Here is a 144,179-nt window from a genome sequence, read left to right as displayed (position 1 = left end):
GAAAATATAAAGCAAGGTCTTCCACACCTTCAATTGAAATCAAAATGCTATAGCCCAGTGCAGATGGCATTCCATACTGATCACGTGAATGAGAATCGAACACTTAAACACACCAGGAAAAGGCATTATGGCAACAGTATTCATATCCACAGTTAAACAAAGCACTTTTGTAATTCAAATTAAAAAAAACCTTGTTAAAAGCATTTTCAAGTGTAACGGAAGGGAAATTGTTGTCACATGTTGATAATCCTTCAGGAAAGGAATCACTGTACTGTAAATGAAAAGTGTGGTCATCATGCAACAAACATGGGGACATCTATTCATAGTAAATAGCTCTTATTGATGCTCTTACTAATTATACTAGAAATACATGCACACAGCAACCTCTCGCCATTTCAAACGAAGCAAAATATTTCCTGAGCTAGCCAGACCTAACCTTCAATATGAAATGTCCTAAAGTAAAGCGGATAACTGATGTTTCAAATATTTTGGAAACACAGTTGCAAAGGTGAAGTAAAATCACCCATTTCTGCTGCTTTCCCTGTTGCATTAAGTTATAGACTTTCACAGTTTAAGTGAGAGTTAATACTTTCATTATAGCTAAACCTTCAAAACATCAAAACAGCACAAATAAATAAATAACCAAGCAGTCAACGTCGAATGTTGTTTTTCGATTATTAAATTCATGCAGTGATTGCAGTCGACTCTATAAACCTTTAAAGTGATATTTGTTATATTAAAACTCTGAATTACACTTTTAAGGACTCTTTTGGAAGTTAAAACAATGATGTAAAGCCTTAAATAGTCGGTCACGTCTTCGCAAAACCGAGCAAGACGACATACTGTACCAAGGTCATAAAATGTATTCGTACAGCAAACACGAAATAAACCTCGAAATAAACAAAATAGACTCCTACCATTCCAAGGATTATAATCGAGTTGTTCCTTTTCACCGCTAATTCTTCAGTTCTGATAATATTTTAAACTCTTCCCAGTGTTTTATCTGTTATTGATTCCACATTTCATATTTATTTTCGAAACATTTTTTTAAAAAAATAGTTTGCAAATGATTAAATGACAGTTAAATTGCTGACGTTTTTCACTGAAACACAAACGTTTCATCTTAGGCAATCAGGAAGTTGCTGATTACCAGTCTACACTCGTTCGCATTTCGCACATGCGCACAAGTACCATGACCATTGAACGTCCATGGCCCAAATTCCAGGTTTAGGTGTCTTTGGATTCCGCTATGTTCTCCTGGGTCCCGGGTAATTCCTAATCTCTGGGCGGAATTAGTACCCTCGCACGGTGCTCCACACGAGCTCGGGAACTATATAAATCATACCATAATTAATATAGTGTAAGAACTGATTTATCCCAAAATTGACTGACTTAATTTCTTATAAATAAGAACAGAGTGACATTGCAACACATTGCTTACCAGCATTTGATCCAAAGAGTAAATAATTGCCTTGATTATAGTCACCACATACAGTGAATGTTGGATCAACTATATCATTAATGGTTCGGGGACCAGGATTTCTTTATCATCATTCGATAATTTGATAACTTTGGTACAAAAACAATTTGATAGCACATCATTTGCAAATACCCCATACATACTTTATTACTTTTTTGGGCTTTCTTCAACTGTGATATAAAATGTGGAAAATAACTTTTAACAAAAAAAACCAATAATATTTCATTCCAAAATTTGCCTTTCATTTGCATTTTACTTTCACACCTTTCCATGAAATTTTAAACGAACCAATTCTTGATCGATAAAGATCTAGTGTTATTCCCATTTTTAAATGTTATGCAAGTTATATTAATATGGCACAAAAAAATGTGTGGCAAAAAAAACGTACCCACACCGATTGCACAAGTTGTAATCAAATATTACTGGAGAGTATTTTTAATATAGTAAGTTTAGGTTTAGCTGCAGTACGTTAACCCGAAGTGGGTTTGATATTTTCACACCCGCACTGTATTATCCTTCCCACTTTCGCTTTTGTACTTAGTTATGTATTTCTTAACATTCATGTATTTAATACTTATGTGCGAACTATGTAAATTTTTTGTTTGAATACTTCGCTCATACGATTTGCGAGATTCTGGCATTTTGCCACCCGCACGTGGCACAGATACTAGCCTTTGTAAAGAATATGAAGCAATAGTTTTTTTCAAACTATGCCTTAACATTAATTTTTCTAACCTTTATAGTGTGGCAAGAGTGACATGGCTTCCTCTGGTAAGCTATTATCAACTATATGAAAATAGAGTGTACTGTGAAATTTATCTTTTAGACTAAAAATAACTATTTAAAATGTAATGTTTGAAAATGCATATTAAATTTTAATTAATACGATTCTTGAAATCATGTAAAATTGGCATGCAATAAAGTTATTAGTTCTTGGCCTATTTTACAAAGGAAGCTTTCTTAATGTGCCTATTCTTTAAAGTATATCAAAAACTCAGGAGCAACATACTTAAATTTTAGCTTTAAAATACCCTATTCTCAGGGATATTCCAGTTTACATTGGGGCGCTAGATGGTTAAAAGTGACTGTGTAGGGGTCCCTGAGTAGAACAATAATATATAGATACATTTTCGTTTTGGACTCCTCCACAGAAATTTTGTTTTGTGGGAAAATTGAATAAACACAACAATAAATGTTTCATATTAAAATACATATGAAGTTCGTATATAGTTCAAGATAAAAATTACAAGTTCAAATGTTCTTGCATTTTTGAGAGAGTTCAATTCTAAATTGTATATGGTTTGATTTCATCCAAATCAAGAAGGGCAAACTTAAGATCATCAATACTTTGATCATCATTCAAGGAAAGGGAGAACATTAGTTGGCAAACAACAGCATGAAATATCAGCTATATCGTGGAACCATCACGTGCACTACTAACATTCTTTGAAATATATACACTGTATATAGTATGTATATATATATATATATATATATATATATATAATATACTATATATATACTGTATATATATACACTGTATATATATATATATATATATATATATATATTTAAGTAAAGTATCCAAGAAGAAAGAGTGCTCGATATCAAAATTTATTAGAGCGATTAAAATAAATCAATAAAATATTACAAAATTTTGAATATATTGTTCGCTACACTCTGTGTTTCACGTTTCTTCTCAAACGATCATCAGGCGAATGATTACTCTACAGCAGTTAAAGTTGTGTGATGATGTTTTTGACGTGCTTGCGCTGATACAATTCAAAAATTGCACACGCGTTTAAAGTTATTTGCGCTGAATCTGTTTTTATGTCTACATTTTGCAAAAAGTTCACTTCTTTTGTTTAATGTTGTCTCCTTCAAGGATTTAAGAATTGCCATTTTTCCTCCAGGCACAGGTTGCATGACCGTTTGCCCGCTGAGTAAGCCAGAACGCATTTGATGATTGTCCACTTGATGTTGAATGGTTTGTTTGGCATACAACAACGAGCCACTATATGTTGACGCTAGATCTAACCATCCACCTAGCATCATCAAGCAAATACCGAAGTCAATCAACAAATGTCTATCCTCACTATCATCCAACGAAAAATCTTTTAAAGAGAATCTGCCAGTTTACGAAGAATCACTCAAACATTGTAATTGTAATATCAGGCTCACCTACTCTGACCAACACAACCCAAGCCAACACCGTCACAATTCACAACGTAAGCGGAACATAATCTGGTTTAACCCAACTTTCAGTAAAAACGTTAAAACTAATGTTGCGCAGAAATTTCTTCAAATAATCGATAAGCACTTTCCAAAATCCTCAAAGCTTCACAAGATATTTAACCGCAATTCAGTCAAAGTTAGCTACTTGTGCATGTCAAACATAAAAAGTGTTATTTCCAGCCACAACCGAAACATCATGAAATCGAACAAAACCTTGTCAGATCGAACAAATTGCAACTGCCGCATTAAGAATGAATGCCCACTCCTTGGTAAATGCCTAACTGAAAGCCTCGTCAATAATGCCGAGATTACAACTACAAATCCTCCTGAGTCGAAGAACTACATCGGTGTCACAGCTGGTACGTTCAAGACCAGATACTACAACCACAAGAAATCCATAAACAACCCAGCCTAAAAATGCGAAACTGAACTATCAAAGCACACATGGAATCTAAAAAGACTAAACAAACCATTCAACATCAAGTGGACAATCATCAAATGCATTCCGGCTTACTCAGCCAGCGGACGGTCATGCAACCTGTGCCTGGAGGAAAAAATGGCAATTCTTAAATCCTGGAAAAAGACAACATTAAACAAAAGAAGTGAACTTTTCACAAAATGTAGACATAAAAACAGATTCAGCGCAAAAAACTTTAAACGCGTGTGCAATTTTTGGATTGTATCAGCGCAAGCCCGTCAAAAACGTCATCACACAAACTTAAACTGCTGTAGAGTAATCATTCACCTGATGATTGTTTCAGAAGAAACGTGAAAACCCCAGTCTGTAGCGAACAACTTCATTGATTTTATATATATATATATATATATATAATATATATATATATATATATATATATATATATATATATATACATATACATATACATATACATATACATATGCATATGCATATGCATATGCATATGCATATGCATATGCATATGCATATGTATATGTATATGCATATATACATATACATACATATATGTATATATACATATATACATATACATGTACATGTACATGTACATGTACATATACATATACATATATATATATATATATATATATATATATATATATATATACATATGTAAGGTGTATTTGTTCTTCTACACAAGTATAACCAACCGGGCAAGCAGAAAATTCTACTTGACCGCGGTGGGAATCAAAGCCGCGACCTTCGCATTTCCAGAACGACGGTCTACCATCTGAGCTACAAGGCCAAGTTGGGAACGATTGTGATTTTTACTTAAGTTGTTATTGACATTCAGAGTTTTGTCCTTTAAGTGTCATAGTGCGGTTAATTCTGCAAATTTTCAAGGTATATATATGTGTTTTGCTCTATTTCAGTCATGATGTGTTCACTTGTATAACATTTGATACAAAATATTGTTTAGTTGGGTTTATTCATGAGCTTTGTTTACTGTAAATGTCCTTAGTTTTTGCTGGGACAATTTATCATTGTAAGAGAAATACACTTTCAAAATTGAATTCTATCTAAATATTGTTTAGTTGTGTTTATTGATCAATTTGGTTTGCAATGTATTTTGTGCTTAGTATTTGCTAGAACAATTTATAATTCTAATAAGAACACAATTTAAAACAGTGAAGGAATTCGACATTCGGCTCTGAACACAACGTTACAGCAGGGCGGAAGTATGTTTCAATAAAATCATTTTAGGGTGTTCCTGCGATGTATCTGTGTAGAAAGAATATTTGTGGTAAGTTCTCACCAATAAGGGAGGTCAAGGGAGGTGAAATGGCGAAGAGCCAAAGAAGCCAAGCCAGACTCAAGCGGAAGATGTGGCGGAAGTTATTTAAGGTGGCTCCCTACAGTAATTTAGAATTAGGACTAATAACTAAATATTGCTCACGCAAGCAAGAGTAAATCGCGCGATGCGGGAAAATTTCGCGTTTTGCGAGAGTAGCGCGGGATTTTTAAATGCCATGTAGACAACAATTTTCAAAACAAACATGGCAGCTCGATATAATAATCGCCTATCGTCTGGAAAATTTGTAAAAACTGTTAAGAGAAAAAGAGGAAATATCGAAAAGCTTCACAAAGGACGAAATGCTTGGCTAAAAAATTTGGAAGAAGAAAGTACAGGCGAGGAAAACGACGTAGTAGTCTCAACACCGGCGCCGAAGGACATCGCTAAAAGTATAAATATAAATACAAGAGCAAGCACGGTAGGCCTCGCAAATACACAAAGAAATGTTTTCCGAAGTTATATACCACTAAAGTATTTAAGAGATTTAAAATTAACGAATGCCACCATTTGAAATTAGGCAAAAAGGGAGAATTTACCTCATGGAAACCGAATTGTTGACATGGACGCATTACGAGAAGGACTGAACAATTGCAAAATTTGTACAAAAGGTAATAAAAACACGGACAACTACTAAACATTAAACATTATACTGGTTTAGTGTTGAAAATACATTAAATATATAACATAAAATCAACAAGCGTTAGAACATTTTCGGCAAATTCTTTTAATCATGTACACAGCTAAAATGTACATTTCAACAATGATTTGAACCAGATAAAAACTATAAATAACTCTATAATATTTAAGGACCACTGTCATTGAGCAATGTACAACAAGAAAATCTTTATGGTCTTGCAAGCAAACTAAGTATTCAATGTCAGTTTTGTGATGAAACCAACATCATTGAAACATCACCTGCTCACAAGTCAGGAGTTGCTGGTCCAAAGTCATACAACATAAATTCAACAGCGACCTTAGCCAGTCTTCATTCAGGAATTGGTGAAACACACTTGAGTGGAATCTTGTCAGTCATGAATATCCCAACCATGAGTCGAGCAATATTTAAGAGACGAGAACGAGAAGTTGGTAAAGCAGTTGAAGCTGTTGTTCGAGAAACATGTGTTGACACTATAGAACAAGAAAAGCAACATGCCATTGAAATTGGATCAATACCCGATGAAAATAACCTTTTACCCGTTGCATGCAGTTATTACATGGGTTGGCAAAAAAGAGGAAAAGGATTCAACTCATATACTGGCCAAGCAGCTACAATGGGCACACATACAGGCAAAATAATGGATTTTATAACAAAAACAAAAACATGCAGAATTTGTGAACATGCAAAGAAACAAAATACTACTCCACGTAAACATGATTGCAGGAAAAATCATACTGGCTCATCAAAATCGATGGAGCCAATGGCTGCTGTTGAACTGTTCAATGGTATTGTGATGCTATGGTGGAAAAGCTTGCTCCAATTGCTAACTCCCAAAGAAATGAATCCTTCAACAGCACAGTTGGGTCAAAGAATCCTAAAATTCGACATTATGGGGGAGTGAGAGTAATGCCTTCCGTGTGGCATGTGCTGTTGCCCAAACAAATGTTGGCTATGGTTATGTGTGTACAACATTGGAGAGATTGGGGATTGAACCTGGCACTCACTGTGAAAGATATGTGAATGAGATGAAAAGGAAAAGAGACAGTGGAATCAAAAGAAAACAAACAATCGAATTTAAAAAGCGAAGAAATGAAATTCACACAAAGCGAATACATGGTGTTTTGTCAAGTGAAAGGAAGGAGGGTAAAACATATGAGACAAATATTGGCCTAACATATCCAACAGCTACTAATCCACAAGCTAACAAACTAAGTCATGATGTCCTTTTGTGTCCTGACCTACCAGCAGATACACTTGCTGCCTATGAGGAAATTGTCCAACCTTATACCCAAGACCACAATGTTCTCCTATTCAATACAAGGCTCACGTTTTCTACAATATTATTGTGTTCGACGTCGAGACAAACACGACTGGGAAGAATGCAGAGCTATGCCAATTGGCCGCTATAGACAAACAGGGTCTGGTGCAATTTGCAGAGTATATTTTGCCATATAAAAATGTTGACAAATATGCATTGAGGGTAAACAATCTAACAGTGAGAATTGTTGATGGCAAACGAACATTATTTAAAGATTCAAATCCTGTAAATGCACTCACCTGTGATGAAGCTTTACTTCGATTTCTCCACTATGTAGAAGATTTGGTTCGTGAATGTCAGAAATTGACCGATAGCGAAGTCTGTACAGTTCTGGTTGGGCACAATGCCAAGCGTTTCGATGTCCCAGTGCTTTTTCAAAATAGCAACAACAGTATTTTAGCGGAAATGCAATCCATCGGCATTTCGTTTGGTGACAGCCTTACGTTATTCGAGCATTTGGTTAAGCAGTCAGTCCTGAAAGATCGAGATGGAAATAGCTGTGCTTTAAATCAGTCTGCTGTTTACGAGGCTTTGTTCGATCGACACTTCGACGCACATGATGCTCTCGAAGACGTGAAAGCTTTGCAACGAATCCTTTTAACATCAGGGCTAAATCTGTCAGAAAATGAGCTGATCTTGCACTGTAAACCCATCCCCTTTGAACAAGCACATTGAGACAGTCAGTACTTAGCCAAACGACATCAACTGCTACAAACGTTCAAAACCAAACTTTACGATCACGTAAACGGTGAAGGAGTCACCAAAGCCATGGCAGAGAAAATCGCAGGTAGTGGCTTGAGTTACACTGATCTTAAACAGCTTTACGACAAATTTGGTAGAAAAGGACTGATTGGAGTTCTATCCAGCCCACCGACAAGTCAAATTGATTCCAACAAGCCAAGGGTTACAAAAACAAAACGAATTCTGCTATCCATCATACAGCACTTCGAAGCCAGTTCCAGTATGGCCACCGAGGAATAGTTTCGCGCGAGATCACCACGCGACAGATAATGACATGCGCAGATAGCGATGTTGTCGAATTGAAATTCTATCTTGGCCGCGTAAGTTTTTACAATTTACTAAAGGGAATAATTTTAGTATTCTTCGGTGAATTTTTTTAAAACTCAACAGAATTAGTAATCAGGGAGTGTAGAAAAAAATATCCAAATTTGAAAAATATCTACAGAAGGGATTTTTCGTAATAGTTTTTTTCGAATATCGCGAAAACTTATCCTACAACTTTGCCTTAAAATTTGATATTTTATGTCGCGAGAGGCAAAGAATGTCCACAGAAAATTTTAAAAAATTTTACCGAAGGATAAAAAAGATATTACCGATTTCTTCGAAAAATCAACAAAAAATGTGCGTTATATTTCAGGTCATTGTTGCCTGGAAACAGCAGCATCGTTCGAATTTATTATAGATACCTAGAATGTGTAATGTCCAGACACATCACATGCCGCGCTTAACCCTATGTCAAGACCGCACCTGCTTGAAGAAGATCAATAAAAATATGGGGGTAACCAGGAGACAATTTATTAGAGAGCGGGTTCGAAACTGTATTTTAAGCATTTTGCGTGAAGTGCAGGTAGTTTGAGATAGTGGTTCCGAAGAAGAACGTCTTGGAAATGTTCATTTTAGGCTAGAATGGCTTCTAAGTATCGTCACTAGATACTATGAAATGGACGTACTTGAGCTTGCGGTTGTTGATTTTCTTCACCCAGCTTTTATAATTTTGACAATCGTTTGCCAACCACAGTATGAACAAATTGAGACGGCAGCCATTTTTACGGGCTCTCGTGGAAGGCCTATTTATAATGTTCCATACGAGCACCTGAACTTTTTGGTCCAAAGGCAGTCTACTGCAAGACAAATGGGTGAAATATTTGGTATTAGTGAACGCACCGTACAACAGCGACTGCAAAGTTTTGGTTTGTTTGTTAGAAGAACTTATGCAACTTTGACAGATCAAGAGCTGGACACTACAGTCCAGGATATCATGAGAACGCTACCTAACACTGGCTATAAAAGGATGACTGGATATTTAAGTGCTCGTGGCATCAGAATCCAACAAAAAAGAATAAGAGAGTCGATGCGTCACGTGGATCCCAAAGGAACACTTTTAAGAGCGTTGGAAATGAGAGTTATTAACCCTAGGCAGTACTCAGTGCCATCCCCTTTGGCTCTTTGGCACATTGATGGTAACCACAAATTAATTAGGTAAGAACATGCATTTGGAGATACTCCCAGTCCCAACCATACTGCCTTGTTCAATTTTTGGGTGTGTTCTAATTGCTATGTTATCATGAAATAGAACAAAAAGCAGGTAAAGGTAGTAAAAAAATTAAAGTTGAGAGTGCATGTAACAAGTGCTATACAAAGTGGTTTAAGTGGTATACAAAATATTTTGAATGGATATTGACAAAATAATAATTTACTTACATCCTCAATGTTTTGCTTTAGGTGGAGATTTGTGGTCCATGCTGGCATAGATGGATTCTCACGAATGATAGTGTTTTTGGCTTGCTCAACAAATAACAAGGCTAGCACTGTGTTAAGGCATTTTGAGCATGCTGTTGCAGAGTTTGGTTTGCCGTCGCGTGTCCGTTCGGACAAAGGAGGCGAAAATGTCGATGTTGCAAGGTACATGTCGACTCATCCCTTACGTGGCCCTAATCGTGGAAGTCATATCACTGGACGAAGTGTCCATAACCAGCGCATCGAACGATTATGGAGAGATGTGTTTTCTTGATGCACAAGCACATTTTATAATCTCTTTGTTCACATGGAAGAATCTGGGATTTTAGATGCTTCTAATGAATGCCATTTGGCAGCTCTTCATTTTGTTTACCAGCCAAGAATTAACCATAGTTTGGAAATTTTTAAAGCTGGGCATAACAGAGCACCTATAAGCACTGAGGGAAACCAGTGCCCCGAGCAACTATGGATAAATGGGATGTTAAGAAACAGAAATTCTGGTCGGACTGTCTTTAGAGAGTTTAATCTTGAAGTAAGTGTCATGTCATTTGCATAAACAGTACTGATGTGGCAGTAGAACACTTGCATAAACTGTACTGATGTGGCAGTAATTATGAATGCCCCAGCTTTAATTAATATACCATGCAATATGGAAAGAATTACTTGATTCTGATTGGTGGCAGTGTAGTTGCCTAGACAATTTTCTATATTTACCTTAGTCCTATTTATCGTTATTTCATACATAGATTAATCCAGAGACATATGGAATAGACATGGAAGACCCTATTCCTCCAAACCCAGCAGAGGAATCATCCAATCATGTCGAAATTCCAGAAACAATGCACCCTGTTGATGAAAATGCATGGTTGGAACTTCAAAGAACAATCAATCCCAACCGTCATTCTGAATATCATGGTGTTGATATTTATTGTGAAGCTCTTCAGTTCATGATGGAGAGACCACTTAGACTGACTGACACTTAAAATTTCTGTGTATATATCATTTCAGATCCCCAACCTTTCTTATTCAATGTCAAGGAATTATAATTTCTGTTACAAAACTTTCAATGATCATGACAAAATATCTTTCTTAAATCAAAAACCCCAGTTTTAACAAATTGTTCTAACAGAATATGAAATTAACTGTCTCTAGCAGTATATACTATTGATGTATTTTTTGAAAAATTCATAAATTAGTAACTAGTTTAATTATGAGAAAGAAAACCCACTGGAACCATATTTTTAGTGCCTTATCCATAAACTTGGTGAATTCTTCAAAATTTGTGTGTTTAACTGGCAAAATCAAACTGTAAAAACAGCACTCGGCCATTGGCAGTAGATTATTACCAACATTATCAAATGTGACATACAGCATATGTGACCGTGGAGGCAATACGTTGCTAGCAGTCCAAAAACAGCACAAATCAGTAAGTTGTGCACCATCTAAAAAAGCCAAGTAAACAAAATTTTAAGCTAAATATGCATCTTATGGAATTGAGAATCTTAGAAGTCAGGTACATTCTGTAGAGATTTTTCTGTAATGTTTGTAGCACAATAAATTTTTGTCTTTCAAGCCATATCTATTGCAACTCGATCAGTCAGCCTTACTGCGACAGTACATATACATCTGATTTGTACACACCTTCTTTCCTATTTTCAATCAAATCCATATATTGAAATAAGAACTCATTTGATGTTGCTTTAGGACCCTCAGATGCATCATCATTAAAACAGATTTTCTCTTTCATTTCTTTTGCACTAATGAGACAGCCATCCTTAGTTGGAAATAGCTGCTTTATTACCTCTGGATTTCTTTCAATGAATGATTTCAAACCCACCACCTGCATTCCTGTGCAAAAGAATAACAAAAAACCCTTATTGCTACCACTAGAAAATAAAATGACTTACATCTAGAAAAAATATCTTTGAGTTAAAGAGGAATAAGATCCAAAAAATAATTATAACTGTTAATACAATATAAAAGAGTGCAGAGAATGAATTTTTTAACAGTTTATAATGGTATAAATAAATAAGTGGAGTAGAACTTGACATACCAGTGGATATGTCATCAAGTTCCAGCTTCCTTTTTTCTATCACAAAATACATAAGCAGGCTTTGGATGACAATTCCTCTGCTTGAGTTTAGTAGTTCCACATCAACACCAGCCTCATGAAGGTATGGCATTAGATTTGTGACTAGATTGTCTGGCAATGATGCATTACTTGGTAACTGCCCTAACTAAAAAATATTGTATTAATCATGCGTAAATTTCACAAAAGCATATAAATATCAACTATGTGATTTTGACCATGGCTCAAAAAGGTTATCTTTCAAGTGATTAAATATATATCATATATATGAATATAAATATCAACCACATCAAAATTACTCTTTATGTTTATTTATATTCATAATGATATATGATGTATATTTAATTTATCACTTGAAAGATGACCTTTTCGACTATATTTGAGAACTCACCTCTTCCAACATTCCTCGAAGTTCAATATCTGGAATATCCTTAATCTCAAGTGGTGGTGGACTTGCAATTGCATCCTTGTCTTTTATGCATGTAAAATAATGTTGACAGCTGCAGACAGGCCACCCATAGATGGTCCACTATGCAAAAATGAATGGGCCAGAATCCGTCCAATTGCTTTAAAACTTCCAGTTTGCCTAAGCGCTTGATTATGGACTGGCAATTTATGATCTTCCTCCCCTTCGAAATAAATTATTGGTTTTGTAGGAAAATCAATACCCTCTTCTGCCAGCTTAACAGCATAGAAAAGAAATTCCCGAACAGGTCCTGTTCCAACTCCCTCTCCCCCTTTAAAACAGACTTTTGGGTTTGCTTTAAGACTTGTGTTGGGGTTCTTATAGGCTGCTAATATGTCAAGCTTCAACTGTTCGACACCTTCACTTCGGCAAACTCTGAACACTTGGCGGGGACAATTGGAAGAGATTGTACTCTCTCTAAAAGTTATAATTGCATTTGATAGTGATGATATGGGATCACTACAGGCCTCTCTTTCATCTCGCAAAACAATTGGTGTAGCAAGGGTGCTGTTTAGAGCCAATTCAACATCACTTGAGTCTGATGAACTAACACTTTGAGAATCTAACACAAAATATAAAGTATATTATAGGGACATACTTATAGCATATAAATAAGAATTTTTGATCATACTGTAACTTACCACTTCCTAAAATTATCTCTGCTGCAACATCCACATCAAAATCAGAATTTTCTAATGTTAATTGCAGATAAGAATCATTGTGATTAGGGAAAATTTGTTTGAGCTGAGGTAAGAGCAGTGACACTCTTATATCTGTAACCTACAAAAATAAGGATTAAAAAGATTTTTCTCTAAACTACAATATTTGCTAGCAAAGTAAATTAGGTTCCTGCATTTCTGTGATTTTTAATTATATAAATTGAGTAATATGATTTTTAAAATTTCCATTGTCTGCCTGATTCTAGACCTATCATAAACACTAATGTTGACCATACATTTAAACTGCTATTATGCTATACCTTTACTTCACTAGGATTATCTGGTGGCTGTGAAGGGCAATCATCTATAAATGTCCTACAAGTCAAATAATTAAGTGAAATTAATAAAAGCAAGATGACATTTCTGTTACATAACTAAAAATGATCTAATTAACATGTATCCAACAAGACACCGCGGAAATTGGTATAGGCTTAGCCGCAATTCTCGATACTTAGACTTCAAACTTGGTGAGGAAAAAGATTTATAAATATTCAAGAAAATATGTCTTGCACAAAAGATTTGAAGCTTGCTCACGGTAAAAACGAATCGTCTGAATTAATAACCTTGTGTATACTTTAAACCTCAAATGGCCATTTCACAGCGGTCAGATGTGTATGATGAGCTGTCAAAAGATTGCAGAATGCGTATTCAGAAGAAAAATTGAACTTTTTAAGATATTCAAAAGGTTTCTCTTTGATAGGGCGATACAGAAATGCACAATTGTGAACCAGCGATTAGATTTCGGGTTGAAACGTCTTAAACACCAATTTCTGCGGTGTCATCCAACAAAGGCCTTTTATCGCTGCCCTGGATTTTTTTATTTCTACCAATTTTACCTGAAAAATAAGATTTACTCAATACAGTTAGAGTTACGTACTCAATACATTCTGACTGATGGTGCGTTATGAGTGTGACTGGAAAAATCTGGTTGCAGTTTATGCAAGAGACTTTGGGAGCCTCATCAACTTCCTATAAAACGCAAGATTGGCTTTATAAGTATTTTATAAAATATATCCAAAAAACTAAAAACAGGCAGTGGCCATACATTAACAAATCCTAGAACTTATCACCTTACCTCAGAATCAGAGTTTGTGACATCAGTATTTTGTGGAGATATATCAAGGTTCGCTTGTAGTGGACGTATGAACAGCAGTGCTTGACCAATTCCAGAGGAATCACGCAGATATTTAGCAGTATAACCACTAGCCGGTGGACTGATAATAGTTAGACTGCCCGATGTGCTGTGTCTCATCAGCTCAAACCCTGACCATCGATAAGTTTTGGAAATACCTCTTCCAACTTGGCCTTAAATTCAACGGCATTGCCATTTGCAATCAAATTTTATCTTACTTTACCCAAGCCAGCATTTGAAGGGTTTCCTTTCTTCATGTGTAGGAGTTACTTGTTCGTCCATATTGCTAAACAACAAACTCATGTGTCCAAGTCCTTTTGTTTCGCAGTATAAACTTGACCTTTTCTTCTGCATACCTTCTTGGAGGTGGTCTGAGTGGAGGCCGATCACGAGAAGTAGTGGCATTGCCAGCATAAGGTGCAAAAAAGCGAACGAAAGTTGCGTAGAGCTTCCGTTGTTGGCGTAGCGAAACTCGTGTGACTGCTAGAATCTGATCCACTGTTTGCTGATATTACAGCTGATGGCGTCCGGGCATCATGTAGACCACTGCCACCAGCACCAGGAGATGAAACACTGGAGTTGTTTCGATCAAGTACGCCTGCAGCTTCGCGCAAAAGATGAACAGCATGATACATTATCCGAATTTTCCGAACTATTCGCCATGTTTTACAAAAAGCCGCGGAAAATTCCATAAATACTCAGCTCCAGTGTTACGCGGTCACTGTTCAAAAATCGTTCACTGAGGGTCATGCATAACATTACGTCAGCATAATGAAATGTAAAATTGAATATCGAAATGCAAACGAGAATAACTGAATACGAGACCTTATTCCTAAATGCAAGGTGCAATAAGTAAATGCTTTTTTCCAGTGCATAATACTCATAGTTAATTATGGCGGAAATCACCCCTCATACATTACACCCCGTCCTTCATTCTTTCTAATTTACAGTTTCTGTAATAGCCTTTTCTTCCTTATCTTTTCCCCATTGACAGGGTTCAGGACTTTAGCCTGGTTTTTAATTTTGTTAAGCAACAAGGTTGGGAAAATTGTTTTCCTTCTCTTAACTACTGCACCAAAATTAGATGATGTGAGCCTCTTATTGCGCTCCTCAAACCATTTCTCACTGGAAGATTGATCCCTGGTATTTTTTCAATTTGGAATACTTCTGAGTGTGTAATATTTGCAGCATGCTTTAATACGGACCTTAAGATCTACGACTCGACCTTGACGTCAACCTCATATCCGAGTAGAGCACTAGGGCGAGGACGCGGTCGAGCGTCGTTTTACTTCCGTTTAAGATTCACAACGTTGCAATTGACAACGTTGACGTCATATTGTAAACAAACAAATTTGAAAATTTCAATTAAAAAGGTATTTTCATCATGTAAATGAATTTTAAAGAGCACTCATAACAGTTTGTTATGCACTCGGAGATATAGACAACGTTGAGTTTGCAATTCTAAGCCAGTTGTACACGCCCAAAAACTTATATTTACCGTACGAATCATATGGGCGATTCAAGCTTGACGAATTGGGGGAAGACGAGTGTTTTGCTAAATTTCAGTTCAGAAAACATGACATTCCAGATCTAGCTGCGGCTTTGAGGATTCCTGAAGTATTTTACTGCCCACAAGAAATGATATGCAACGGAACAGAAGGCCTTTGTCTCAAGCTTCGGCGTTATAGTATCCTTGCCGTTTGAGTGATCTGGTTCTGCGCTTTGGCAGACCAGTGCCAGAGCTATCGATGATCTTTAACGAAGTGATTTCGTTTGTTTACGAACGCCACAACCACCGTATTAAACAGTGGAACAATCTGCTGCTTAACCCCATACAACTGGAAAGATATGCAGAGGCTATCACAAACAAAGGAGCAGCACTTACAAATTGTTTTGGGTTCGTTGATGGGACTGTGAAAGCGATTTGTAGGCCAGACGAACACCAAAAACATGTTTACAATGGCCACAAGAGGCACCATGCCCTGAAATTTCAATCTGTGGTAACCCCAAATGGCATTATAGCAAACCTTTATGGGCCTGTGGGTAAGTACGTGCATTTTTAACCTGATCTTTTTATTCTGAATTTGATTTTAACAAATCCCTTTAAAGGTTACTTTGCATTTATCCAGTCTGGGGGGACAGGCAATAAGTGTTAGTGTAAATCTGTTTCTTTTTATTTGTAGAGGGAAAGAGACATGATGCTGGCATGCTTCGATACTCGGGGCTAATGAAATGCTGGAAGAGCATGCCTATGGCACAAATGGGCAACCAATGTGCATTTATGGGGATCCTGCGTACCCACTCAGGACTCATCTACAAGCTCCATTCAGACTAGTACAACCTAATCCTGACATGGAGGCATTTAACAAAAGTATGAGTAGTGTTTGTGTCTCTGTAGAATGGTTTTTTGGTGACATTGTCAATAGTTTTAAATTTGTTGACTTTAAAAAGAACTTAAAAATTGCTTTAAGTGCTGTTGGAAAAATGTACATTGTATCGGGTATATTGAGAAATTGCATTACATGTATGTATGGCAATATAACATCTGAATTCTTCGACCTTCCACCACCTAAAATCCAAGAGTATCTTGCTGAAGAATAATTCATGAAATACATTATAAAACATCAAGAAAAGTTTAATAACATAGTTCTTACAAATAGATATGATAGCCTAACAGGCTGACATTCATTTTATTATTATTACTGTTATTTCAAGATTGTTATTAGGGGCCATTTCACAAAGAATGTTCAAGTCATGGGTCAGAACAAATGCAGGCATAGGGGGTGTAGCAATCATTTTGCCTCCATTTAAAATTTTTAACTCTATTATATTAACTAATTTTTTTCTTGAATGAGGAATTTAACAATGCTGTGAAATAATAGCTTTTTCCACTGAGATATACAAGGTGCATGCATACCTTTTTGCAAACATTGCAGATGTTTGAGGGGAATGGGGTCACCAATTCAGAAAATGCTAGACAAGGGGGGGAAATCCATCAGAAATCTTTTGTGAAAGGCCCTCATTTGTTTACCTTATGTAACAGTTATAATGTAACAAACAGTTGGGTAGAACACCGTAACATTTAAACATTAAAAAGATTCTTACCCATATTTCAATTGTTTATTTTGACAGTTTCTCAATGATTCCCATCAAAAGCTGCTGCTGTTGGGCTTGTGACTGGAAAAAGTTCATTTGCATTTGTTGCATTTGCATCATTTGCATTATATCTTGATGCTGCTTTTCTTCTCGCTCTATTTTTTTTCTCTTCCAGTTCAACATCTTTCTTCCTCATGTCTAATTCCTTCTCTCGATACTCATTCTCATTATCCATCCTTTCCCGTAAAAAACTCAAAGCCTCTGACCCATTGCTTCTTCTCTTTTCTCTTTTCTCATTCCCATCAGCTAATGCTTTTCTCTTCTGTGTTTCTTTTAAAGTCTCCATGGCCTTCAACCTCATATCTTCTGCATTTTCTTTGTCTTCTCAGTCTTTTTTTGTTTTTTCTGCTGTGTCTTGCATATACTCTTCACTATACTTTTCCTCAAGTTCAAGGATTTCTTCCAGTAAGACATCTAACTCTGACATTTCTGGAGATATTCCAGACCCGCGCTCTTCAGCTGAAATTTTCTTTTTAAATTTTTCAGCCAAAAGTTTGAAATGATCACGAACAGATCTCTGAGATACAGAAAATTTTGGAACCTTCAAACCATTCAAAGAATCTGCTATCTTTGTCCATAACTGACCACGGAGATTTGTTCGGGGTTTAGCTTTAAATGGGTCGACTAAAAGTATCTCCCAGCCCAGCAAAACATCGTGTTCATCTGACCATTCCATCAGATCAGTCGTGTCTGCGACTGCAAAAAATGAAAGAGCTGTCATTTAGCATTTTTTGTCTTTAGAAAAAAAAACTATGAAAATTATCTATTTACTTGTATAGAAGTGATTAAAAACAAGTTTTAAATACTGATAAATGATACTTACAGCAACTAAAATGACCAGAAAATTTAAAAAAGCGTTCACGTTGTAGCTGGGATGCCAAACTACTTGTTTTCACGTTCTCGACCTTTTTCGACGACGCCAGGTTTGCGTCGCATGCGCATTTACTGCAAACATTGCAAAACTACTTCCGCTTGCCGTTGTAGATTATTGACGTCGTAGATCTTAAGGTCCCTAATTCCTCTACTGTGTCACTATAGCTATTTGATTGTTCAACCGAAATGGACTGTAAATTATTTAAAACTTCTTTACGGATAGCAGTGTCATTAAGATTCATAGTGAGGAATTCAGTGTGTCTTCAGTGATTCATAGTGAGGAATTCAGTTTTGATGGAAGATTCTGGTGGGCAGCCTCGAATATGGCTTACAATCATTTGACTTTAGCAACCATCCAAGATAGCTTTCCTCCTGATGAGAATTCAAACTGCTGGCTAATTTCCTGATTTCAGTTTGTTTGATTACTTTAGCAAAATTTGGGGTGGTATTATACACTTCATTGGGCAGTTGTGATTTTTTACACTTACTATTGTTTTCACTATCCTTCTCATAGACAGCCTTTTTAAAAAAAATGCTTTCATACAGGACTGCCTCATCAGACTCATTCTTTCTAGGTACATGCCATTGCTGTAATAATTGTGTGCAAGTAAGGTGATCCAGGACTTCGGTGAGGTGTAATTGTTTATATTCAATTATCTGAAACAGTCGCGATATTGTATATCAATTGTCGCGAAGCTGTAGTCGAGATATATATATATATATACATATAGTTCAGTTGACATATATGATCACATGATCCTGTGAACACATGTTTTGTTATGCGCTTCTCTATCGTATTAAAATGTTTATGTAAATGTATTTGTATATGTAAATGCAATAAATCAAGGAAAATACTTGCTGTTTCCTCCATCATTCATTTGAAACCTGCAGATCAGTACATGGTGGCATGAACAGGATCAGAATGAAGGAGCTTGCAAGATTACAAGCCTCACAATGTGCTCACAAAGCGCATGTGAGTAAAGTGGCAAACAAAGCAAGCAAAATTCTGCAAAAGGAAGACCCAGACAAAGCCGAGTTATGTAGCCTGAAAACATCTGTTGAACAACTGGTAAGAAAAAGGGACTGAATACGAGATTTAGACAGATTCTGTTTTGGTAGTTTGGACATTATTTAGGAGGCGGAGGGAGTGCAGGGTGTAGTAATGTGTGGGGTCTGTGGGGTCATCAGTGATCGGAAAGTTACTGGAGTTTTGCTCTACTGGGGGTTCCAGGTTTATGGGTTGAGACTGGACAACGGCTCAATGTTTGCATGCGTGTTCACATTTTGGGTATTCCAGATAGATGGAATAGATAGTGTATTCGCAAGGTTATTTTCTTCTATTGTAGTAGGTTGTTCGTTGGTATCGATTCTAGTATTGATAATATCAATGTACTTATGAATATGGTTTTTAAGTTACAGCTCAATTCTTCAGCTGTGAATATCTCTGCCTCTAGTTCTTCTGGGCTTGTGATCTTCGCTTGGCCTATATTTTCTGGGAACCCCTTAAACTGGCAGTCTTTCTGGGATTCCTTCGAAGTTGCAGTACGTAGAAATCCCTCATTAAACGGCATTTAGAAATTCAACTATTTAAAGGCACTACTAAGCTATGAAGCATTACACTCAATCACTGGGTTTTAACTTATGAACAGTAACTACGAACAAGCTGTGACCCTCCTCAAGGAAAGATTTGGGCAGAAGCACAGAGTTATCAATGCACACATGCAGGCACTCTTGGACATTCAAGGTCCTAGTGGACAGCTGGAAAGTCTTCAAAGATTCTATGATACACTTGAAACGCACATCCATGGTCTTGCTTCCTTTGGCAAGATGCAGGAGTCATATGGTGACCTCTTAATACCTTAGCAAGTTCCCAGATAACATACAAAGAAACCTAGCACGGGACCACAAAACTCAAGATTGGACCATCAACCAACTTTGAAACACCCTTCAGCAAGAACTAAGAATCCTAGAGGCAGGAAAATTCGTCAACCCAACATCAATTACAAGTAAGAACAATACCTCGACCATCACATCGTCCTTCAACCCAACTCCCCTCATTGAGTAAAGGCCCCTCCACCTTGTGTCTATTGTAAGAAGGCCCACTCACCTAAACATTGCCAAACAGTCACAGACCACTCCAAGCGAGTGGAAATAATCAAGAAAAAAAATCTATGCTTTAATTGTCTTGGTCATCACTAGGCTTCAAAATGTCAATCAAAGAATCGCTGTGCCAAATGCAACCGCACACACCATACTTAGTCTATGCGAGGAAGAAAAACCAGCTACACAAAAAAATGAAGATACTCAGGATAAAGAAACTCAAAACCAAAATACCAGTCATGTGACCTTGGCACCCACAACACAGATGAGTTATATAAACTCTAGTCCACATCAAATATCATTACTCAAGACAGCCGTTGCCACAGTCAGATCAGATGATACAGCAATTGAAACTAACATTCTTTCGATGAAGGTGCACAATGTACCTTTGTGTCACAATCTCTTGCATTACAACTAAGAGTAACAACCATCTGCAAAGGAAACAGTCAAACTTGCTGCCTTTGGTGCAGCTACAACAAAAAGAAATCTCAATGTCATCACAATATCTATTGACACAGAATCTTTAGAAAATATCCCAATTCAATTTCTTTTCTCTTTGTGGCACATGAACTTTTGCAACTGCAAAGGTTAACCTGTGTAGAGTTATAACAATTGTTTAGGCTTTTCTGTTTTACATAAACGTAATAAATATATGCACATTAATAATATGTTTACATCACTTGATGACGCCTCCATAGCTTCGCTTCATAAAGAAAGAATATTCCCAAGTTACAATTGTTTCTGAGAGATTGCGAAGATAAAATGTTATGTACCGAACTGATGCGCAGCGGGTGGCACTGCTGCTTTAAGGTGGTGCTGATTTAAGTAAAATACCAAATTGGTGTTACAGGGTTAATGAACGATACTGACTACGATGGTGTAAACACAACCAGTAATTTTGTGGAAAACTAACAAAGATTGTTCATTTAACATTCTTACAAGCGGAAAGCTCCACAAACCGCCATCATGCATTAGGTGATTATAGTGTAGCCGAGGTAGCTTTACCATTTTCAATAATCACTGGTTGTATTTACACTAAAGAGATATAACGATATTGTTTTAGTTAATATTTCTTAGTATACATCTACTAACTAAAGTTACTTCTTGTTTAAATTTTTCCAAATTTGTTCCAGAGTTTTGTCAAACAAGGGCAAATGACACAAAAAATCGTGTTGTACAACCAGTCCAATTAACTTGGTGTAAATCTTCTTAATGGCACTGCTGTAATCATTAGAAATATTTCCATTTATTCCTTTCAATGTAACATAAATAATCATTACTATTAAAAACTCTAGGCGATTGAACGGTTCTTCAATTTGGGGGTTTGTGTGTTCTTCATAAAAAATGTGAGAGCTTTTGAATGGCGATGATTGAATTTGTTGTTTTTTTTGATTGCCTGATTTTTGCTTTTCTTTGACATATTCAGAAATTACTCTGCAATTACCATTTTCCCCGCAATCACCTTTGCATTTACACTTGTGCCAGCAACTCCCATAACGTAGGAACAAAGAAACATGGAAACACAGAAAAGTAGAAACATAGAAACGTAGAAACATAGAAACATAGAAACATAGAAACATAGTAACATAGAAACATAGAAATGTAGTAACATAGAAACACAGAAACGTACAAACATAGAAATGTAGAAACATAGAAACGTAGTAACACAGAAACATAGAAACAAAGAAACATATAGAAACACAGAAACGTAGAAACACAGAAACGTAGAAACATAGAAACATAGAAACATTGAAACGTTGAAACATAGAAACATAGAAATGTAGAAATGTAGAAACATAGAAACACAGAAATGTAGAAACAAAGAAACAAAGAAACAAAGAAACAAAGAAACAAAGAAACAAAGAAACAAAGAAACATAGAAACACAGAAACGTAGAAACATAGAAACACAGAAACGTAGAAACATAGAAACATAGAAATACAGAAAAGTAGAAACACAGAAACATAGAAACATAGAAACACAGAAACATACAAACACAGAAACGTAGAAACACAGAAATTTAGAAACACAGAAATGTAGAAACATAGACTGAAACACAGAAAACAGAAACATAGAAACACAGAAACATAGAAACACAGAAACGTAGAAACACAGAAATTTAGCAACACAGAAATGTAGAAACATAGACTGAAACACAGAAACGTAGAAACACAGAAACATAGAAACATAGAAACACAGAAACGTAGAAACACAGAAACATATAAACGTAGAAACATACAAACACAGAAACGTAGAAACACAGAAACATAGAAACATAAAAATAGAAATACAGAAACGTAGAAACATAGAAACATAGAAACACAAAAACACAAAAACACAGAAACACAGAAACGTAGAAACATAGAAACGTAGAAACTAGAACCATAGAAATAAGAAACATAGAAACATGGAAACTCTTTGTTCAAGTTTAACATTCGTTGCTGTAATGAATATATTAGAGTTCGGTATGTTGACAGAAGATGCCAGCAGAAAAGAGCGAGCTAGGATATTCAACATTTCTTGTTGTTAACTCATTCTCGAGTTAATTTCGTATGGTGTCCCATGTCCGCCAAAAATCAACTTTCGGCATTTCACCATATCATATCTTGAAGATTATATTACTTCTTGTTCGGAGCACATTTTTATCTATTTGAGATAATATGTTTGTTCTGCGTCAATAAGAAAATCACATTATTCTGGGGAATCGCAGATTTGTTCGTTGAAAACACAACTCATTTTTTGAAGACCAACTTTTGTTACCCAACCGCAATCCAGTGTCTTTAAAGTTCGCGGGCTCAACTCTGTCTTTTTCCCGCTAAAATGATCTAACGTCATGTGTCTACCAAGACTCGATAATGGCGGAATTGAATAAAGTTAGGGCGACTCTTCTTCAAGTTGCTAATCAAATATCTGCCTTAGAAAGTAACAAACCGGCATCAGGTATAGTAACTAGTGTTTTAAAGTGTTTATTTTCTTGTTAATTTTTTTATGGGTTTATGTAAATTAGGAATATAAATTATTTATATACTCATGTATAATAATACGAATACTATACATGACATGAATGGTGTAGTGGGCTTGTATTTGACTTTCCACAGGTTGAGGTTAGTTTGCAGAATACCGTTTCTTGTATTAAATTCCATGTTCAGTAAAGTCTATTAATTAATAAAATGCAAGAATTTAATCCTCGAGATTGGAATTGGATTAGACTTAAGACTAGGATTTATGTTTAAGTCTATGTTTATGGTTGATTAGGGTTAATCCATATTTTAAATCTAACCCTAATCCAAACCTAACCCTTAGTGATTTCATTTGTATATAAATTCTTAGAATATGGAATAAATGTATTTAGTTAGTGCATTCTTAACTCTGTACCAAATGTTTTGTGATGCTGCTAACCCATAATGTGGGTGGGCTGAAAGGCTTTTTCTTAGCACAGCTCCATTGTATATTTTTAATGCAGTGCTTTATCAATTAGTTGGTGACAGCTGTAACTTTTGTGACTGTTTGAAATAATTTTTGCATTTTTTGTGGGGCATAATAAAATGGGCAGTATCATTGTAGTTGTAAGTTTATGGTAAATTGTTGATTTATTTATTCTAATTTTAATACTCATTGAATTTTAATACTCATTAAAATTAGAGAGAACAACGTCTCAGAATGAAGCAACAGCCAGCTGCTCTTCCAGCATTGCCTCTAGTGCTGCAATTGAGCACCGACGACTCTTCAACTTTGGAAAAACACGTCATTTAGTTAACAAAGGCAAAAGCAGACAAAGTGGGAAAGGCAAGGAAAAAAAGCAACCGACAACAAAGTTCAAATTTGTTTGTCTTGCAGATTGCACAGCTAGTTGCCCTCCTTCATCTGTGAAAAGAAAAACTGATCTCTGTAATGCAGGACTTGGTGATACTACAATACTCTTGGAACTAAATGATAGTAGTGGATATCCTCATGAAGAAATTTTGAAAACATTTCCCAAGCTTAGTGAGACAGGTGGATATGAATTGTTATTGCACCAGAGAGGAGGTGGGGAGAATGGTGGGTTTCATGTAATCAAGCCCCCACTCTGCACTTTGCGATTGAAAGATGTCTGTGGTAAAGCAAAAATATATATAAGACCTTTACAAAGAAACATACCTCTTGATACCTCTGATTGTGAAATTGCAGAAGAGGAAAATGAGGTAGGCATGATTGTTAGTTAAATATATAGATAGATTTAATTTATCATGCAAATTACCAGTAGCTTTGTTAACTACGAATTCTTTACCCGTATAGGCTCATTGGGGTGAACCTGTTGTTTCATGCTATACATGTGGGGAAGTTGTCCGCATGTCCAAAATGAAGGACCATCAAAAAATGCACTGTAGCACAGTGCCTGCTTCTCCAGAAGTTAAGGTATTTATTTATGTATTATGCTTACACATAAATTGTATGTGAATTTAAAATATGTGGTAGTGATATGTGAATGAAATTTGGTTTTTTTTAGAAAAAAAAGATTTCTAATGCCTTTTCCAGGTTAGTAGATAATATTATAGCTATAATTATATTATTTGATCATATTATTAGTTTTTTTTCTACACGTTGCATAACATCAATTTTTCTCTTATTATTTTTATTAGTGATTCAGAGTCTGAGAATGCAGAAATTAATGATATTGAACAAAAAGATCATGTAGAAATGTTAAATGAAATATTCCCCCACACTAGTACATCAGATATCCAACTTGTCTTGGACACATGCAACAATGATGTAAATAGAGCATTTCAACAACCTTTAGGTAAAGCATTAGGTTTGTTAACATTAAAAAACATTATTTTATAGATATAGCATGTGTATTCATGTACTTTCCATGTAGAGGGTCCTGTTGATGAAAGTGATAATGGCCATGGATGTCATGAGCAATCGGCCATATCAGCAAGTGATGCTGAGTGTTTATCTTTGTCTCAATTGTCACCAGAGGATGCTATTTTGGAATACCAAGAGCAGACAATCAACGAGGATCTCCCCCAACAGCGCTTTAATGTGTGCCGTATTGATGGTAAGGGCGAATTAAATCGAGACATAATAAGTATCTATAAGAGACCAGATTTGAGATTGCGTGCCACCCCAAAGGTGAGATTTGAAGAAGAGGATGGTGCAGGGAGTGGACCAGTAAGAGAATTTTTGGTGCTGGCTGTACAAGTTGCCGATGAAGGAATACCTTCCACTTCTGGAAAGTCAAAACCACTGCTATTCTTCGAAGGACAGCCAGATCATAGATTGCCAGTACACGACCAGTCGCTTCGTTTGACGGGCACATTTAAAGCTTTGGGAAGAATCATAGGTCACAGTGTCTTACACGTGGGTCCAGGTCTTTATGGACTATCACGAGCTGTTAAGCATGTTTTGTTATCTGATGAGGAATGTGAAGAACCACCAACTGTAGTCCCTGAAGATATTCCTGATATCGATTTACGACGGATGGTTAATAATCTTGTAAGTAAAATATAAATTATATTTCTTTTCTATGTACATGTTATCATTATTTGTCAGACTAACATTATTTTGTACTCATAATTTATATGTAATTGTTTTTTAAAATTGATGAAAAAATTCACATTTTTAGTTGAATGCATCACAATCTAATGTAAACGAGGAACGCAAAAACCCTTGTGAAAAAGAAGAGCTAATACCATATCTCTTGGAAGCAGGCATAGATCCTGATCGACTCATTAATGGTCGCAGATTAGTCACTGAAGAGCTGATGATGTATCATGTGATTGACAAAAGAATATTGCAGATCCTTGACATAGGCAAGGGTATGTGTTTATCACATCTGACAATAAGAGAGTTTACCTGTGTTATTTGCAGTATTTTTTTTAGGTATGAATGAAGTGTCTCTTACTTCCTTCCTGAAGAAATGCCCCTCATTAACTAAGATTGTGTTTCCTGATGAGCAACAATGGTTCATTGAAGCTCAAGAAGTAATAGAGTGCATCATTTATGAAGAAAAAGATGACAGTTGTGTAGCAAATAACACTGTAGCTCAATTTTTTTGACCGCTATATGAGAGAAATCAACCAAAGCCAAGAGGGTGAGAGAATTACCTATGCCCATACCAACACAAATTACCATCCTAAACTGAAATTATTTTAAATTAAACACATAAACGTTCACCTGCATAGTAACAATATTAGTTTTTTCTGTTACTAAATTGATGTTAGTCAGACTTTAAAATACGCACATTTCATTGTATTTTTAGACTGAGTTTCTTTAATGGACTTGGTTCATTTTTAAACAGCTTCCAATGTGCTTCAACTCAAACCAAATACTCTGATGGTGAAGTTCGATGATAGCAATACCAGTCTTTTTCCAATGTCCCAAACATGTTTCAAGACCATAATTCTGCCAACGAAGCACACAGAGTATGAGATGTTTAAAAAAAAAGTAGATATAGCCGTAAAATTCGGAGCATCAGGGTTTGTCTTCAACTAAGTCACCGGTCACTGTTATGGGATTAACAATGTAAAATGTTCGTTCATGTTATTTAAATGTATGGGATAGTTTTGTTTTCCTTTAAAACCCCATATGGAAGGATTTTTTTAGATTTACATAGACAGATTTTTCTGTTGACTTATAGACATAGATTTTTCTAGACATTATGTGAGAATATAAATATGTTAGAAATTTGTGGTTTAACCAATGTTGGCTTTCGTTTATGCTTGGCATCAACTAACCTTTAATAATAGCTTTCAGTAATGTCATGATTAAAGCAACTCAAGTATTTCCAGAAACAGGCTGACACCTTCCTGATGAGTATTGCATGTATTTTCAGGTAAATTAAGTAACCGCTGTTCATTGAACGGACACTCTGCACTTGGAACCTCTACTTGCTCTGGCATTTGGTCAGGAATTGGCCCTGCCCAATCAATACCATAATATTCAACAGGCTCCTAAATAAAATTAACTTTAATAAAGAGGAGTATTTTTATTAGGGCTTAATTTGGTAGGATTTAACAATCTATGCCTACTTGCAATGTTTCTATGATCCTATTTGCTTCCATTATCCTAGCACTTTCAAGACCAATAACCCAAAGTTGAAATGGCGTCTTGTTTTCCTCTGTCCGAATAGGATGATTAATCCATGCATCTCTCCAATTGTGAATATGTTCATTAATTATAGGCAGGAAAACGTAATGAAGACACCATATATGTGAGTCATTTTCTCGGTTGAGAATCCCTTCCTCCTCCATCGTCATAAAAAGGCCATAAAATAAACTAAGACAACCACTGAAAACATCTCGCCACAGCCGCTCGATTCGTTGGTTGTGCGTGCTTTTACCTGGTGAAAAATACAGTAAAGTCTAAATAAGGGATATTTGCAACTTGAAAATTTTCGTAATGTTTCGAGGAAAGTAACCAAAGGCTTTAGCATACATATTTATTTACCAACAATTACACACCTGTGATCATACCACCTCTACCAGGACCACGGTTAGGATGCAAAAGTATATAGCCTGCAACATCAACATTCTCACCCCCCTTATCGGAGCGAACACGTGATGGAAGTCCATACTCTTCCACACTTTGTAAAAATACCTGCAGAACAGTTTCGGCACGATTATTGTCTGACGCTTTTAAATAGACTGGCATCCTAGAATAGCCATCTATTCCCCCGTGGATAACAATACGCCAACTACAATAATAGACAATTAATAATGCTTTAGTGATGATAATTTTTAAAAATGTAGCTAACTAACAAGATGCTCTTACTTGATCAGCTTGTGATTTCCATCGATGTGCCAGAGAGACAATGGATATTTCACATTGTAAGATCGCCTTTTAATAGCCATCTTCCAACGTTGCATTAAACCAATAGGATCAACTCGCAAAAGAGAGTATCATATTCGCTTACGCTGGATACGCAAACCCTTAGCCTGAAGATATCCTTTCATCATTCTCAAACCAAAGTTTGGATGACTATTTGAGGCTTCCCTCACAATTTCATCAAGTTCATCATCTTCAATATTACTGAAGATACCTAAATGAAAGTAAAAGCAGTATTATTTAATGGATCTTTTCCTTTAGCCATTTTCTTTTTGTTCTTAAATAGTACACCCAAACACAAACCTCTACTTTAATCTCACCTTTGCCTTTACCGAAATCGAGATGACATCAATATTGGGAGAAAGTTTATTAAAGTTTTTGGGACCCTTACCTCAACCTCGTACAGAGTCGATTACAGATAATGTATATAACTATAACTATTTATTTGACATGATATTAAATTGATCCTGGGTGGCGTGGGGTACCTGTTACAGAGAGTCCAAAAAGCGCCATTCTTCTCTCAATTGTCTGTTTGCTGACGCCGATTATTTTGCTAATTTCAGAAACCTTGAACCCTTTTTCTAGAAGAAATGATAATTGTTCTTCTTTTATATCGTACGAGGGTCTCCCAGGATTTCCTCTACTTTCCACTTGTGGGGTTGCATTGTTATCTTCACTTCTTGTTTGAGCTTCTCGATTGAATTGTTGTTCCATTCTTTGTTCCATATCGAAAAGAATGTTGTAGCCTCTCCAACGTTTCCACAAATGGAATCATCAATATTCATATTTACTAATAACCGTTGTAAAAAGTCAAGTTTCAACATAAGCTCTTGGAAGTCTATACTTCCATCTCGAGACTGTGAAAAACGATCGACAGAATTTACTACATCAGAAATTGCCTGTAGCAAATATTGCTTGTCTTCTTCCTCCATTTTGAAAATTTGTAGTGAGCCCGCGAACTTTAAAGACACTGGATTGCGGTTGGGTAACAAAAGTTGGTCTTCAAAAAATGAGTTGTGTTTTCAACGAACAAATCTGCGATTCCCCAGAATAATGTGATTTTCTTATTGACGCAGAACAAACATATTATCTCAAATAGATAAAAATGTGCTCCGAACAAGAAGTAATATAATCTTCAAAATATGATATGGTGAAATGCCGAAAGTTGATTTTTGGCGGACATGGGACACCATAATTTCGCGTTGATCCACACGCTTGGCAACAGCAATGGTGACATTTTTTCATGACTGTAGCTAAACTGTAAAAAGCAAGAACTTGCGTTATCAAAGAAAATCGAGGCATATTTCTGGCATTTACTATTACGAATCCATTATTTACCTTTAAATTATCAGTGTTTTAGCTTCGACATCATGTGAGTTATTCGAAAATATGCCACGAGAACCTAAAGAATGAGAAATGGTAAATTTGAGAAGAGAAAGTGAAAAAAAAATTTTAAAAAATAAATACTAAACTTTTATTAGATTGGAGCCAGGCCAATAAATATTGGCCTGGGTTCATCTAACAATATCAGATATACCATAGTTGTTCTTGTAACGCTATGTTTGGATGGGATTATCTCCTTATACAAGCCCAAATTGCTCTGTGATCACTAAAGTAAGTTTTGACAGTACCTGTCTGGATATTCTTGTCAATAAAATTGGTATACATATGATCAATTAATGTTCCATTATCTGTTGTAGAACTAGATATAAGTTGCTCCAGACCATTGGAATTGATCATAAGATTGTACAGTGATCTTCGTTCTGTCTCATCAAGCCAGTTGACATTAAAGTCTCCAATGATTATAACCTGTGGAGTAGGATGTTCCTCCAATGTCGTAGAAATGGCAGCGATAGGAGATGATAATGCAAGTGTTGGAGATCTGTATATTCCAATTACAATAAGGTCTGGACGTTCGACCGTCTTCATAAAATTTGAAATGTCGTCATTTGTGAATAACTCATAGCCTTCAATTGCGTACAATTCACCAGGATCTTCTGCACTAAATCTTGTTTTGGTAAAAATTAGAGTATCAGCTGATGTTTTTATAATTAATATCTTTTAATTAATATCTTTTCGCACATCTTAAATGTGTTTGTGCAAAGATCTTGCATTAAGATAACAAGTTTTAAATCAGTGGGATTCAGCATGTACAAGGGAGTGAAACAAGATCTAATTTATACTCATTTCTCAGCATGTGCATTTCTTCTACAACTTTAGGATCAACAGAAATCTTACTCTCGCACAGATCAGTTATTGTTTGGTAAAGAAGAGGGTATGCCCAAATTATCTGAAAGACAGTTTGAACAACGTTTTTTTGGAAAGACATTTTTTTAAGACTTTCTTCTAAGTTCTAATCATACTTCTATTTTTTTAGGATACTAGACACTATATGCTAGCATAGACGTAAGTAAAACGTTTGTTCAGTAAGTTTGTAAACCTTCCTTTTTCCTTCTTGTAATGTTTAACTGTAAATTTGTAATATGTTATCTGTATTGAATTTTCATAGTTTCACTCCATTATCTGTCACTACTTTGGTGATTAAATATATATATACCAACGTGTCTGATAGTGTGGTTGATCACATGCGAACTCTGACTTGTCTTCTATCGAAAATCAAGTTGGGTACGCGACAGTGAAAGTCTACGCTGCTCACACTAGGTAAGACTTTGGAGGCTAAATGTCACTGTTTTGAGGCAAAACAATGAACTCAAAAATTAACCAGACAACAGTTGGAGATCCCAAGGAGTAGCACCGATTCAACGGTGCCAAGTAATTGTGATGGCCCAGGAGAACCCATGAGCCCGTCGGTTCAATAAGGAGAAGAAATTTCAAACAAAGCAGAAACATTAGGAAAGGGGAAACGGCAAAGAACTTTGTCTCAAAAAGCTGTCCAAAATGCGATACAGACCAAACACTCAGAGCTTTATGCAGAAGAAAAAGAACTGAGAAGTACCTCATGTACTGTTTATAACGCTATAGATAAGAGAATTTCTCTGAAGGAGATACAAACTGTTGTGACTTCGCTAGAAAAATCTTACGCAAAATATAAGACAATACTGGGAGACTAATTAGCACTATATGGACAAGATAAATGGAGCGAACTTTCCGAACAAGCTCAGGAGACCACAGAAGAGAGTGAATTTATTATTAAGTGTGCCCAAACCGCTATTCTAGAAGCAGAAAATTATCAACGACGTCTAGTGTAGGAAACTGCATCAATAACTTCAAGACGCACATGTCGTACCACGTCATCCTATCGTAGTATTTCATCTACCGACAGCACGAGAAGAAAGGCCTAGCTGATGGCGCTGCAGCAAAACAACAAGCTCAGTTTGATTGAATAATGGCAGATAAAGAAAACGAGAGAAAGAAAATCGAAGCAGAAGAAGAACTGTGCCGCAAGTTACTTCTTGCCCAACACAAGCGAGACATGGCAATTCTCTCAGCTGAAAAAGCAACAGCGGTAGCAGACGCAAGGTTGGAAGCCATAGAACAATCTATTCTTGACGAGGAAAACTCTGAAACATTTGTTTGTCTTTAAAGCCATTGCAAATATGTGAAATTTACGAAAATACAAACACTTTTTGGTCAAATTTTTTGAAAAGCCGTCAGGATCCCATCACCCTGCCCTACGTCACAGCAAACACGCAATCTGATTGGCTGGCTGATGTGAAAAAAATTTAGCGGGAACCTCTAAATATCACAAAGCCGGGGGTTCTCTTTCAAATTTTTGAAACGACAAGGGCTGGATATATAGACCGTGAGAGGAAAAATATTTTTGAAAAAAAAATTATTGTATACTCGACCGCAAATAGAAATGTGAGAAAATTTAGAAAGAAGACTTTTGACAGGTAAGCAAAATTTGTCTTTTTCCCATTTTTTTTCGTCACAAATAGCTTAGAAGTTCACGAAGTTAGACCTATATGTCACTCGCACAAAAAACAACAAACATTTAAATAACTTCAAAGAGACCTGCGTGCGGACACAGATGCGGGCGAGGAAGAAAAATTATTTCAACAAATCTAATAGCAATTGTGATGAAAAGTATCACAGAACGAAGAGAAGAAGCTTTCACGACAAGAAAGTGCTTTGTATGGTGAGTAAAATTGTAGTTTTTCTGAATTATGTTAGTATCCTTTTAATTTATATAAAGGAAGAACAATTTTTGACAATACTAAATGCAAACATACGTAGCAATTCAAGGTCAGTGTGCAAGTTCAGGTCAAGGCCAAAGCCACCGTTTCCGTTTATCAACACTTTAAGTACCTACCGCTAATAAAATGAGCAGTGTAAATGCTGTGAAAAATAGACACTACGAAACTCTCGATATGGAGAATATAGCTATAAAGTTGTAAAGGCCCAGAAAGCTAAAACTACATAATTTTAAAAGCTTTTTGCGATGATCGCATCAAGCAAACTTACGGGGGCATATTGCCTTTGCCGACTTTCGTATACTGATAAAAAAACATACAATATAAACCCTATATTTTATCTGGTGTATAAGGTTTTGTTTAATATCATTTCAAGTAAGCTGTAAATATTTAAAAGCTATGAAAAAAAACATTCAAATATTATATAGTAAGCCTGGTCGACAAAATATTCAAATCATATATATTTTATAGGATGTTTTAAAATTCACTTACCCATGCACTGCAAGCATACAAATTTTCCTATTTTCATTTCCCAGTCTTTTAGAAATATTATACCAGTGATATTATCTATTATAAATATTATACCAGCCATATGAGTAAACCTTGTGGGGGTGTATCAAACTGTATTCATTCGAAATGCCAACCAACCCGGCGTTCATTGTTCAGTTAAAATTTTCAAAAAATAGTCGTTCATACACGTGTGTTTCAAGTAACTTTGCGCTTCGATTTCCACCCACAATTGTTGCTTGAAACAGCAAGTCAACACTACCTTGTCCTTAAGATGCAATCCTATGAAACTCTTGAGAATAGGTTTGCTTTTAAAATCAATCGTTCCCTGTTTTGATGTGGTTTTGATATATAGTTGAAAAAACAGCACATCATAGGCCAATCCATTCATTCCAGACAGAACGAGTGGTAGTATTCCTTATTAAGTGCAACCATAAACGAAAACAATTTTTAACTTTTAACGATATATTTTTCATCACAATCCTTGCTCAAAAACCCTTCAAACATTTTGAACGCATGATTGACAGAATGACAGTAGAAAAAATGTTCAAACTTCAAAGTCACGTGTGCTATTGCGATATTGTCTCGCTCATGACTGTGAGGGGTGGGTGCGCATATTATTAATCTCAAAATTGAGAATAATATACGTACAGTGTATAATGACAAAAGTAGTAGAACGTATATGTTATCTCAAATTTTATTTAATTTAGGTTGCTTGAAAACTATGAATTCAATCATGGCAGTTTTTCTGCGACAGAGACTATCTTAAAGTGCATGTCAAGTTATTGTGGAATTAACAAAGTTGGCAAAATTGGTCAAAAGATTTTGAAAACTAAATCGTCATCAGCAATGGGATCTGGTTTTAAGAGTTTTTAGTTGCGTTTGCTGGATGCAAAAGATAAGGAAAAGGTGCTAAGATTCGATGATGAAACTATTGATAGGATCAAAAAAGTTTGTATCAAATTTGAAAAATGGATCGTGAATCTAGCATATCAGGAGAAAGGTGTGATTTCCTTGTTGAGGCCCACAAACACCGGTTCTGAACGCGGCGAAGATATAGTAAACGACCAATGTGTTTTCCCAGAACTCGTCATCAGTTTGTATCCCACAGTCAACACGGTCATTTGCACACACAGTGAAGCTATACCAATAGAGGTTATCGGAGATGCCGAAGAAAAAGGAGTCGTTTCACTTCATACTATTGACAGATCATTACGTCATGTTACAGCAAAATGTCTATGCCTAGGTGAGAAAGTTATTGACTATAAGGTTAACAACAACGTAGATGAACTGAGTGTTGCTGTTTCAGGCTCCCGAATCGTGCGCGTTAAGTCTTCAGATGGTGTACAGTCCTCACCTTCAGTAATTTCACATTCTTGCTTGCTTTTGCATACGGGTGGTAGCTCAGCATGTGAAGCATGCAAATACGCCAAAAAGCTGATGATGAATAGCCAACTAAACATAGTCTTAAATGAAAGAGTGATGAAAATTCTAATTTAGCTAATGCACTAAAAGAGTGGTGTGCCAGTGTTTCAGAAGAAGCACGTCAAGAAGATATCACAGGGAAACAAGAAATGTTGGTATTCGAGAAATGTGACAGTGATGACTTACTCAGGATAACAGAAGTGATTGGTCTGGGCAATGTTATACCAGATGATATGAAGCTATTGTGGGATATGCAGTTAAAGCAGCTGGGAGTGAAGTCAGCAAGAGGTCATCGTTGGCATCCTCAGTTTGTATCACATTCTTTCCAGTGGTATTATTTCAAAGGTACATACATAATGATTAGCGGTAGTTTAATTACTTTCCTGTTCTTCTTCTAGAATTGTTCGTCTGGCACTTGATTTGTACATTAAAAACCCTCATGTTTTCAATACCCTGCGACAATTCATAATCCTCCCAACCAATCGTCTGATCAGGTTTGCATATAGTTATCAAAGGCAATTGTTATTATTCGCTACGCTTCCATGTATTATCAGTTAAGATTTAATTTTACATTGAGTACTCTCATTTTAACCCTATAAATCTGCTTTTACTTTAGGTACTATAAGAATGCAGTTAGTCAGGAATCCGGTTGGAACCAGGAGGTGATTAACTGGTGTCAAAACAAAGCAAAACGCCAGCAATTAAAACCTTATGACTACTGGGGTGGATTGTTCCTGGATGAAATGAAAATTCAGGTAAAGTTTTCATTTATTTCAATAGTGTTATTTATACGATTCCTGCAAGTTGATAAAATGAAAACTTATAGGAGGATTTACAGCTGACAGTGAGGAACGGACATCATCACCTCGTTGGATTTGTCTCCCTTGGTAGGCTTTATGAAAACATGAAGTTAATAGAGACAGGTGAAATATGTATAGATTTTGTGCTTTTCTGCATTATTTTATGATAGCATATGTTTTATTGCTAGTTGTTTTAGTAGGAAAGAAAGAAGCTAAGACACAAGTGGCGACCCATCTGCTTCAGTTTGTTTTTTAAGCTACAATGGATTTCGATTTCCATTGGCCCACCTTCTCACAACCATGTGTCCTGCTTCTCGTTTGTATATGCAATTCTGGGAAGGTGTCTTACAGATGAAAAAAGCTGGTTTTAGGTATTACTAACCGTGTCACTGAATTAATAAATGTGCTGTTAATACAACACAGACAGCATGCATATGAGTTTTATAATCCATTAAAGATTAAATTTGATTTCCATTTATGTCTCCACCCGTTTTAGTATTTACTACGCAATTTGCGATGGTGGCGATTCAAATCGACAATTCATAAAAATTCATTTCCCCAGCTTTAGTCCTATTGATATCCATTTCGTATCTTACAACATGTTCACAGGCATGATTTTCCTCATGGACTGTAAGGTATTTTGAAAACCCTGCATTCTGCATACCTTTTATGATTCAATTGAAATATAACTGATGTAAACTTTTATCATGCATATAGCATAACATTAAGAAAATAAGAAACAACCTAGAGAAGAGCTCAATGTCAGGAACAACACAATGTTTGAAAAATGGAGAGGATTACATATTTTGGCAGCATTTGAAGGATGCCTACTTATGGGATCAAAGCCAACATTCTTGTCGTATACACGAAAAACTTAAAGAGGATCACTTCAAAAAATGACAAATTTGTATCCTCAAAGCTTTGGTTCGACTTGCAACCAATGATCTTTGGAATGATCTCACTCGTAAAAGTAAAGCTAATGTGATTTCCAGGATCAGTCATCAAACCAGCTGTGTTAAATCAAGATGTGGTAGAAAATCATTTTTGCCAGTTGAGGGCGGCGAACGAGAACCCAACGTATTTACTATTAAAAGGAACCCAAAACTCTATCATCTTTGGGCAAAGAGCCATCGGTAAAAAATGCAACACGGGTACAACTGAAAACGATTCTTTTACAGAGTTACCAAAACAGAGGTTATTCTCAGCGAAAAGCAAAAAGGAAAGTCAAAAGAGTAAAATTTCTCTGACATTATAAACATCATCAAGAACAGTAAAACCATTATTTGTAAATATAATATGTTTAATGGTCTATTTGAATGAATTACTTCATTGGCAGATTATCAATTTATCTACAAACGTATAATACGTATAATTGGAACTTTACCTGCCTCTTCACCATCAAGAACTGCCTGATATCTTGACAGCACATGTGGAATAGGCATTGACTCATGGCCGATAATGGATTGAGCAAGATTGTTCCATCGTGTGATGAACCGTACGTCATACGCATCACATAGTTTTTGCAACTCTTTTTTGCTATACAATGTTTTCAGTCCTTCAGCTTTCACCTTATCCAGTAAGGAGCATAATCGTAAATGTGAGAGCTGCTTGCCTTTACTTTTGTCTTGGTCTATTTGGCGGAATGTGAAGTTTCATCTTCCTCGCCTGTGCTTTTTTCATTTTCTGTAGAACCGCCTTGCGGTGTGCCAGGGACTTTTCCAATTAATAATCTTTTCAAAAATCCCAAAGAAATTGGCCTGCTCCCATTCTTAGGTACCTTGTAACAATCTCATTAAATAACTCTGATACTAAAACTTGAAAGTAATAAATATGAAATATTTAGCAGCAGAAGAAAAAAAAAATTTATACATTGGATTGCATTTATACATTGTCCGCTTTTTCAGGATGCACTATAGTTATGAATAAAGCAACTCAAGGCTATTCTACCTTATCCTCTGCATAATCAAAGCAGAAAAGATTGAGGAAAACATTTTAAGCAATCGTTCTTCTCTACTGTAACAATAGAGTCGTTAACCTAATTACTTCCATGGTCAGCTAGTCTAGAAGAATTAATATGATTAATCCTTTCTTGTTCCAGGAGAATGAAAAATTCATAGGCGGAGATATGAAGAAGACCACGTTCTTGATATTGTCTTGATTCTGTCACTTGCAGTGTTTCTTGAATCTTGAACGTTTCGTGCATGACGTCGCTTGAAACAATCATATTGTCCTCTAACAGGCAGATCTTCCTCATTTCTTTCGCGACCTTTTTTAAAATCTCCTCTGATGCGGAACATTTGTTCTCAACGACATACTTTGGGCTTTTTTCTAATCATTTACGTGTCACCCAGCCGCGAACGTATAGAATTTCCCCCCGTCCATCCGGACTCATATCAGCCACTTTGATTGTAGGTGGTTGTACTTCCTCAAACGATTGATTGATTGATTGATCACTTTATTAAGGTGTCAAGTCTTCTAGCAAAAGAATAAATCTTTCACTAATCGGGGACACCTGAAAAATTATTCTAATTACAATAATATAGAATGCTTACGTCTAATTTATATATTTACACGGTGTTATGCATGCATACTATGATAATTTAAATATTACAAGGAACTAAGTTTTACAAATGGAACAATTCTTTTCTGATACTGTTCTTGAAACTGAGTATCGAAGTCAAAGTTCTTAATTCTGGTGAAAGTTTATCCCATAGGTACGGGCCGAAGTATCTTAGAGAATGCTTGCCGTATTTAATCCTACTAAATCTAGGGCGGCGAAAATCAGAATTTCTAAGGTTATATGTAGATTGTGGACTTTCAAATAAATCTAAAATATTATTAGGTAACAATTTATGTTTGATTTTGTACATGAAGATTGCTATATTTTGCAACCTTATATTATAAAGTGTAGTCATATTAGCTCTCTTTAAAAGCTCTGGATAGGAAGAACCTCAGTCGCAAAAAACAGCCCGCAGTCCTCTTTCATTAGTTCGTTCTAATTTGTTCTTATCACTTTCCTTGCAAAAGTGCCAAACAAGGCTACAGTAATTGAAATAGGGCATAATGGCTGCTTTATTGCTGCCGAGCCTCAGCGAGGCAGCACACTATTCTTGCCGTTACATGACGTTCTTACATTATCGTGCCCAGTCCCCGGCCGAGTTATGTATTGGCGACATAAATCTCGATCTGCTCGGCTGCTTTGAGAGATGTCTGTCCATTTCCAAGGAGCTCATTAAGAATTCAAGTTTGTTTGTAAAATGAGGGGGGGCGGTCAGACTTTCTATTGTGTACGCAGCCTGGGAAGCAGTTTTTAACAGCCATATATTTAAAAGTATTCAATGGGTAAAAAAGGCGTATTCAACAGCAGTGTGAAGGCATATAAATATATTCATTTGTGTGGTGATATTAAACAGCCGTATTCAACAGCCGTATGAAGGCATATAAATATATTCATTTGTTTGGTGAGGGAGATTCAACAGCCGTGTGAAGGAATTATAAAAAAATATTCGTTTACGTGGTGATGTTGTATTCAACAACAGCCATTCGAAGGCGTATCGCTGAATATTTAACAACCATGCCGTCCATGCGAAGGCACATTCAACAGCCGTAAGGCCAATATTCAACAGATTCAACAGCTGTGTGAAGGCATATAAATTATATTCTTGTGGTGACGATGTTCTACAGTTCTAGGTATTCAACTGATGCCAAGATTCCTATCACACTGTTTAGATGTTTTGCCGAATACGTGTACTGTAGTTCTGGAGCCGAAGCAACAATCTCAACAATTCACAAATTTCATAAACGTATCGTGTGTAAAAGCATTGTTAGACAAAATTACATAAATATTTTTACAAAATCATTATAGCCACTACCTTAATTATGGCTGTAATTTTTCTTCAGGATCTCTCAACTCTCTGCTGTAAAGACCAGTAACTATAGCTATATTAAATATTTGGTTGATGATTGGAGATGAACAACCAATACATACCTAAAATAGTGAATGCTCCAATTAAAAAATTCTTTTCAAAAATATTAATTCAGTCAACTCTTTTTTAATACAAAATATCAACTTTAAATTAACAATGTTTCAACAATAACAACAAATTTCATAAATATAATGTATGTAAAAAGTTCATTTGGTATTGTAAGACAAAATGACTTTAGGTGGAACTAAGAACAACAACAAATTACATGTTTTTATAAAATGACTTTACCTAACAAAGTTCATTTAATATGATTTATTTGAATGTTCACCAGAAAGAGTTTTTTATCACTTAGGCCTGGTTTACATTGAACAAAACTTAACATACATAAATTAAAAACAAAGCTTATTTAGTTCACCTGAATGAGTTTGTTATCAGTTATGTTATACGTTATATTTATACTTTCAAACTCAAGAAGGGCGTCAGTTACCTCGTCTTCTGTTAACTGTTTCAATGTTTTCCCATTTGCTTCGAATATCTTTGACAGATGCTGATGGAATACCATTAGGTTAATTTTTTCTTTGGTACTTACATTTTGAACAAACAACTTGAGATACCATTGCTTGCTTTCAGGTAACACCTTCTGTTTCATTTTGCATGTATCGCACTTTAGTACTTTACCTGTTCCGTCGACTTTTTTGCCACATGCGTTACAGGCATAGTAGCTTGATACATTCTTCACTCATTATTTCAACAGATGCTTCTTTTGTTGTCATCTCCAGCACAGTTGGCTCAACTTCAGCTAATTCTTCCTACAAGTCAGGGGCTTCTTCAATTCCGAATCCATCTTTTGCTGTATTTACATAAAGTTGCTTTGTATAGTTGTCTATTTTGACTCTCAAATTTCGGAAAATGTAAGTTTTGTTGACTTCAACCTTGTCAGCCCACTCTTCCCAGAAAATGGCACTTATTGATCCAGTGGGATCAACCAAGATAGCAGAAGATTTTGTCAGAGTTTTATTTTCAAGCTTAACCGCTTTGCTTCCAGAAATCTGATAACGGTAGCTTTTATTGTCACTAATTGCTGTGGTGCTGTGGTTTGCAACCATTGAATGGTCAAAATTTCATTACCCAAAGCTGCATTCATTTTGAATGACAGTCGATCTTTCTGGACAGTTACAGAGCTGTTATTCTTTATGACAACATTGCTTAATTTTTTTTTGTACTCATATTTTGTAAGCTTGATTGGGCTCTTGTTTTGCATTGCTGATTTTAAGGGTACATTCTTATCTGGAGAAAAGCATATTGCTTTAACCAATGCATTCTCGGATGTCTGCAATTGACATGTGGTGTACTTCACTTTGCCAGAATTGTGGACAGGTGTGACATTGTGGACATAACATAAAATTTCTCCACCTACAATTAAAGAATATCTGAAATTAACTATGTGCGGAGTTTCATTTTGTTTAACAGATTCTAACTGCACTCATGTTAATACAGATTGCTTTCATATATCATACAAATGGGTGTATACTTACTTTGCAGAATATCACTTGCTCCTGAATCTATGGAAATAATAACATTTTGTCAGTTAATATTCATCGCTAATTAGTGTTCCTGCCAGATTTTGTAAACTTATTTTCTAAATGATCAATTTAATATAAGTAATTGGTTTTCATTTTGTTTCATACCTTTGATATCCATAGCCATAGTTCTACTGTATTTCTTTCTTCAATTGTCAAAATAGATGGTAAAATCTAGAAACAAGTTTATAAAGTTAACACACAATTGCATCTACAATTCATATTATATGACCATACTGTAATAATAAATTTTCCATGTTTGGCATATGACAAGCTTGGTTCAGTGTCAGGCTATATGTTAACACAAAAATGTTCTGAATTAAAATCTGAATAATTAGTATTTAATAACTAAACGGGTTCAGGGTCAAAAACCCAAAAATGTTCTTTTTAAAAATCTCAAATGCAAATTTGAAAATATACTTTGTAAATGGATTTATTTATGATAGACATGTCACATACAAGATGGCGACAAGACAACATGCCCTAAAGCGCAGTGCGCAAACTCTTAATAATTCAGTTAATAATACGCCCACGAAATCGGTTCAAAGCAAAATTTCAAAACTTAATACCACACCGCAAAAGTCTGAAGGAAAAAGTAACACAATGGAAACAAAGGTAGACAAACTACATAATATGATGAAAGTTGTAATGAATAAGCTCAATAAGCTGGAGTTAATTGAGGAGCGTATAAAGAAAGTAGAAGATGGTTTTCATGATTTAAGGAGCTCAATTGACTTCGCACATGCTGAAGTAGACGACTTAAAAGAGGACACCAAAGTTCAAAAGATAAAAAACGAAGAAATCCAAGCAAAAATAGCAAAATTGGAGCAAGATAATACCACATTAAAAAATAGCGTCATTGACCTCAAAGCAAGGTCAATGCATGACAATCTCTTATTTTACAATATTGAAGAAACTGAAAGAGAGAATACAACCGAAAAAGTTCACAAATTATTAGAAGAAAAGATGGGATTCAAGGACGCAGCTTTGAAGATTAAAATTGATCGCTCGCATAGAATAGGAAGAGCAAAGAGAGACGGAAAACCACGACCTATCGTGGTTAAGTTTAATTGGCATCACGACAAGGAGCAGATTAGATTTAATGCAAAGAAACTCGCGGGAACTAATATCGGAATTTCGGAGCAGTATCCAGAAGAGATTAATGCTACAAGAAAGAAATTGTACCCTGTATACAAAGAGGCAAGGAAAAATAAGAAAAAAGCAACACTGGTTCGTGACAAATTATTTATCGATGGAAAGGAATTTAAACTATGAAGAGTAGACATATATAATATATCCTTTTTAATAATTAAACTTTAATTATTTTAATATTTCCCTTATCCTTATAGCTAAATTTAGCAATGTCTACAATTAGTACAAATAATGATATTGATTCTATGCCATTTATATCGATATCCGACATTGAATTATCTCAGGAATTTCCCTTAATTAACCAAGAATGTCAAGATATCAGAAATGGGTTCACACAGAATGATATGGATAGACTAAGTCAATTGAAATTCAATCCCTTTAAAACTGATGAAAAAATAGCACTTTGCGGAAATAACACCAACTTAGATAACTCTCTTGAAATTCAGAAATCCAAGTATTATTTGCCAAATGAGTTTACAAAGCAAGTAGCAGGAATAAGTACTAAAAGTAATTTTTCTCTTTTACATTTGAATATAAGAAGTATTACAAATAAGTTTGATAATTTTAAAGAGCTACTTAATTCTTTAAACACAAAATTTAAAATAATTGGATTAAGTGAAACATGGCTTAATGATAACACTAATGACGCAGGTTTTGAACTACCGCAATATAACTATGTTGGTACAAACAGAACAAATAAAAAAGGTGGAGGGGTTGGAATATATATCGCTAAGCAACTAAAGTATAAAATTCGCAAAGACCTTAACACAAATATTGAAGAAACAATGGAATCAGTTTTTATTGAGATAAGCATATCCACGGGTAAGAACATAATAGTTGGAACAATTTACAGACCGCCAAATAATAAAATTGAATTATTTCAAAATACATTAAATGAAATTATAGAAAAAGTTGACAAAGAAAATAAAATCTGTTACTTCATGGGTGACTTTAACATTGATATGCTTAAATCCGAATCATGTGCTTATGCAAGTCGATTTACTGAGCAATTTTTTACATCCTCTTTTATTCCACTAATAACAAATCCAACCAGAATAACTTCACATACTGCAACACTAATTGATAATATATTTACCAACAATGTAGACAAAATTGGCCAAAGCCTTAATGGCATTATTTTTAGTGATCTATCAGATCATCTACCTATTGTTCACATTTGTAATTTAGAAAACTCTACAGAATATAATAATCAAGCAATTTACAATAACATTGAATCGGACTACAAAAGAATTTATAACAGCAAAAATATTAATTCTTTCACTAATGAAATTAAAAATATTTCATGGGATAATATTCTTACTAATATAAACCCTGAAAGTGCCTTAATTAATTTTCTAAGCAATTTACATCAGTGTATGAAAACAATTTTCCATTTAGGAGAAAGTCTTGTAAACATAAAATAAACACAGTAAAAAGTCCTTGGATGACAATTGGCATACTCAGGTCAATTAAGAGAAAAAACATACTTTACAAGCATTATCTAACAAATCCTTGCAAAAAGAATGAAAAAAAATATAAAACGTATAAAAACAAATTAAATCACACAATAAAAATTTCCAAAAAGGTTTATTATGAGGAGCAATTAGTAAAATATAAAAATAACTCAAAAATGATATGGAAAACACTAAACGAAATACTTAACAGAGAAAGAAAAATAAAAGAGCTACCCAAGACATTCTTTGACACTGACTCTTCAAATGAAATAAAGGATCCCAAAACAATATCTAATAAATTTAATGAATACTTTACCAATATTGGGCCTAATCTAGCTAAGAACATCAGGAGTAATATAAATACATGTTTTGAAAAATATCTTTCTGGTGACTATCCAAATAGCATTTTTCTAACACCAATAACTGAAGATGAACTAGAGACAGAAATTAACAACATGGATCCAAACAAAAGTCCAGAATATGATAATATTAGTAGTAAAATAATAAAATTATTGGCAAGAGAAATTGCAAAACCACTTACTCATATATTTAATTTAACATTTATAAATGGAATTATTCCTGAAAACGTAAAGCTTGCAATAGTAACACCCATCTATAAAGGAGATGAAAATAATAAATTTAAAAATTACAGACCAATTTCAGTTCTCTCTTGCTTTTCTAAACTACTTGAAAAGCTAATGTATAATAGATTAATTAGTTTCATTGATAAAAATCAAATTCTATCTAAGCACCAATATGGATTTAGAAAAAATAGATCAACCGAACTTGCAATAATTGAACTTGTTGATAAAATTACGAAAGAAATTCATGAAGGGAAATATGCACTCGGTATTTTCCTTGATCTATCAAAGGCATTCGACACAATTGACCATGGGATACTGATTAAAAAGCTAGAATATTATGGTATAAGAGGAAACTGTCTAAAATGGTTTAAAAATTATTTACAGCATAGAAACAAATCGTCAAGTATAATAAAGTAAAGTCAGATGAAATGATAATAAAAAGTGGTGTCCCACAGGGATCAATACTTGGGCCACTGCTGTTTCTATTATATATAAATGATATTCAAAACTGTAGTAAAATAGTTTCTATCATTTTATTTGCAGATGATACAAGTATATTTTATAGTCATAACTGTCTTAAGACACTTAATGAAGTTATACAAATGGAAATCAATAAAATATCTGATTGGTTGAATATAAATAAATGATCTATAAACACCACTAAAACTAAATTTATGTTATTTAGATCATCAAAGAAAAAACAGAAACATAATATAACAATTTCTATAAATGATCAATTAATAAAACAAGTTAAGAACACTACATTTCTAGGCGTCGTTATGGACGAGTGCTTGACTTGGAAAGAACATATTAATTTAATTTCTAAAAAAATCATAAAAGCTTCAAGTATCATTCCAGAATACGTCATTGTACTAATCTGAATAGTCGTAAGCTAGTTTATTATGCACTGGTCTATCCATATCTGATTTATGGGAACCTAATTTGGGGTAAACGTATAAAACGAGAATACAAAAGATAATGAATGTACAAAAAAAAATTATGCGTTTGATGACTTTTAAATCATACTCTGAACACACTGAAACTATCTTCAAACATTTAGAAATTCTAAACATCTTCCAAGTGAATGACTTTTTAACAAGTTTATTCATGTTTCGATATTTTAACCTAAAAAATTTACCTGAAGTATTCAACAACTATTTCACAATTAATAATGATGTTCATTACCACAATACTAGAAAAAAATTACAGCTCCATAAAACTTATAAAAGGACTAATTATCTAAAACATACTCTCTCAAACAAGGGAGTTGATATTTGGAATGGTTTAGGAAAAAACTATAAAAATATTAAATCCCTTGAAACTTTTAAAAGAATAATTAAAAAGCACTTCTTGAATATCTGCGTTACACACAATTAGAATTAATTAAATCACAGTCAACTAATGAAACTTCAATTTCATATGTATTCAGAACTCTTCTTTTTAAGATTCTAAATGTATACACTTTGGCCATATATTTCTAGAGTAGTATATCCTAGGTAGCGGTTTAATTACCTAATTTACAATTTTGCATATAAGATTATAGTTATTGTTTTGTTTTGAAAGTTTTGTATATAAGATTATAGTTATTGTTTTGTTTTGAAAGTTTTGTATATAAGATTATAGTTATTGTTTTGTTATGAAAGTTTTGAACTGCCAAAAACTTTACATAGATACATAAAAACTAGGGGCCTTAATCAAAAGCCTGTAAAGGTTTCTAGTAGGCTCCTAGCCCTTATAGTAGTTATTAACATTGTAAATGTATATATATGTATGTTATTAATTGGGCAAAATTAATAAATGTTAAAAAAAAAAACTTATTAGTTAAGATATTTCATTTGAAAAATTCGCAATAAATTGGAATAAAATGACATAATTGTCTTTCAAATATTCTTTCAAATGCTGTATATTCTCAGCGGTTATTCTGTCAGGTGTTATTTACATTGTGATTCCTTACTGAGTTACCGATTAATTTAATATTGAGAAAACGAGGGAAAACGTAAAAAAGATTGAGAATTGTAACTGATGTTTCCTACAGTATAAACCAGAAAATTTCAGCGGTTGCTGTCAGAAATGCTATTGCGATACATTTTGTGATATCATCATACCGCATGTTATTTATATATTAAATTGAATGTGTTCAAGTTTCGAAGCAAATAATCCGGAAAAATTTAGGTAAGTATGGCTATATTTCGTTCTGCAAGTATACATCAAGGCGATGAACTATTTAGTGTTCAATCTAGGGGAAAGCAATGTGCTTTTATGAGTTTATCAGCAATTTTAACTGCCCAAATTAACCCATTAGCTGAATGGACTGAATCGACATTTAATAATGTTTTATTACAAGGGGACAAATTGTATTTAAAATCTCTGAATAATGGCTTAATTGTTTTAGACCCAGGTGTGGAATTTTTATCCATAGATAACTTACCAACAGTTGTTAGTTTAGTTCTGAGTGGTAAAAATGAGCCTACTTTCGAAATTTGTCAATTTGCAAAACTAACTACTGGTTCTCATGAACAAACTATCATTGAACCACCCATTGTGGCGGAACCTGTTGAGGCACAAACTATTATTGAGTCACCCATTGTGGTGGAGCCCGTTGAGGCACAAACTATTATTGATCCACCCATAGTGGTGGAGCCTGTTGAGGCACAAACTATCATTGAGTCACCCATAGTGGTGGAGCCCGTTGAGGCACAAATTATCATTGAACCACCCATTGTGGTGGAGCCCGTTGAGGCACAAATTATCATTGAACCACCCATTGTGGTGCAGCCCGTTGAGGCACAAACTATCATTGAACCACCCATTGTGGTGGCGCCTGTTGAGGCACAAAGTAATTCTAATCTACACTGCTCTGCAAAGCCTAATAGCAAAGAAAATGAATATTAAATGTGGGTTATAAATTATAAAAAAGAGTTTCAAGGTATTGTCATAAGTGATAGAGAAATCGAGTCTCATTACTTTAATATTCACACAGCACTTCTGAATACTTTTTTGAAAAATAGGTGTGCTATTTTGATATTAGAAGGTTATATGATGGCCATAATAAAGCAAGAAGATTTTTTCTTTTTATTTGAGTCACATGCCAGAGACTTTAGTGGCATGCCTAATCCTAATGGCACAGCTGTTGTCATGAAGTTTAATGTTTTAGATTTGGAGCAACACTTATATTTTCTATCTGTAGAACTACATACCAATTTATTTGAAATTATACCTGTGGATTTAATGCCTTGTGAAACAAAACATGAAACAAAATCTACTCTTTGTAATGCTAGACATTCTAGAAAACGAAACCGTCTAAGGGAAACTGATAATGCAAGGAAAATTAGACATCAGAGTGATAGAGAATATAAAAAAAAGAAGAGATCAGAAGAAACTGACAGTGATAGAGAAATTAGGCTTCAGAAAGCTAGGGAATTGAAGAAAAGAAAGCATTCACAGGAAACTGAGAGTGAAAGACATATTAGACTTCACAAAAGAAGGGAGTCTTACAAAAGAAAGAAATCAATGGAAACTGACAGTAACAAACAATTGCGACTTGAAAAAACAGTGGCACGACCTCAATGTGAAGTAACTCAACAAAATTATTTAAATACATTTGACACCACTGAAAATGGGGGTATTGAAGAACAGCATTGGGCTAATACTAACATTAACAAATTTCACAAGGCTGTCCAATATTTTGTTAGTCAATGTACAGTATGCCAGGAAGCATGGCCTTTGAAATCTAAACCAAGGTCAGCTTATGAGTGTTCAGGATGCTTGAGAGACAAAAAATCTCCAAAAAAATTTTCTTGTGAAAATTCCATGATACCTTCTCATGTTTCAAATGAATTAAAAGACTCGACTCAGGTTGAGGAAATGTTAATTGCTCATGCTTGCCTATTATGAGAATTTATATTAAACCTGGTGGTCAACAAGGTTATGCAGGCCATTGTATTAACTTGCCACAAAATGTCAAAGAACTTGCAACATCATTGCCAAGATACCCTAAAGACTTGGCAGTTATTATTGTTAAAGTTAAAGGCAGAGACAATACCTTCAAAGATGTCACAGTTATGTCTAATTATAAATGGTGTTGCAGGAACAGGTAAAAGTTACCTTATTAATTCTCTTAGAAATCTTTTGCAAGGTAAATGTGCTATTACTGCTACCACCGGTAAAGCAGCTTATAACATTAAGGGTGTAACTGTGCACTCATTGTTAAAGTTACCTATAGGCTCAAAAGGTAATAAAGACTTAACAGGACAAAGCTTGTGTAGATTACAAGACAGCGTTAATAACATCGAATACATCATAATTGATGAATACTCCATGCTTGGTCAAGTTACTTTTGGTTGGATAGATAAGCGTTGTAAACAAGCAACTGGTCATAATCAGAAAGTATTTGGTGGGAAGTCATTGATTTTAACTGGTGATCCAGGTCAATTGCCACCAGTGGCAGATAAGCCTCTCTATCATGCTAACCCATCAAATGCTGTTGGTGAGCAAGGTTATCAAGCGTATCATATGTTTGACAAAGTTGTTAAGCTTACTGTAAATCAACGTGTGCAGGGTATGACACATGAACAAATACAGTTCAGAGATCTGTTGTTGCGACTTCGCAAAGGTGAGTCAACAGTTGATGACTGGAAATTACTTCTCACACGTCAACCATCCAATGTCATTAATTTAGGCGACTTTCAAGATGCTACTAGACTTTTCTATAGTAATGAACAAGTTGCAAATTACAATAATGAACAGCTAACAAAACTTGAACATCCAACTGCTCATATCAATGCTCACCATTCCTCTGCACTGGCCAAAAAGATGTCGCCAGATGATATGTCTGGTTTGGAACCTGTTGTATTTCTAGCAAAACGCGCCAGGGTCATGTTGACCATGAATTTATGGTCAAGTGTTGGCCTCTGTAATGGAGCTACTGGAACAGTTGTTGATATTGTCTATCAGAACAACCATCAACCACCTGACTTGCCTATTGCTGTCATTGTTGACTTTGAGAACTATAGAGGTCCTGCTTTTAATGTGAACAAACCTTCTTGTGTTCCGATATGTCCAATCACAGTCTCGTCACAGTCAGAATCTGGGTTTCATGAACGGCAACAGTTGCCTCTAAGACTCGCCTGGGCTCTTACAATTCACAAAAGCCAAGGACTAACTCTTCCAAAAGCTTGGATAGATATTGGAAAATCAGAAAAAACTGCTGGTGTTTCATACGTCGCCATAAGCAGAGTGAGATCTCTTTCATCTTGCGTCATTGAACCCATGACGTTTGAACGTTTAACCAGCTTGAAATCATCAGCTAGTTTACAATACAGGCTTGAGGAAGAATACCGCCTAGATCATTTAGCACAGACTACCAATAGCAGTGCATTTTAAATAATCAAACGATGGCGTTTGAAATTAGACATGGGAATCTCTAAAGCATCCCAATAGACTTTATTCCTATTGTAACTGTATTCTGTATTGTTTGATTAATAATTATATAAATTTCTACTGTATGCATGAAAATATGATGATCAAGATCAATGTTATATGGTAAGTTTTCATTTTATTTTATCTGTATTTCTCTTCCCTTTACAATGTTCATCGAGCTAGAGCAAATGCAATGTATTCTGAAAAACTGTTATCTTGTTTTGCAGATTCCTGGTTGTCAATAAAAATATGAAGCAGTAACTGGATTAGCAACAATAATGCCATCATTACTCATCACTCATTATTGGAATTTAAGCTGTTCAAACAATTGCATTACTCTTAATAACGGAAACACTGTGAACTCATCTTTGAAAATCATTCGTGCAGAAAAGTCAAGAAACATGATATTAAATGAAAAAACAGTAACACAGGAAGGGACCTCCTGCATGGTATACTGGTTACATAATGGTCGTTATGGTATTATTGGACAACTGAAGCAAATAAATTTAGTCTCATCGACCTGGTAATTACAATTAACGTCCTTAAATCTGTTAAACTATGTTGCCAAAACAATTCCATTACTGGATATACTGTTATCTGTTAGTTGTGTGGTATCATTGGGAAAACAAATTAACGTCATGGACCTGATAGTTACAAATAATAGCCTTTAATTGGTTATTAAGACTGTTTTATAACAAAACACACAATTTATCAAGTAATCTAAATGAATGAATGGTATGTAGCCATTTCACCATTTCATTATGATGATAAGATGAACTTAAAAGAACTCTTTTTCAAGAATAAGTATTTTCAACTTTGTACAATATACATACATACACTGTGTATTGTTGGAGAATTTGATCTTCTGCATGTACAGTAAGCAGAATTTTCCATTGTATTGTGATTTGTTGTGATGTCTGTAATGCGCAATCTTAGGTAAATAAATGTACGTAGGTAAATAATTTTAGGTAAATAAACATTTTACATATCCAACTCATCTCTCAAATATCTAATATTCTTTGATGTGACTGCACGTCGCTAATTCTACCGATGACAACACCATACAATGACAATCAAGTTCTCCATCGTACTAACTTATGAGAATCAAAATACCTTCCAGATTCCTTGGCAGCACTTTCCTTGCGATAGTAACTTCTAGTATATATGCAATTTTGCAGTAGTTGGTATCAGCTTCCTAAGCCTCATCAATACCCCAATTCTCTTACTCGTTGTCTTACAAATATTGGACACATGTTCAGAAAAATTCAGATCTTCGTCTAAAGTCACTCCTAGAAGTTTCATCTGCTTCGCCTGACGTATTGTATGGTTGTCAATATCTACATCTGTATTATTGCCGTTATTGCCTTTGGTCATCATCATAACCTGATATTTGTCAAAATTAGCTTCCAAATGGTTATCCTTATACCAGTCACCCGTGGTTTTCCCATCCAATTCCAGTACCATTGATGCTTCTTGGATTGATTGATTTGAGGAATAAAGTTGGTGATCATCCGCGTACATTGAGAGTTGTGAGCTGTTTTCGTAGAACAAATCATTTTGATATATGTTCCACAAAACTGGTCCCAATGAGGAACCCTGTGGACAACCACGCGTAACAGTTTTCCAATCGCTACTCACGTTATTGGCAAGTCTGACCCTATTTTTACGATCCCTAAAATAGGATTCTAGGATTGACAAGGAGCTATAACGACTGAGGAGATTTGCCAATTTCAGCAACGAACATCTGGTACATCTAAAACAAAAGTTGCACCCCAAGAGATCTCTGGCCACAACTGACGTCTGACCAACAATTGAAGTTAAATACCGTCATAATGTCACTTCGGTAATTGTTTGTTAGAAACAATTCATTCAATTTTGTTGTAACCTGCGTGATATGTTACGCAGACATGTGTATCTGATCTTCTTGAGCATTCTCTGGGATATGATCATCGAAAAGTTGCTTCACCCTGCACCAAAAAAAACATTTCCAAATTTTCAATACCATAATGAGCAGCGTCTTTGATGGATTGAGTGAGAATGTCCGTACTTTCTTCATTGGTTAATGACTCCAGGAAGGTCTTTACATGAAAAGATGATGGAGGATGGGTTAGACGAGCTTCTTTGTCTTTTTCAAATTGTTACGGTTTTTCAAACCGTACTTTCCTTGACTGGTTGTTTCCGTGATTTTCTACTAAGAGGAACGTCCCCAACGTTTAAAAAATTAACCAACAGGTTGTTGTTGGTGCTGTCCTTGGTATCTGGTCTGATGAATGTACCACGAGTACCGTTGGTTAATGAGCTATTAATGTTAAATAATAGCATAACCTCACACCCAGGTTTCAAGTGCAAAAACATTCGGAACGGTGTCTTTAAGAAGGCTAAGGCATCCTGTGTCAATGCTATTGTACTTGAGAATTTCTCTAGGAAGCGCCAATAGCATATACGCCTCAGTTTCATAATCACAAATGCCCATTCGTAAACAGTCTAAAGCTTTCTTGAGCCTTTCTTCACTTTCATCTTGCCTCTTAACTTCTTCCAAAACAATTCTATGGGGGAAAACCTTGTTAACTTTTAGACGGAATCTCCAGAATCTAATGAGCTGTGTATCGGCTTTAACTGACAAAAATCGCCGCCAAGAACAGTCTGGATTTCGCCGAAGGGTAATGAGTTGTTTAAGATTTTCTGGTGAAGTAGATTGACCATGTGGAAAATTCGTAAACTGGACATTGAGATCTCCTTCCATATCAGCATGTCCAAAGATTTAATTTGTTTTACGATGTCGTTTCGCTCAAGTGATCGCTGTATGAGCAATGGCACTGGTAACTCAGCAGTGTGCAGACCATATAAGGAGTTGACAGTCACTGCTTGACGGTAGACCTTGCAAGCAGCTCCGCTTGGATATACAATCTGGCAATTCTTTCCATTTCGGGACAAAGCCTTATTAATTTCTTTGATAACAGTAGATTTCCCGCATCCTATTGTTAGAACAAAACATATCTAAATGGGTCGTTGTCAAATTCTCAATTTTAACACTTACACTTAAATTATAGTTTGCTACCTAGGCATCCATATGAATTTATACCATATGCCATGCCATTATGTATCAAGTATACCTACCTGATTTGCCAAGTATACAAAGATTATGTCCTGTCTCAGCCACTCTCAAGGCATCGCTCTGCTCTTTTGTCCATGTTAACTGACTGCACGTCATAGCAATCTGAAATATAGGAATGTTATGCAAAAACACATTTAATTAATAAAGCTGTTCTAATATTCGGTAGCAGTTGTCATTTTTAACTTAATTCAGTCATTACTATTTAAGTTAACCCTCGGCATACTTTTCTCATTATACACTGTACGTATGTTATTCTCAATTTTGAGATTAATAATATGCGCACCCACCCCTCCCAGTCATGAGTGAGACAATATTGCAATAGCACACGTGACTTTAAAGTTTGAACATTTTTTCTACTGTCATTCTGTCAATCACGCATTCAAATTGTTTGAAGGGTTTTTGAGCAAGGATTGTGATGAAAAATATATCCTTAAAAGTTAAAAATTGTTTTCGTTTATGGTTGTACTTAATAAGGAATACTACCACTCGTTCTGTCTGGAATGGATTGGCCTATGATGTGCTGTTTTTTCAAATATATATCAAAACCACATCAAAACAGGGAACAATTGATTTTGAAAGCAAACCTATTCTCAAGAGTTTCATAGCATTGCATCTTACGGACAAGGTAGCATTGACTTACTGTTTCATAGTATCATCTTATGGACAAGATAGCGTTGACTTGCTGTTTCATGCAACAATTGTGGGTGAAAATCGAAGCGCGAAGTGACTTGAAACACACATGTATGAACAACTATTTTTTGAAAATTCTAACTGAACAATGAACGCCGGGTCGGTTGGCATTTCGAATGAATACCGTTTTATACACCACCACGACGTTTACTCATGGCTGGTATAATATTTATAAAAGATAATATCACTGGTATAATATTTATAAAAGACTGGGAAATGAAAATAGGAAAATTTGTATGCTTGCAGTGCATGGGTAAGTGAATTTTAAAAATCCTATAAAATATATATGATTTGAATATTTTGTTGACCAGGCTTACTATATAATATTTGAATGTTTTTTTTCATAGCTTTTAAATGTTTACAGCTTACTTGAAATGATATTAAACAAAACCTTATACACCAGATAAAATATAGGGTTTATATTGTATGTTTTTTTATCAGTATACGAAAGTCGGCAAAGGCCATATGCCCCCGTAACTTTGCTTGATGCGATCATCGCAAGAAGCTTTTAAAATTATGTAGTTTTAGCTTTCTAGGCCTTTACAACTTTATAGCTATATTCTCCATATCGAGAGTTTCGTAGTGTCTATTTTTCACAGCATTTACACTGCTCATTTTATTAGCGATAGGTATTTAAAGTGTTGATAAACGGAAACGGTGGCTTTGGCCTTGACCTGAACTTGCACACTGACCTTGAATTGCTACGTATGTTTGCATTTAGTATTGTCAAAAATTGTTCTTGCTTTATATAAATTAAAAGGATACTAACATAATTCAGAAAAACTACAATTTTACTCACCATACAAAGCACTTTCTTGTTGTGAAAGCTTCTTCTCTTCGTTCTGTGATACTTTTCATCACAATTACTATTAAATTTGTTGAAATAATTTGTTTTTATGGCTTTCTTCCTCGCCCGCATCTGTGTCCGCAAGCAGGTCTCTTTGAAGGTATTTAAATGTTTGTTGTTTTTTGTGCCAGTGACATATAGGTCTAACTTTGTGAACTTCTAAGCTATTTGTGCCGAAAAAAAATGGGAAAAAGACAAATTTTGCTTACCTGTCAAAAGTCTTCTTTCTAAATTTTCTCACATTTCTATTTGCGGTGGAGTATACAATAATTTTTTTTCAAAAATATTTTTTCTCTCACAGTCTATATAGCCAGCCCTTGTCGTTTCAAAAATTTGAAAGAGAACCCCCCAGCTTTGTGAGATTTAGAGGTTCCCGCTAAATTTTTTTTTCACGTCAGCCAGCCAATCAGATTGCGTGTTTGCTGTGACGTAGGGCAGGGTGATGGGATCCCGACGGCTTTTTAAAAAATTCAACCAAAAAGTGTTTGTATTTTCGTAAATTTCACATATTTGCAATGGCTTTAAAGACAAACAAATGTTTCGGAAATGTTTTAGGAGAGTCAGTTCCCACATAGATTTAGTTTTTTGTGTATAATTTGTGTTTAAGTATGAGTATTTTCATGTGTGAGTTTGTGTATGTAATTCATAAATGTGAAAATACATCAAAGAGTTGTCAACCTTATGTTAATATATACATGAAGGTTACACTGCACCGCACAAATTGGCGCCTGCGATAATATGTCAGCGGTGAATGAAGGAAGGTGACACTTCATGTCGTTTTGCATAGAATGTATTTAATATTTAACTAAAAGCAAATCCAATAGCGGGCGGCAAACGTCAACAACGAAATGAGTTACTTCAAAGGACTTGCTTGTCTAAACTACCCGACTGCCATAGGCCCCATATTTATTTATTTATTAACTTTGCCAAGTAATATGCAACATTTACCAGTATATTTACAACAATATATAATATGGAAAATTGGCAGGGTGCACGCTACAGTTTTCACCAATTACAGCGGCCCCATAAACTATACTAATACCATACAACAAACACAAATCTAAAAACAACATGATATTTGACAGGACAGATTATGAGACTTGTTACAAGACAAACATATAGATTTCCATGTCCTTGGGTCATCAACGTCAAAAACGTCTTCTAGTGCTAACTTGTAATATTTAAAAAGTCCGTTTTTGAATTGTCCCAAACTGATGTTATTGTTTGTCAACTCTTTGGTAGTACGTTCCATAATGTCTTTGTTCGGTTGAGAAATGACCTTTGGTAGGTAGTGGTCTTGCATTGTACCATTGTAAATGACAGATGATTGGGATCAGACAACCTGGTATCTCTTCTGTTGTTATTATATTATTATTATATCATATTGGACAATCTACCCAATTATTTGAAACTCAAATGGGAAAAAAGGGTTGTTAGGTATGCAGAAGTACATGACGATGCGTACCCGAGTTTTCATACCTTCGCGAGGATTGTTCAATTGCAAGCAAGACTCCAAAATCACCCAAACGTCTTGGTGAATGTCTCAGCCAACAGCGGTGAACCCGCAAAGAGAAACAATAGAAGATGGAACTGGGACGATGCCGTCTGACCAGAGAGGAGGGCATTAAAAACGGGAATCCAGAAGGAACAGCAAGACACAGACAACGCCACGAAACAAAAGTACTGTCCATTCCACAAACGAAAAGGACATACCATACACAGTGTGTCGCCTTCAGTAAAAAGACTTTAGACGAAAAAACAACTTGGATAAAAACATCGGGGCTTTGTTTCTGCTGTCTTACAGCAAAACACCAAGTCAACCAATGCGAGGTAGATGTAATTTGTGACAAGTGCAAGAGCAACTGCCACCCCACTATTCTCCACAAAGAAAAGGTTCCAAAAGATGAGAAAGATGATGGCGAGGAGGTTCTATCATGCTGTACCTCAGTTTGTCAAGGGAGAAAAAGAGGGTTATCTTGTAGCAACATCGTACTTGCAGACGTCTTTGCCAAAAACGAACCTGCATTTGTCCACTGTGTATACGCCATAATGGACGACCAAAATAAATGCCTCGATGGTAAGCCCAAGTCTTGTGGTGTCAAGAAATGTTGAAAAATATCTACCATACGACCCTGGACGACAACATAACAAGCATGTCCCAAGAAGACCGACTCCTTGGATTATTAGGCACCTTCAAGAAGAAACCTAAAATGGAGAAAGATTACTTTGAGTTCTTGGGAAACGTTATAAAGCGGGGACATGCCATTCTTGTCCCCATGAATTAACTGCTGGATAATCCTCACGACTCCGACCCAAACAGAGATAAGTCAAAAGAACACCTTGGCCACATATGGTACCCGCCACATTTCGGTGTGTGCCACCCAAAGAAACCAAATCAAATCCGCGTCGTGTTCGATTCTTGTGAATACCGAGGTGTATCATTGAACAAGGGATTGCTGGCCAGCCCCGACATGATGAACAGTCTCATAGGCGTCCTCATGCGGTTTCGACAAGAGAATGTTGGAGCAGTATACGATATAGAGCAAATGTTCCACTCCTTTCACATGGCACCTAAACATAGAGTTTTTTTCCGTTTCCTATGGTTTAGAAACAACAACCCTCCCGAAGAAATAGTTGAATACAGGATGGTGGTTCACTTGTTCAGAAATGGTCCAAGCCCAGCGGTCACCACGTTCGGCCTAAGAAAGACAGTAGACGAGGGCGAGGAGATGTGCGGCGCCAAGGTGAGAAACTTCATCCACAGAGATTTAGATGACAGATTGACATCCCAACCCACAGATGAAGATACAATCGAACTGATAAAGGGAGCGCAAGCTTCCCTATCTAGTGCCAATCTTCGACTTCATAAGGTGGCGTCAAATTCCGTTACAGTGATGGAATCATTTCCAATCAAGACAGAGCAAAAGACATTCAAGACATGGATCTTCACCAAGACGCCCTTCCCGCCAACGCTCGTTGGGAGTACAGTGGGACTTACAAGAAGACAGTTTCACATTCAAGGTTTCCTTGCCAGACAAGCCATACACGTGTAGAGGAGTCCTGTCGGTGGTGAACTCAGTGTATGATCCTTTAGGACTCGCAGCCCCAGTGATCTTGGTTGGGAAGCTTATCCTACAACAACTCGTTATCACTGGAAAAGAAAAACAGAGTGACTCACCTCTTGGTTGGGAGACCCCCTCCCAGAAAATCTTCAGCGCAGATGGCTGTGCTGGAAGGACAAGCTTCCTGAATTAGAACGCGTCTCAGTTACAACGATGTTATCATCCCAAGAGTTTCGATCGCATCACACGTAATGAAGTACACACATTCTCTGACGCCAGCAAGGAAGCAACTGGAACAGCTGTTTACCTCAAACAGATTGATGGAAAAGGTGCTGTGAGCGTGACCCTCGTTTACAGCCAAGCAAATGATGCACCAGTCCGACCCATAAGCATACCCCACTTGGAGTTGTGTGCTGCTGTATTATCAACCCAAGCAGTAGAACGATTGAAGAAAGAGCTGGACCTGGAAATCAACAAAGTAACCTTCTACACCGATTTTAAAGTAGTCCTTGGATACATTAAAAATGAGACGTGCAGGTTCCATGTATGTGTTGCAAACTGGGTCTAACTAATTTGAGATGTCTCAGAGCCCCAACAATGGAAGTACGTTGACACTTCCGAGAATCCGGCCGCGATGCTGAGATGCGACTGTGGCTCCAATTTCGGTGGAGCTAAGTCTGAGTTCGGCAACGCCTTAAAGGAGATGGATCAGCAAAAAATAGAATGATATGCGACAGAGATGGGATGTGAGTGGATGTTCAACCCCCCGCATGCTTCCCACTTTGGTGGAGTATGGAAGAGGCAAGTCGGGACAATCCGCCGAGTCCTAAACGCAATGATCTTAGCAGGTTACTTTAATGGCCGAGGTCGCTGCAATCGTCAACAATCGTCCACTGACCGCCATCTCATCTGACACCAATGAACCAAAGCCCGTAACAGCATTGATGCTACTAACCATGAAACCACGTCCGCTGGCTCCGCCACTCGGCAAGTTCATTCCCCGAGATCTATATGCACGATGACGCTGCGGAGATCCCAGTATTTGGTGGATCAATTTTGGGTCTGCTGGAAGAGGGAATACCTCCAAAGTCTTCAAGTGAGACCAAAATGGTGCAAGGAGAAGCGAAACCTTGCAGTTGGAGATGTGGTAATTCTGAGAGACAAAGAAGACTTTCACAATGAGTGGCCTCTGGAAAAAGTGATCGACTCCATAGCGAGTCAAAACAGAAAGGTCAGGAAAGCCAAAGTTGTTGTCGTCAAGCACAGAAGAAGACGTTCTTCTGGCTCATTAACAAAATGATCTTACCACTACCGACTACGGAAAATCCAAACCACTAAGTTCAATTATCAAGGATGTAATCCTTGGGCGAGGAGTGTAAAGTTATATCTTACTTCTAGTTATATCTTACTTCTTATATCTTACTTCTTAAAGTTCTAATCTTACTTCTATTTTTTTGTGATACTAGACACTATATGCTAGCATAGACGTTTTAGCTGTTAAGTTTGTTTGTAAACCTTCTTTTTTCCTTCTTCTAATGTTTAACTGTAAATTTGTAATATGTTATCTGTATTGAATTTTCATAGTTTCACGGCATTATCTGTTGCTATTTTGGTGATTAAATATATTTATACCAACGTGTCTGATAGTGTGGTTGATCACATGCGAACTCTGACTTGTCTTCTATCAAAAATCAAGTTGGGAACACAACAAGCATTGGTTGTATATCTCGCATCCGGTTAGTTACTTCCGGTTTTATGTACTATAAATAAGCTAGCTTCTCTTGAAATATTTTGAACTAATAGTAAAAGATATACTTTGCAATCCTAATCAATCTGAGAGTTAGATCAAGAGTCAAGACAAGACAACAGCTTGTTAACGTGAGCGATTTTTCGACACTAGTGATAAAGACAAAAGAAAATATTGGATATATACATTTTTGAAATAAAACACTCAAAAATGGCATTCAAAGCACTGTTTTCAACACCTCAAATGGATTGGGAAGCTGACAACTTGACCATAGCTTTTAGCAAATTCAAGGAAAGTGTGAGCTGATGTTCAAAAGTATACTCAAAGATGCTGAAGGAGAGGAACAAGTCAGCTATATCCTGCTATGGGTTGACGAGAAGGGTCTCGACATCTACAATAGTTGGAGCTTTGAAGACAGGGAAGACAAAAAAGACCCAGCAAAGATTCTCAATAGTTTTATGGAACATTTGGAACCGCAGACAAATAATCGAATTCACAGGTATACTTTACAAGGTATGCGATAAGACCGAGGTGAGTCAATCGATAATTTTATTGCCCAGATAAAGAACATAGCAGCTAAATGCAAGTTCAGTGGCAATGAAGAACTCGAGGATAGATTATTAGATAAACTAATTTGGGGTACAAATGATCCTGAAGTTCAGAAATCCTTAATCGGACAAATTAATTCATTATTAAATCAAAATAAAGGAAATTCTCAGCAAATTGACAACATTAGTCGCAAGAAATTAAACGCTGATAATAAGAGCCAACATAGATCAAAGTCGCTACACTGAAAAAATAAAAAATTCATTAATAGTCTGGAGGAACAAAGTAAGGAAGACCTGTATGCTGATATTTAAACAATTGGCACTATTGAAATAAATAGTGTGGTAAAGGATAATAATACTATGAGTGAGGAAGTATTTTACTACCCTGCGTGTTAACCGTAAGACCAATGGGGATATATGAGGATTATCTTAACTGCGTATTGGGGATCTGAGATTACCCAATTTGGAAAAGTACTAATACCATGTCTGCACAAAAGGGGAAAATTTAACCGTGTTTTTTATGTAACTGATGCAGTAGGTCCAGCTATATTGGGAATAAAACCCTGTAGAGCCCTCGGACTGGTTTCACTTCATTGTGTGCTGGAAACAAAAGTGGTACAAGGAAGAAACATCCCTCAAGGTGTTGCCCAGGGGCCTAGCGAAGAGAAAGTTAAGTCCACTAAGAGTATTAGATTTGCGGATCAAGGAAAGATAATAAATTAGCAACAAAGTCGGTCTAGAAGTTATATTAAACCCTCTGTGCCAATCACAGACAGTCCTCAAAGAGAAAGTTATACAAGAGTGGCCTGATAGCGTAAAGAAAATACAGCAATTACCGAGATGACATTTCTGTTCAAGAAGGACTTCTACTCTAAGGCAGGAGAATAATTGTTCCACAATCACTCCGGCAGAAGATAATGCGAGAAGTCCATAATGGTGATCAAGGGATGGAGAAGTGCAAACTTCGTGCAAAATCCTGCGTTTATTGGCCCGGTATATATAAAGAGATTGAGAGTATGGTGGCGTCCTGTTGTGCCTGCAAGAAATTCCAAAATTCACAGCAAAAGGAACCCATGATTCCAAACAAAGTACCACCAAGACCATGGCATACTGTGAGCGCAGACCTGTTTAAGGTAAATAATTTCTGGTACATTGTTATTGCTGACAATTATTCGAAATTTCCGAACACGCTCAGGTCGCATAGTAAAGAAGCCGGACAGACTAATATATAAGTAGATAATAGCGAATAGTATTAGAAAATATGATCGGTAAGTTTGTGCATTAGTATAATATCGTTAAGTAGATCTTTAAATTAGAATAAATTAGATAAAGTAGAACAATTGATAAAGACAATTTCAGCATAAGCAATTTAGAGACATATAGATAATATAAATATAAGTTTTTATATAATTTAAATACTAAGTTAAGACAATAGAATAATGAATCTGAATAAAATGACAACAGTCTTATACAAAGAGTTTTGCATGGATGGAGTCACTTTGAATATTTAGAGTAGGATGACATTCTTTAATATAAAGCATTTCATATATAAGACAATCGAATTTGTTCTGGCATTTTCTTAGGACTTCAAAATGGCTTGCATTAAGCAAGTCCTTACTCCCATGAGCTTTGTAAAGGTGTTTGCCAATGGTTGATGATTTATGCTCAGCGATGTGTTGATGGAGATGTCGCGCTGTATAGCCAATATAATCCGCATCACACAGATCACATTGAAATTTATACACGACGCATTGCTGATTTACGATTGGCGCTTTCACTTCCCTCGGTTTTAATTGCTGTTCCAATTTTTTGCTTGTAAACACTCGTTGTACACGAACACCAATTTTTCGACTCAGATCAGCCATTTGTTTTCTGACTGCATTGCTTTTAAAAAAAGGATTATCTTTAACACCATTAATCTTGAGTATTTGGTTAGCATTACTCCAAGCACCCTTGACAAAGTGAGGAAGCTCAGTTTCCTCAAAAGCTGGCAAACCTATGAAACAATTATTTAAATGAAAAATAATAACTAATAAGGATGAGTTAGTATTATTATAGGCCTGGTTTTTTGACAATTCAAGTTTAGCTTATGCTCTCTTGGTTAATAAGTTTTTAGTGGCTACCAGTGGCATAGCCAGCCTGACAATTTCATCCCGCTATGCAAATTCACGATTATTATCATTATTCATTTCTTCAGAAATTCATTGTTTTTACAGTCAATGAACACAACAATATTTGCATAGCGGGACAAAATCAGCGGGCTGGCTACACTACTGGTGGTTACATCCTTTTCTGACACGCATTGCTAAATGTAACAAGGTCCATGTAGAATGCTATGGTTGTTATGAAGATAGAAACTTCAAGAACAATTCTGTAACTAATAAATTCCTAATCCAGCAAATATCATATTAGTAGGGCATGAGTGTTTGATGAATGATTGCATTTATGATAACTGATTGTATGAATCTCAATCAAATAAACTTTTGCAACAGGTACACATTAAAGTTGATGGTGACACAGCTGCAACTGGCGCATATCACTGATTTTATACAGAATTTTACTGTTATTACCATGGGTACAAATTCCAAACTATTATCATGGAGACCTATTTCTGATTGGCATGAGTATAACCAACACACTTTTGATTGTATGTTATCATTATATGGACCAAGTGTAAAACTGTTATACAAATTTGAAGGTAGTACCTGGGTGCCACTATGTTATGACAAAAATCTTACAATTCAGGGTTCAAATTAGTGTTGAAAAATAGATGTGCAAAAATTTCCTCTAAAATTTCATGCATGAAAAATACCAAAAGAAAATAGGCAAGATACAAAATATGAAACAGATTTTTATGAAAATGAGAAGCTGGTAACAAACATTCACCAAGTCCATAATAACAATCTTTGAAACATGCCCCTGGAGAGACTCACATACCTGCTTCAATTTCTGATACGGTGTTGTTTAAAGGTTGATAAGTTGTACTTGGCCCAGCAGCCTCTTTTATTTTCTTCTTGATTGATGGTGCAGTTGGAATGAAAGGCTTTCCTTTTCTCTTCTTTGGTGATAACTGTTGCTCCATGTTATTAGGAAACATGTATTGTATAAGAGCATAATTCATCTCTTCTAAAAAGGAAAAAAACTACAAATTGCTGGCACAGTACTGCTGAGTAGACATTATCTATAGAAGAAATATCAGTCATCAAATAAAACTTGGTTATATACCCTCAGTTAAGTGACAAAGAGTAACCAAATTCTTGGTTACAATAACAAATGATAACTACTTAAAATAACAAGTGCATATGACCTTTACGACAAATCAGAGAAATTCTTTGTAGCAGGTGATTTACATCTGGTGCGGGTATACTGTACTTTCTATATTTTTAGACTTGTAATTTTGTATTCTTTTGTATTTTAAGCTAATTAAACCGAATCCTAATTATGCTAATTCTAACCCTTACTCTAATCCTAATAGCCTGGGGGTGGCACCAAAGTTAGATTGTACTGAAAAAGGAAGTAAAGGTTTTAAATACAAGAAAGTAGAAGATAATTCGAGTAACTTTTCACGTGAAACCTTGCACATACCTGGCAACCGTGATGATTCGAGACAACAAACCGACGTAACCAAGGCAACTGCGTTATTTCATAAGAACATAAGTGTTGGACCTGAATATATTTGCACATGTTGTGACCAATTATGGTATAGATCATCTGTCTTAATCAACTTATGTCTTACTGGTCTAAAGAGCATTGATAACACAGAATGGATATGTGGTACATGTCATTTAAATCTAAAAATTGGTAAACTACCAAGTTGCGCAAAGGCAAACAAAATGACTTTTCCTGAAATGCCTGAAGCCTTAAAAAATTTAGCTCCTCTTGAAGAAAGACTGATTTCACCAAGAATACCTTTTATGCAGGTACGAGAATTGCCTAGTGGAGGTCAATTAAGTATCCATGGGAATGTTGTAAATGTACCTGCTGATATTAATACAACTGTTAGTGTTTTGCCAAGACCAATTAACGAGTCACAAACTATTCCAATAAAGTTGAAACGACGGCTCGGTTACAAACACCATTATCAATTTCAAAATGTTAGACCTGCAAAAGTTTTAGATGCAGCCCAATACTCAGTTCGCACTAGTGAGATATTCAAGAACGAAGGAATTCAAGTGATGGATAATTATATGTCAAATCCAGCCAATAATGAGGAAGACAGGTCACAATTTATTACAAAGATCACCAAAGAAACTTCAAATATTTCATCAAACGAGTCGAATACTCATTTAGTGAATTTCCTGCCTCCCAAAGGAATGTAGTCCACTAAAAGTCACTTTTCTACAATTTATTTCAAATACTAATAACAATCACAAGTCACATTCTCATCACTGTCTCACGTCCCTCAGAACACTTTTCTTTCCCCCTCGTCCCTTGTATATATATATATTAGATTATATCGTCTCACTTATGATTGGCGCGTCTTAATTGCAATATGCTAAATCAATACCCAATTAACCCCAGTCTCCGACACACTCCCCCCATGTAGCTCCTATATGGGAGATACATGTTATGAAGGAGACTTTAATAGAACATAACAATGAATATATAGAAAAATGTCAATAATGTCAGGGATGTCTTTAGTCCTAAAATAGTTTTCGTTCAAACTCTGCGATCTTCCTAATTTGTTCATCAGCTTTTTCAGCAGCTTTTCGCTTTGGTCGGAAAGGTTTAGCATCTGGATTCAGTGTGTTTGTTTCTGGTTTAACGCTCTCGCTTGCAAGCTCCATGGGGTAAAGATGCTGGACCGGTCTCTCGAGTGTTCCTTTAGCTGTCTTCAGTTTAACTGCGCGAACGACTCCGTCTTTCCCCGGAAAGACTCGTTGTACAATAGCCAAAGGCCAATTTCCTCTGTTTTTGTCGTCACTCTTTACTATGACCACGTCCCCTACCGAGACTTTGAACTTCGTTGTCTGGTGTGTCAAATTATGTCTCTCTCTAAGCGCAGTGAGATACTCTCTCCGCCAGAGATTCCATAGGTTCTCCTTGCAAGTGATCAAAAACTTGGCCCGCTTTCGTAGGGATTTCTCTTCTTTTCGCCAGGGCTCTTGTTCGGGTAGTTGATTCGACCTTTGAAATAGGAAGGTAGACGGGGTAAGAGTTTGGAGCTCAACGTCATCTTCCACGTAGCTCAGAGGGCGTCTATTTATCTGGGTCTCGATATCTAACATGACTTCGCTTAACTCTTGCCAAGTGAGCGTTGCTCCCCCGATCGTCTTGTGCATTTGCCTTCTTCACTATACCTATCAGTCTCTCGAACTGCCCGCCCCACCAGGGTGCTCTTGACAGGTTAAATTTCCACGTGATGCTACACTCTTCTAGGTGGCTGTGGAGGCGTTCGTCTTCCACCGCTTGAACCAACCACTTCACCGCTTTCACAAATGTCCGACCGTTGTCTGAGTAGATAACTCGAGGTCGACCCTTCCGAGCCACTAGCCGTTTCAAGCACGGGATAAAGGTTGTCGTTTCAAGATTAGGAATGACTTCTAGGTGGATAGCTCTCGACAAACTGCAAGAGAAAATGATCAGATAGGCCTTTCCCTCTCGCTTCGCAGCTTTTCGATACCGTATTGGCCCTGCGAAATCAGTTCCCACGACTTCGAAGGCTGTTTCTCCGGTGGTTCGGTCTTCTGGAAGCTGACCAGGAGGGGGTGTTGCGAAGGCCGTTGCTCTGGACCGCTTGCAACCCCAACAATCTCTTTGGATAGACTTTACCAACCGTCTGAGCTTTGGAACCCAGTAATCCTCTCTCACTGCGGCCATAGTTAACCCAACGCCACCATGCAGTGTCTTGAGGTGCACTCTCTGCACCAACTTCCTCGTAAACGGCGCGTCAGGAGGTAGATACGTCGGGTACTTCCCTTGTATTCTTCCCCGACACTGCAGGTTAAGGGCGACTTTGGTTTGCTCGTGATGTGGTGTTGAACTGTCTTGGAGTTGGACACGTTTGATCCACCAAGTCTTCATCTCGCTCACTTCTGGAGTTGTCAACGGACCGCGTTGCTTTTGCTTGCTTCGACAATTGCGAACAAACCGTAGAATCCACGCACCGGTTCTCAGGACGCGTCGTAAATCTCGTCTTTTGAGAAGGTCATCGAAGTCGTCCGTCTTCATATCTTCTACTCGTGCGACACACAAGACTTCTTTGATGATCTTGGCTTCAGCCTCTGAATCTGCTGAAGCTTCGGTAATTGGGTTGGTTGGCCAACGATCGTGGTCTTGTAGCCACTCGGGCCCAGTCCACCACAACGGTGTGGTCACTGTCCCTCCGCGGCTGGCTAGGTCGGCAGGGTTGTCATGGGTAGGCACGTATCGCCACTCGATTTCTGAATGAAGTTGGATCTTGGCGACTGTATTTGCCACAAACTGTTTATATTGTCCGTTACCGCGGATCCAATGTAGGGCAACTGAGCTGTCTAACCATCCGAGTACTCTGGGCTTCGGAAGTCCTTGTAAGGCGCTGCCCACGTTCGTCACAAGGTTGGTGGCCATGTGTGCTGCGACCAATTCCAACCGAGGGATAGTGAGCCCTTGCTTAGCGAGTCGACCCTTCCCAGCTACAAGTCGTTGCGTAACTCCAGACTTTTGTCTCACGATTGAGTAGACAGCTGCGCCTACTCCTTGTGTAGAGGCGTCTCCAAACGCGTGAAGTTCTAGCTCATCCACCGGTTCTCTATGGTCTGCAATCGCCCGCGGTGTCGTCTCCATCTTGGGGGTGATTCGCTCCCACTTCTTCCAACGCTGAGTCAGTTTGTCATTAAGTTTGGCATCCCATGGCGTCTTCGACTCGCAGGCTGCTCTGTACACCAGCTTCCCTTCTAGTGTAAGTGGTGACACTAGACCGAGGGGGTCATAGATCTTTGCGAGTTTGCCGAGAATACCGCGTCTGGTCACGGGATGTTCATCTTCAGGAAAATTGATCGACAGGGTATCCTCGACTTTATTCCATTTCAAACCAAGCATCTTCGTTTCACCAGGTTGCACTCCAAATTGTTGTTTCGCAAACGATTGTTCGTCATGATTTTGGGACCGATCACCGTCTCTCTCTAACTCTTCAACGTTCGAGTGCCACTTGTGTGATTGGAAAGTGGCATCGTCCAGGACTTCAATGGCCTTTTCCTTTCGCGTACGAGCCTGCAGTACAGTTTGGACCCCAGTCAGCAGATCATCAACGTATAAACTGCGCCGCAACTCTCGTATCAGGTCCGGGTATTTCCCTTCCCAGGCATCAAAATGGCTTTCGAGCACTCCGGCGAGAAGAAATGGCGACGAGATCAGCCCAAACAATGCTCTTGTGAAACGTAGAACTTCGATCTCTAAGTGTGGTTCTTTCTGCCAATGGAAACGGAGGCAATCACGTTCGTTTTCTCGAATCTGAATCTGCAGAAACGCCTTTCGAATGTCAGCGGCTACTACGACTGGGTAAGCGCGTTGTTGGACCAAAACGTCCCAAAGTTTGTTCTGGAGGGGGGACCGGGGTTCAAACACTCGTTGAGGGATGGGGCATCAGGTTTGGCTTCCGCGGAGGCGTCGTACACGATTCTCATTTTGGTACTCTCTGCACTCTCTTTAACTACCGCCTTATGTGGAATGTAGAATTCCTTGTTGCTAGGGACTTCCGGTGCTTTCTCAACAATCCCCTCGTTCAGTTCTTCTCGGATGATGGAGTCGTACTCGGTGGTAAGGCCGTTTTGGTGCAGTCGCTTCGTGAGGTGGTTCAGACGACGTAGACTTCCTTGTTTGTTGTTTGGCAAGGTTGCATGATTTCCTCCCCAAGGCAGCCCCGTTACGTACCATCCCGCTGGATCTCTCGTTAATTGCTCTTTAAATTCGGAGTACACCGTTCCTTGATCGTGTGTTGGAACGTCAGCTAACCCGAGTACGTCTAGACGACAGAGTTCCTCGTAGTCTGTCTGGCTAGTTTGAGTCATAAGCATAGTATTTTTGTCGAATTCCTCTCCTGGTGACATTATGAACCAGCCCAGTCTAGTGTATTCTGCGATCGGTTCACCCTCTTTTCCGACGTGAGGCTTTGTTTCAGTCTTGATCCGAGCGTATTCTCCCCCACTCAACACTACGTGGACCGGTAAGCTGGCTTTTTTGTCGTCGTCGTTCATTTTTACGCCGCTAAGGTGTGAATAACGCGCGATTATCGCTTCGTAATTAGGATTGTCTATCGTTAATAGTTTATCTTTATTTACCTTGGTTAATTTTACATCCATCTGGAAATTGTTATCAACAGATGCCATCACCGTCTCATAAGTTTGAAATCTTTCGACACACGATCCCATTAACATGTCAACACGTTTCGTCTTTACTTCGCAAGGTTTCAGGTGCAATAAATCAATCAACTTGGCGGAAGCGTAGGAACTCCCGGCGCCAGAGTCAATTAGTGCTCTCACGGTAATCCCATTAACCTTGACCAGAACTAAGGGGAATAATCCTTCACCACTTACGTTCGCAGACAAAAGCTTTTCTCGGTTCTCTTCGTTTCGGTCGCATATCGATGTATGGTGGCACTTTTCGCAGTTGAAACACTTCGATTTACTTGGGCAGTCAGACGCACGATGTGACGCACCGGTACAATTAAAGCACAGATGACGCTTGGCTAGGATCTGTCTTCGCTCGTTCGCCGACGTCACTTTCGTACACCCCCCGGACTTGTGATTGGCGTCATCACAATAAACACATCCCTTGTTTTGGCGTGCATGGTAGAATTTGCTAGTACGTGCTTCCCATTCGAGATATGGGCTTTAATTTGAACAAACGGGAGTTTCGAGATGCTGTCAGATTACGTTATGAGTGGCCAGTGGACGATGTACCCTCCACGTGTGCATGCGGAGATGCCTTTACGGTGGACCACGCAATGATCTGTAAACGAGGTGGTTTTACCATCCAACGACACAATGAATTAAGAGATCTTGAAGCGGAATTATTGAACATAGTTTGTAATGATGTTGAGACAACTGGTCCTTCAAGACATCTCGGGTGAAAGACTTCATAGAGGATCTAATGTGTCGCAGGATGCAAGGCTGGATATACATGCTCGCGGTTTCTGGGAGGCACAACGGTCGGCATTTTTTGATGTGAGGGTATGTCACTCGAACGCCGAATCCTATGGTGACCTGGAACCAGCGCAGATATACAGAAAGCATGAGATGGAGAAGAAACGCCAATATGCCAGTCGCGTACTAGATATAGAACAAGGAACATTCACGCCCTTAATTTTTACAACAACTGGCGGAATGGGTCCAGAGTGTATGCAGTATCACAGTCGCCTTGCAGAGTTGATAGCACACAAAAAAGGGAGAACAGTATGAGAAAACGATCTCTTGGATAAGAGCCAAAGTATCGTTTGCGTTGTTGAGAGCTGCTCTCGTATATTTGAGAGAATCCAGGACAGCAAGGCGAAGATATAACCTCACGAACACTGACATTGACATTGAATTTGCTGAAGGAGCAATTTAAGACGATCGACTGATAGTTCTTAAAAACAATTTTCTTAACATTTTTATAAAATTTTTAGAGTTGTGGAAAGGACATAATATAAAGTAACATTGTAGTGCTAGGAGATATGGAAAATAAACATTATTATTGCTGTATAAAATTTATTTATAAATAATGACATATTTGTACTATCTGTTTTTAAATATCCTAATAAATTATTATTATTATTATTATTGTTGTTGTTGTTGTTGTTGTTGTTGTTGTTGTTGTTAAAATCCGACAAGGCTGGTGTACGATATATAATCAGAAAGGTCATTAATATTGCAATTAGGTCAACATATTACGTTTTTTGTTGTAGAAACAAGGATTGGACAAACCCAGATTTACTAAAATTTTAATCTGCTTGTTATACTGTGTACTTGTGTAAATGTAAGGTGTAATAATGCATAATGTATAATCAAATTTTTATATATCAAATTTTTATATATCAAGTAGCCAATTGTAAATTACCTTTAACAGTGAGATTTGCAATTGTAAGTATGTATTAAAGAAAATAAAGTTTCCATTATTATTATTATTATTATTATTATAATAATAATTCAATTCTCAATTTTATAGCCAATAACCTCCAATCAGAACAAATCCAAGATATTTTCGCCGACCTGCCTTCATTTCTGAATCCTTCCATTATAACTGGTGATAGCTACCGTCCTGACTTACTAATCTTGACTAAGGACAACTGTCTGTATGTATTGGAACTTACCGTTGGTTTTGAAACTAACCTTAGAAATAATATAAAGCGCAAATACTCCAAATATGAAGAATTAATTGTGGAACAAAAGAAAAAATTTCAGTCAGTAAAGTTCATTAATCTCTCCATCAGTGCTCTTGGCGTCTTCGACAAACAATCTGCTGCTTTCATAAAAATGCTAGAATTAATGTACCCAAATCAAAGTCATGTAAAATATATTATTCGAAAAATTATTAATATTGCTATTAGATCGACATACTATATTTTCTGCTGTAGAAACAAAGAATGGTCCAAACCAGATTTGATGAAATTCTAATTTTATATTTAACATACTAAAGAACTATATATATATATATATATATATATATATATATAGTATTCTGTAATGTAATTGTGTATTGTAACCATTATCTTATCTCCATATATCAAGTAGCCAATTGTAAATTACCTTTAAAAGAGAGATTTTCAATTGTACGTATAAGAGAAAAAAATCAATAAAGTTTTATCATCATCATCATTATTATTATTATCATTATTATTATCATTATTATTATCATTATTATTATTATTATTACTATTATTATTACTATTATTATTATTATTATTATTATTACTATTATTTTTACTATTATTATTACTATTATTTTTACTATTATTATTACTATTATTATTACTATTATTATTACTATTATTTTTACTATTATTATTACTATTATTTTTACTATTATTATTACTATTATTATTACTATTATTATTACTATTATTTTTACTATTATTATTACTATTATTATTACTATTATTATTATTATTATTACTATTATTATTACTATTATTATACTATTATTTTGTTATTATTATTGTTGTTGTTGTTGTTGTTGTTGTTGTTGTTGTTGTTGTGGTTGTTGTTGCGGTTGTGGTTGTCGTTGTGGTTGTCGTTGTGGTTGTCGTTGTGATTGTCGTTGTGGTTGTCATTGTGGTTGTCGTTGTCGTTGTCCTTATCGTTATCATTATCATTATCATTATCATTATCATTATCATTATTATTATTTATTATTATTATTATTATTGGTAAAAATAATTATTTTCCTATGTGAAATAGATATATTAGGATAGGAATATAGTAATGCAAGGTTATAAATAGGATAGGAATATAGTAATGCAAGGTTACTATAAACTGTAAACTTACAAGATGTCGTGACGTCATCAAGTTTTCATGGTAACACAATTTTGTAACAACGTATGAACAATTATGGCAAAATTGATGTATATATGTCATATGTTACTATAAATTTTATAAGTCAAATTATCTACTTGCACTTTTCATAAGCTTTTTTGTGATTAAATGACGTCATAATCGTTGCCATGGCAACGATAAGTGTCCAATTGTTACATCGATTGTTACATTGTTACATAATGTGTCTTTATGTACAACCAGTCGACTCTGAAAATTTCGTGGTGATTGGATGAAAATTCTAGAAGTTATACCCTTTTATGTTAAAAAATTGGTTTAAAGTCACGCATTTTGGTGCCATGTTAAACACCTAGTTGTAGTACATTTATACATACGCATCTTCCAAAATTTGGCCTAAAATTCCGACCTTTAAACTCTTTGATGAAACTTTTTGATAATAACTTTTTGATGAAACACCGATTTTGATGAAACAAACACCAAAATGTTTCAAATGACGAGATTAATCAAACTAGGATATTTGCGGAGCCCCCCTGTAAATTTAATTTTTTGGCTGTTATCCCTATTAAAGGGCATTTTTTCAAATAAAAATGAAATACAACTGAACTTTATGCATTCCATTTAATCTTTAGAGTGGGCTGTGTATTATAATAAACATCACATACTACCATACGAAGGAGTTCAGGAAAGGGGTGGGTCTTTAAAAAGTATGAAGATGATGTAATAATGCACAAGTCAATACTAACCAAGACAAGATGGAGATTCTGCTCTTTGGATCATTAGAGGTCCCCAGATGTTGGGACATTTGTGTATTATCTGCAGGGATTTTGGTCAGAGGCTATACACTTAAAAGATCTTTTGAATTAATCTTTTATGATCACAACACATTCACTTTGAAAGGTTTCTGTTAAGGTTTGATCTTTTTTTTTGGCAAGTTTTCTTTTATACTTATTAAAATGTCCACTATATAACTTTAGGTCAAATATCATGATTGTTCAGTATCAATATTTAAGAAAAGGAATTTTAATTTGGTTTGAATATATGAATCACCAAAAGTGTAAAAATTATCAAGTAGGCTTTGGATATGAACAAAAGAATACCATCAAATAGCATGAAATATCGATAAGCAAAAAAATATCTATGCAATACTTAATATTTGACAAGATTTTATGCAAAACTTGATGAGATTTTCAACAAAGGTGGCAAGATATTGCAACAAACTTGATGAGATTTTGCAACAAACTTTGTGAGATTTTCAACAAACTTGGTGAGATTTTGCAACAAACTCAGACTGCCCACCACATATTCCAATTCTACATCATATAAGTGGAAATAGATAAGTTTCAATATAACCGGGGAGCAGCGTGGCATTGTCTTCAAACAACTTAGCATCAAATGTGGTAAAACAACTGCCTAAATAGACAAAAGACTTCTCGACATTTTGACCTGAGGGCCTTCGTCAGGAGAGTTAGTATGAAAATAAATAGGGGAAAATACACGTTTTGATTGGGGACAAAACATGTGATAAAAAGGGCCAATAGAAAACAAAAAGTCAAAACAAATTGGAATACATTAGATTGTTAAAGAGATGCCTGATTGCAGGCTAAGAATAGCCCACAATGAGGGAAACTGGATCAGCAAGAAAAACACATTACAACCAGCTTTGATTTAAACAAAGAAATGGTAGTCATATTACTATGGGTGAAGTAGTTTAAATGAAAGAGAGTCTTTCATTTATGCTAGAGGGATGGAGAGTGCCAAGACTGTGGATGAGTTGCATGTCTTGCCATTTACGGCTATCGTTAGTACAGGAAATGGGACAGAGGGCTCTAATTTTCATGTCTTTGACACAATGATTGCCAGAGGTAAAGTGTCTGGCAACAAGCTTGGTGTTATCATGGTTTTTAACTGACCTACGGTGTTCACCAAACCTTGCCCATAGAGATCTTCCAGTTTTGTCGATATATAGTAAACCACATTTGTTGCATGAAATGCAATAAATGAGGTTGGAGGAGAGGCATGTGAAATGTTGCCTGATGAAAAACTGTAAATTGGGAGCTGAAATAACAGTGCTGGAATTGGTAAATGAGTATGGACATGGGAATGTGCCATTGGGCTCTGAACAGTTTTCTGTGAACCAATGTGTCCCAGATATTTTTGTTGTGCCAAAGAGAGACTAGGGAGTTATTGGTGAAAATGGAAGATGTCTTGGGATAATTCTGCAGGATATGAAAATTCCTAAGTAAGATATCCCTAACAGCAAAATTGAAGGGATGATGTGTTAGAACTAAGGAAGTAGAATTAATGCTAGGGGTACTAGAGACAAAGCCTCTGAGGTTGTCTAAGCGGGAACTGGAAGTCATCTTCATTTGGACCGGAAGTCATCTTCTTCACTCCAAAGGTGGCAGAGACAAAGGAATTGTGAGAAAGGGATAGACCTCTTAGTGTGGCTGGAGTGGAAGGAAGAATTTAAGAGGTAGCTATGGGAGTCAGTGGGCTTGTAGAACACTAGTGGTAGTGAGCCTATTGCTATTGATGGAAACCAGGATATCTAAGAATGATACACTGGTCTCACAGATCTCCCATGTGAATTGGAGTGCTGGATGAAATTAATCAACAAATTTGATGAATCTCTCCAACTCAGCACAGGAACATGATGCTGTACCAGGTACAGGGCCAGTCAACACTTTGTGGATTTGTTTTCCCACAAAACCAACAAACAAGGGACCCATTTTAGTTCCTATTGCTACACCACTTATCTGTTGGTAATGCTCACCATCAAAGGAAAAATTGTTGAGAGTGAGCACTAGTTCTGAAAATGACCAAAACAGTTGTCGACAAAACAGTTTGTGTTGGACCTTGCAGGGTAATGCCACCACAAACATTCACAACAGAATTTGTATCTTCTTGTATTACATCGGACACATAGTGATACCAGGTTTACATTTTTCTGTTGGTTGCAATACTTTTATGTCAAAAGACACATCGGATTCCTCAGCGTCGTCTAACTTTGATCTTTTGTTTATGTGGACTTCATTTTCATTAGTTCTTGCATTTCTTTTCAGCTAGAATTTCGAAAGTTTAACGGGCAACGAGGATTCAAATCTTGTCAAGAATGCGAATGCTTTTCTGGAGAGAAGCATATACTCCTGTATGTATGTTGCATCTTCAGTTTGCAACATCATATCAAAGTAGAGGTTGTCCCTTTGACTCCTTTTTATTGGGCACAAATTGTGAAGATAGGCTATCTGGGTTTATCTGAAACAAAAGTGAATAACTATGGATTTATATTCATTGTCCTTTGGACTACATCTAAAGAGGCGATGCAGCATGTTCCTTCTCCAGTGGAATTCTCGTGGGTTAAAGGAGAGAGTAACCAGTGGGAACCGATGTGGATGACCATTCCAAAAGTGTCAGCCGTGTGCAGAGAACTCATCAAGTGCTCCTGCAAACAGCAGTGCACTCGGTGCAAGTGTTTCAAAGAACACATGAAGTGCACACCACTGTGCAAATGCAACTGCCCAGAGAGCAAGTCATAAAGTAATGGTATGAGCAGAGTAACTAACTAAAGGTTATTTTCCATTGCAGTCTATTTTCCTTTGAAATTCTGCTGACGCGGGCGTGACGGGCGTCAAAAACAATGCACGCTACTCCTGGCCTTAAGAAACGTGGTCAATGTGCATATATTTAGCCTTGTATGAGAGATTTCCCAATTTTGACCGAGTGAGGACTGAGTTCGAGGCCAGAGTTTCTGTGTCTGTCATCCATTGATTATCTTTTGAAGGTAACAAAAAAAGGTAACATACCGAAAAGTTCAACAATAACTACGAATTATGAATGGCTCAAATTATTATACTAACATAAAAGCAAAATATCACTACATGCAGGATCATACAAACATACATACTTACCATTAAATTTATCCATGTTAGTTTTCAAAATACTATAAAAACAAAGGAGAATATTATAATACAATCAATAAACAGTTACCAACCTAATAAACAATATTAAATTGTTAAATTGGCGATAACTTGTAGTCGCTTTACCTCTTGCAATCAGTACTGAAGGGACTGCATTTTCTTTATACCACCAAGTCTGTCATAGGTCATTGGTTCGATTACCAAAGATGTTAAAAATTGTGTGCACAGCTGAGTGCGACATATGTTATTCTCAATGAGCATTCTTTTTTACCAATATCAACCCATGCTTTCTCTAAAGTCATACCCTGACTCTTATGAATAGTCAATGCCCAAGCAAGTGTTAATGGTAACTGCTGTCTTTCAAGAATCTTATTACCTATGTTGACGGATGCAGTTACGAGGGAAATAAGAAAACAAAGTGGAGTATCACAAAAGTTTGAACCACGGTATTCATCAAACTTCACCAAAACAGCAATAGGTAAATCTGGTGGATTGTGATGTTTTGCATAAATAATATTGACAACAGTTCCTGTTGCCCCATTGCAGAGGCCTACCAAGGCCCATAAGTTCATTGTTAACATAACTTTAGAAGCTTTGCAAATTAAAATAGTAGGTTCCAAACATTTCCTGAGCACTGACACTTTCTGCATTGGTACCAGAGTGTCTCGCACAAATTTCTGCAATAGGAGTTTCTAACTGCATTAGGCGGTCATAATTATGTTTTGCAACTTCTTCGTTGCTGTAATACAGTCTAGTAGCATCAATAAATTTATTTAGATTATATAAAACTGTTGGCTGTCTAGTAAGGAGCTGTTTCCAGTCACTACAACTTATTTCTCCATTTCGAAGTCGTGATAAGATGGCCTTTAAATAACGTTTGATCATGTTGACTTCCCCTTATCCTCTGATTAACATCTAATATAACTACATTGTTAAACATTTTATATGCTAGATAACCTTGTTCAGTGATTGAATTAGATGGTTTACTGTGTAGTCTGGGAGCTGAAACCCTGCGAATGATGCATTGCACAACCCACCTTACAGAAAAGGTTTGGCACTTGATTCTTATAGAACAATACATGCTCTTTAACATGAGATACTTTGTACTTTCTATTTGTGGTATAGCTTTTGAGATATTGAGGGTTTTAGACTCAATATGGCGGAAGAACATGAGAGCGAGGCTACGTACAAGGAAGCCCATAGGTTGGTGGTACGTACAAGGAAGCCCATAGCAGTCTCGTATAAAGGCACTTGCAAGGGTCTTAATTTCGAACAAATCTGATAAGTACTTATTGTGTTACGTGAGAAATCCGGAATTTTGGTCTGAATTTGCTGAACACGGATCTTTTTACAAAAAAAAACTAAAATCAATTTATCAATTCATTTTACCATGCTAAAACAGAAAAACTATAATTCAAGAGCTGCTGTAAAATTTCCGAGATGAATGAATCACAAACAACCTGGATCGAATTACGTAGGTAACCAGGCTTCTCTTGTCAATTGCGGGAACCACTGAGTATTTTCATAAAATACACCACAATAGTAACTCTGAATAAAGTAAGCATTTTGATTAAAGTCGAAACGTTGAATCAAAATGCTTACTTTATTCGGAGTTACTATTGTTGTGTCCTTTCTTGTTGGCGGCCATATTTGATTTTTATCCATTATTCATTTGGCAAATAAAAAGTATTTTTTATGACAGGAAAACCGAACACATATCATAGTAACCCTTAAGACTGTTTAAAACATGAAGGTAAACATAATAATTTGTGAAAATGACATTTTTCGCATTACTTAGTCCGTAATAGTTAGTAATTTAGTCTGTTGATTTATTGTGTATATTTTCTGCAGACTATTGAGATGCATCCTATATTCTATATGTTATTTCCCTTGCAGAATGTTTCTGTTTTACATACATAACATGAGCAAGGACAAGATCGATATTTTTTTGTCCTGCTAAGGGAAAAAGCGCATACACTACTTACAATGTGTAATTTTACTCCTAATTTATTCCTGATAATCTTTATTGGTTGGTCAGGTACATGGCATCCACGGAAGTGTACGCTGCTGATCCAAGTCCTATAAGGTCGAAGCAGCTCATAACTTTGCTCAACCGAATGGGACATTGTTGCTCATATGAACAAACTGAAATTGTAGAAACAGTCCTCGATAAAGAAGCAATCGCAAGATCAGAGTTGGGTGTTATCATTCCATCAAACATATCACCTGGTGTTTTCCGCCAGTCAAGACGACTTGGTATGGCTTATCCTGCGCATGTGTTCCAATACGATGTTTGAAGAAACTTATCAACCGGTTGATGCTCAGAAGATTCCAGGTTGGAGTGGATTTCATTCCCTCAGATTCTCAGAATCATCAACGCCTACTTCCATCGACTATCTTCCTGTAGTCAAAGCAGATGCAAACGAGTATAGTACAATCAACACAGTCATGAAACTCTAGTTGAAGACGGCAAATGGTTTTGGACAGTCCGAATCTGTGGTAACCTTTGACTTAGCAATTTATGTTACGGCAAAACAGCTTCAAATGAGGTACCCGGAAGAATTCAAGAACGTCATAGTTCGCTTAGGAGGGTTTCACATAGCTTTAAACAACCTTTCACTCCTTGGAAAGATGTATTCAAACTCTGGTTTGGAAGATATTCTCATCGAATCAGGAGTGTATGCGCCTGGAACTAACACCGCATTGATGGCAGGGAAGTCATACAATCGTGGAGTACAACCCACAAGCTTTGTCTCAAGGCTCTATTTCGACAAATGTGCAAAACTTTTGCAAGTTGGCTTGAGAAAACCACACCAGGCTTAGATGAAACTTCAAAAAAGAAGATCCTCGAGTTAATTAAGCAATGCCAAGATTCCGAGAATAAGGAAGAATACCTAAGTGAAAATTGGCATTCACAAAAAAATGGTTTAAGCGCACTGGTGCACCAAATCCAATAATTTGAAAATGAAGGAAGAGTTAAATCGAAGCTTTTTGCATTCTGGAGTGAATACATGTCAATGGTGATTCTGCTTCAGTTTATCAAAGCTGAGCGTAATGGAAATTGGAACTTACACTTGGCTTCCACCGCTAAGATGCTACCCTATTTCTACGCCATGGGCAGGGTGAATTATGCATCACAAAAGCACTGGCAGGATAGAACTGGGTAACAGGAGTAGTTTTGCCTAATGAAGTCGCAGATCGCTTGGTAAGTGTGTATGAGATTGGAACAACTTGTATGAACGACTTATCAAAACAGGGCTTGATACTAATGAAGTTTGTTTTTGGGACCCTCTTAAAAAGATGAAGATTGACACTTTTAAAGTCACTGTGCGAAAGACATCTCTGAAAGGAACTCGTGGAAAAGTCGTAACTTTGAACGCTGACCGAGAGCTATTTGGGCGACTGCTCGTAGTGGCGAAAACAAGAAATATCAATCTCAAAGAAATCCTAAGTTACGAATTGTACAGTGTTCCAGTCTCTCTTGTACATCCAGATGGGACCATGCGAAAGACTGCTGAGAGCGCATTGATGCCAATTTTGGAGAGAAATGTCAACTCCATTTCTATATTGTCTGTATCGGAACTGCAGACAGCTGTTATCGATGCCATGGCATTGATTCAAATGGTTAAGTCAGGAGGAGCAGCAACGTTTGGACAGATGGCAGGTAAGTACTTTGACACTATAACTCGGGTATTAAGCCAAAACAACTGCAGCCGGGTAGATCTCGTATTTGACCGTGAAAGTACCGTGAAACGTCTATCAAAGCAGCGAAACACCATGAAAGAGGAGAAAGTTTGTCCATGGAGATTAAAATTCACAATGAAAATACGCCAGTTCCCAAACAGTGCAAGAAATTCATATCAAATCCAAAGAATAAGCAGAATTTATCAACATTCTTATGTGAATTTCTACATACCACTTTGATGACAAAATTGCACCCAAGACAGAATGTTGTCCTAGCAGGAGGCTTCAAAGATGGCAGAGAGGCAGTGTCTTGTATCAGAGGAAATTCATCAACTGTTTCGTCTTTGTTTTCCGACCAGGAAGAAGCAGATACAAGACTTGTATTGCACGCGAAACATGCTTCAAATACCCACCAAAGAGTTATTGTTCAGTCGCCTGATACAGATGTCGCGGTGTTATGTGTTGCTCATTTTCAGAATATTACATGCTGCAAGTTATGGTTCCAGATGGGACTTAAAGATAAAGGGAGATTCATTCCAATTCATTCAATACAACCTTCCTTAGGTCAGCTCAAGAATGTCAGCTCAAATCTTGTGAGGCATTTGTATGTTCTTTGTATACCACTACCAGAAAATTTGCTAAAACTGACGATGCATGGCATTTCCTTTTTTGTCAGAAGAACAAGACAAGCGACAATCTGCTGCCCACATCTGACCGTCTATCACATCATATTAAAAGAGCCAACTTCCAGGCATATGTCAGGAATACAGCTCTTGTTCCAATGCAGAACCTTCCTTCATCCAACGGACTTGGATGGAAATTGGAAGATAATGCATTATTGCCAGTCCTTATGACAAGAAATTCGGCCCCAGAAGGGACAACCTCGTACCCAGGGTCTTTTACCTACGCTCCTCGGACCACGCTGCAGTGAACCCCTAGAAATTGGGGGTAATTCGAATTGGCGCCTCTTTGCCTCTTAGGGAGGAGAGGTAGAGGGAATTGTTAAAAAGCCAGGAGATTGATCATCAGGTGTGAAACGAAAAAATCTTGGCACTTTGTTGGCCTTGTCGGTTTTGCTTTTATTTTATATGAAATATGTCACCGCACAAAAACTTTTCACACCTCTTTGCTTTAATGTGCGTCGTTGGAGGTATGTTTTGCACCTTGAATTCGGAGCGCATAGTTATAATCGAATACAGACAGACTTAAAAAAACTTCAGTATCGGTTGCTCCCAAGCTATGGCACAGCGAAAGGAAACTCCAAAGAAATTTTATTCGAAATCTGACTTGTTGTCAGAGTGCAAGTGTCGCCTTTGTGCTGGCGTTTTCGATAAGAAGCACTGCAAAAATTTATTTCTAGTGCGAAATAAAAGCCTTTGTGTCGCAGAATTTGTAAATGGTGGAACTCTTGCGAAAGAGGACGAGTTCCTAAACTTTTATGTCGGCCTTGCGAGAGAAGGCTTGACAATTTTGCCAAGTTTAGGAGAATAGTGACTGAAACCCAAAGTTCTTTGACATCGAAAAAGAGATGCATCAATGAATCATCGCCATCTGTAGCCATGAGCAGGCATTAAGAGTTCGAGAACCAGTGAAGCAGATGGAAGTGTGAGCTCTCGCCGCAGCTTGTCTTTTGATACTGCAATTGATTCAACGCTACAAGAAATTGCCCCTTACCAGGTAAATCTTGTAAACAGTAAATTAAAATAGTTTACGGGTAGTACTATAATAATAAATTTCAGTCCTTAACATTATGCAAAATTGTTACATTTTGCCAGGACGCGTCATTCGATGAAATACTGAAAAGGATTAATGATGAATTGCGTGAAGTAGCTAGAAGAGAGACGAATTCAAAGCTTCACAGCCGTAATTTTGAGGGATTGAGCACCTTTTCACCAGAGCAAATCATAGACGAGTTGCGCACGATATGCCCTGCGACTTACAGAATTTTAGCAGAAATGTTGGAACTCAATATTTCGGAAACGCGGATTGTTCCAATGACATTGATATACGGGGTGATTATGTTCAAAAGATGCCACGAGTTGAGTTATTTCCAGCGTATTAACAGTGTAATTCTGGCGGATAGTAGTGCGAATACCAAGGTAAACATGCAATGTGATATTATTTGTTCTTTTCCTTTAATTGTGGGTATTGAGTATAAGAGTTGTTTTTCTACTTCTCAAGACTGCCGGTTGATTTGGTGTAAAAAAGTATCTACAGGCCAAGGGAGGATAAACAATAGCCTAGTTTCAGTTATAAGTCATATAACTCTATGGACTGCAAATGTTTATTCAGCTGTTCGAGATTTCTCATTAAATGAGTTTGATGTGTCATCCCCATCCGCCGATCCCACTGTTACAAAGTTTTTGTCTTTTTTTTAACTCGTTCCAATCATGATAAATGCAAATTAACTTTGATTCCCAATTCCTTGCAATCGCCAGTAAGATGATTATGCCCTTTATCGATTACGTTTTTTTATATATCTATTCAGCAATAGGCAAAATGTGAGATAGGTAAACATGTGCCTCATGCTTTTCAATATCAAAGGCTTTTATCTTCTCTGCCGTTCTCTGCGGCACGCATTAGACTTTGTACAGGAAGTTCTCCAGTGCAGATTGCAGATGTTAAAGGTCAAACAGAAGTCTGTTTGAGCTTTGTTGCCTGTGAAATAAAATTTTTTGATTAGTTATAAACATGAAGTGATACAATACCTACAATCTTTTTTAAGGTATATGAAAGGTTTAATAAGTATGGTATATGCCTCGAAAAGACAAAGAAATATACTATTCAAGATGAGATTGGCACACACTTTCTTGACAAAGTGGTTGAAGAAGTGAAGGCTGAGAAACCTTTCTCCTTTGTACTTGATAATATTGACTGGGAGGAAAAGGTCCATGATATGCGATCTGATCATCAAAACAAAAGTGTGCATGCTGTTGCAACATCTGTAGTTTTTGATCGCATATCATCAAGCCATTTGCAAGATGAAGAGCCCCAGCAGTCGTTAGCTCATACTGACATAGCCAAGTTGGTTGGTCTAAGAGATGATGACCTGGCAAAGCAACACCAAGCATACAAAATGATAGTGGCAAAAATCATGTGTGAGAACATCCCTGCATTTGACTTTATAAAGGATTTGGTAAACAGCATTGACCAGTCTTCCATGTATGGTGACCAAATGAAAGCTAAATAAATTGTTGTGCCATTTCCAGTTCTTTCAAAGGATGAAAAGAAATATGGCGAGATTGTCGATGTTCTGGATCAGCTTGAAACATGGGTCCATAAGATTTTTGCTAAAGCTGGACACATTCCAGATAGTGACACATACAATGACTGCAGTCAGTCTCATTCTGAAGATGAACAACACCTACTCCTGCCTGCAACTACTTCTAGACCAGATCAACCATTGTCACATGTACATCCTGTGGCTGACCCTAATGACCCTTTGGCAACAGTTAGAGTACCCTGTTATGGTGATCAACTCACTAGAGTACGCCTGGCTGGTGCAAAAGATTTAAGAGCTGGATGTCATACAGCACGAGATCGACTGGATCATATTCATCCAATAAAGGTTGCTGATTGGCATTGTAAAAAAAGTTTTTTGAAGGTACAAATTGTGTCATGATAAAATGGCACCCAGTATATAATAACTGCATCACATCCACCCATCATTACTAAAAAATGCCTAAATCAAAACAACCAAAAGCTTTTTATTCTCTAACACCTGTTGGACATAGGTGAACCCCTACTCCTCAATCTAGCTATTACTTCCAAAATACTTCCTCAACATATCTCCCTAATCTTCTAAATTAGAATACATCCCCTTACTAAGCTCACGCTTAAATTCTTTTTAGGGTCTCGTCTTCCACATAGTTTTTCTATTAGAATTATTATTTCATGATTAATCATTAATGACTCATTTTTTATTGTTTATTTTTTAGCTTATATTCAAGATGCTATATAAAAATTCTACACGAGCAAGGCGTACACTGAGGTATTTCAGAGAGAAATTACAACGCAGAAATGTTACCCAGGATATTAAGCATTATGAGGATTGTGAACAATTATTTCTCACGGTCGGCAGGGCATACACCATTGTAGCATTGCTACACTTTTTTGGAATGGATGATATCAATGACTCTCCACAAATCCATATTCCACCACATGATGTACTGCATGGTGATGGGGAAAAACAACAGTATTTTGATGATGTTCTGGATAAGTTTGTGGATGAGTACTTGTTTCCAGCTCAAGATAACTCTGAGTCGGGTGAGGAGTCAGAAGATGAGGACCACATTGATAGGGTAAGGGAATATTCATTATGCCTTTTAAGATTATTTTTTACCCTTCAATGTGTTAAAGAAGCAGTGAAATTGGGGGACGGTGATTGGCTTGCATCTCTACGAAAGGTGCTTTTGAAACATTTTAAAAGTCATGCAGGTCATAACACTTATGCCATTGAGATGCTAATCAGCATCTTGCAGGATGAAGTGTTTCTGACAAAGAGACAGGCTCATCAAACTCGTTGGGCTTCTACTGTTAACTGGAAGGGTGGTGCAGCAAACAATATTGAAATTGATCTTCTTCAAGAAAACCTCAATCGAGAATTGAAAAAAGGCATTAAAGGAATGGGAGCTAATAAAACACCCCAGGCAATTGAACGGTTAAGTAGAGCTGCTGGGGGCACTGCTGAAATCATCAGCAAGTTTGACCACGCTGTAGGGATCAAGAAGAAGGCATTATCTCACAAGCACAAGTCTTCTGAGAAGGATGAAAAGATTATCCTTTCTGATCTCTTAGAATTGAAACCATTTGAGAATATTGGTGATCGTTCTCATGATGGTTTTTCAGATATATCTTCAGATCCATTAGCAAAATTAGACAATGCTGCCTTTTATGATTGGCTAAATAAACACAAAAGGAACATTACAAAGCACGGACCAGTAGACACATCAGATGATGAAGAATTATGAATATTGTTTATGCAAACAAACTGAAACAGCAGTAATTAATTATAAGACTATAGCACTGAATGATTAACTAGACTATTATTGTATGGAAATATTAACTTCAAACCAAACCAAAGGGCCTTAATTAAGCAGACGAGTTAGTGTGCAAATCTTTAACATATTAACTCTTCAGAAAAAAGTCCTTAAGTCGAAACACCAGGTTTTTTGTATATCCATATATACAAAAAGTCTGGTGTTTCGACTTAAGGACTGCCTTATTACTTATAATATAACAATTAAACTATTTAAGATTATTCAGAGACGTTTGTTAAAAAGATTGGTGCAGGAAACTTTAATTGAAATGGCTGTATGGTTACTATAATTATTATATACATCAAAATTTACATTTATTTGTACATATACTGTACTAGTATTAGCAGGTTTATTAAACAGCTAAACCACACTCAATACATAAGCATTGTGTTTTGCAAACACTGCAGCATGAATGTTTTGGTGAAACTGCTTCAGGCTGGCAAATGTCAAGAAATTGCAGCAGTAGAGTATGCAAGCACTGATCATCACTGAGGCAATACATTCGTACTTCATCCTGGAATCCTGGTTTGTTCTTAGCAATGTCTCTGTTATTGTAATACAGTATGGCTTTTGAAGGTTTTCCATCTCGACCTGCTCTGCCAGTTTCTTGGAGATGTTCTCTAATGGTTCTTGGTGGCCTAATATGTATAATTTGCCTAATTGAGGGAATGTCCACTCCCATTCCAAAGGCAACTGTAGCTAAAACCACCCTCATTTTTGATGACTGCAGACTTAATTGTTCTAAAATTTCTTGTTTCATCTTGGCTGTCTGTGGAGCATGAAATTGTCCAAATAGTCTGTTTTTTGGTAGGGCTAGGGAATCTGCTGGATAATATTGGTTTATACCAAGTATGGTTTCAAATAGTCGGTATACAAACCCACACCATCAAAGTGGCATATATATAATAGTCAACGAGAAATTGATTTTCATATGTAGCAAATCGACTGCAATTGGTCTGCAAATGTGCTCAAATGCATCAATATCTTGTCCATATCTGAATGTCTTTTCATAGAAGATGTTTTTTCTGTTGGGGTTTGCAATCAATTCAAAACAACTATGCAGGCCAAGTGATTCCTTAATCTGCCTTCGGTCACTTTTATTTGCTGTAGCCGTCATAGCCAGAAGTGGTACTTTTGGAAAGACAGCACACAACACACTTAGCTTTGCATAATCTTGTCTGAAATCATCTCCCCTAAAAAAATTCACATAACATAGTTTTAATGACGAAATATGATCGTTTGTGATACATTATATGATACAGCCATACAGGGAGAATAAATTTAGATTTCAATATAGACCATATAAAGTATAGTTAAGATGGCCTAAAAACTGAATTCAGGACATCGTATAGGAATGTTTAAATGTATATAAATATATATATGACAAACAATAATAAATACCATTCAAGAATGCAGTGGGCTTCATCGGATACAATAGCGCAAACATGTTTTTGGTATATAGCGCTGTTCACTAGTTCTTTTCCAAACTTGCTTGATATTAGCGCTTCAGGATGAGCAAACAACAATTATAATATCCTTTGATCAGCTTCGTTTTTTGTTCAAGTTCAGTTACATCACAATCGATTTCATTGTCAATATTTTGTTGTGGCTGAATATTTATCGTCGATGCTCTAAGTCCTATCGCACATAACTTTCGAACTTGATCGTTTATTAAAGCGTTCAATGGAGATATCACAAGCAGCACAGAGGTCACTTCATCAGTACAAAGTTGCTGATTTGTACGTTCTTCCAATGCTCTTTTAGCGAACAGCATCAAAGGCAAAAGCTGGTAAATTAAGGACTTGCCATAACCGGTTGGTAGAATTGCCAATATATCCACGCCAAGGAACAGCTTTTCCAAACAAATAACCTGCTTAGGTTTCAAAATAGCGTTCGAATACAAACTATTCATAACAGAAAACTGCAGACAAATAAAAAAAAAACATACAATTCGAATCTTTTCGCATGGCTCTCCTATTTTATAAAAATTCACTCGTGTCGCTTGTGTCGCTCCTCGCAAACAAAATTTTCACCGGAAGTTGTTTTACAACATATCGTATTTCAACCACCCACCCTCGGGACCTCCTGTTGCGCTAATTTCTAGGGGTTCACATGACTAGCCGCAACCAGGGACTTCGCCGCAGCGTGGTCCGAGGAGCGTAGGTAAAAGACCCTGGGTACGAGGTTGCAGAAGGGATTGTGGAGTTAACAACTTGTGGCTGCAAGAAGTCAAAATGTTTACGCAATTGTTCATGCAAGTCAAGTAACCTTCCTTGTACAGAAGCATGTGTGTGCATGGCTGATAATGAAAACTGTTCAAACCCTGTTAACGATGTGGTCGAGTCCAGTGATCTAGAGAGTGATGATGATGAGGTTGACATTTAAAGTTTACTTAACTATTTTTTGAAGAACTGAACTGCTTTTAAGCTGATTTAATTTTTGTGAAGAATAAATTTGGGGATTGTTCATTTGAACATGCGTTAGTACCATTTTCGTTATCATTGATTGAGATTTAGCCGTTTCATTTTGGGTCGCTGAAACTTTGTATTAAGAATACTTAATCATTCTATAATTTTAACTAAATTTTGTTTAGTATTAGCATGTAAAAATTGCTCAATGAATGGTAATTTTTTGTGAGAGAATCCGTTTTCACAAATTCAAACCAAAATTCCATGTTTTTGAGATCACGAGTTTTGTCACATGAAACAATTAGTACTTGCTCACGTTTGTTCGAAAGCCTCTTGCACGTGCTCTCATACAAACTTGTTTTCGTGAGATTTGGTCAAAAGCCAACCAATCTACGGGCTTGCCTGTACGTATGCTCGCTCTCGTGTTATTCCACCATATTGAGTCTACAACCCTCGATATCTCGAAAGCTATACCACATATAGAAAGTATCTCATGTTAATTCTATAAGAATCAGGGGCCAAACCTTTTCTGTAAGGTGGGTTGTGCAAACTCCTTAAATAAGGCCGTTTCTGTAAATAGCTCCCAGACTAATGATACCAATGGCTTGTCCCCAACAGGAGGAAGTTGGGCAATTTTTTTCAAATAATTCATTCTTTTGTTGCATAACATCTAACACATTTTGCAGTTGTTTTTCCCAAACTGGCACGTGCTGGTTTGCAGATGGAGAATTTAAAAAGTTGAGCCACGAATTTACAAAAGTTGTGTCTGAATGATCCTGGTTATTCCATGCATCATTTTGTGAGTTTCTCCATGGCTTATACTTCAGAAGCGGGTATTTGCAATATATTGGATAATTAATTCCTTTTGGATTTGAAGAGTAACAAGGGAAAAAACATGGAATCACATTTGGTGAACGTTTTAAAAGCTTATTTTTTACTGTCTTGTATATTGTTACACATTCAACAAAACTCATTTTCATTACATGTGGGAACTCATCCTGAAAAATTGAACGGTTTGCATATTTATCTAACAATGAATCATTTGTAAATTGATAACACAATAGGCTGAGCTACCAGTGATATTTGCTACATATCTAGAAAGTTTAGACATGAAAGAAGATGATTTGTCACTACAAGCCAATTCACATAACTCATCTAAGGTAAGATGTGATTTATAAGGATTTTGTTTTAAAAATACAGCATTTTGTTGAAGAGCTTGTTTCCTTTGTATCATATTAAAGAGCCCAATAGGAGAATCTGGGATGATTAGCAAACCTATATATCCACTCACCATTGATTTTTTCAGAATATTTAATTAAATGCTGAATATGTTTGGCGAAAGGAATGTCTCTTTGCAAACATGGATTTGCTGGATCATCATTGCCATCAGGAAAAAGTGTTGGAAAAGCAAGAGTAGCAAGAAATGGTATTGTATACTCATTTAATGGTTGGTAATCAATTGTTGGCAAGTTTATTTTGGTGGCGTTGAGACTACTTTTTATAGCATCACTTTCTAGATAGTCAATTTTAGGCTGTAGTAAAAAGCTATTTGTATCTATTTCACCATTATAAACTTCATCTCCACAGATTATTGTGTTAGCGTCATTATTATTATCAATTCCATCTGGGTCCCCTTGTGAGTGCATCTATGCTGAGTTCAATCTGGCTCACAGAAAGACACCGGTAAATTCGATACAGCTAAAACTTTATTTAAACAGACGTTGTTTACTCGATCCATGGTTAGCAAATTATGGCCGTTTAACCGTTTACCATTGCTGCTCGGTATTAGAATAGATAACAAAAACTAAAAACATAAAATTATATACATGGTAAACTATGTGCTTAAGGCTACCAGGGCTTCCACAACTTATTTGCATATGGCTGTCGTGATAGGGGGATGGCAATGACAAGAGAGAGAAACAAAGAACTTTTGAAAAGAATGCATAATATATCCTATTAACACAGATCCCTTCCTCCCTTGTGGTTGCCATTTGGAAGGAAATTTCCTTCCATTGTGGAAGCCCTGAAGGCTACAAATATTATGTGAATGCACAGAGGCAGAGTAATAAATACAAGCTTACGTACATCTGTGTCTTTTTCTAGCTTGAAGCAAGTCCGTTGAACCTTTAACTTAACTTCGATCGTTATGAATATTAGAATGAGATATTCACTGTTCGACTTTGTACGATTCACTGCCGTCTGATTTGATATATCTGCACATGTTAAACGTCTTATAATTATATGCACATGCATAATATTTACATAATAGTCAAACTTAAATATACTTAATGCACGTCATTACACCCCTAATGTTTTTATTCTCTGGATATTGGAAGGAATCCATTATCAGGTAAAGTTTCTAATGTATCCAAATCAATACAGACATTACTATATTGTGGATTGTGTCTTATCAACCAATATAAAGCCTGCTCAACCTTTTTTTTCCTTACTATAGCATCTTTCATTGTGTTATCCTTTCCTTTCATTGTAACAACAATAACTGGAATATTACTTGGACATTGTGGAACTCATTGGGCTATCTCAGATACCTTTTGGCGTAAATTTATGCAATGACCAGAATATCCTCTTTGACCACCAGGCTCTACATAAACCCTCATGATGGGAAGTGCTCTAGCAATAAGCATTTCTTCAATTTGAGTTAAATCCTTTAGTTCATTTGGCAGAACAGAAGGTATCATGCCATTCTCAGAAGAAATTTTTTTTGGAATTTGTTTATCAGTATTACAGCTACAACAGATGTAAGTATTGGTATTAGAAGATCTTGGTTTCGTTGTCAGAGGCCATGCCTCACAACATACACAACATTGAATTATAAAGTATTGCATTGCATTTATCAACATTTGGCTTGACATGTGTTTGTTGTTATCTCAGAATATTTGGGTTCCTTTGAGGCTTCACTAATCTCTTTAATGCCACCATTTAATTGATCTTGGTTTGACTTATTACCACCATTTAATTGACCTGAGTTTCGCTTTATTGTATAAGAATCAGAAGAATGCTTTCCCTTAGCATTTGACATTTGACTTCGAATTCTCTGAAAAATCTTTTATTACCTCGCAACATTTGGGTTGCTTAAAGGTTTTACTGTTTTCTTTAATATACCAATTAAATTGATCTGGGTTTGACTTATTTGACAAATCACCTTACCTACTGTATTAAAATCATAAGAGTGCTTTTGTTTTACAGACTGAGCTTTTAAATATTGAGGTTTTTAATATTTGCGTGCATATCAGAACAAGATAACCCACAGGTACCTAAACTTACATCAAGAACAACATCATAATGTACACCTCCAGTATGTTGAATGTAAATGGAACATTGATTTCGTGGAGGCAAATTATTAAGCATTGATTGGGAGAATCTATTGCATGTAAAATGAGTACCAACATTAGTATATACATAAATGTCTGTGCTTAGCAATGATGAAGCAGCAAATATTTCAATGTCTGTACCCCAGACTCTTTCTTGATGCATTCCACTAGATTGAAGATAATCATTTAGGGACATGCCCATATGTGGCAGTAACAAATTTGCTATGGACCACATGTGATCTAATACTTTGTGTCTTATTACATGATGGTAAATCTGTCGTTTCATAATGACATATGAAAGTGCTCTAAAGAGACAGTTCCCATCACCCATTATTCTGTGTAGTATAATTGGTTCATTTTAGAACTTCGGAACTGTTGGTCTAAATGGCACAATTAGTGGTAAATCAACTAAAGAACACATGAGCCTTTACTCAATTGAGCTGTAAAAAAAATCAAATATTTTTTCAAACGAGGCATATGAAATGCCAACTCAAGTATTGAAACACAAGGCGTAACAGGACACTGAAACACGAGGTGTGACAGGACGCCAAAACACGAGGCATAACAGGACGCTTTCAACTCAACATTAGGACTCAGACAGGAGCAATATAAATATGCTAAGTGTAAAATATATCACCTCAAAATACAGATATTCGAAAGGCACTACTACAAATGCTATAATTTTGAAACTAAAATAGGCTGCTACAAAATTAGATACAGTAATAGAAAATTAAATTTTATTACACAATTAAATTAAATAATCACATGAAATACACATTCTAGACAATTATATGGACATTCTTCAAATAAATTTCGAATGACGGAATTCACACATAAAACATTTTTTACAAGAGAGAGAATAGAGAGAATATAAAAAAAGTATACACAAAAATATTAGAAATAAGACATGTGTTGGACAAAACAATAATTAATGTTGACAGTACAAAAGGAAAGAAGTCAGGTTCCAGGATGGCGGCACACATTGTGATATATAACAAATATCTGATATATTGAAAGTATAAAAGAAGTTTTCGGAGTGTTCCAGTTTTTTTCAAAAAGTCACTGGGTATAATCAGCTTTCTGCAATATCAGTATGCTACAATGTTTATTGTTTTTCAACAACTTGTGCATGTAATTTTGTCATTCGATGTATGCAATGCACGATGTTAGCTAAGAGGTTGACTTTGAATGATGCTATAAATCATCAATGCAAAATTTCTTGCCATAGTTTTTCTTTTGCATGAAATTACTTTTTTAACGATACCATGAATCCAGTATACGAAGGCAAAACTAGGATCGCAGACAATGTTTCTATCACCATTAATTAGTCGGAAGTTGCCCGAGCGTATTGATCCAATGAGAATTCTTTAGCTTGTTTACATTGTTCATTGATCATATTATCAGTCTGACAATCAGTTAAAAATGAATCCCATTATTCAGCACTGATGTAAACGCGTACTAACAAATAACAGTTACCAGAAATGCATAATTTTGTTGCCTTTGTCTTGCATGAATGTGTCAAAAAGTTCAGTGATTCTGTGCTTAAGAAAAGAGAACTGTTCTTGTTTGGTATACACGTTCCAGTGACAGTTCACAGTATTTTGGATGTCGATACCAGGTAACAGCAGAGGAACGAGGATATCGATATTTTCTTTGTTGTGCTTGGCCTTTTCATCAAGTTCATTTGACCAACGTGTTTTAAAACAAAGAGCATCGCTGACTTAATTGTAGATAGTGAGCGTAGCTGAACTGTAAAAAAAGATACACATTAATGTAGAAAAACGAAGGCACATTTGGGATTCATTACATACGGCGGATTCAATACTAATATTAAAACTGGCATTATTTACCTTTAAATTATTGATGATTCAAGTTAGCTTTGAAGTCATGTGATTAATTTGAGGATGTGCGGCCGGAACCTAAAAGAAAAAATAAGTAAGTGAAAATGAAACAAATAGAACAAAATAACCAAAAAATGCTTACCTCTTTGTAAATTGGAGGCAGGCCAATAAATATTGGCCTGGTTTGATCTAACCATGTTATACTATGGTATTTCTTTACTTTTCAACAACTTATTGTTGTAGTTCTTTGTAACATGTGATGTTTGCGTGTCATTACTTTCTTTACCTTAACGGAAGCCCTGATTTTTTACTACAGTAAGTTTCAAGATTACCTGCTTGGACATCTTCTTCAATCAAATTCGTATACACATGATCAATTAATGTCCTATTATCTGTTATACAGCTAGATATAAGTTGGTCAAGGCCATTTTCATTGATCATAAGGTTGTACAATAACCTTTGTTCTACCTCATCAAGCCAATTATTGTTCTACCTCATCAAGTCTCCAATGATTATAACTTGTGTAGAAGGATTTTCCTCCAAAGTGACACGAATGGCAGCCAAAAGAGATGATAATACAAGTCTTGGAGATTTGTATATTCCAATTACAATTAAGTCTGGGCGTTGGACTGTCTTCATTATCGTTAACTCGATCCCATGACAGTTTTTCGCACAAGGGTATCCAATCATCATGGGAATTCTGGAATAAACAGCTGTTCCGTGATATGGATGGTCAATATTTGAAATCTCGTCATTTCTAAATAACTCATAACCTTCAATTGCGTACATTTCATCAGGATCTTGTGAACTAAATCTTGTTTCAGTAAAAATTAGGATGTCGGCTGAGGAATAATTAATATCTTTTCGTACATCTTCTATGTCCATGTGCAAAGATCTTGCATTGAGATGACAAATTTTGATATTAGTGTGATTCAGCATGTACAAAGGAGTAAAACAAAGATCTAATTTATACTCATTTCTCAGCGATTGCATTTCTTGTACGACTTTAGGATCAACAGAAATCTTACTCTTGCACAGATTAGTTATATATAGTCCTTCAATTGTTGTTACTCGGCTTAGAGCGACGTAATGAATATGAGGAATTGCTCTTCTCGTATTAAAATTAACGACGATTTGTGATTAAGTATCACCTTGTGATCTATGAACAGTTTTAGCCGACGCTGGTCTTAAGGGAAATTGCTTTCTTACCACTTGAGCAGACTTTGTTTCACCTACAGCAAATTGCGTTGTAACCGGTTTAATAGGTGTCCAACTACTTAGTATGCATGTACCTCCCGCATATAAGATTCTATTTTCTTGTCGGGTTTTTTTCCCCAACATCTTCACAGTCAAACTGAACCCAGACGAGGCCAGAGGGTTTGGTATCGTTGGTCAACTGAATATGTTTAATGACATTACTTGCGCCGTTTGTTAGTCCATCATCAGTGCGTATATTGATTGCGAGTTCTGTTCGTTGTCCGACTGCAATATGTAGCTTATAAGCCAACTGTTTTGAATTTTCAAAGGAACATGTGGTATTTGTCTGATTCTTTTTTCCTTGAGTTCAGTTGAACAGGCTTCAATGACGCTATCTTGTGCCTTGATTATGTATTTATCACCATAATTGAATGATTGATAAACTTTATGATTATATTCATCAACTAAAGCATTTTGAATGAATAAACGTGGTGCGTCTCTGGGACACATATTCTCTTCAACGCATCTCTCTTTCAGTTTTTTAAGATCACTAGGAGTATGATTACCTTCACAAAGTCGATTGAGAATCTCTGCAAAAATCTTGCTTTCTCTCTGTCTCATGATTTCATTGAGCTCAAACATTTTAAAATATTTCCTCCATAAATTTGGGGCAAGAATATCGTAAGAATTTAAGCACTGAATATCCGTGAATATATAACTATCCATTACAGGCTTCAGTTGAAATAAGTCACCTATTGTGATTATACTGACACCGCCGAAATCTTCTTTGCTACCTTTTAAATCTTTCAAACGGTTGTTTAATTGAATGGTGAACATACTGTTGCCAACCATTGATATTTCATCAAGTAATATTAATTTTAATGAACCCAGTTCCAGTCTCATCGTGTTTAATTTGCCAGAATCCAATGGTTTATAATTTTTCAGGGACTGACTAGCTGGAATGCACAAGGCACTGTGAATCGTGTTTCCTTTTATAAGATATGCAGCTTTTCCTGTCAGAGCAAGCAATAACATATGAACACAATGAAAATCTTCTCCCACTCGTGTATTGTAATACTTCAATGCTGCCTGGTATATCGATTTAATAAGGTGAGACTTTCCAACACCTCCACTTCCACTGAGGAATGAGTAAAATGGTTTATCTGATGTTTTTATCAAATGCAGAGCATGATAGAAAAACTCTCTTTGTTTCTTATTCAGCATCTGAACTAAAGCTCGATATTCGTTATCTTGCATTTCATTTAAGATGAGCAGTTCATTATTTGGTAAAGAAGACGGTATACTTAAAGTGCGTATAAACCCAAAATGGGTTTTTGGTGATTCTGATAGAGCATAAAAAATTAGTTATTAAGTTCTACATTAGTTTTTTGCTTAGATTCTTAATTTCAGAGATACAAGCGCTTAAACATGCAAATTGTGAAAAAAAGTAGCGCACGCCAGGGGGCTGGATCCTAGGAACGTGTTGTATTAAAATACTATAGAAATTATATTGCCATTCGAGTAGACAAGGTAAAAAAACGGCTATTTATTCAAGGAAATACTGTAATGTCAAGCTCAAATTCATTTTCGAGTGTGCATAGCAATCCTTCTGCAAGCATGCCATACGAGATAGAGCACGAACTGCTCGAAAGCGAGTCTGAAGTCGATCGCGAAATTGGTGGTAACTCGGATGATGATAATTCAGACATGGAGGCTTACTTTGACGAACCAATTGCCGACGAAGTTTGGCTAGCAGAATACAATCAAAGACAAGAAGAAGACAATGAGCGAATGAGGGAGTTACAACTTCGTTGGAATGGAACTAAACCCATAACATCATGGTAATTTTTCGCTTTCTATTTGACCACGGATTGGAAATATTGTTTTATAGTAGAGCACGTGTTTGACAGTAGATATCATTTTTTGTTTTGCGGTTTTTTGGTGTAGTTGTGGCAATTGCAGCATTGAACTTGCACAAAACGCAAAGGAATGCTATTGTTGCAAAGAATTTGAAAATTGTGTGCAGTTCCTTGCCGAATTTTCGAAGCAAACGGAGCCACTACGATGCGTCATAGAACATCCCGGTTTTCAAGCAAGTTGCCTGAACAGATGGTCATTGGAGCTTGCTGCTGGTAACTATAAAACCCGTGATGGTCATCGTTATGGCCAAAGTGGTTCAAAGGAAAGGTAAAATCACATACTTTTCTTTATAAATAACATTATATAGCTTTGTAAATAACAAGGGTTTTATGCACTACAGTATATGTTTATTATAAATACAAGCATATGGTTCTGGTCATAGGTCTAACATATTTCATATAATATTAAATCATCATCATAAAATATAATACATTATATATTTGCTATTTAGCTTCCTTCGAGTTGTTGCATACAGGCAGTTTACTCGCATGGTGCATGGTTGGTTAAAAGACAGAAGGATCCCATTGCCATCTTGTGCATATAACATAATCCGCTCAACACACAAACCCCAGGAAGATTCATTTACTGGTTATGACCAATTGGAAACAGATGATGAAAGTCAATAAACATATATACTTTTAATAATATAGAAAATACACAGCCAGGGGCCGGTTGTTCGAAAGGCGTTTAGCTTAAACGGTGGATAAGCCAAAGTTTAAAAATACTCTCATGGATCTTGTGAATGACTGAACTTGCATCTGATGCGTTTAATTTGTACTTTCTACATCAAAATATTTCAGCTTGGTTGTTCATTAAATCGATAATTTTGTTTTCCATTTTGAACTTATCCACCGTTTAATAAGCTAAACGCCTTTCAAACAACCGGCCCCAGGACTCTACCAATATGTACATAATGAATTGCAACATTCTCTAGCTACATAGATATTTTTGTGGATTTGTGGAATATTGCAAAAATGGCCCATTGTCTGTTAATCTTTTTTGTTTCGTGGGCAATTTAACACATTCTTATGGCCTTTCATTGGCTGATTGCACTTTGGGAAATTTCTTGCCTTTGAAGGTGCACTTTTGCCAGTTGCAGTGGTAGGAACTAAAATAATAATAAAATATTTAGATTTGTCAACATTAACCATTATTGCATTACTGGTTTTGCATATAAGTATTTCATACAGTGTACATTTCATACAGTGTACATAGGTACCCTGCTTTGTATGGGCTGTTTCACACACCTGGGTTTGTTGGTGGAATATCCACAAGCTGCATTTTATCCCTTTTCTTTCTCTTTTCAATCGCCTCTTCTCGTGGTTGTTTGTTGAGCATTGTATTCATGGGAGGTGGTGTTTTCTCAATCAATTCATCAATTGCATCCTTCAGTTCTTCTGTTCCAATTGCCTCTAGCATGGTTTCATACATATCATCTACATAATCTATTATCAATTGTTAAATTATAAATCAGTTATCCATACTCAGTGACTGTAGTTGGATTCAGATTGGTGGGGGGGGGAGGAGAGAAGGGAATTATTAAAAAGTAAATTAAACTTACCAAAGTTTTGCTTCACAGAAACTTTTCTGACAACTGCTTCTCCATTCATGAATTTTGGGTAAATCACACTATATTGCTCAATGCCATTCTTTGTTCTTTTTTCCCGGGAAAGATTTTTGTTGAAATGAATAACTGCAATCACATGTCTAAAAATAGAACAACACATTCTGTCAACCCTAACCCTGGGGGAGGTTCATCATCTGTATCTGTCAAGACATACCTGCAAAACATTCCCCTGTAAGAGTAACCAATCATCTTGGGGGAAAATTGATTCAATACAGAATGAAATCCCTCTAGGCAGCTAGTTTGTTCAATAGGGGAAGCTTTCATTATTCCTTTTTTTAATCTTTTATTTGAGAGGGTTGAGCACATTTTCTCATATGCAATGGAATCTGCAAAAAATGACAACTATTATTATCCAAATAGTATATTACTTTGATTGTCAGAGATTGTACCACAAGGTGTTACAGAATATCAGAATATGTGCACAGTTTACTAACATTAATTCTTATCCAATTTACTAACAAATTTACTGACATTAATTGTAATTTCTAGTTTCTCCATTGCAGTACCTTTGTCTAACCACTTGCGTGGCTGAATGATATCTTTATGGCCACATTTGTTGAACACTGGATTGTCCAGATTCTCATGTTTGTTGACCACATGACTTAAAAATGATGAGAATTTTGCCCAAATAACATCACCATTTCCATCATGTGTTGTTTTTGCACTCCAGTACAGGTGGTTTGTGCAAGGTTTTATCCACTCGCTTATTGCTTCGCATCCACTCACTTTTGCAACTTTTGTTAGCACCTTAGTAACTTCTACAGGAAAAATGAATAAAAAGAATTCCCCATTTTAAAAATAATTTTGCATTTATATTGGCATAATTAGGAATGTTGGAGACTACCCTCAACTATTGGAGATTATCCTCAATATACTGCAGTATAACTTATACGGTCAGAGTTGATGACTATTTTAACCTACTTTTCTTGAGATGCCAAATATCAAAGTAATGAGTGATGTTTGACAACTTTTCCCTCATATGTTTTGCAATGGTGGAATGCCTGTCAGAAACAAATGTCTGAATCACCAAACCCAAACCAAGCAGATACTCCATACTTCTGCAAAAACCAGCATATTCCATAGCTGGGCTGCTGCCAACTTCATTTCTCTAGTGAAATAAAGATATGTGTTGCCATTAGCATGGTTGCTACATCAACTGGAAAATGTTGATAAAACACATTACTGTACCTGTACTAAGACAAAATCAATTATGAATGGAATGGTGCAACAAAATACGGTATAGGCACAGTACTTGGCACTGTGACCCATACTGTCATGTCGCCCATCCCCAGCAATCACCAATTCCCCATGTTTTTTCAATTTCTCAACTAATCCAGCTTGGTACCTTTTCCAGTGCAAATAAATTGATGGGAACAATTTTTCCTATAAACAAAAAACATTCATATATTCATATTTGCAGGTAACAATATAAATAACCCTTTGCATCTACAAATAATACACTCAGTTGTGGTTATTAACACTGTTTTCATAACTTCAAACATGTGATTACTACAGTATTCATTCATATAACTGGCATCTAATGTTTCATAAACCATATCTCAGTGAGACATCAAACCAAAATAACAAAATAACACTCACTCGTTGATATTTGAAGAAAGTTGTTAGTGAAACGCATGTCATTCCCATGTGCTGAAGCACTCGGAAAACTTTAGTTGCTGATGTACCGACGACAAGAATTCCAAAACTAAGCAACAAGTTACCAGCTGCAATTTTTGTTCCAGGAAAATTAGGTTGACTAAACCATGTTGTTCTTTTTCCACATCCAGGGTTGACACATATTGTAGTAACCTCAGCCATTGTTCCATGTGCATTTACTTCAACCAGTGTGTTCTCACATTTGCATTCACGGCAGAATTGAAAGAGAGTCAACAACTGTGTGAAAAACACAATAAACTTTGGCTCTGTTCTAAGGTTGTACTCCTTTGCAGGAATCCTGAAATACAATAAGTAAACAACTATTTGGCATGTATTTTGCTGCAAATTTTGGGCATTATACACCATACATTGCTACTACACAGAGTTACTAAAAACAACAGAAAGTAAATGTCAAATTGTCAGCCATATTATTAGTCTCAACTTCACTTTTTAAAAAACACACCGAAAGGTTATGATCATGATAAGACTTTTCAAAACATTGGTGATAACAATACACAGCCATCACCTTGGACATGTAATAATTTACAAACATTTTAAACCCTGCATACTAAAATAATTTTTTAACTTTTGTCTATATACCTTTGTGGAGGCACATTTATATCTTCATCAGTATCTGTATCTGTTGTCTCTGTCTCTGTTTCTATTTCTACATCATCAGATACTTCATCTGAAGGTTCCTCTGCTCCATCCCCAGACACACTACATTCCTCATTGTCACTTTCAACATCATCATCAAGTACTTGGGCATGGCTGCTTTCACCTGTTGTAAATTTATCGAAATACTTTATTTAAATCCAACACTTCAGACTTGCTTGAATTTCTGCAGTAACATTTAACATTTTAAGACACAATACAACTGTCATCCATTTGCAATTGATGTATGACACACATGCTGACACAGCCTAAATTCCTATTCATGATCGAGCTAACATATGGAAAAATTTTAAATTTAACATGCCTACATGAATTTATTCAAATACATATGCCTGGATTAGAATCACATACATCCAGTTGTATCATGAAGGTGGGTCTTTTCAATTAGCAGGGAAAAAGGAAATATATTTTATTACACACAAGTATATTATATTACCATAGATAATAAAATAAATTTATTTTAATATCTATATTACATAATAGTGATTAGACTGCTCACCTGTTACACTTCTAAGTGCACGTAATTCTTCTCTAACAGCACTTAGTTTCTGTTTTGATGTTTGCCAGCAACTGCGGATTCTTTTGTTTTCCTTTTTCAGGAGTTCACAGCTACTGCAATTCTGGCTATGCTCCAATTCTTCAGCTGGCTGCAATAAATTAATGACCAATAACTCAGCAAAATTCATACAATAAGGTCCTATTACAGTCTAATAGCACCTTATTTAAGCATCTCTAATTAATTTCCTGTCACAGTGCTGGAGTTACTGAAATTTGATACAAATGACACTTTGACAGACTTACTATCGTTTCTTGTTCCATGGGGCCTGGTTCATCAGATAAAATATCTGACGAAGTTGTGGGTGCTTCCTCTTCGTCTAACTTCGATGGTTTACTGATAGCCTATCCAAATTAATGTTGATTACTGTAAATTAAATTTAGTTCGACAATATGTACGCCATATATACCAATACTACCAATAGCAATGCTATAGAAAACTATGTCTATGTAGAAACTTGGCATTTCACTTTATACCAGCCAATATAGACAGCCTTTATACCAGCCAATATAAATGCAGAATAATGCGCACATAACTTAATTATTCAAAGTTACGCTTGAAATACTAAATAGCTAAAAAGCGCTGAGAATATTAAAAATGTAATACCAAATATCAGCTTACCCTTTGCTTTGCGCGTTTCGTCCGCTCACTGTCTTCTGTACCGATTAATTTTGTATCTATCGTAGGATACACACAAATTCCGTGCTCATCCCGTTTTAGTCTGGGAGTCTTGTATTTCTTCACCACATCTGAACCAAACTGAAAGCAGTCTTCAGTAAAATGTTGTGAGCACACAACTGACGAAGGTGTTGGCGTCCATTTGTCTCGCTTCCGACGAACAAAGTTGATCCATTTTGCCCTTCGTTTAGCTGCAATTGGCGCGTTTTCACCCCAGAACGGTATCTCGTATATAGAGATACCATTGCTTGTATCTGCTGTGTTAGAACAGCCGTAAACAACACATCGCCTAGGCATTTTTTTTTAGAATTGTTGAAGATAGCCGTAGTCTTCAATACAAAAGCCCAGTTGTTGTTAAAGATGAGTTCCTAGTATCCAGGCCCTTCGCTGATATTTTGGTCGCGCTACTTTTTTTTCAAAAACGGCCAAATTTGCATGTTTGAGCGCTTGTATCTCTGAAATTAAGAATCTAAGCAAAAAACTAATGTAGAACTTAATAACTAATTTTTTATGCTCTATCAGAATCACCAAAAACCCATTTTGGGTTTATACGCACTTTAAATTTTCTGCAAGATAGTCAAAAGTTTTGTTTAAATCTGGATGTGTGTCCTCGCATCCTTGGTCCTGATCATGTCGTTCAACATTTTGTGTCACAGGTGCTATTGTATCAAAAGCATCATCACATTCGTCAAAATATGTCCAATTTCATTTAAATCTTCACTACAAACAGCATAATGCTCCATTTGTTTATTTATTTCATCATATCAAGCTAAATAGTGCTCTTCAAAAGAATAATTTCTCAACAAATCGGTTTGCTCATTTCGCCAAGGAGTAAATAGCATAATTAACTCCCGATAATGTTTTTCAGGTTGTGCCTCTTTATTAAACCAGACACTTCGGATTACTCTAGATCGAGATCTTTTCTTTACATTTTTACTTCCAGAAGCTTTTACCATCTGAAGATTTTCGCCATTTGCTAATTCATCGTCATTATCTTCATCATCATTTTCTAATGGAAGTTTATCAACATCAGACTTGTTTGTTTTTCTATATGTCTGTTGACCACATCTTTATCAACACCAAACACAGGTGCATTTTCAAGCCATATCAACATATGAATACGAGGTGACCCTCGGTGTTGGTACTCAACTCTATAAAACTAATCTTTAATTTTGCCTAATGGGGCAAGTTTGCTCATTAAGACATCTTTTAAGAAAGTATTGAACTGAAAATCAAAATGTCTTGCACAGGTTACTGGGTCACTTTGAATCAGTCGACACCTTTCCTCCCAAGTAAGATTATTTAATTCTTCATCACTAAATTCCTTGTGATCAATAAGTTTACTGAGAATTCTTAATAAGTGATTCCATTTTGTGGAAAACTGCAAAATAATGATGCTGGTCCTAACTGGCAAATCATAGCAAACAAGTCCTTTTTGGCTCGTTCAAAATAAGACGGTGAACCCCTGAGAGTTTTCATAAATCTGAAACCATCATCATGGTTTATTAAACTTTTTAAACCTTCTGTAGTTTTTAGGTCTCCAGCAGTAAGTGTTCTGTTACCTATTTTGTTTTTTTGGAGAGCAACCTGTGACTGACCAATCAAAAATTTCATTTGTAATTTTTTAGCTTTGAAGAATATATTTTCAACACACATGGCAGCTCGTCGATCAGATCTTCTTAACTCAGATTTACATATGTCACTATAGTAAACACTTCTTAACCTTTGTTTACCATCTGGTCTTTTTTGTCCAAGAAATATTCCTGGATATGCCATTTCTTCAGAATACTAATCTCTAAATATACGCAATGGTCTATTACCTTCACCAGGTGCAACATTATAAATTTCCTGTCTTTCACTATCACTGACAAAATCTGGTGGAGTCAACATACTGTCGGTTACTCCAGCCGGTGTCTCAGCTTCACCTTCAGTCCATTCATCTTCTGAAGAGTTGGGTGTTGTTAAATCATCTGCATCATTTGATGTTTCAATACTATCAGATGTATCATCCATTGACTCTTGTAAACTTCTCAACCAATTCTCATTGATAATGATGCCTTGATCTTCATACAAAGGACTTGTGTTAATCAACCATGCAGCTGCTTGCATTACTTTGTGAGGTCTTATATTCATTGAAAGCGCAGAACTTTTGTATTGTAATCTTCGTTTAAGTTGAACTTTAATAGAACCTGTCTCATCTGATAATCTAGGAAGCACATTTACTGTGCTGTTTACATCTGCTGGAACATTGACAACATTACCAGTAATCTTGATCAAGATTACTGAAATACTAGTCGAGGAGCAATAAGTCGACATTCTAGTTCATTCAGATCAAAGAAAGATGGTTTTTCTGGAAATTTCATGCCATTGGCAATTGCACAAGGGGGAACCTTCCCTTTCATTAAGTAATTGTTACAGGTGTTGACAAACCCACTCAATGTTATCACACTTTTTATATTTTGAAGATACTTGATTATATCAGGACTGACCATTTTTACTCTGTCTGCAGGGGAGACAGAATGTTTATACCATAATTGATCACAGCAAGTGCAAACATACAAAGGTCCTCTAGATACAGAATTATGAAACTTTTTAACAAGTGCAAATGTATCAATATTTTCACTGGGCAAGTAATTTACAGCATCTGTAACAATTCTCACTGAATGTGATTTGTTACCTTTTGTCTCGTACTGCTTTGCAGAGTTATTTTTTTTTCTACAAGCTCTTTTTCGTTCATTATTTTTTGCAAGTCTAGCTTCCTTTTGCTGAATGGTCTCATTATTAAATTTTTTATTTTATTAAAAGTAATGTCCCTTCAAGTCAGCAAGCAGTCAGCAGTGTTATTTTGTTTGAATGTGGCAGCAGTTGCGGCTGTTAATTGTTTTATATACCCGCACAATGGCTGGGTTCAAATTTCAATACCCGCACAATGGCTGGGTTCAATTTCAATACCCGCACAATGGCTGGGTTCAATTTCAATACCTGCACAATGGCTAGGTTCACTTTGGTATGTGGCCTTTCACGTAAATAGTACCCTGGTCTATGATGACGACCAGTGCAAGCAACAATGGCTCCGTTTTTTTTGAGTTTTTCGATACGTGCACTCTGACACATGGAGCGCCTGACAAGATGATGTCAAGTGAAGGCAAGATTGCCCCGTATAAAATGAAATGTACGCTTGTAAAATCTGATTGTAGTCGAAATTGCTCGACCACAGTAGATAAATAAGCGATTAAAATAACAAAAACCCACAAAAAAGCAATACAGCTTACCTTAACTTTGTTAAAACGAAACAACGCAGTCAACCCCTCCACAAAATCACAGTGGAAACTCGAAATCTTTAATCTTGGCAAAATAACAACTTATGATATTTTCCGAACTAGTTGCGATATTTTCCGGAAGTCATAAAGAATGGTATTATTGTCATTTGTTCGTTTATCAGACAATCGCCGAAGATCTGGACATTTATTTATTTCGTGCTAAGTCATTTTTAAACTCTCACATAGTGGTTAGCCGCGCATGCGCAGCGGTAACCCACAAAAACCAACAAAACCTGTACCTTTACTTCACACTGATTTTGCTCTGTGCTATTTATAAACCGTTGGCACACTGTCAACACCGCGTGATATGGAAATACACAGACCGCGTTGTATGGAAAATATTACTATAAATATTACTGAGAAATTATACTACAAAGAACACCAATTAATTGACGGTAAATACCAAAGAAAGATTAAAAATACGATGGTCAAAACCAGTACCTTTAGTTTAGAGTAGTTTTGCTCTGTGCTACAGTAGGAAGACAACAGAGAACGAGTCAACTGCAACACCACTTGATAGAATACCTGACATACATATAACAAAAACCAATTAATCGACGGAAAATAACAAAGAAACAACAAAATAAATACAATGGTAACTATAAATCAGCAAAAGAACAAAAAATTACCTTTACAAAAATCTTTCAAAACCAAAGAAGAAAAAAAAAGCTTAACATGAGAAATTTACTACACACACTCTTAAAGGATGTCACAAAAAAAACAAAGATCGCATGCTGGATTGCATAAGGTGTTAGTTACAACACCTGTGCTTCCATGTGAATAATAATAGAACGTCCAAATTCGAAATATACGCAATATGGATATGGGACCTGATTTTCAAAATATTTATCATTATATGTCTTCCTAACGCTCAGAAGAACTACGAAACTTCGAAATTTTGCTGAACAGTGAATTAAATCATATCTTTGTAAGACTATATTTGGAAACACCAGGGAAAATAGCCATTTGCGCATCTCTGATCGCCTTTATTTGGAAACACTAGGGAAAATTAGCTATCTGCGGTTTTTCCGATCGAGCATGACAACAATGCACTACGCTAGAATGTTTTGAGATAAAAATCCCCATCTACGCAAATTAGAATCTGCTGCGTCGCTCGCTTCAGGCTCGCTCGCTTCTGCAGCAACAAGAGTATACTTGTACACATCCTTGAAAAAGACTGTGTTGCAGTGGAGGTACAATACCACAAGCCTTATCATCAGGCTTATACAAAATGCCTTAAAATAAATCTAAAAAATATCGACAAAATGGGTCTAACCTTGTATGAAAAAGCATTTGCAGAATTTTGTATTACATTTGTTCAAAATAGAATCATGAAAAACATCGAAATCCTGCTACTTGTTGAAGAGGTTCATCAGCTGTGCAGAATAAGAATACCATTGAAAAATTGAAACACGAAGAAAACCCATCTTCTTCCCACTATCTGATGGGCAATTTTGCTTATATTAACAGGCATCTTATCATGTTAAACTTCTCCATGCACTCTCTACCATCCCATTTTGGTGTGGGGAGTAAGGAGCACTAGCCTCATGCCTAATAGAATTCTTAGGCAACTAGGATTTAAAGAACTGACTTCTAAATTCAGTTCCATTGTTGCTCCTAATTAGTTTAATCTTATCAAAAGAAGCAATATTAGCTTAGAAATTTTTGGTTGCCTCAGCAGTATTGCTTTTTTGCTTTAAAAAATACACCATGATAATACCTGTTTAACTGTCTAATTTACGTCCACATATCTGGCTGTGGACAAATCAACCCCCCACAGAGAAACCAACCATGCCATCATGGTTATTATATTGTAAATAGAAAACGTGTTGCCCTGCCAATAGATTGCTTCAACTGTTTATCACTATTGCGAGGAAATGAATGATATCACAGGAGGAAGTGGTGATGACCTTGCACAACAAATGGTATCAGTTGTCAAAGACAAATTGGATTTTAAGGTGGAGGACATGCATTACATACGAGGTGCGATATATATTAAAGTGACTGATGGAATTTTCCCAAAAATCTAGCATACCTGTAAGCGTGCGATACAAATTCCAGTCAACACAATCTTTTGTATACTTTAAGCATATTACAGTAAAATTGTTTTACTATGTATGTTGGCCTTCTTACTGACAATGTTTTTTATTATTTAGCTATCCATGCAGATGGACAGTACCAGGCAAACACATTCCTTGAAGCCTTGTATGAAAAAATGGGGAAAAATGAACATCCACCAGATCCCCATTTTCTCACAACATGGGATGCATCACACTGGATAGACCTTGTGATGGAGAAATTGAGAGAGGATGATGCAACATCCACCTACTTGAAGCGGATTATCAAGCGATCTAACAGATTCCACACCATGTTTGGACATGAACGAGGTCATGCAGAGTATAAAAGTTTAGCTACTTCACTAAAGCTCTGGAAACTGTCATGTTCGCGACAACACGTTTTTCAGTTCGTCATATGAGCAATGGCATAAGATATATGTTAGTTACAAAGCTTTGATGGAAGTCTTCATAAAATATCGGGAAAATCAAGACGAGGAGAAGGAAGAAACCAAGTACCAGGTACAGTACAATATCACAAACAACAAGTGTAGTATCACAACATAGTACAAGTATGATATTTACTGCACTACTTTCTCTAACTTTGGAAGCTCACAATATCTATATGTGATATCTATTATAGGTATGTGGACAAGACTATGCCATTGATCTTTGTGGTGTATTGGATGTTCTACATCCTGTGGTTTTATTGATGCTTAGAGGACAGGCTGTAAATTTACCACCTTGGAAAATCGTGATGTGGGTTTCCCGCTTGTTGGAAATGCTCAAGAAGATCAAAGCAGCTCTTCAAGCAGTACAATTAGGTGAAACTCCAGATTGCAAGATGTTGCCGAAATTGGCGAAGCATTGGGAAGATTTAACGAGAGTTAATTATGATGATGATAATAATGAAGATGATGATTATAATATGTTCCAGGTAATGTCAGTTTTCATTATTGCATTCATGGATAACTTGTACATCTATCGGCAGATGCCAAGAGAACCACAGACACTTGTGTGGAAATGGAAGTGGAAATCATAGGTAAATTTAGATTAACTGTGACGTACATACTGTTTATGTTAGGGTATTCCTGTCTTGCCTGGTTGGGTTGTCGTAAATGAGACAACAGAGATGAGAAATGGCAAGCGAAATACAACATACACCTGGGATCTCCGGTCTCCACATGACTGCATCACAGACCTTGTTGTTCTGTGCAAGAATCTCTGTGTTGGTTTAGAAGCTCAATATAAGAATATTGTGCCATCGTCAGTAAAGAAACTTGCCAAAGTGTTAAATGTTGAGGAAATTGTAACATAGCTGTGCATGTTCAAAATTGAAGAAGGGAAGTTGCCAATCACATGTGAAGATCGAATTAAATGAATAACAAGTGATAGTGACGAGTTTCATGATTTCTACCAACATGTTTGCTCTTTGCCACAGGTACAAAAGCCCTTGCTAACGAAAATCAGGAGTTGGATCTTTTGCCAAGAGATATCCACACAGTGTTGAAAAAGCTTGAGAATACATTGCAAAAGATACTTTGGATGGGATTGGGCAGCTGTGTAGAGGAGCTTTTTGTTGATTGTCAGGGTGACGTTGTAGCAGAGTTCCGAAACAGCAGGATGGTCATGTTGACAGAAGTAGCGTTGAAAGTAGAGTCGTTGGATAAGTGGTTTCAGATCAGCTTTGAATCAGGTGTTGTGGTGGAAGCACAATTAGTAAAAGAAAGTTTAATTGAAGCTTTTTACGTAACTTCTTGTGTTTACGAAAGCCTTGGGACCGAGATTTGCATTGCGCTGGATGTTGCATTGTCTTCTGGAGGTTGTAAGGCAGTTGTAGAGGGCTTCTATAGCTTGGTTAAGGTGCACAAGAAGGTTGAAGGACAGGAAAACGATCATATGAGTATGATGTGACAGTGTTACACCAAAACAATGGTCAATGTAGAGTTCGGCATGTTTGTCATTTATATTATTGACTTGTTGACGATTAAACACTGTATATATGAGATTACATTTATTTTATTTTTAAATTACATTAAGTAGTACTATACTAGAAATACATGCATGCAGTAACCCCTTGCCGGTTCTTAATGCGATAACATAATTTCCAAAAATGGGTAAAAAATAAATTTAATTCAAAAAATATATAAATAATATAAATGCAAACTATGTAACAAATTTACAATACAAAATTTACAGAATAATAAAAATAACAATTTACATATTAATTTATATTTATATTTATATTTTAATCAATAACAATAGCCCTGTTTACATTACAGTCAATTTATCGGCACTGCACGGCTAGAATTGGTACCTGTGCCCAATTTTATTAGTGTTCAGGCTACGAAAGCAAAGGCCGAGCACAAATGAAATGGGCACCCATTTTAGCCGTGCCGTGCCATTAATAGCAACCTTAAGCATGTAGGACGCGAACACGACGACAACGGCTATCAATACAATGGGTCATTGAAAAAAAATGAATAATTAAAGACCCATGATGGGTTTTAGAAGTCGTCTTCGTTCTGTTTACAATGGGAAAACATGGTTTTTTACGTCTTGTTTAGAACGGGTGGATTTCAGGACCCAGGGGGCCCTACCTCGAATTAGGCTCTATAGAATTATCCTTTAAACACAATATTCTTAATGCCTTATACTCACTAAATCTGTACAATTAATAATATACAACAACAACTTTGCTATAGAATTTATTTAAAGGAGAATTTCAACCGCGTCGTCGTTGTGTTGCCGTCCAACATGCTTAAGGTCCCTAATAAATTGAGTGTAGTGTAAACGAGACTAATATAACATGAGAACAACAAGAGGCTACGAACAAAGGAGACTTTTGCCTGATTGGTTGATTTTACCGCTCTTTTGCGCACGCGCATTCATTATTTTTTTTCGAAGTGATCGGAGCCGGGAAGCAAATCAAGGAGCGAAGCTCAAAAGTTTTTGGCGAAAATCTCTTATAACTTTATTGTGTAAATAGCTAATGAGGCGAAATAAAGAAATCGGTTTTCTTCAAGCAAGTGTAGTTATTTTTATATTGTTTTTCCTCTGTTATGTGGACGCGATGCGCTGCGATCGGTCTTTTTACTTTTTATCAAAACGAAGTCTTGGTGACATTGGCAGTTATTTTTCAAGCTTGGGCTTTAACTTTTTAAAATACACCAATCAGGTAAACAGCTTGACTTTTGCTTACTTTTGCTGCAAAGGCAGGAATATATGGCCAAGTCCCGTTTCGTTTCGTGTAGCTTTCTTGAAAGTTGCTCGGCATTTAATATTGTTCAATAAGTTTAGAATGCGTTCCAAGATACCATGCCATGTTTGTAAAAAAAATTCTTGTCCATCTGGTTTTGTTTTTAAAAGTAGTTAGAGTAAATGTGTTTGTAAAAGTTGTTCAAAAACGCTTTGAAAAAGTGTCAGCTTTTCGGGAAGCATCCGGCTCAGCTGTTGAAAGCACGGCAAAACAACAGCCCGACGAGCCCGTTGTTATAAACTTGGAAGGTACGTTTAGATTTTTCCAAAACACTGTAGCCAACTATCTGTTCCTCCCAATGGAGATTCAAGGTATATAATATTCAATATTTTAGCTGGCGAAAAAAATCTGCCCTCGCACCTTTCTGTAACAGATCAGTAAAAGGAATGCTTCTTTTATCAATTTTATTGAACTTAGACACTCAATTGTTTGATTGTTCCAGCCCCTAATGGAATTTATATGACTATGTGGAAAACTACATATTTCCATTAGTTTTATAATATGTAAAATGAAAATGTACTTTTTAAAAACAAACATTGCAGTAAAATTGGGAATGAAAAGGGAAGGCATGGGGGTGTGTACTAATACTACTAATACTTTATTGCTGGGTACCTGTCCTTGCAAAATTTGCTCAAATGAAGTACCTTTTAATTGTTCTTTATTATACCAATGGTTCCAACACATTTGAATACACTGCAAATTTTATCTGAATGTAGGGTGGATAAGACTGAAAACATTGACCACTAAGTCTTCTAATGTTTTGTGTCCTCTCAGACTTCCCATACTGGGTCACCAGATGAATGTTTACCCTCAAGAGATATAGAGCACCCTCCCTTCCCACAGGCTAACACAAAAAATAAATTCACTGCAGAACATTATTGAGTTTTAGGTTAATTTACAACGTAAAAAAATGGTCCACATACATTTCATTGTCTAATACTATTTTATCTCTTCCAGGTGCTCAGGTAGTTAAAGAGGTTATACGCCTTCAGAATGCATACTACAAAAATTTTAAAACTGCACAAAATCTTCCCACATACAATCCGGATGCATTTCAAGAATTTTGTGCTAGGGCAGGAGCACACAACATATTTCAGCTACTGTTGTCATGCATGACTAGTTCACGGCACACAAAGCAGAGAAAAAGCCTGAATGAGAAACGTTGTGTATCTTTAGTATTGCAGCTTTGTTTTGGTCTGTCACAAAAGTGTGACTTTTTTCAAGTTGATAATGGCATTTTGTTAAAATTTTCGCACTGCACTAATGATGGCATAGACACACAGAGGACAATAGGTACAGCATGCTGCAGCAGAACTATAGATAGGGCTTTGTCACATTATGCATTATCTAATGAATTGAGTGTCAATGAGGCTATCAACACAGCAATTCAGAAAAAACAACTTTTACTGCTAATGATTGATGACTACACCACCATACACACAAGTCGGAGACCTACAAATCTACAAACCAGTACTGCTAATAACATGTGTACCATAATTGTTAAGATATTCCCAAGTCTTAGTGCCATACAAATGAGAAAACCAGAGGAAGTCCACCCTAAAACAGGCATTGACATAAATCAGCTAATAGATACTATTTGCTCCAATGATAGTGTTAGTACTCTGGGCAATACCTATGCTTCCTGTATGCCTGAGATCACAGCTGAGTTTTTTTATCCACTTATGGAGCGTGAACGCCTTGAGGCACATGATTACTGTGCATCAGCTGATGTACGACATCTACGGAAGTTTGACAATGTGCATCTGATTGATTTTCTTAAACTGCCTCTTAAAAGCAAAGCAAACTATCAGACTGCTTTAGATGTTGTCTTCAATTCTAAATTGAAGGAGTATTGTTCTCAATTTGTTGTTTTACTGCCAGGTGATTACCCTAGTCAGTTTCATCCACGAAAGATCATATATGAATTGCTGATGAAGTACCTAAACAACAATGCGGCTGTTTCTCCTCTGCTATCCATCATCCCAATGATTGGGCCACTCCACATTGATTTAAATTCAGATGAGGACTTGGTTCTTAATTATATCCCACTGCTGAAACAAATATATGAAACTGTTTTTAAAGGCAAAAAACTAGCTGAGCACCCCAAACCATGGCGCATGCAATTCATACTAGAAATTGTGTATGGAGGGTGGTTAGGCGAATGGTCAAGATGAAATTCAGGAGGTGTAAGGATATCCAGTATGGTACATTGCTAAACTTTTTAGACAACTACTGCCCACTTATTCTAACATCCTATAATGTACTATTTAAGACAAACAAGTTTTATGCATATTATGCTTCAATTGTTCGTATTTGGATAATGATGTACTCATTTCGTAGGCACCACTATAACAAAGTACTGCTTATATGGCTTTCGTTTATCAGATTTTGGCAGAGCAATGAGCACACACAAGAAATATTTAATATCTTTGCTAACCATCTTAACATCATAGATGAGTCAACAGTTGAATATGTCCACTCAGTCATCAGGAGGCACACAACTGATTCAGCAACAGATGAACAACTGAAAGAGACAATAAAAGCAGTGTTTGGTACTAGCATGAGGCAACGCAATTTTAGAGAAGTATTCACACCACCTAAGAATTACGTATTTAGTAGAATAGAGCTAAAGTTTTTGCACTCACAAGTTGCACGTGTTCTTGTTGATATGTTTACCAGGATAGCTAATAATCCTAATGAGGCTCAACATCTTCCCAGAAAGAAGGGTCAGAGGAAAGATTTAAATAACTACATCATGCCATCTCTTTTTGCTGAAAAGGTTGTGAAGAGTTATTTCCTTCCCCTTGGGTTTCAATGTCACCAGAGACCAGATGTTGACAGGAGATGCGACTCTCTGTCTTGTACCTTGACTGGAGAACAACCTTGGCACATATTTGAAGGGTGCTGGCATTCTTTTCATGATGAATGTCTGGCTGGGCGTTCTTTCTGCTACATATGTCAAGTCCACCTAACAGATGTAGTGACCAGCCTGGCAACCTCCGCAAACTCAGCCCTACTGCATGATCAGGATGACGACACTGAAAACTTTGAAGAACAAACAAGTGGCAAAATTAATGAAGATGATGACACTTTTGATGAAATGGATCTTGTTCCTAACACCAACTTTGATGATGTTGTGAATGAACTGAATGAACAAGTTGTCCAACTCCATCCAGAGTCTCCATCTGGAAGCAAAGGAAGAGAACCACCAAAAGTAAAGATAAGTATCAGAAAACCTCCCCACTGCTCAAAATGTTTCCATGCTAAACTTGGACATAGTCGGATAAATGCATCCCAAAGTAAATGCTCGCTTTGCCCTGCTGGATTATGTTGTGAATTACCTTTAACACCATGTAATTGTGCCTGGCATACATCAAATAGAAACTCAGATTTGTAAAGTGTGCAATTCTATGCAATATTAAAATCATTATCCAATAAATTGTCAACATATTGATTTTTTCTAACTTGTAAGGTTTCTCACGGTTTAGACGAATTTAAATATAAAGAAGTGCAGATCTAAATTTTGCATACAATTGCACATTATTTGGGTTGTTTGTTATAGAATATTATAAACCTGGATATAATCATTGTTGTAAAGTAGAAAAGACCTAACATAGTTTGTAAAAATAAACAGGCATGACTACAATCTGGATTAAGATTCGATCATTAGGAAAGGAAAAATAAGGCCAAAAGACTTCAAACAATGCAAAGTGAAAAATGCAAAGTGTTTTAAAATTAATTCGCGCAAAACTTTTTACAACAGATAATAATCACTGACTGACCTCTTTGTGGCCATGCCTTCCCTTTGTATTGTTTGCCTTGTTCGAGTTCCGCCGATGGCTACTGAAACTAGCCCGGTAAGAGGTTCATCTGAACATAGCCAACAATACTTTGTATGTAGTTGTAGTGAACGAGGAAACGACAATAAACACAACAATCCTCAAAGATTCGTTTGTTTACACTCCATTACGCACGCACGCAAACGCCAATGAAATGTACATCTTGACCTTCCCACAAAACTCTTTCCATTCGAAACATTCCAGACACCTACGACGAAGGGTCGGTGAAAAACTACCGAATTTTTGAACTTGAAACAGCCTAAAAACAGGACGAAATAGCACGGGACTTTACAGTAATAAACAAACTATTGCTACATAAAGGTGTGTCTCGTCACACTTGTTTGTTTGCTTGTTTTACACATTTTCGGAAAGACTATTTTATTTCATTGCATAATTCCCATTGCACATTGATTACTCTCAAATAAATTGCACTAGAAATTTCTTTTTTGCATCAAGTAAAGGAATTATGAAAGCAGAATCCGAAGGCCTAAGAACAAAACTTGTAACAAACAAAAATCCAGGTTTAAAACACTACAGAAAGTGCCGTTTAAAGCGTCGAAAAATCCCGCTTCTTGTTACATTGTACATTTGTGCAAATGGTCATGAATCATACTAAATATTTAATTATATCATTACAAACAAGCCAGTAGCAGAAAATACAACTGATATCAACCGAAAAATAGGTTAAAGCTTTTGTTCTGAAATGGATTTCGTGTCACACGCGCTAGAAACATTATTCAGCGCTTTTAAACTTGCGCTGTCATTTTGCAAATACAACTACCAACGAAAATTTGTCAAAAATATAATCGGGTATAAAAATCAATCAAAGGCAGTACTGTGCAAAAGGAAATGAGAAATACTTATCTTTTACAGCGATGTTCCAGGGCCATGTTTAAAAATTTTCTAAGACTCATACTTCTTCACACGATGCGATGAACGGCCGTTGCGAGCACATAACAACGCTCGAAAATAATCTAACAACGACCACATTGTAAACATCCATAATTTGACAACGCTTCAACTTTTAAGCTTTAATTTTTTTTCATACAGTCCCCCACAGACTTGTTTCACAAGATCATGTGGCGGACAAGGGTGTAACAGATCATCGATCGTTGCTATTTACAACTAAACATGCCAGTGTTTAGAAAGAATACAACAGGAATATTCTCACGATCGCCATCCAACGCACGATTGAACGTATTTAACAAAGCATCGCCTCGAGTTCATATCAAATCAATTGACACGAAAGATAAATGTGAACAGTAACACAACAAAGCTAAAAATTTGCATTTTAGTAACAGATTGTCGCATTAATTCTCGTAAAAGTTGATGCTTTTGCACCCTGACACCTGTTTGCCACTCGTTCCTCGCCGCGTGCAAATTTACGCGCAAAAAGCCTGAAACCGACAAAAACAATCAACCAATCAGGCAAAAGTCGCCTTTGTTGAGGCTACGTTGACATACAGTGATTTATGAGCAGCTAGTTGAAAACAATATTGTCTCGTCTTTAATGTACTGATAGCTCATTGTTTTTTAAATGTTATTCAACATTTGTATACTGGGCAAGATGTTCAACAGGGAGATTTAAATTAAACTGTATGTCAACGTAGCCTAATCTGCACATTTGAGAAGTTCAAGCATTAAACTTCTCAAACGTGCAGTTTGTGAATTTCATAACCGGCTTCGCCAGTGTTTTGTGTGCCCCCTAGAACTGCAGGATAATCAGTCGGTCACCAGCTGGAGAAAGAAATAGCCTAAAACATTATTGTCAAATATTGTGATGGGCAGCGTCTTTGCCAAGTTTTAAATATTTGATTAGACCATTAAAATTCTTCTGTCGCACCATCTAATATCTAAGAATAGCCCTGAAGCCATGATTATATTGTTTGTGAACCAGTGACCTAACAACTGACTATACACTATGTGACAAATCATAAGGTACTGTACATACGTGCTTGGCATGTCACTGCTTGGTGGCCGCAAAGGTCACATTTGTAACACCGCCCTAATATCAAGAAATGATATCAAGAAATAATTGGTTTGCAGGCTACCAAAAATGTTGAGTTAACTGCATGACCATTATCAATTCAACTTTACTAACCTCTCATTTGTCCATGTATCACTAAAAAGACAAAATGTCATATTGAGCATCCTGACAATGCAATATTTGTTGAGTAGCATCCAATGACAAAAACTGCAAACAATTGTTGTGGATATAATGAATCATACAGTACCTCTGCCTCCTCCTCGGAACCGCCCAGGGCGTGGGTCATTATCTAAAAAAAAATAAATAAAACAAACTTGGTTGACATATTGCATAAATCCATGTAATGATAGGAGGCAACCTTTTTAATTCTAGAGTTTTAAATTGGTGACAAAAAACTTGAACATGCATCATCATCACTTAATACATGAAATAAATAATATTGAACAAAGTAGCTGATATATAATGTCAAGGTTTGCATTAACTTGCAAGGCTTGAGAACTGAAAATATAAGTTAGTTCATTTCAATATAATTATATCCAGATGCAATTGCTTTACTATACATTTATAATCATAAAATGTTAAACAATATAGGCAGTATATACAAAATTAAAAAAAAACATCATTTTTGTGCATATTCAATCAGCGTACCAGACCTTTCTTGGGGTGCATGACCATTATCAATTGAACTTTACTAACCTCTCACTTGTCCATGTAACACTAAAAAGACAAAATGTCATATTGAGCATCCTCATAATGCAATATTTGTTGAATAGCATCCAATGACAAAAACCGGAAACAATTGTTGTGGATATAATGAATCATACAGTACCTCTTCCTGCCCCCGAAACCGCCCAGGGTGTGGGTCATTATCTAAAATAAAAAAAAATAAAACAAAAAAAATAAAACAAATTTGGTTGACATATTGCATAAATCCATGTAATGATAGGAGGCAACCTTTTTAATTTTAGAGTTTTAAATTGTTGGCGAAAAACTTGACCATGCATCATCATCACTAATTAATACAGAAACTAAATAATATTGAACAAAGTAGCTGATATATACTGTCAAGGTTTGTATTAACTTGCAAGGCTTGAGAATTGAAAATATAAGTTAGTTCATTTCAATATGTATCATAATGCAATTGCTTCACTATACATTTCTAATCATAAAATGTTAAACAATATAGGCAGTATATACACAATTTCAAAGAACATATCATTTTTTGTGCATATTCAATAAGCGCATACCAGGCCTTTCTTGAGGTGGAGGATTCACTAGATTAAATGAAAGTATTTCAGTTGTGCAGGGGAAAGTATGCATCAATAAGTCACATCAATCATGAAACTTACTGGGTTGCTCATCTGGCCCCTGGGCGAGGTCAGGGACTGCTTCAAGTATTTCTATAGTGAAAGAAAATTTGCATGTGTTATCCTTTGTGCTATGTGAAAAGACATACAAATTAACTAACTGTGACAAAAATAAGATTTCAAATAGTTTTTTTAATCATAATTACCATTATCATTATCAATATCAATGTCTAAAATCCAACAAATAATTGTTAAATTAGATTTTTGAACATTGGAAATGATCAACAACATTTTAATCAGTTGCTAATTTGTACATTCAGAGTGAAAGATATATAAATATGTGCCTATATACATACCAAGTATGAGTTCATCCTCATTCTCCACTAAAATAGTTGGTAAAGTAGATGTATTATTACAATAATTGCACTACCAACATCATGAAAAGTGCTTTGTTGAAATAATTTTGCATCTTACTTCTTCGTCTCCTTTAGATCTTCACAGTATATATAAATATGCCATCAACATAAAAATGAGCAAGAAAAGTATGTAAAAACAACAGCACCATATAGCCTACTTGAAGCAAGCTCAAAAATCATAAAATACAAAATAGTTTGAAAAAAAATATCTATTGTAATATAAACAAACTTACATGTTTTAGATTTTTTTCAAAACTTCTTTTAATCTAAAATATAAGAAAAAATATAATCCTCGAGCCGGTGCAAGGGTACTAATTCCGCCCGGAGATTAGGAATTACACCCAGGACCCGGGAGAACATAGCGGAATCCAATGTCGCCTAAATTTGGACCATGGACGTTCAATGGTCATGGTGCTTGTGCGCACGCGCAAAATTTGAACGAGTGACGACTGGTTGTTTTGATGTTTTGAAGGTTTAGCTATAATGGAGTATTAACTCTCACTTAAACTGTGAAAGTCTATAACTTAATGCAATGGAAAGCAGCAGGAAAACACGTGATTTGACTTCACCTTTACGACTGTGTTTGTTTCCGAAAAATTTGAAACATCAGCTATGGGCTTTACATTTAGAACATTTCATAATATTGAAGGTCAGGTCTGGCTAGCTCAGGAAATTTTTTTTTTCATTTGAAATGGCGAGGGGATGCTGCATGCATGTATTTCTAGTATTTTCATTATTTCTTAAAGGTAAAGCGCATCAGCCATCAGCGTTGCAAAAATCGACAAATTTATAAATGCTTTAAAAAAGTTATTGCAGTTTCTTCCAAAAATGTTTCTCCTCAAATTTGTAAATTAAAATGTCAACAAGCGTGAAGTCTAGTATAATTTATTGGGCGAACTTCAAAATGTTCAATATTTTATAAAGTTTTTTATTATGAATAGGACTTACTGCAGTCCAAACAGTGACACAGAACGGAACGATATTTTCGCGTGCTTTTTGAAATTTATGCTATACGTGGATTTTGCGTGTACTGTTTTTCAGTCACCAGGTAAATCGGGTAAACGCCTACACACACGAAAAGAGTTTTGAACAGTGAAACGGTTGATTGTTTATATTGTATCTTACCTGATTGATGTTCTAATGTTTTTTAGTAAAACGAACAAACTTTAATAATGTAAATATCTGTACATGTCAACTGCCACCTTCAAAAACATAATATGTGAGATTATGTCCAGTAACAGGCAATAACACATGCTTACATGATAAATTGCCCTCCAAAAACACAATAATAGAGGAAGTGTCTGTAACAATTTTTTAGCAAATTAATTTCCAAAATTGTGTTTAGTAACAGGCAAGTCTTTCCTCAAAAGCACATTGGTGCCCAGTATCATTGAACAATATATAGCAACACAAACTTACAGCACAATCCATCCACCTGATTTTCAATACTTATGCCTCTGCTTAGTCTTTTCTGCAAGCACATGAAGTTGTCGTTCTGCTTCTTGTCGCTTCTTCAAATTTTTATTCCTACCAATGACTTTCAGAAGATCAAATGTCATAGGTTCAAACACTATATCATGAATTGATCTTACCCTGGATGTTGCCACAAACGTGCAGCCAGCAACTCTCTCCTCTTTACCTAAATCAACAACAGCCTTGTTTAGTGTCTGTCCTTGGGACTTATGTATACCTCAGCTGCAAGGGCAATTGATGTCTTGACAAATACTTTTTATCAGCCATCCACTCAAACAGTCTTGGAGGCACAGGTATACCACTTTGAACATTCTTGTAGAAATGCAGGGCCAGAATATGCCGGAAAATGAACCAGTACTGCAATCAGTAGATTTGGTGGACCCATATTCTCCACAAACCAAAATTGCTCAGCAGTTCCAAAAGAGCCATTGCAAAGACCGACTTCTGCCCAAAGGTTACATGTAAGCATCACTTCTGCTTTGGTTGACAAAGAGGACAGCTTCCAAACCACCTGCTTCATCAGAGGTTGCAGCACTTGCACCCCGACCAGAATGCCTTGCTTGAATTTTGACCAATGGTTGTCCAATCTCTAGCAACTTCTCATAATTATATTCAGCGACACTTTTTTATCAAAGTACAGCCGAATAGCATCACTAGATTGATCCATTGAAACGTTAGGTTTGGAGTGCTGTATTAATAGTCTCCAGTCCATCTCGGTAACTTGTCCATCTCTCATTCTCATCAATAGCACCCTAAATGCAACTACTTTTGAGTCTTCACCAATCTGTCGCATGACCTGAAAGTTCATTGTCATCAAATAACATACCTTAGCTCTTCAGGGACATCATTCTCTGGTAGGCTTTGGATAACATCCCTGTCAATTTCAATGTCTTTGAAAAATGGATTGTTTGTTTTCAAACACAATATAGCTCCCAGCACTCTGTGTCGACGAACTGTAAAATCTTTATGTGTTTCATCAGCACCCTGTCTACGCACAATCATAACAGGCAAGTCAGCTACTTGTGCAGGCAACCTATTCAAAAAACTTTGAATATCCTGTGGTAAGTTTAGTACATGACCTTTGTAGCCCCTTTGCCCACCATGTTTTCTGTAGACTTGCATGATGGGGCAAACCCTTGAAATCAGCATTTCCTCTAGCTGTGTCAAACCTCTTAATTGCTCAGGAACAATACCTGGGTCCATGTCATTGCTAGCACTGAAATTCTTTGGGGATCTCTTGTCTCTTTTGCACCGGTAACAAACAAAGGGATCTGCTGCCAAGTTTTGCCTTGTTTGCCAGGCCTCTTTACAAATTGTACACTGCCGATGCTCTAAATGCTCTTGATCTAAATGAAAACTGTGCATTTCATTTTGAACAAAGTCCTGCTCATGCAAGGGGTTGTCAACATTTTGCCAACCACCTTCATGCAAATATTGGTCTGAACTACTCGCAACATCATTCACATTTGTTAACTCATGGTCACACATTGTACTTTCCTGTTCATTATCTGAATGTACCTGTGTTGTTCTGCTCTTATCTCGTAGGATCTTCTCGTTATTTCTCTCATATTTTCAAGTTGTTTTGCTCGTTTCTGAACACTTTGAAGCTGCCTTCTTTCTCTTGCATAAGCCCAATTTGCTTCCCTTTGTATATCCCTTTGTTCATTTGTGCTTGCTTCAGTCATACGTTTGTAAGCAGCCCTACGCTTTGCCAAACGACATTCCTTCTGTTTCGGCGATTCCTGTTTTGATATTTGTCGTCTTTTCTCTTTCATCGCTTGTACTTACCTCAACTCTTCTTTTGTATGCAGCCCTTTGCTTTTGCTAATCGACACTGCTTTTTCTCTTGTGTTTCTTTATCCAACAGGGCTCTGTTGTTTACTCTTCTTTTTTCTAACCTTTCCTCGTCATTACCTGCTTTTTCCCTATCTTTTTGTTTTTTGCCTTCTCTATTCGCCATTTTAAAGTGATCAATTTAAAGTTTGATCAAAAGATTTTTATTTTCGTTTTAAAAAAGTGACTTGATTTTTAACTCGCATTGCGCATGCGCAAGCGAGTTCTTAAAACCAGGGCCGTTTTTTTTATTATTATGGTCGAGAATTTTGTCCCCCCTTGCAGGCACGGTACCTGCACAACCTTCACATATGGTTTGCTATGGTTTGCTTACATTTCCACGTCGCCGGACATTTACATCAAAGAGTAAATATAATATATATATTTACTCTTTGTTTACATATTACTTATTTTAGCTCGATCTCAAAGCTGCGGTTGTCACGAGAGCTAAATATTGTGAATTATATGGTTGGCAAGTACTATTCGATCTATTTATATTTTATAACGATCATCTTATAGTTATATACAAATACTCACGATGAGCAGAATCAGTAAGCCTACACCAAAGGACGGCGATTTATTTATATTTTATAACGATATTCTTACATACAAATACTCACGATGAGCACAATCAGTTAGCCTACACCGAAGGACCGCTAGCGCAATTTTGAAACGGGCTTTAGTTTAGACGAAATATCTGGAAGTCTTGTTACAATTATTATACTGCCTTTCCCTGCTAGCAGAGGTTTCTATTATCTTTATATGATGGGATTTCAATCTGTATGGCGAAGTATTACAAAATTACGGATATTCAGCATCGACATGTTATTGTATTTGCGATGCAACAAGTATATGTGGACAATAACATAGTTAATGAGATCCATTGAATTTTAAACGACTATCCAAACCATTTACTTCAATAACTGTGGATGGACGTATTGCAAACTATATTACCCACGTAATAAATAAATATGCGAAGTAGTTTTCTCCTGTGCTTTTGTTTCAGACAAATAGCGGTATACAAGCATGACTTTATTACTAATACTCATACTGTACATATGTACTTCATTGTGGGTTGGGTAGAGAGATTTTATAGACATAATTCAAGAAACAAAATAATGGCTTTTGTCTCATGTTCATAATAATAATCATGCTCAATAAATCATTCATGCTTCAGTATAAAACAGAAACTGGGCTATAAGATCTAATAGTGATAATATATTTACTTCCTTGTGGGTTGGGTAGAGGGATTTTATAGACATATTATTCAAGAAACAAAATAATGGCTTTTGTCTCATGTTCATAATATGTTCATGCTCAAATCTTTGCTTCAGTATATTTAAATAAACTGGGCCACAAGATCTAACAGTGATAATAGATCTTGGTAACAAGCTCTATAATTCTGCTTAATCAAGATTGTCAAGACAAACATTAAATCACAATCATAATATATATATATATATATATATATATATATTAATATATATATATATATATATATATATATATATCATAATCACAATACCTACCCCAAACCTCAACTTGAGGTATGCTACTGGGGCAATGCTCAAAATTGAACATTTCCTGATCCACGACAATGCAAATTATCTGTATTTTAATGTAGTATCAGTATGATATTTATGAGTATGCATACTTGTGTAACAGGCAGAGGTCAATGTTATCTAACAAAGACAAAGAGACAAAGTACCGAAGAGTAAGCACCAAAATAAATGCTGTATCTCAAACTATTTGTACTTAACCACGAGGTTTCAATATCCAATGAATATATGATTAATAACAAAGTCTATTAACATTCAGAACACAATAAAAATTGTTTATAATAAGAATATCAATGTTTTTGTCACAAAAGTTTAGTGGACAGGTATGAACAGTAAAACATGGGCAGTAAATGGCAACAGAATACAAAAATTTCACTATGCTAGTTTGCAGAATGGCCTACAAACATTAAATTACAGTAATAAATGTGAATTTTTTTCACTATCCAATGAATAATAGTTAATAACATAATTAAAATGTAAAATTGTATAAACAAAGCAAGAATATCAACTTTTTTTTCACATGCAAGTTTTAACCCCTCTAAAACAGTAAATTAATAACATAATATGGATTTATGCTGATATGAACACGAACACCAGGTTATGGTGAAAAAATTTATAACTAAGTCAAAAAGTTGTTAGTGCATGACACACTGACTGACAGTAGAAGTCAATTACGGTTAAAACTTAAATACTAAATAGCGACGTGCAGTACCTTAGTAATTACGTTGCTAATCACATTGTATCGGAAAGTAATGTTTTTAACAGCAATCAGCCTTTTCTCGATGTCATCAGAGGGAGTTGAACTCAAAATAATTTGAGGCTTCCCTATCAGCAGATCATTCATCACATCAGTGAATGCCGTAAGCCAAAGTTCTTTTTGATCTTCGCCTGGTAACTCCACAAGCAGCTCGATGGAGGCATTTGTTTTACATGTCGCCTTTCGTTGGCGTGCTCCACATGTTTTCGCACCGCACTTTACGGACTCGTCTATCCCTGTAAAAGGCTCTTCAATTTTGCGATTACATGACCTGCAAGCGGGGAAAATGTTCAGCTTTCTCACCATCTCGAATCGGTCAACTGTGACTTCAGATTCTCTGCTTTCAAGCATCTCCGGACCCATTAAATTTTCAACAACTTGTTCTACTTCTTTAACGGTGGACGTGAAAGTTGTGGAAAGGTACGTGCTGCCCTGGAAGGATCTTGCCACAAGGTTGTCAAATTGGTAGCTTCTCCCACCAATAACCATGCCAATGAAACGATCCCACAAGTGTATTGTTGCTGTGCCGGTCCCATCCTCTAGCACGCAGTCATCTTTCACCAATGCGAAGTTCTCCGGCCCCTTCGTTTTCAGCGCTACTTGTCTGGGTGCTTCACAGCCCAAGGATATCGCTGCTTTGACACTGATCTTTTGATTTGGGCGCAAAGTTGAAACCTGATCCAGTGTAATGGATGAAGAAACATCTAGCGAAGATCTTGAGGACGAACCATTCGACGGCTCTTGAGAATCGTTGTAGTCAAAGCCCACATCCGAATTGGGTGCAACACGCACACAGGATAGCTGGTTGAAAACAAGGTGACCGCCGTCATTCTCCTTCGCGTTGACCAGCACGACAGGGGATTTACTATTTTCTAACTCCTTTAGTTGTTTATGGCTTGACGTGTTGTATCCCAAGACTCTTCGCACTTTTGAAGGACTTGTTTGCAGATCGAAGTCGAACCAGTTGGTCTTCCCGCTTCTTGACAGCCGAATGGGACTTAAGTTGTGGATAAATCCTTGATTAGCATCTAAAATACGAAAACGTTCAAGTTTATACCATTGCACCAGTGGTTTATATAGCAGTGCAAAGCTGAAACGTTGTAGACGACTTCACAACAACCGTGGGTAGTGGTAACGCGTGACTTTTGCAGGGTTGTGAACTTTACACCAGCTGAATATTCAAGATTGTATATTAGCATACATACCTGAGTTTCTCTTTTGTTCCATGTCCTTAAAAACAGTTGTAAGGAGCTCTATAAAAACAACTCGCCGTTCGTCGTGCCTCGTGGCCACTGCAAAGAAGCCAGAATTCAGTCAACCAATAAGATTTTGATACGATATTTCGTCACCAACGCATTGGGCCAACCACCGCAATTTATATCGGGCACGTGCCGGAAGTAAAGACGTAAAGAAACTACTGGCCTGTATAGTCACTGGTATAGTCAACCCAAGTTACCCAACCACGGTTCACGTACAGGGCTCTCACATTTGGGGAAATTTCCCCAAAACGGGGAAATTGGTGGATTTTTGGGGAGCGATCTGGGGAATCACTCTTTTCGGGGAAATTTTTTGGGAATTTTTTCGAATGTTGCTGAAACTCGTGCTTCAGTTGTTTTTGCCTGGTTTTTATGTTAAACATGATTATTTTGGTCTAATTGGTCACATGTGGCAAGCAGCATTGTTTTATTCGCGACTTGAGAGTATTTTACAAATTGGCACAAAAGGTGTAATGTTATGTTATGCAATTACAGAGTAAAACATGTTTTAAATATTTTGACGCCAAGATACTTTTCGTTATTTCACTGTAGTAGCAATATAACTGCCAATGTAAAATTTTGTATGAATTATTTATTTTTAAACAATTTAAAGTGTATTTTCTGGTAAATAATTGAAAAGGTGTAAATAACGCAATAGCTATACTTGTGTTATACTATATATACTACGTTATTTGTGTCTAAGGAATTCTTCGGAAATCTGGGGAAATTTTTAGAAATTTTTGAGGAATTCATCAATTTCGTTGTGAGAGCCCTGTTCACGTAATCACGTCGCCTAGTCGCCTACCCAGTTTTACAGTAACACAGATTAGCTATATACAGATATGAAACTGAAGCCAAATCGAGTCGCACGGTTTTTTGCCTAATGTGCGCATGCGTAACTTGCTTGGCAAGTGTCATGTTGAAATTTAATGAGTAAATCGATAGAAAAATCGAATTTTTGACAAACAAATCATGATTTAAACAAAATCTTTAGGGCCATGTCCCATTTGACTTAAAATTTTTAAAAAGATGGATGAAGTAGATCTTCTGAGCTAAGAGCTGGTTTCTGAAATTATTTGATGCTGGCAAAAACAGTAAAAAATATAGCTGAGGAGTGCAGGGCTTGCCGTATGGAAAGCTGTGCAATGGTTTAGCACTGGCTGAGCTATTTTTGAATTTATAAAACATGTAATACATGCTTTAGATACAATATATCTCCAGGAGATAAGACGAATGAATTAACAAATATCTAGGGATTAATAGAAATGTGAAAACGAAATGATAGGAGCTTAAAAAAAACTTTGTGTACTTGAAATGAACAACAACAACATGCCGAACATGGCATGTAAATACGACGAGCAATTCAGCGTATTTAGCGATTTGGCTATAAAAAAAACAACTTCATCACCCTTGTCTTGGAATATTTTTCACACAAAGTTTAGAAATTGCTGCTTATGCGCGACTATTATGACCATACACAAGTCTTTTTAGCGGAACTCTGAAGACAAAAAATAAAGACATGGCCATATTATGTTTTGAGTTTCGGGTTTGAAATTAGCAATAATTAGACACTCTTCGCTCTGATATTTTTTGAAAAAACAGATTTAAAAGACGGTTAACAACTTGAAAAATTCAGATAAATAATATTTACGTGTAAATATGGGACTTCGTTGAAAAGAATTCAGCCAGAGTACATATATTCCATAGTGCCAGTGCAAATATCTTTCGGCATCACTTGCACCAGCTTTTTTGATTTTCAAAAGTCAATTTTGAGCTATAGATATGCTCAATTGCCTTTCCACAATTAACAAAGGATACATATACCGACACTCTTTAAGAATTTATCCCCGAAATAGCCATAAGTAGCGTGGGTTTTTAAAAAAATCAATTTTTCGCCTTAAAAACGGCGTTTTACTCATTAAATTCTCTCATGACACTTGCCAAGCTCGCTGCCGGAAGTCATCACGCACTGGCTGCGCGTGGGACACAAAACAATCAACAAAAACACTGAAGTTTCATATCTGTATATAGGTAATCTGTGACAGTAATGAGTAGCTTCGTCAACGCCATGTGGCTTGTAACAACGTCTATTATTATATTGCTCAATCTGCTTACAACTGCACACACAGAGCGCAGTAGGCCAACACTAAAAGATGAAGAGCTCTTATTTCGAACTACTAGGCCGTTCTGCTGCTCAGACAGACAACCCAATAACAAATCTATTGAGAAATCTATACCTATGAGTATGACATATTTGACAACCACTATCACTATGTCTATGACCATGAGTATTAGTGTTCGCAAGAAGATGATGAATATGAGCAGCATCGATAACAATTTATATTCCAGGTCTATACGAGGTGAATATGTTTCATCTAGAAGCTCTGTTACGGTGGCAATGCTGTCTCGTATACCTGGTTTGTGCGCTGCAAGAAGAAAAGCATACACCTTTATAAATAAATGGTATGTTATGGGTTTTATGTTTGTGATGTTTATTGCAATTGCTTGTAACAAATATTGGAGAGTCCATTGTATTAACAGACAAAATCACAAAGAATTTAAATATGTAAAACAATTAGATCGACCTGCAGTGCCCATAGATTTAAATGATGACCGCATGACTACCATGACTATACGCACTTCGCAGTCCCTCAAACCGTACAGTTGCCTCGATGTTACTGTTAGGTCTCGTAAAGCCAAATTTCAGCACCACTACTGCAACTCTTTCATGACTTTAACTTTAAATCGTCGACACTTTCATAGTAGACGCGATCGAGAACCAAGCCGAATCTCAGGTAAGAAGCTATCACGAGTTTTTGAGAAAAGTAGAGAATTGCGAAGGCGCTTACGCAAGTATATTAGGAAGAAAGTTCCCAAGTCTTCACATCTCCATCGTTTTTTGTATGCTTCAACTCATGAACGTAAACGATTCTTAAATTCTCAACAATTACACAGTTATTTAAAAAGGCCCCGAAAATGGCGAAGGAAAAAGCGTTTATGCATAAACAGTGATGTTCGAAAACAATCGATGTTTAGGACTAGCTCTTTCAAAAGCAACAAGGAACATACATTTTGTAAAATACATAAATTTAAAAACTTAAATCACTTAAAAAACTGTTGCAAGTTTAATCTTAGTAGAGACATTGAAAAAAACCCCGGACCGGTGTTTGTTGAACCAACTAGAACTATCCATGCACCTTACAGTCAGGGTAATGTTGCAGTGTTTGGCCCCAATGCAGGTACACAATGTGTAGCTATGAGTTTATGTGCTTTGATTTATAAGTACACTGAAGCAGCAATAACATGTCCAGACGATCTTATGGTAATTATGGATATTGGTAATGAACTCTATTCTGCATTATCAAGATTATCTAGACAAACATTTTTATTGTTAAGTGAATTACCTAACATGGTTACAGTATTTGATACAAATTACCATCTTCAGTTCAGTGAAAGTTACACTGGTGGACTCCCTGCACAAACTATCAATGATGACAATCCTTATGTTGTGCCTTTTACTTGTGCTATGCAAAATTTGTTGCAACAAAATTATGATTCATTCCTCGTTACAATTGGATGCAATACAGTGTCAGTTTATTTGATGCCAAATGGCTCACTAAAAATATTTGATTCACATGCAAGAGATTCCTTTGGTATGCCTCAACCACATGGGACATGTGTATTGTTAGAAGTATCCTCTGTCGATCGATTGGCTGAATATTTTAAAACCTGTTACAATCGTGATGTTTTGTTTGAATTGAAAGGAGTTAAAATTGTTATTGGTAATGAACAACCAACAAATAGCACAAATGACCATGTAGAATCAGGTGAATTGGTGGACACATCACACAAAGAAGCTGATATAATCACATTTTCAGAATTGTGTGCAATATATATTTACTCTATTTGTTTTTCTACAATTAAATCATCTACATACTGGGATGATTCCACAAGAGATGCTATTGCAGAAAATGCTATCCTATTTTACAAATCCCTGAACATTAAAAATAATATTACATATCTGGAAGACTTCCCACAAAGATTGTTTATTCTTGATGCTGAGGTTGACATAGTATACACAACAAGACAACAGGGTATTTTATCTGTTCAAAGTAAAGCTGTACTTGTGAAGTTAATCTCACAAAATACTGCAAACAACACTGGATTTTTGGTGTGGTTTTCTGATTTCTGTTTAGCTTGCATTTTCAACCATAAAAAATGTGGTACAAAATACTATTTTATTGCATACAATGATATGCTAAGGAAAATTGGGTTTGAAATTTGTGATACCCCAAATTGTTTAATTGATAAACTCTACGAGTTTTCTAGTAAAGTAAAATGTCAAAATGTGTCATACGATGTTCAATTTTTATTTTGTTCGCACAAGTTGTCAAATTCAGAGAGGCAGAAAGTAGTAAGAAAACTTAAATCCTCTGAACAGAAAAGAACAATGTCAGGAAAACGCAAAAGTGATTATACAAATTTGGGTCCTGCAGAGAAAAAACAATGTTTGGCAAAGCGGAAAGAAAATTATAAATATATGGATCCTTTAAAAAAGAAAGCCCTTCTTGATACAAATACTGAAAAATACAAATCAATGAGTGATTTAAAAAAGAAAGTTCTTCTTGAAAACTGTGCTAAGAAATATAGCTCAATGGATCCTTTAAAAAAGAATGTTCTCCTTCAAACACGTGCTAAGAAATATAATTCTATGGATCCCTGCAAAAAAGATGAACATTTGAAGAAGAAATATGAGAAGTGCAAGTCCAAGCAATCTGACTTAGATAACTGTATATCAACATTTAAGTCAAAAATAAGAGATGGGCCATTTTTTGTATGTTCAATTTGTCAGCGGTTATTGTACAGGAAATCAGTTGTTTTATTGCAAAAATCTACATATGACAATAGCATGCTAAATGTGTTCACCAATGTCAAATCGTTCGATCAAAAACAGTACATTTGCAAAACATGCCATTCTAAAGTCTCAAAGGGTAAAACACCATGTCAAGCCGTATGTAATGACATGTATGTTGATGACATACCAAATGAATTGCTGTGCTTAGAAAAGCTTGAGCAGATTCTTCTAGCACAAAGAATAGTTTTTGAAAAAATTATTGTGATGCCAAAAGGACAGCAGAAAAAAGTAAAAGGAGCAATATGTAATGTGCCTGTTGAATGTGACCAGTCCTGTAAAATTTTACCTCGTCCACCAGAAAGATCTGGTATCATTATGTTGAAGCTAAAAAGGAAGCTTGAATTTAGGGGTCATGTTTATTTCCAGGCAGTACGCCCTCAGTTTGTTTTGAATGCCTTAAACTGGCTTAAGGTCAACAACCCATTGTATCATAACATAACAATTGATATTAGCAGTCTTGGAGATAATGTGACAAGTCTTCAGCAGCAACAATGCCATGATGATCTTACAACAAACAAAAATAATCTGTCAGATAACAGGCAACATCATGTCTCAGATCCAAATGATCATGATGATGTTGAAGAACAGGATGACCCATTAAATGAGTATCGCCAAGCACCTAATGAGACCTGTTTACAATCTGTATTACCAGATTACCCAATTGCAATAACACAAAACAGTAAAAATTGCTCATTAGGCAATGAAGTGTATAACATTGCACCTGGTGAAAACAAACACCCTGTTTCATTAATGATGGATAAAAATTGTGAAGAGCTTGCATTTCCTGTACTGTTTCCAAAAGGTAGATTTGGCTTCACACATGAACGGACAATTAAATTGTCACCAGTAAAATACTTCAATGCTAGACTTTTACATTATAGTGGAAGGTTTGCAACCAACCCGGAATACCTTTTCTTTGCCCAGTTTATAACAGAACAAAAGAAAGTATCTGACAGTATTAACATAGCCATGAAAAAAATACAAGGACAACCTGTCACTGCATCTGAAATAAAATCAAATGTAAATAAATTAAAAGGGCTGATTTGTCAAGACCAAGCATATTTATTTTTAAGACAGATTCCAGGTACACCACCATATTGGCAAAAATTTATGTATGAAGTAGTAGCAATGGTGAAACAATTAGGCATCCCAACATGGTTTATGACATTGTCATGTGCTGATCTTAGATGGACAGAATTATTTCAAATTATTGCTAAAACACAAGGTAATGACATCACAGATGAGGAAATTCAGGCTTTATCTTACAACGATAGATGTTCAATGTTGAATCTTAATCCTGTTGTTGTTGCAAAACACTTCCAACATAGAGTTGAAACTTTCTTCACTGAAGTTTTACTTCGTGCAAATAACCCAATTGGCAAAATAATGTACTATGCACTTCGTATTGAGTTCCAAATGAGAGGATCACCTCATTTACATGCTTTAATCTGGACCTCTGATTGCCCTAAGTTAACCTCTGATAGCAAGGAGGCTTATATACAATTCATTGATAATCATGTACATGCCAACCTTCCAGATAAAAACATAGAACCAGAGTTACATGAGTTAGTCAAAACATATCAAAAACACAATCACTCCAAAACTTGCAGAAAATACAAAAATGTTAGTTGCAGATTTAATTTTGGGCAATTCTTCACAAACAGAACAATTGTAGCAGAACCTCTGAGTGATGAATTAGATGAACAAGCGAAAACTAACCTGCTTGAAAGACGAATGCAAATCTTAAGTCCAGTCAAACAAAAAATTGATGAAGTTCTTAACCCATCCAAAACAACTTATGATGCCTCATTAAGTGACTCAGATATTTTAAAGTCTTTGGATATCACTGAAGAGCAATATTACTGGGCATTATCTATTTCCCCTGATTCAGACTTTGAGCTACATCTTAAAAGACCTGTAGATAGCTGTTTTATTAATAATTATTTTGTTGCTGGTATGAAGGGCTTTGCAGCAAATGTTGACTTGCAACCTGTATTCAATCATTATAAATGTATAACATATGTATGCTCGTACTTTACTAAAGATGAGACTGAATGTTCACAAGCTATTATGAATGCAGCAAAAGAGGCAAAAGCTGCCAATATGAGCATTAGAGAAGGCTTGAAAAAAGTTGGTGCTGCCTTTCTATCCACCAGAGAAGTGAGCTCACAAGAATGTGTTTACCGAGCAATGCCTGAACTTTGGTTGAGGAAAATATTTCCAAGAACAGTATTTGTCAACACAAATCTCCCAGAACAGAGGGTCCGGATGACTAAAACTCAGGAAGAACTTGATGATCTAGATGATGATAGTACAGATATATTTAAATCAAATATTGTTGAACGTTATGTCATTAGACCAACATCTATAGCTCTAGTTGATAGCATGTGCCTTGCAGAATTTGCAGCATACTATTACAAAGATTATAAACTAGACTGTGAAACACAAGATGGCCAGCCAGATATCTTAACAGATGACATAATTGAAAACCAAAGTACAATCACCAATAGAGTACAAGCTCTACCAAAAACAATCAAATTGCTTAACAAAAATGAGTACATGAAACGTCGAAAAGTGAAAGCTGTGTTAAGATACCATACACCAAATAAAAAGAAACAACCAGAATTATACTTCCATCACCTACTTATGCTATATTACCCATGGCGACATGAAAATAATTTGTTGGCTTCCAACCAAACATATACATCCAAATTTTATGAAGCAGATGTTCAAAAAATTGTACAACTCAACAGATCAATATTTGAACCTGATGCAGATGCCATTAGCGAAGCATTTGACATACTTAAAGCTAACCAAGGCAACCTTGGTCAATCATTTGATGCACTTAATGATCAGGAAAATGCAGATGTACAAGATGAGATGCCAGATGATGTAAACCAAGATGAATTGTTCAATGAACAGTTACCATCACATCTTGATCCAGCACAATGTAATAATGAATCCACACCTGGAGCTATTGCAACTTATCACCAACCAACAGAAATCTCTGATGATCTATTACGTCAAAATATCAGATCACTAAACAAACAACAACGTCTTGCATATGATACATTCCTCACATGGTGTCGCAATAAAATGAAGAACTTGAACAGTCTAAAACCAGTTGACATAGATCCAATCTATCTGTTCTTGACTGGAGGTGGTGGTGCCGGAAAAAGTCATGTCATTAAAACAATATACCATACAGCAGTTAAGACGTTTAGACACCCTCCTGTTAACCCTGAGTTACCAACTGTATTGCTAATGGCACCCACAGGTGTAGCTGCAATAAATATTGATGGAACAACAATTAATACTGGTCTTGCTATTCCTAAAGAAGCTGGTGATATTGTACCACCATTGTCTGACCAAAGAAAGACCCAATTAAGATTAACATTGTCAGAGTTAAAGCTTATTGTTGTTGATGAAATTTCTATGGTAGGAAACACAACTTTGCTTAATATTCATCAGAGATTAAAAGATATATTTGGTACACCAAGTTCTCTGTTATTTGCAGGAATCTCTATCATAGTCGTAGGTGATCTTTGTCAACTACCACCAATACGTAAGAAGTTTGTTTTTGATACTTACAGAAATAATATTTATAATTTATGCCATCCATGGAGAGTATTCCAAATGATAGAACTCGTAGAAATCATGAGACAAAGAAATGATAAAGCATTTATTGAACTTCTTAACAGAATAAGAACTGCTAACCAGACAGAAGATGATATAAAGGTAATCCAATCAAGATCAGTATCCCCAGATGACCCTAATTACCCATCACATGCACTCCATATTTGGGCAGAGAACTCACCAGTTAACAAACACAATAATGAGAAATTAGAACAACTTGCTGGACCATTGTTTGTTCTAAAAGCTAAAGATCAATTCCCACCAAATGTGAGGAAACAAGATATTGATAAAGTTCTTGCAAGGAAACGTTCTGAAACAGGTGGACTTGATTTAGTAATTCACATCAAGGAAGGTGCCAGAGTAATGTTGACAAGCAATATTAGCATTGCAGACAGACTTATCAATGGACAAATGGGAACTGTGTTTAAAGTTGATGTCAATCCAACTAACCAGAAACCAACCATTGTTTACATTAAATTTGATGATCCAAATGCTGGTAAAAATCTTCTTAAGACTACTAGCAACCTGTTGGCAAGAGAACATCAAGTTGTCCCAATTGAACCTGTTTTGGTGAAGATTAAAATAAGACCAGGTAAACCATCATCCCCAGAAATACAGAGAGTACAATTTCCTGTGACACTAGCTTGGGCATGTACTGTACATAAAGTTCAAGGTTTAACACTTGATGAAGTAGTAGTCAGCATGGAGTTAGTAAATCAGAGATCATTTAACTATGGACAAATTTATGTTGCCTTAAGCAGAGCAACTTCGTTACAAGGTCTGCATATTTTAGGAGAGATTGCTAGTAAACATGTGAAAACAAACCCAAAGGTTCTTGAAGAATATGAAAGATTAAGGAAAGAATGTATTGTTAGTCATCCAACCACTACTTTGCAACATCATAGTAATGCTGTCACCATAACACTTTTAAATATCAGATCTCTTAAAAAACATTGCATTGACATGAAAAGTGATTCACGACTTTTTGCTAGTGATGTTATAGCCTTAACAGAAACTCAATTGCTCTCCTCTGACTCTGACAATGAAATTATTGATACACTTCGACCCTCAAACTGTACCGTCAAGACCATGTCAGTGATAAATATTCAAGTATGGCAATCTGCACACAAAATACTGTAAATGTTGGAGATTTTGAATATTTTCCTTCACTAAATGCAGTCAAATATGAACTGGTTAACAACATGTCCCATGGAACACAAAATATTCTTCTACTCTATCGAAAACAGAACTCTAATGTCTCACAATACATAGAATGCTTGAGATACATACTTACAACTACTACTGTTGATATTGTTCTTGGTGATTTTAATATTAACTACTTCAGTGATAAACAAATTGAACATCTTAAATTAATAATGGATTCTTTAAATTATATTCAAATTGTAACAAAGCCAACATTTGTATCTTCTGGAAGTTTATTAGATCATATTTATATCAGATCTACAACAGTTGAAATAATTGAAAATGATGTCCTCAGTGTTTATTATTCAGATCATGATGCTGTGAAAGTCAAATTTATAATTATCTAAACATAACATCCTATTATACAATACACCATATAATTTTAATATAGCTATTGTGGCATATAATGTAAATTGTGAAACAGATGAATACACTTCAAAATGTTACCAGTTACGGTTACTAAACATTTGCATTTACAACTACTAAACATTTGCATGACTAGAAACAATGCACCATGTAATGGTGCATATATGTGTGTCAGTCCTGAAAAGGACTGATCCCACATACATGGACATGCCTGACCCATTGGGACAAGTGACAACACATGGTAAGTATGCTGTGTGGTCATTACGTCATGTCATATCATTACTTATGGCCTGGCTGAGTCTGCTATTACCATGTTTCATAAATTGACTGTCATTTAATATAATACTTAATTATAATCTCATTTTCCATGTCTTTACAGATAACATCAAATCAACAAGTTTACAGCTGCAGAACTTCTCACAGAGAAAATAGTGTTATTAATAAATATTCACTACCATATAGCACCCATCAAAAGAAAACACATAATATGAAGGATACTATTCAAACCGAGCATCTCTAGCAATTCCACCATTTCAAATGTACAATTTTACAACGGTTGAACTTGGGTGCTGCTTGGAAACTAAGTCATGATGAACAGTTTTTCCTATCCATTCAAAGAAACATTTTGGTTCCACTGTGCTTTAATATCGTCCAGTCTGGTACACAAACTATCAATACCAGTACCTTTAGTTACTACAGCGTGGTTAGTGTCAAAATGCCAACGAATGCGGTGATCATATGGAAAATATCAACTTCACCTGAGCTAAAACAACCATCAGAATACTATGAAACAGTCTTATTTGCTGCCTGGATGCTCGAGAATTATGAGCTATATTAATTGTTCATTCACACCATAAAACATTCCTGCTTCACTTCTGGTAATGATACGTACCTTAATTGTTACTACATGACCAAGCACTATTTTTAGTGTCATTATGGCCAACATGTTAATGTTATGCATTGACCATATATGGTATCATTTACTCCACCTGGACTACAGCAATCAAATCACTATCATCAAATAGTCAAGACTTATTTTCACAATGGTTGAATGTGAATGTCTATCAATTTGGATTTTATGTTACCAGATGCTAGAGGATTATGATAAACTGTGGATTATGTAACAATCAAGCAACTATAATGCAGCTATTACACTGACTCATGCTGAACAACTGGAATTATATGCTGCCTATGGTACAGTACATGTTAGAGCTTGGACTGTCAACTACAATATCACTTGAACACAAGTTACTCTAGAAAATTTCTTCCATTATACTGCGACTAAACACTCTGCCGATAACAATATGGACTACCCACAGTGTACAGTGGAGTAACTCTCTGAAAAAAAACTGCACGTCTAGTACGTAGTTGCTCAGAAAAAATGTGCCATGCTATTACTGTTGTATTCTGAATGCACAGACAACAACATAATTTTCATTTGATGTAGAATTGTACCATACTCTTCATCTAAAAATATGTACTGTTATATAGTGTTTATACCTATATAATTAAAAATAATTGTTGTCGCATAGGTCCCTCATATTACAGGCTAGTTCATGTTTTTTAATAAATCACCCAAAAATGTTTTAATATTATTACTCTTTTTAAAAATATGACCATAGAGTTCTATTAACTATGATACCAGACGACTTGTAACAACTACTCAAGGTCGGCCTAAGTACCCAGGCAATGCGAGTTTAATGCCTAGTGGGCATCTTGTTTTTATATATTTTTTTAAAAAAGTTTTTTAAAAAGACAGTTAAATATCTGATGTTTTGCTTTTAAATACAAACTTCTTCTCTTAGCCAATCAGAAAGTTGTTAAATACCAGTCTTTACTTGTTCAAATTTTGCACGTGCGCACAAGCACCATGACCATTGAACGTCCATGGGATTTGGGCAACGTTGGATTCCGCTATGTTCTCCCGGGTCCCGGGTGTAATTGCTAATCTCTGGGCGGAATTAGTACCCTCGCATGGTGCTCCGCACCGGCTCAGGGATGAGGACTATTCTGTGCAGGATTAAGTTGGAATGTTGGATTAATCAATGTGGATTGTAAATTCATAAAGATTTTTCCTTGGGTATGACAAAGGAGCTAATATAACATAATTTTCAAACTTTTGCTAACACCCAAACTGACTACATGGTAAATATTAGAGATAGGTTATAGTCGCTTGATTTGCTTTTGTGCATGTTTCAAAAACGCAAACAAATGTAGAACTGATAATAATGCTCAATAATAATGCATGTCTTGCCGTTTTTGAATTTTGTGGAAAGGTATCTCAAAGTAAGAAGTAACGTTTTCTGATTCACTGATTGTTTTATGTGACTTACAAAATTTCTTCGCTATTAAAGGTCCAACAAGAGTTAAAAGATGTTCAAATCTCTCTGGGGACATTCTTATGAACCTACAAATTTCCATCAAGAATTTATTAATAAAGTAATTTTATGGTAAAAAGTACTTACTTGTAAAAAAATTCTCGTTCATGTAGTCTTAATTCTTTAAAGTGCCTATGTCATGTTCGGGGAAATAGACTTTTTAGATATTTTGACGATTTCAAGAACTTTTGCAATATATTTGATAGGTCGAAAATTTCATCTTCATTGACTTTGAGAGCCTCAAAGTTGGTGATTTTGAATAAAACTGAGACGGGTTGTGACGTCATTTCGGGAACTCGCATTTCTTGCAAAGTTATAAAAGACTGTATTTTACATATTGCAAGAGCAAAGATAGACTTTGAATTGTATCTTTCCAACTTTCCTGCCGCGTTTTGCTTAATTTGGTGGATACGACAATGTCTTTACTGATCCGATCGACAGCCAAAGTGAATCAGAAAATATTTTTGTTATGAGCTACATGATGGAAGTTTAAGATGATGGTCCTTTGGCTACCGAAGCACAAGGCGATCAAGAAATAATGCAACAATACCAAGACGAACCAATTGCTGACGCTGAATGGGTAGAAAACTATTACGAAGAAAGGCGCAATCGAGACGATAGGCTTCAAGTACTTAAAGGCCGGCTCAAAGGACGTATATCTGTGGAAAGCTGGTGAGTAAAACTACTGTACCTACACTGTTTATACACGTTTTTGGTATTAGGTTATTTTATTACATTGTTCCTTCCGCAGGTGTGGATGTGGGAATTGTAAAACCGACTTGTTGCAAAACGAAAAAGAGAGTAAATGTTGCCAAGAAGTAGAAGGTTGTGGCGAGGCACTCAGCAGTGATATTATCATGCAAGAAATTAGTGCGGTCCCTAAATGCATCACACTTCATCCTGGCTTTAGTGATGTGTGTTTATCTATTTGGTCATTGTGCTTAGCTGGGCTAAAGTTTAGAAGAATCAAGAGACTAAAGTATAAAATGGGTAGCGACGAAAACAGGTAAAGATCCGAATGGAGTTGTAATATATGTCTTCTTGTACTACCAATAGTCAATGTTGTTTTCATATAAACAGTGCAATTCTTCTACAGGAACCCATCAACTTTAGCACTAAATAATCAAACTTGAAATGCATTACAACTTTGGATTTCACATGAGGTTTCTGTTTACATATCCTAGTCTGCTAGGCTACAGTAAATGTGCACATGCAGGATTGCTCCATATCTAATACCTTGATCCCTGGCTAACAATGCACTGATTACATGGGTATAATAGAAAACTCAGTATTCTCAAATAAGTAAACAACATGTTTTTTTATTTCATTCTGTAGATATCTTCGAAGTGTTTCATACAGACAATATATACAACTTGTTTATGGCTACTTAGGAAGAAGACAAATACCACTGCCTGCATGTGCCTATCATGCAATACGCAGCAAATTCAGTGGAAAGGAATACTAGGGATTTGATGATGATGATGAAGACTCATCTTAATTTAATTGTAGATGTAGTTACTTTGGTATATTTGATACTCCCATACTATATAAATTCTTTTTTCACAGCCTTGTTAGATTAAACGTCTTGTAAGAAAAGGTTTTAAAATATGGGATTAAAATTTTATACAAACACATGCTTATTATAGGCTTACTTAACATCACCGGGAATGGATGACTTGTAATATTAGTTGTAATAGTGACTTGTAATAGTGGTTTCCATAATAATATTTTCCCCTCGTCCTGCCAGTGCTTTCCATCTTGTCTTTTTTGGGGGAACTTTTGTAATTGAGAACAAAGTGCTTGAGTATGAGGCATTTTAATATCACTAAGGAACCAAGTAAAAAATATTTACAAATATACATATATACATCCTGTCATTACTTTGGTTTCGAGGACAGTTGGAAACCTTTTTATGGCCTTTCATGGGTTGGCCACATGTTCTACAGCATAGTTTTGCTCGATTCTCGCGAGGAGCTACAGGTTTTACCTGCACAGTGGAAGGTTCTAAAAAAATAAATAAAATTAATATACTTAACTATTATACATACCCATACAATTTATGTTGCATTGTATTTCCCATTGTCACTCAAGAGTCACTCATGTGTACAAAAGAGTGTACACATACTGCAAATGTGGATTACCTGCAGTGGGTCTAACATTGACAACAACCATTTCTTGATGCTCAAGCATCTTCTTTATGGCTTCGTTTCTTGGTTGCTTTTGCAGCATACAATTAATGGGATCTGGTGTCATATCTACCAACTCCTTGTATGCCTCATCCTCCTGATCACTTTCTGCACTTAGCATTGTCTTCTACAAGTCTTCAACATATTCTAATAAATGTAAAGAATGACATTACTTTTATATTTCACCCTGTACGGTGAAATGAAGGTTAAACAACACATATATTCAACCTGGTAATTCTGCCCCAGGCCCTATATTATGTATCATTAGACAGGGCAACCAAATTACATATATGAAAATTATTTTACCAAAGTTCTGTTGGACACAAACTTTTCGAACAGAGGCTTCTCCATTTTTAAACTTTGGATACGATATTTTGACTTGAGGTATTCCAGTTTCAGTCATTAGATCATCTCTTCTGAGGTTTTTGTTGAAATGAGTAATTGCCCATATGTGCCTGTAGTTTAAAATAAATTGAAGCTTAATTTTAGCTGTTTATTTATAAAATAACAATAGAACTGTGTCTGTATAACTGTAATAGTTATTTTCACACCAACACTGAGCATGACTTATTAACAAGATGATGGAGGGATTATATACATATAGGAGTCTGTATACATTATAAAAGCATGTACATACCTGCAATACATCCCTGGAAATGAAAATGCAATCATTTTTGGGGAAAAATGATTTAACACAGAGTGGAATCCCTCTAAGCAACTAGTCTGTGAAAGTGGTGATGCTTGGCAAATACCCTTTTTAATCTCTTGTTTAAAAGAGCATTGCGCACTCTCTCGTAAACATCAGAATCTATATTAATCAATATAAATTTATAGTTACCATAACAATGCAGTATTAATAGTTGGTATACTTATATGCTAATTAAAATTGTATACAAGTAGTTTACACAAACAAAAATGGTTCAACTTATTCAATAAGATGAAACATGTTTGTCACATAAATTTGGAGACATGAACAGTAGTTGATAATTAGATTCAGGGTGTGCAATACAGTTAACTGTGGATATTTGTAAAATATGTTTGACCTTTATCAAGCCATGTTCTTTCCTCTATATCATCATGTGCATGCTTATTGAAGACAGGATTAGGAAGGTTTTTGTGAACATTAGTAACATGTTCCAAAAACGATTCAAATTTTGCCCAAATTTTGCCCAAATTTTGCCCCTTTTGGTCAAATGCCACAGGTCAAAGTAGCGAGTAATTTCTGGCAGCTTTCCTCGCATGTGTTTGGCAATGGATGAATGGCGATCAGACACAAAGGTGTTAACATTCAAATAATTTTTTGATACATCCTCCATTGATCTTGTGAAAGCCATATATTCCATGGCAGGACTGCTGCCAGCTTCATTTCTCTAAATGGTGAAAAATTTGGAAATATAATATGCCAAGAGTTCATAAATCTACAATATATTATGCAATTACACAGTACCTGCACTAAACTGGTTTTTTCCTGTTGCATGGGTAATGTTTTGAATTGGTAAAGTACAACTTATTTGTTACTTTATGTATGTAGAAGTATAAAAAACTGATCAACAACCAAAAATTCTACACACATGCAAAACAATTGCTTAATAAACTATGTAACGTCCGTCACATGTAACGTCCGTCACGTGCGCATCACATTAAATGCCCTGTAATTAACATAGCTTTTCTTGTATTAAAAAATAAAAAACTATTATCATTGGAAGTACATAAAGTATATACCTCCAGCCAGCATTACTGCTGACCTCCAAGCACGCTGGCTGCACAATATTCTGTTATTTTCTGGTTGAATTTGTGATAAATTTTATGGATGAATTGTAAAGGATGCCACTTAATATTTACAAAATATAATGCCACTCACTGCTGCTCAACGGCAAGCCAAAAGGAGGAAGAAATTAAAGGAAGACCATACAAATTATGAAGATTATAAACGGAAAGATGCCCTTCGAAAGCGACTGAAAAGAGCTGAAAGGAAGCAAAAGGAAACCGAACTTTCAGTAAACGAACAGCGTGTTTTGCAACAAAAACGTCGTAAAGAAACAAGAGCACGTGTTTCCAAGCACAGAGCTTTAAAGAAAGCAAGAAATGGAGTTCCAGCATCACCACATACTCCACCATTTAAGAGTGCACAATCTTTGGGAAGAGCTGTATCCAGAGCTCGAAGAGCACTCAGTCCTGCTTTACCTAGTACACCTAAACGAAAGCATGCCGTGGTGCAAAAATTAATAAAAAAATATGGTAACAGTAACACATCATCAAGTGCAGAAAGTACTCCAACTCGTTCAATTGCTATCCCCGAAGAAACAAAAGAACTTGTGAGAAATTTTTATGTGCGAGATGACATTAGTCGCCAGGCACCTGGTAGAAAAGATGTGGTCACCATTCGCAGTGCGAACGGGGAAAAAACTAAAATGCAAGCTCGGCATCTTACCACAACAATCAATGAAGTGTATGCTATGTTCAAGGAATCCAACCCTGGTATTAAGATAGGACGGAGTAAATTCTGCGAATTAAGACCAAAGCATGTACTTTTAAGTAGCCAGTTACCACGAAATGTTTGTCTCTGTAAATATCATGAGAACTTCATTATAGCTGTCAACACCCTGAACAAAGAATTTGAACACATCATTCCAAAGTATGACCATGATCTACCAGCAAAGTTGGTTTGCCCAGATGCTACAGATGATTGTTGGTTTAACCGGTGCCCTACATGTAGTGATGCAAAAATGGCACGAGGCATGTTTCTGCTAGAAGAATCGAAAGCTGTTACTTGGTATGTTTGGGGGAACGATGAAGATGATAAACTGTGCAAAATGGTAAAGGAGGGTACAACAGATGATCTGTTTGAATATTTATGCTCGATATTGCCTGAGTTCCTGCAACACTGTTACATTAAACGAAACCAAGCAGATAGTTACAACAAGGAAAGAGGGGTTGTTGGTTGTGAAGATTTTGACGAATCATTCGCTTTGTTGCAGGTTCACTTCTCCAAGAACTACACATGCATGTTTCAGGATGAAATACAAAGCGCACATTGGAAACAGGAGCAAGTCAGCCTGTTCACTGCAGCCCTTTGGTATGATGGTCAACTTCACCCGACAGTCATTGCATCAGATGACTTAAATCATGGGAAAGAGACGGTTGTGGCTTACATTGATCACCTCCTTGACACTCTTCCCGCAACCGTGAAAACCATTTCCATATGGTCTGATGGTCCTTCTTCGCAATTCAAAAACCGATTTGTGGTTGCAGCTATCTCATCCCTTCAGGAGAAGCACAAGATCAATGTCATCTGGAATTATTTTGCAACATCCCATGGCAAAGGTCCTGTGGATGGCATAGGAGGTTCTGTGAAACGGCAGGTCTGGATGGATGTCAGGAATAGGAAATCCATGGTTATTAATGCAAGTTCATTCTGTACTACCGCAAAGCAAGTATCCAATGTGAAAGTTGTGGAGATGAAGCCAGATGAAATTAAAGAAAGAAATGCCAATCTTCAGCTAGAAGCAGTATTTGATGATGCACCACCTGTTAAAGGTATCAAGTCATTCCACCACATTGAAATAATTGATTCCATTTTTCATGGTTATGCTATGACCAAAGATGCCAACAATGATAGACCTGATGAGTCCACCCATGAATTCGCAGTGTCCGATTGGTGTGTGGTTGAGTATGAGAATCAGTTATTTCCTGGGGAAATTCAAACAGTGGTTGAAGAAAAGTATGAGGTGTCAGTTATGATCAAAGCAGGAAGATATTGGAAATGGCCTGCACAAGAAGACAAAATTTTCTATCTGAGAGAACAAATTGTAAAAAGATTGAATCCACCCATTTTGATGAATGCTAGAGAACATTATGCCTTCCCAGACCTCGAGTAGATACATTACATTACTGTAGTTTTTGAAAGTTAATATATACTTAGAAATATGTTGCAGTTCTATATAAGTTGATTATTAATATGTTGCAGTTCTATATAAGTTGATTGTTGCAGTTCTATATAAGTTGATATAGTTGATTATTAGACAGGACCATTTTGTAACGTCCGTCACGTAACGTCCGTCACGTAACGTCCGTCACAGCACCCTTTGGTCTCTGCCTCCCCCTGGAAATGAGATTGACAATAAAAACCTTCCAAGATATTTAATTCACTTTGTGGTTGAAGGTTGGGTCATAAATATTTTAACTTATCTACTAAGGTTTGAAGACAAAATATATTTGAAATTATATGATAAAATATATAACGTCCGTCACATACGTTCAAATGCCGATTGAAGCCAACTTCCGTTGATTTTGCTAAATTGATTTTTTTTAAAAGATAGATGTTGTAATTACTTGTCATTGTAGAAAGAATTGTGTACAAACATATTATGGTTGCAGAGATAAGAGTTGACATGTCTGTGAAAAATGCTATGAATGTAACGTCCATCACTATGGAATTACCCAAAACCGAATGCTGCTTGTGCGTGAATGTGCTGTCCAGACGAAACCCAGCAGCATTTTCCCGATTCATAACAACTTTATCCAAACCATTCTTTAACCCTTTAAGTGGCATTTGCACCCCCACCTGAAGCGCTTTGTATGTTTGATAGTAGTGAAGAAGAAGAAGTTTCGAGGGCTTTTGATTGACGAAACGGTTGAAGAAACATGGCCCAAGTCACAGCGGGAACATCTGCGATTATGTGGCAAGAAATAGCAGCCGATTCAGACCAAGAAGATTTTTACGGTTTTTCGAACATTGAAGTAGAAGAGATTGAAAGCGAGAGTGATAGTGAGATAAGTAGCGATGATTTTATTAATATTTTTGAATGGAAAGATAATTTAAGTAGTGTAAATCTTGAAGACTTCACTGCTGACTTAGGTCCTTGCCATGGGTTATGTCAAGATGCTACCCCTAAAGACTTTTTCGACTTGTTTTTCGGGGATGAATTTCTTGACCATGCTATGCATGCTACTATTTCCTTTGCTTGTTCAAAAGGTGATCAAAATTTTTCGACCGACCACAATGAGATGTCTACATTTTTTGGATTGAACATTTTAACAGGCATCAACCGCCTACCCAGAATCAGTCTACTGGGATTCAGATATATTTTTGGGAAATCCTGGCTTCAAAACTACAATCCCTTTGAGACGGTTTTAGATTTTGAAAAAATATTTTCACATTTCGGACCTGCAGCAAAAAAACACAACCCATAAACTCACAAAAATTCGGCTCCCGATTTCAAAGCTCAAGAACTCTTTTCAAAATGCTTATGTACCAGGAAAAAATATTTCGATTGACGAAGGTTTGGTGAAACTCAATGGTCATCCATCTTTCAAAAATATTTGCCTAAAAAGGCAAACAAATTCGGTATTAAAGTTTGGATGTTAGCCGATTCGGATACATACTATGTGCCATGTTTTCAAATTTACTTAGGTAAACAACAAAATGACTTTGAAAATGATGCGGAAAAGGCGCATTGTCTTGGTGTTAAAGTCGTTGATTTTCTGGGAAAACCCTACTTTAATGATTACCGACATTTCTATTTCGATAATTATTTTTCTTCGATCTCCCTGCTTCAGCATTGGTTGGAAAACAAAAGTTACGCATGCTCGACTTTGCGCCACAATGGTCAATTTCAAAAACATAAAACTCAAGCGAGGTAAATTAGAACTAGGCAAAATGGTAATTTAGTTTGTTTGGTTTGGCAAGATAAGCGCTTAGTTAAGATTCTTTCGACCAATGTTGATCCCGAGGCCCAAGTTTTCGGCCCTTTGTATGAGCACACTGGAAAAACAAAGCTGTGCCGAAAGAAGAACACAAAAAACCTGCTGTCATATCTGTTTACAATAAGTATATGAACCGTGTGGTGGTTAAAGACCAATATAGGAGCTACTACCCAGTTGGATCTCCATAAAAAAATGGTGGAAGTATCTGAGTTGGTTTTTTGTGAAATATTCAATCATAAAAATGCGTATATTCTACAAAATTGGCAGACGGATTGACTCAATCGGTCGAAACACTTAGAGTTTCGGCTTGCCTTGCAACTTATTTCGACCTATAACAGCTATAAGAGAATTTCTAGCGGTCTGACTAGCCGTAAAAAAAAACTCCTGTGCGGTCTGACTAGCCACAAAAAGAAACTCCTGTGGGTCAAAATGTCAAAGGCCGTAGTTTAGTGAACTCTTCAAAGCAAAAATGAGTGTGTGTAATGTGTGTGAAAGTTGGAAGAAAGCATGCATCGGGTAGAAATTTTGAGAGCGTTTATAAATGTGCTCAATGTAATGTAAACTTTGTAGATTAAGAGCTTGTTTTAATGAATGGCATGAATAAATTTAGTCTTAGTTCACAGACAAAATCTTATATGGTTTTTATCTTGTTTTAAAAAAAAAGTTTATATAAAAAACAAAAAACTAGCCTTTTGCCAGGCAGTTGCCGAAAAAAAAGGCCCTGAAATGCAGTTCTTCTGAAAGCTGTGTATTAGCATGCTAGTAAAATCTCAGTGTTTTTCTCAGAGGCTTACTTGTTTTACTCAAATTTATATTATATCAATGATGGATTTTTTGTTAATATAATGGGCTCAAATCAGTGTTAGACAACCTATATTTATAGGTCAATTTTGGCTATAAATATTTTTTTCAGTGCAAAAACTATATGCCTTAGAAGTCACAAAATAATTTGAAGCAAGTCAAAAATCAACTCTGGAAAAAAAACTTTTTTTGATTGTTTAGCAATACAAAATCTTTTATGTTTAAAATTCAAGCTTTAGAAGTATTTTGAAATATAAAACTCAAAACAAAATTGTTGAAATTAGTTCAGGAAAATTCATCATCTCATAGTTTTTTTCAAGGTACAAATTGGCCTTTTTCAGTACCAATGCCAACTCATCATGGATCGAGTAGCAGCCAATTTTTGCACCAGCAGGGTAGTGGTGTCAATGAGACATACACCAACCCTCAAATGCATCAGGGTCTGGACAGCTATTGCACACTTCAGCAAACGCAAAGACCGATGAACCATGATACCTCATCTTCACAAGGTGGTCAGGAGCTATAAAAACCAGTGTGCTATATGTAAGCTTTATGTAATGTACAATAGACCAAAAAACCATTTAATATTATGCAGAAGTTAAAAGGTTATGTTACACAGTGAATATTTTTCTTGCAACTTACAATATTTGTAAGAAT

General features: G+C 36.2%; 5 protein-coding genes and 1 long non-coding RNA gene across 7 annotated transcripts; 2 read left to right on the top strand and 4 right to left on the bottom strand.

Annotated features, from left to right (window-relative positions):
• Nucleotides 1-48,184: 48,184 nt before the first annotated feature.
• On the top strand, nt 48,185-49,249 carry LOC114536373 (ATP-dependent DNA helicase PIF1-like). Its single transcript, XM_028557736.1, has one exon. It carries the CDS (start codon nt 48,185-48,187, stop codon nt 49,247-49,249), a length of 1,065 nt encoding a protein of 354 aa, XP_028413537.1.
• Nucleotides 49,250-64,493: 15,244 nt separating this feature from the next.
• On the bottom strand, nt 64,494-67,321 carry LOC114536372. Its single transcript, XM_028557735.1, has 2 exons — nt 66,929-67,321; nt 64,494-66,485 (listed from the first exon to the last, which is right to left on the bottom strand). The coding sequence occupies exons 1-2, from the start codon at nt 67,319-67,321 to the stop codon at nt 64,494-64,496; spliced, it is 2,385 nt and encodes a 794-aa protein (XP_028413536.1).
• A 27,997-nt stretch (nt 67,322-95,318) lies between these two features.
• On the bottom strand, nt 95,319-97,640 carry LOC114536371. Its single transcript, XM_028557734.1, has 7 exons — nt 97,306-97,640; nt 96,895-97,089; nt 96,628-96,814; nt 96,213-96,464; nt 95,861-96,032; nt 95,641-95,786; nt 95,319-95,524 (listed from the first exon to the last, which is right to left on the bottom strand). The coding sequence occupies exons 1-7, from the start codon at nt 97,522-97,524 to the stop codon at nt 95,319-95,321; spliced, it is 1,377 nt and encodes a 458-aa protein (XP_028413535.1). The 5' UTR covers nt 97,525-97,640.
• A 97-nt stretch (nt 97,641-97,737) lies between these two features.
• LOC114536370 lies at nt 97,738-101,284 on the bottom strand. The gene is made up of 6 exons (XM_028557733.1): nt 101,092-101,284; nt 100,177-100,280; nt 98,839-98,937; nt 98,537-98,684; nt 97,963-98,143; nt 97,738-97,750 (listed from the first exon to the last, which is right to left on the bottom strand). The coding sequence occupies exons 1-6, from the start codon at nt 101,282-101,284 to the stop codon at nt 97,738-97,740; spliced, it is 738 nt and encodes a 245-aa protein (XP_028413534.1).
• A 7,501-nt stretch (nt 101,285-108,785) lies between these two features.
• Nucleotides 108,786-113,111, bottom strand: LOC114536350. 2 transcript variants are annotated; one of them, XR_003688424.1, is made up of 6 exons: nt 111,687-113,111; nt 110,550-111,089; nt 110,342-110,428; nt 109,845-109,955; nt 109,538-109,740; nt 108,786-109,461 (listed from the first exon to the last, which is right to left on the bottom strand). It is a non-coding gene; the product is annotated as an uncharacterized LOC114536350 (long non-coding RNA). The 2 variants fall into 2 exon arrangements; XR_003688423.1 differs by having other exon boundaries at nt 108,789-109,461; nt 109,538-109,691.
• A 14,243-nt stretch (nt 113,112-127,354) lies between these two features.
• Nucleotides 127,355-130,778, top strand: LOC114536369. The gene is made up of 2 exons (XM_028557732.1): nt 127,355-130,684; nt 130,764-130,778. Exons 1-2 carry the CDS (start codon nt 127,355-127,357, stop codon nt 130,776-130,778), a joined length of 3,345 nt encoding a protein of 1,114 aa, XP_028413533.1.
• Nucleotides 130,779-144,179: the final 13,401 nt, after the last annotated feature.

Source organism: Dendronephthya gigantea, unplaced genomic scaffold, assembly GCF_004324835.1.
Source record: "Dendronephthya gigantea isolate DGI-Jeju-01 unplaced genomic scaffold, DenGig_1.0 000134F, whole genome shotgun sequence".
Classification (NCBI taxonomy): domain Eukaryota; kingdom Metazoa; phylum Cnidaria; class Anthozoa; order Malacalcyonacea; family Nephtheidae; genus Dendronephthya; species Dendronephthya gigantea.
This window is presented reverse-complemented; position numbering and strand designations above follow the sequence as displayed.

What these genes read in the sequence shown, in the direction of transcription:
- LOC114536373 (XM_028557736.1), top strand. Translation starts at nt 48,185, where the DNA reads ATGCTTGGTCAAGTTACTTTTGGTTGGATAGATAAGCGTTGTAAACAA.
- LOC114536372 (XM_028557735.1), bottom strand. Translation starts at nt 67,321, where the DNA reads ATGTCACCAGGAGAGGAATTCGACAAAAATACTATGCTTATGACTCAA. An exon ending in TCTACATTCCACATAAGGCG is followed by an intron (nt 66,486 to 66,928) that starts GTAGTTAAAGAG and finishes ACTGTACTGCAG; the next exon opens with GCTCGTACGCGAAAGGAAAA.
- LOC114536371 (XM_028557734.1), bottom strand. Translation starts at nt 97,524, where the DNA reads ATGGCTGAGGTTACTACAATATGTGTCAACCCTGGATGTGGAAAAAGA. An exon ending in TTGATTTTGTCTTAGTACAG is followed by an intron (nt 96,815 to 96,894) that starts GTACAGTAATGT and finishes TTATTTCACTAG; the next exon opens with AGAAATGAAGTTGGCAGCAG. An exon ending in ACGCAAGTGGTTAGACAAAG is followed by an intron (nt 96,033 to 96,212) that starts GTACTGCAATGG and finishes CATTTTTTGCAG; the next exon opens with ATTCCATTGCATATGAGAAA.
- LOC114536370 (XM_028557733.1), bottom strand. Translation starts at nt 101,284, where the DNA reads ATGGATGATACATCTGATAGTATTGAAACATCAAATGATGCAGATGAT. An exon ending in TAATGTTGCACCTGGTGAAG is followed by an intron (nt 100,281 to 101,091) that starts GTAATAGACCAT and finishes AACTTCCATTAG; the next exon opens with AAAATGATGATGAAGATAAT. An exon ending in CCATGGAACAAGAAACGATA is followed by an intron (nt 98,685 to 98,838) that starts GTAAGTCTGTCA and finishes AATTTATTGCAG; the next exon opens with CCAGCTGAAGAATTGGAGCA.
- LOC114536369 (XM_028557732.1), top strand. Translation starts at nt 127,355, where the DNA reads ATGTATGTTGATGACATACCAAATGAATTGCTGTGCTTAGAAAAGCTT.